General features: G+C 43.6%; 2 protein-coding genes across 2 annotated transcripts; both read left to right on the top strand.

Annotated features, from left to right (window-relative positions):
* Positions 1–50,429: 50,429 nt before the first annotated feature.
* On the top strand, positions 50,430–78,387 carry SMPDL3A (sphingomyelin phosphodiesterase acid like 3A). The gene is made up of 8 exons (XM_069974894.1): positions 50,430–50,592; positions 60,734–60,947; positions 64,703–64,847; positions 69,199–69,295; positions 71,262–71,440; positions 74,421–74,601; positions 75,248–75,372; positions 77,815–78,387. The coding sequence occupies exons 1-8, from the start codon at positions 50,496–50,498 to the stop codon at positions 78,151–78,153; spliced, it is 1,377 nt and encodes a 458-aa protein (XP_069830995.1). The 5' UTR covers positions 50,430–50,495; the 3' UTR covers positions 78,154–78,387.
* Positions 78,388–100,832: 22,445 nt separating this feature from the next.
* On the top strand, positions 100,833–104,973 carry FABP7 (fatty acid binding protein 7). Its single transcript, XM_069973673.1, has 4 exons — positions 100,833–101,120; positions 101,747–101,919; positions 103,430–103,531; positions 104,771–104,973. The coding sequence occupies exons 1-4, from the start codon at positions 101,048–101,050 to the stop codon at positions 104,819–104,821; spliced, it is 399 nt and encodes a 132-aa protein (XP_069829774.1). The 5' UTR covers positions 100,833–101,047; the 3' UTR covers positions 104,822–104,973.
* Positions 104,974–144,179: the final 39,206 nt, after the last annotated feature.

Raw genomic sequence — 144,179 nt, 5'->3', positions numbered from 1 at the left:
CCCACTGCTACCTGATCAACTCCACTGGTGATCAGATGCCTTCCAGCTCTCCTTCGGTGGCGGTCCATATAAGGGACCCTGTAGAAGTGCTGAGATCCTCCTGTGGAAGCGAGCAGCTTGGCCTTATCTCTTCTCCCTGCTGCCAGAGGACTGAGTGTAAAGGCCCTATTCCACGAAACGATTATCGTTCGTATTCGGCCGATATCGGCCGCTACAGACGATAATCGTCCCGTGGAATAGAGTGCAACGATCAGCCGACATCGTTCATGTCGGCTGATCGTTGCAGTCGCTTGTTTTTCAACATGTTGAAAAACAAGCGACTGATATAGCAGCGATCTGCTGCCGTCGCTCCATTGAAGAGGAGCATCGGCAGCAGACGCTGCTATATCCTATGGGCTGCCCGGACGATCAGCGATCCCCCGGGTAGCCCCCCCGCAGCTCCCCGCCGCCCCCTCCCGCACTCACCCGCTCGCTGCTGCCACGATGAATAGCGGCGGCAGCGAGTGGGGAACGAAGAGCAAACGAGCACTGAGAGCGCTCGTTTGCTCCTCTAACGACCTGTGTAATAGGCCCATTAGTGAAGCAGCGGTGCCCTCCTACTCCGGTGTTCAGGCAGCCCACATCCTGTGCACAAACATAACCCAAGCAGTGGGTTATCCCAAGGCCTCGTCTGGACATCTCCCAGCTCAGCCGCGCATGAGTCGCCACCATCTTGCCTACATGTGGTGCTGGACGGTGTATGACCACTACTTCTCCCTGACCCCTGAATTAACCCCTTCATGATAGCTGCTCCAGGCAGCCAGCACTAAAACCAGCATGTGTGGAGGGAGAGGTAACAGATTAACCCCTTTGTTACTGATACAGTTTTCTTTATTGTTACAGAACATCTTACCTATCTTATGTTTATGTTATGGAATGAATCGTCTGTGTTTCAATAATTTCTTATGGGAAATTTTGCTTTAATATACAAGTGATTTGGATTACAATCATGTTCCCAGAACAAATTATGCTGATAATGCAGTTTCACTGTAATGGGATTCTTCTTCTGTAACTCTTAATTTGTTAGATTCTCTACTAGAGGACTGCATAGTAGTTGTATACACAAAGCAACAATTATCTGTAAACAATACTAATACAAATGGCTTTTTATTTTAGATATATGGGAATAATAACAAATGTGTTTGTAAATGTGTACATAGTCTCATATATATTCATACAGACATATATACATACATACCTGAATACACACATGTATAGGGTTCTAGGTATAGAGCAGCTACTCATATGATGTGAAAGATTAACAGACTGAATGCAAAGCTAATTTGAAGCTTACACAGAAAACATTTCTTAAACTCAGCTGGAGTAATTTATACTTGATTAAAATTCCGAGCAGATATCAGCTCCGTCTAATCAGAGCCCCCCCATCCCCCCACCCCCATTGTAAGTTGTGCAATTATCTTCTGTTCTGTGTAGCAATGGTTTACACTAGTACATTGCATACAGAATGGTCTGAGGTCAGATCAATGTTTTAATGTTTTTGCTTATTATAACTAACATTTTAATGAGAAGACACATTTACTTTAATCTTTCAATTGAGGTTTTATCTTGATTATAAATCGAGAAAAAAAAAAAAAAATTTGACAAACAAAAGAATGGATACTATTTATGAAGTTACTTCCATTTATTAACATATAATGCGTTGGTTATATGCTTCCCACCTTAAAGGTCCCAAGGTTGAGGTAGGGGCAAACAATCACTCATAACATATTCAGTGAGCATTTCCTTACCTTCATCCAGTTTCCCTATATAAAATCTTAAGTCTTCTCGTACGTATCAGCTGCTGTATGTCCTGCAGGAAGAGATGTATTATTTCTAGTATGACACAGTGCTCTCTGCTGCCACCTTTGTCCATGACAGGAACTGTCCAGACTGAAAAGAATACAGCTGCTGATAAGTACTGGAAGACTAGAGATTTTTTGATATATATATATATATATATATATATATATATATATATATATATATATTTTTTTTTAGATTCATCTAACCTGTTGATATTTCCCCTTTAGGCTATGTTCACACAATGTAAAAATATAAAAATAAGTGCAAACAACAACTGTTATTAACCCCTTCAAGACTGAGCCCATTGATGCCCGGATGTCCAGGTCAAATTAATACAATGTTCCTCCTCGCCTTCTAAGAGCCATAGCGCTTTTATTTTTCCATCAACAGGGCTGGTTGGGGTGTCATTTTTTGCGCCATGATCTCTAGTTTCTATTAATGTCATATTGGTGTAACAGAAAAAATTTGATGGCTTTTTATTAATTTTTTTTCTGATATACTATTTACTTATATACTTTCACTTTAACCCCTTAACGACATCGGGCGTAAACTTACGCCCTCGCGCCCTGGTGCTTTGCGCATCAGGGCGTAAATTTACGCCCGATGTTTCCCCGATCGCTGCGTGTTCGCACACAGCGATCGGGGAAGATGGCCTGCTATAAATCATAGCAGGCCATCTTAGCTTCACGGCACGGGGGGTGGTTAACACCCCCCGTGCTTACGATCGCCGCTATAGGCTGATCAATTCAGATCAGCCAATAGCGGCGATCGGAAAAAAATGGCGGTCGGTGCTGTCCGAGGACGGCACCGACCGCCATTACTGTAAAAAGTAATGGTGGTCACCGTGCCACCCGCCCAATCGCCATGAACGGCTGTCCGGTACCGGCCGGCCGTTCACGGCGATCGGGCCGGTGGCACGGCGATCAGAGTCCCACAAAATAGTAAATACCTGCCCTGGACCCCTCAGCTAGGTAGCCGAGGGGTCCAGAGCAGGTATTTGTACATTACTCACCTGTCCCGGGCTCCTGATCGGCGTCTTCCGGCTTCGCGGCGTCCTCGTGTTCGTTCGGGTCTTCGCTTTTTCCGTATTTTGCGGTCTGCTGCCCTCTAGCGGCTGATATGTGTAATACACTTATCAGCAGCTACAGGGATGTTCAGAATGTAGAAAAAGTTTTTTTATTTTTTTTTCAATTTTTTTTTTTTCTATTTTCCGCACCCTATCGCCGCTGAGTGTTGATCAGCATCGCACGAAAGTGCGCTGCTAATCAGCAACTCCTCCTTTTTGGCGTAGGGTGTTTTTTTCCTATATTCTACTGCCACGGTCTGCTTATAAGTGCCGCACATAAGTGCGGCATTTATCAGCAAATCCTTTGTTGGCGTAGGTTTTTTTTTTATACTTACTGTAAAAAAACACGTAAAAAACACTACATTACACCACACTACATTGAATAAAGTTTGACACTACACCACTACATACCCCATATACCAATCCCCATATAAAGATGGCCCCCAGGGTGTTTTCGGTGTCAGAGGGATATGTTATTATTGCCTCCGACACCGAAACAGCCAGTAAGGATGAATGGGGGGATCCTTCTTTCCTCCATTCATCCTCATCATCCTCATCATCCTGTGACGTGTCTGGGGGTAGCGTAGCGTACGCTGCCCCCCAGACACGTATTTTCCGCCAGTACCGTCCCAATAAGAGATCACGGTATGGTGTGAAATTCTACAAACTGTGTGAGCGTACCTCAGGGTACTCTTACAGATTCAGGGTACGTGCACACTGCGGAATGGCAAAGGATAACTCTTCGTGCATTCCGCAGCTGGCACCCGCCGGCGGACTGATGCGGGCGCATGTCTCTACCCGTGTCATAGACTCCATTCTATGCACGGGCGGAATCCGTCGTCCATCCAAAGAATGAATACGTTGGACGGAGAGCGGAATCTGCCCGTGCATAGAATGGAGTCTATGACACGTGTGGAGACCTGCGCCTGCATCACTCCGCCGGTGGGTGCCAGCTGTGGAATGCACGAAGGGTTATCTGTCGCGATTCCGCAGTGTGCACGTACCCTTAGAGTGTATGTAGGAAGGGACACCCGAATGCAGCCCCCAGATGCCCCCTCCCCCCCCCATCCTCGGAACAAGTGGGAAGATCGTCCGGGAACTGATCTTCCCACTGCTGGATAAAGGTCACCACCACCTGTACGGGGATAACTTTTATACCAGCACCCCCTCTTCCGGTCCCTCGCTGCCCGAGCTACTGTAGCTTGCGGCACGATCCGAACATATCAGAAGCAGTAATAGAGCCCTAATATTTAGCAGCCATGGAGCGGACCCAGCGCTTCTGGATGTGAGGGACCCCGTATCGCACCAGGACAACATTTTCCAGGTGACGTCCCGCACACAGGAGAACGGGAGACCCCAGAAGAAGTGCAGAGTGTGGCGTAACAGGGGGATCAGGAAGGACACCATTTTCCAGTGTGACACCTGTCCGGATCCCCCCGGCCTCTGCATACAGGATCGCTTCAAGGCGTACCACACGTCATCGGAGTTCTACATTATCTAAATTCTGTCCCTTATTCCTATTTCAGGGGTCACGTTGATCCAGGGATTATTCTGATCGCCAATATGGAGTCGGGAAGGAATTTTTCCCAGTGATGAGGCTACTGTCGTCTGCCTCACGAGGGGTTTTTGCCTTCCTCTGGATCAACACAGGTTGAATTTGATGGACACCTGTCATTTTCAACCTTATAAACTAATAATTGCCCTAATACCCCCAAATAAATTAAAATTGTCCCTTTTCCCCAGCTAAGTAGATATGGCCGCCATTCCCATTAGAGGATGCCATGATGCAATTACAAAGCCTCTGTGCTGCCAGGACAGTAGAAACCCCCCACAAGTGACCCCATTCTGGAAACTACACCCGATAAGGAATCTAACAAGGGGGGCAGTGGGGATATGGCCCCCTGGTGACGGCCACATTTGGGACGTGAAAATGAAAAAATTTTTATTTTTTATTTTCTCGGCACATGTTCTACGTAAGTGCCCGTCACCAGTGGGGTCCATATGCTCACTGCACCCCTTGTTAGATTCCTTATGGGGTGTAGTTTCCAGAATAGGGTCACTTTTCGGGGGTTTCTACTGTCCTGGCAGCACAGGAGCTTTGTAATTGCGACATGGCCTCCATCCTCCATTCCAGCCTCTAAATGGCGCTTTGTCCCTTTGGTGACTTGCCCTGTGCCCATATGGCACATTATGCCCACATGTGGGGTATTTTCGTACTCAGGGGAAACTACCCTACACGTTTTGTGTTCATTTTCTTTTTTAACCCCTTGTGGAAATGGAAAAAAATCAAGGCTAACCAACATTTAGTGTAATTTTTGTAAAATTTTTACTCTAAATCATTAATCTTGTCATGATTTTTTCATTTTCACAAGGGGTTAAAAGATAAAAAAAAACATTTAATGTGTAGCGCAATTTCCCCTGAGTACGGAAATAACCCACATGTGGACATAAAGCGCCATGCGGGTGCAGGTTAAGCCTCCGAAGGGACGGAGCGCCATTTGGTTTTTGAAGGCTGGATTTGGATGGAATGGATTTCGAGGGGCCATGTTGCATTCAAAAGGCCCCTGTGTTGCCAAGACAGTTGAAACCCCCCACAAGTGACCCCATTATGGAAACTGCACCCCTCAAGGAATGTAACAAGGGGTGTAGTGAGCATATGGACCCCACTGGTGACGGGCACAAATGTGGAACAATGTGGCATTAAAATGAAATATTACATTTTTTACACTATAATGTTGGTTTAGCCTTGAATTTATCATTTTTACAAGGGGTTAAAAGAGGGAAAAAAAACAAAATGTGTAGAGCAATTTCCCCCGAGTCCGTAAATACCCCACATGTGGACTTAAAGCGCCATGTGGGCGCAGGGCAAGCCTCCGAAGGGAAGGAGCGCCATTTGGATTTTGAAGGTTGGATTTGGCTAGAATGGATGATGAACGCCATGTCGCTTTTACAGAGCCCTCGTGCTGCCAAAACACTGGAAACCCCCCACAAGTGACCCCATTCTGGAAACTGCACCCCTCAGGGAATCTAACAAGGGGTGCAGTGAGGATATGGACCCCTTGATGACGGGCACATTTGTGCCATGAAAGTGAAAAAATGAAATTTTTCCCTTTCACGTCACATTGTTCCACATTTGTGCCCATCACCAGTGGGGTCCATATGCTCACTGAACCCCTTGTTAGATTCCTTGAGGGGTGTAGTTTCCAGAATGGGGTCACTTGTGGGGGGTTTTCAGTGTCTTGGCAGCACGAGGGCTCTGTAAATGCGACATGGCCCTTGAAATCCTTTTCAGTGAAATTCAGCTTCCAAAAGCCAATTGGCGCTCCTTCCCTTTGGAGGCTCGTCCTGCGCCCCCTTGGCACTTTATCGCCACATGTGGGGTATTTCCGTACTCGGGAGAAACTGCGCTACACATTTTGTGTCTTTTTTTGCCTCTTATCCCTTTAAGAAAATGAAAAATTGAAGGCTAGAACAATGTTTTAGTGTAAAAATTTTTTTTTTCTTTTTTCACGCCATATTGTTCGGAAAATTTGTGAAGCACCTGTGGGGTCAAGATGCTCACCGCACCCCTTGTTACATTCCTTGAGGGGTGTAGTTTTCTAAATGGTGTCCCTTTAGGGGTGTTTTTTAGGTTTTGGCACCCCAGAGCCTCTGCCAACCTGAAGTGGTACAGTCAAAAATGACCAAATATAACGGAGGCGTTGAAATTCACTAGGCGCTCCTTTATATCTGAGCAATAGGGTCACATATGGGGTATTTCTATAAACTGCAGAAACGGGACAATAATTATTGGGGTGCATTTCTCTGGTAATAGGTTTATAATTATGAAAAATATTGGATTACAATAAAATCTCTGCACAGAAAATTAAAATTTTCTAATTCCTTACACACTTAGCTTTTATTTCTGTGACTCCCCTAAAGGGTTAAAACGCTTTCTGGATATGCTTTTGCAGAGTTTGGGGGGTGCAGTTTCTGAAATGGGGTGCTTTGTGGGGCTTTCTAACATACAGGCCCCTCAAATACACTTTAAACCTGAACAGGTCCCTAAAAATATCTGATTTTGAAATTTTACTGAAAATTTGGAAATTTGCTGCTAATGTTTTAAGCTTCCTATCGTCTAAAAAAAATGAAAGATAGTTTAATAAATGCCGCCAACATAAAGTAGACATGTTGCTAATGCTATTTAATATATAATTTATGTGGTATAACCAGTTTCTGTATACGCAAAAAAGTTTCAAAGTTGGAAAAATGCATTTTTTTTCACATTTTTTCACATTATTTGGGTTTTTTTCATAAAGATTTGTTATGAGTATCGACTCCAATTTACCAGAAATGTAAAGTACAATATGTCACGAGAAAACAATCTCAGAATCAGCCGGATAGGTAAAAGCATCCCGAAGTTATTAATGAATAAAGTGACACTGGTCATATTCATAAAATTTGTCTCTGTCATTAAGGCCATTTCAGGCTCTGTCCTTAAGGGGTTAAAACATGCAATCAATAGATTGCATATACTGATCTATGCTATGCCATAGCATAGCACAGATCAGTGTTATTGGTGATCTATGTATAGAGCCTGCCTGAGAGCAGATAGATGGCCAAACCAACAGGACGGAGATTACTCCCGCCCGTCAGCACAAGAGAGCTTGTTTTGTCTCTGAGTACATTAAACGCTGTGATTGCTATAGATCGCAGCGTTAAAGAGGTTAATGGTAAGCAGCTGTGGGACACTCCCGAGACACTAATGTGTGCGGGACCGCTCTCACTGCAGCGGTCCCCCACACATCTACAGCCCCTTCAGTTAGGAACGAATATATACATTCCTACTGCACGAAGTATGTGCAGTAGGAACATATATATATATATATATATATGTATATATATATATATATATATATACAGGTTGCTGACTTGAAGGGGTTAATGAACATCATTTGCACTTCTTTTTGCATGGTGTAAACATGACCTTCAATAGGCTTTTCTGACATGCCACAGCAACATTTCAGACTGTTTGATACAATCAATAATATGTTAACAATACAAATACCCTAAATGTAAGGCCAAGTTTTAGCGCAAGACATTTTTTTTCCATTCTGGAGATGTTTGACGTAATCCCAAGTAGTGAAAATGCAGAAAGGACAAACAGATTTAAAGGTTAAGCATGTGTTCTAGAATGAATCACTGTATTGACTGATGATGAAATGGAGTCAGACAGATGCCTCCAGTACTTTCCGCTAGCACATTTACCTGCTCCTCTCCTAAGTCCTTGCTTTTACCTTCTATATAGCAAGTGTCAGTTCAGCCTTCACACATAACCATTTTGTCGAATATTATGAGTTCAGAGCCGTGAGTCATTTCTCCCAAAGGTTAAAAGTGACAAAGGCAGTACGAAGTGCGCAAAAGAATCAATGGACTGTAAAATGTAAAACTCGGTGTTCCAGTGTGTAAATGTCTGACTGTAGAGAAGGTCAGGATAGCAGCAGTGGACACAGACAGGAGGTCCCCTCTGCTGTCTAGTGCACCCTCTTAGGCCATGTTCACATCACGTTTTTAGCCCCATGCCAGGCTACACGTCAGAAATCAATTGACTTGAACAGACAGGACGGAGTCATTTTGTTACTATGCTCTGTACATCTGCACAAAAGAAGTATATGTCAGGCAAATGAACAGAACATTGTCACAAAATGACTCTGTCCTGTGCATTCAAGTAAATGGGGCCGTCGGCCGCGTGCCGGGCTGCACGTTAGCATCCTTTTTTCATTGATTCCCGACATGTAGCCCTATGTGGAGTTCAAAACGTGATGTGTACATAGCTTTACTCTTACGGTCCTATTCCACGGGCCGAGAAGGGCCCGATCAACGATGTAAACATGCAGCGATCTGCTAGATTGCCGCTCGTTTACTGGGCCTATTCCGCGGCCCGATGATCGTTGAGCGAGGGCTGCAAGGACATTGTTACCTTGCAGCATCACACATTACCTATCCAGGCTTCTTCTCCGCGCTGTCTTCATCCCCGGGTCCCTGCTCTCTATCTTCAGAATGGCGGGTCAGCTGACAGGTCACACTCAGCCAATCACAGGCCGCTGCTTGTCAAATCGTCGGTCACCCGCCGTGCACCGCTATTCAACCGTAGCGATGCGCGGTGGGGGAGCGATGATTTTAGGTCTGGCCCTAAATGAACGATCAGCCGATGACACGATCATTGGCTGATCGTTCTCTCTATTTCACCGAACGATAATCGGCCGAATCGGGCCAAATGGGGCCGATCCGGCCGATTATCGTTACATTGGAATAGAGCTCTTACTTAACAAAAATGACCAGAACGTGTGAGCCATGAAAAGCAAAGGCCCTTCCATGCCATCTAATAGACAGTAGAATATAGTTTGCTGTTTTTAAAGGTGGCATTGAGCACCCTAAACTAATGGGCACTGTTCAGAGCTACACAGATTGCACCAATAGTATGTCTGCCCCTGAAAGATTTCACATGCACTACTACTCTTGTCTTTCATGTATTCTATTGTATTAATATGTGTATTTATTTATGTATATATGTATTCATTTTAACACCTCCTGCCTCTTCTTTGTTTTCATTGCTCCTTGCACTTGTACTTTTATTAACAGCTGTTCTGGGTACTGCAATGTTATTCCATTCAAGTGAATACCCAGTACAGCCACCACACTACTGAATAAACAGCATGATGGGGTATGGAACAATGTAAACAATGAGAGGACCATAGCACATCCCTAAATAGCACAGCTCCTTTAAACAGCTGATTTACGGATACTGAGAGTCAGACTCCCTACTGATCTGACTTTGAGGGCAGACCATTAAAATTGTAGTCCTGGAAATCCCCTTTAAGGACACTAGCATAATACCTAATAATAATACATTGTTACCATTGAATGGAAATAATGAATTCTATAAATCAGTAGTTATTTGCAAAATAAATAAATAAATAAAATATTGGGGGGAAATGTATCAACATGTTTGCACTTTGTTTTTGTGTGCATTGTATTTTTTGTGCAACATTTATCAAGGCAAATTAGCTAGATTTCCATAATTTACGTCACATTTGCAAAACTTTTTGGGCTTACTCCTGTTAAAAAATTGTGCAGCAGTACTAGGCTATGTTCACACAACGAAAGAGACCGGCCGTTCCATGACTTAAGTACCGGCCGGATGATCTCTCCGGCCGCGGAGCTCTGATGTGGGCGCATCAGCGTGCGCCCGCATCAGAGATTCCCAATGCACACAGTGAAGCAAGCGGCCGGAGCTGCTCGCTTCACTTTGTGAACTGACAGGTCTTTCTGCGGCCGCAGAAAACTGACATGTCAGTTATTTGCGGCGGCGTATGGGATCCCGGACGGAACGCATACGATGTGTGTACGCTCCGGCCGGGATCCCATTGAAAGTAAGGCATTGTTCCACCGCGGTAAAAGTACGGCCATCGGCAACAACGGCTGTAGTTTTACGTAGTGTGAACATAGCCCTATACTGCTACCCTAGCATAGTTCTTGTAGCCAAAGTTCTTTTAGGACCGTAGTTCTTTTAGGCAAAAATTGCACAAGAATTGCACAAGAATTATCAAGGCACTTCCGCCTAATAAATTTTGCATAACAGGCGTAAAAGTGAAATTACACAGATGATGCATTTCCCCCCTAAATTTTGGGGAAAATAATAAAAATATTTATTATAATTAAAAAAATTATATTCTGTGTATATATATATATATATATATATATATATATATATTGATACTTTACTACTTGTGAATGTGAATATGACCTTTCCATGTGTTCATTTTCAGATGTGGCTATGAAGAAAGCGGTCAGAAATGACTGATGTGGAGCCTGTGGTTACAGATTTTGCAGCATCAGGAAGATCAGGTCGCCGCAATGCCTTACCAGACATTTTAGGTTCTCCAGCAGGAGCCGAGACCTCAGATCTGCCACAAAAACTAGCAGAGCTCTGTGTATCTCAAGGTGATTACAGCAATAGAAATATCATAGGATATACAGTATAGAAATACTATAGAAGACAACCCTTGTTTGTATGTGCTCGACATTTATTCACTAAATAACACACATTACAAAGTTATACAACTTTGTAATGTGTGTTATTTAAGTGAATGGCCCCCTTCCCCGTGTTCCCCCCACTCCTGGAAGTGTGGTTCATTATACTCACCGTATTACTCTCGACCCCGGCCGCCATCTTGCTATCTATGCTCAGCCAATTGCGGCTGAGCAGCTGATGACGCGCCAGAGGGGGGACGGCATGAGGGATGGCTGGAGCGGTCTGGCCGGCCTCCTGAATATGACGTCATTGTCCCAAGATGGCGGCTAGGGTCGACAGTAATGCAGTAAGTATAATGCACCACACTTCTGGGGGTGGGGGGAACACAGGGAAGGGGGCCATTTACTTAAATAACACACATTACTAAGTTGTATAACTTTGTAATGTGGGTTATTTAACCCCTTCAAGACCAAGCCTATTTGCACCTAAAAGACCAGGCTCATTTTTCAAAATCTGACCTGTCTCACTTTATGCTCTTATAGCTCAGTGATGCTTTAACGTATGCTAGCGATTCTGAGATTGTTTTTTCGTCACATATGGCACTTTATAGTAGTGGCAAAATTTGGTCACTACTTTGTGTGTTTTTTGTGAAAAACATCAAAATATCATGAAAAATTGCAATTTGAAATTCTCTGCTTCTAAAAAAGAAAGTCGTATCACATAAATTAGTTACTAAGTCACATTAACGATATGTCCTCTTTATTCTGGCTTCATTTCATAAACATATTTTACTTTTTTAGGGTGTTACGGGGCTTAGAAATTTATCAGCAAATTACCACATTTTCGTAAAAGTTTCCAAAACTGATTTTTTTAGGGACCAGTTCTTTTCTTAAGTTGATTTAGGAGGCTTGTATACTGGAAACCCCCATAAGTGACCCCATTTTGGAAACTAGACACCTTAAAGAATTAATCTAGGTATAATGAGCATTTTAACCCTACAGGGGCTGGAGGAAAGTATTCACCATTAGGCCGTAAAAAAATGAAAAATTACAATTTTCCAATAATATATACGTTTAGATTAAAGTTTCTCATTTTCAAAAGGAACATGAGAGAAAACGCACCACAAAATTTGTAACGCAGGTTCTCTTGAGTACTACGGTACCCCATATGTGGGCGTAAACCACTGTATGGGCACACAGCGGGGCTCAGAAGGAAGGGAGCGCCATCTAGCTTTTCCATTGCAGATTTTGCTGAAGAAGTTTCCGAGCGCCAGGTGCATTTGCAGTGCCCCTGTAGTGTCAGCAGAGAGAAAACCCCCCATAAGTCACCCCATTTTGGAAAGTACACCCCTCAAAGAATTCATCTTGGGGTAGGATGAGCATTTTGACCCCACAGGTGTTAGAGGAAAGTATTCAAAATTAGACAGTAAAAATGAAAAACTCGAATTTTTCCAATAATATGTTCCTTTAGTTTGAATTTTCTCCATTTCACGAGGAACAGGAGAGAAAATTCACCCCAAAATCTGTAACGCAGGTTCTCCTGAGTAAAAAGGTACCTCATATGTGGGCATAAACCACTGTATGGGCACACAGCAGGGCTCAGAATGGAAGGAGCGCCAATTAGCTTTTTCAATGCAGATTTTGCTGAAGAAGTTTCTTAGCGCCAGGTGCGTTTGCAGTGCCCCTGTAGTGCCAGCGGAGTAAAATCTTGCCCATAGTCACCCCATTTTGGAAAGTACACCCCTCAAATAATTCATTTTGGGGTGTGGTGAGCATTTTGACCCCACAGGTATTAGAGGAAAGTATTCAAAAGTAGACAGTAAAAATGAAAAACTCGAATTTATCCAATAATATGTTCCTTTAGTTTAAAATTTCTCAATTTCACGAGGAACAAGAGAAAAAAGTACCCCAAAATTTGTAACACAGGTTCTCCTGAGTAAAAAGGTACCTCATATGTCGGTATAAACCACTGTATGGGCACACAGCCGGGCTCAGAAGGGAAGGAGCGCCAATTAGCTTTTTCAATGCAGATTTAGCTGCAGAAGTTTCTGAGTGCCAGGTGCGTTTGCAGAGCCCCTGTAGTGCCAGCGGAGTAAAATCTCGCCATAAGTCACCCCATTTTGGAAAGTGCACCCCTCAAAGAATTCATTTTGGGGTCTGGTGAGCATTTTTACCCCACCGGTATAAGAGGAAAGTATTCAAAAGTAGACAGTAAAAATGAAAAACTCGAATTTTTCCAATAATTTGTTCCTTTAGTTTGAAATTTCTCAAGGAACAGGAGAGAAAATTCACCCCAAAATCTGTAACGCAGGTTCTCCTGAGTAGAACGGTACCACATATGTGGGTATAAACCACTGTATGGGCACACAGCCGGGCTCAGAAGGGAAGGAGCGCCAATTAGCATTTTCCGTGCAGATTTTTCTGAAGAAGTTTCTGAGCGCCAGGTGCATTTGCAGCGCCCCTGTAATGTCTACAGAATAGAACCCCCCCAAAAGTCACCCCATTTTGGAAAGTACACCCCTCAAAGAATTCATCTTGGGGTAGGATGAGCATTTTGGCCCCACAGGTATTAGAGGAAAGTATTCAAAATTGGCCAGTAAAAATGAAAAACTTGAATTTTTCCAATAATATGTTGGTTTAGTTTGAAATTTCTAAATTTCACAAGGAACATGAGAGAAAACGTACCCCAAAATCTGTAACGCAGGTTCTCCCGAGTACAACGGTACCCCATATGTGGGAATAAACCACTGTATGGGCACACAGCAGGGCTCAGAAGGGAAGGAGTGCCAATTTGCTGGAGCAAAACAGTAGCTAGTAATAGTTATTAGAATAGCGCAGTTACTAAAATAAAATAAAATAAATTAGATTACAGGTAATGTGGGGTGGTTACAGGTAATGTGGGGTGGTTACGGGCAGTCTGGGGTGGTTACGGGTAATCTGGGGTGGATACCGTCAACATGGGGAGGTCACGGGCAACCTGCTGTGGTTACGGCAACCTGGGGTGGTTACAGGCAACCTGGGGTGGTTACAGGCAACCTGGGGTGGTTACAGGCAACCTGGGGTGAATACGGACAACCTGCTGTGGTTACGGACAACCTGCTGTGGTTACAGACAATCTAGGGTGGTTACAGGCAACCTGCTGTGGTTACGGGCAACGTGGGGTGGTTACAGACAGTCTGGGGTGGTTACGGACAATCTGGGGTGGTTACGAACAATCTGGGGTGGTTACAGACAATCTGGGGTGGTTACAGGCAACCTGCTGTGGTTACGGATAAACTGAAGTGCTAATAGGTAATCTGAGGTGGGTACCTGTAATCTGGCATGGTTGCGGGCAATCTGGAGGGGGTCACTGGCAATTTGGGGTGGTTAGAGGCAAGGTGCGGTGGTCAGAGGCAAGGTGCGGTGGTCAGAGGCAAGGTGCGGTGGTCAGAGGGGACGTGCGGTGGTCAGTGGCGACGTGCGGTGGTCAGTGGCGACGTGCGGTGGTCAGTGGCGACGTGCGGTGGTCAGTGGCGACGTGCGGTGGTCAGAGGCGACGTGCGGTGGTCAGAGGCGACGTGCGGTGGTCAGAGGCAAGGTGCGGTGGTCAGATGCGATGTGCGGTGGTCAGACGCGACCTGCGGTGGTTGCGTGCAATCTGGGGGGTTACATGTAATCTGGCATGATTACGGGCAACCTGGGGTGGTTATGCGCAACCTGCGGTGGTTACGGGCAACCTGGAGGGGTTACAGACAATCTAGAATTGTTACGGATAGACTGAAGTGCTTATAGGTAATCTGGGGTGGGTACATGTAATTTGGGGTGGTTACAGGCAATCTGGGGTGATTACGGACAATCTGGAGGGGGTCACTGGCAACGTGCGGTGGTTACGGGCAGTGTGCGGTGGTTACGGTCAACGTGCGGTGGTTACGGTCAACGTGCGGTGGTTGCGGTCAACGTGCGGTGGTTACGGGTAATCTGGGGGGTTACGTGCAATCTGACGTGATTACGGACAACCTGGGGTGGTTACGGGCTAGCTGCGGTAGTTACGGGTAATCTGGGGGGGTTAGGGGTAATTTGGGAGTAAACTGCAATTATTACTATAATAGAAAGTGTGTGTTTTATTTTTTTGTATGTTTGTCACTTTTTGTACTTTTCACATTCTTTTTCACTGTATTACTATGATTACTGTGATATTTTCTATCACAGTAATCATAGTTTAGTGACAGAGACCAAATTGGTCTCTGTCACTTTAAATTTTCAGAGCTGGCTGGTTGTGGAGCGCATGCGCACTTCATAACCAGCCAGGACACCGAGGAGGAAGGAGCTCCAGGATCAGGTGAGTATATGGGGTAGGGGAGGGTGACTCGGGGACGGGGGTGACTGGGGGGGTGGGGGGACATCACTTGCCAATGTTCCGGCGGCACATGGCACAAGCGATCAGCGGTATATAGTGTATACCGCTGATCGCTTGTACCGGGACCCCACAGGGGGGGGTCCCCGATGACTGCCCCATGCTCTCCGCTACCTCCGGTGGCGGAGAGCATGGGGTTTTCATTCATTTTTACAAAGAGATCACTGTGAACAGACATTAGTCTGTTCACAGTGATCGCGGCGGCCATCTTGGATCTGATGGCCGCCGCGGGGAGGGGGGGTTAGATACCGGGGCACTAGGGGGGCTGGTCTGGGGTTTTTAATTTAAACATTTCATTTCCCCCCACCGTGGATTCACGGTGGGGGGAGATGAAATATAGCGGCGGCACCGGCCCATTAGTGACCGCCGTTTCGGCGGTCACTAAGGGGTTAATGGGGGTCAGCTGCGGGATCGCAGCTGATTCTCATTATCTCCGGTGCCTCACTCAGATGAGAGCGGGATCGCTGTCCCTGCAGCGATCCCGTTCTCATCACAAACCCCCGTCAAAGCAGGAACGTATATGTACATTCCTACTGCACGGGGCATGTGCAATAGGAACGTATATATACAGATGGCTGACGTGAAGGGGTTAATGAATAAATGTCGAGCACCGCACTACCCCTTTAATCTATTCCCCTCTGAATTTCCTTTTTTCCTAAGAAAAAAACCTTCTAATACTTATAATGTTTTTTTCCCACTGTCAAAATTGTATGAAGGCTTATTCTTTGCAAGACAAGTTGCACTTTCTACAGATATACTGTATACATATCTGTGCTGTCAAACTTTACTCTTTTTTTTTATGGAAAATGTGACGATACCCCCTCCCCTCTGTGATTTGGCTCCATTAGAATCAATGGAGCTGTGTCACAGAGGGGAGATTGTCACACTTGGGGGGCAGCAGACCTGCCCCCAGTGGTCCGCGGTGGGCCAGTGCTCAGTAATAGACTGGCGGTGTGCGCAGGAACTGGACCGCGCCACCAGCATCACTGTGTCGGTCTGTTCATGTAAAAAACCGAAAGCTATGTACCTAGTGGCATTCGCTTTAAGTCCCCCTAGAGGCCTATTATAAGCAGTCATTCGATTGCTCATAATAGATCAGTGTAATACATCTGCATTACACTGATCTGCTAGATCGGGGCTTTGCTTGTAAAGTCTGTCACAGTCTCATGAGCAGAGACATTATGGCAGGTCTCAAGGCCTAGCAAAGGACTTTTATTGTAAAAAAAAAAAAAAAAAGATCATCTACCATAATGGAAAGACCTTATAATTATGAGAAGTTGTGCATATTATATATAGTCATATAGTTTCTCTTTTTTAGATGAAGGAGCAGAAGGAGGAGGGACATCTTCAGGAGAGACTCCTGCTGAAACTCCAGAAGAGAAATCTAATACCTAAGAGTCATCTGGAGACAGAGATAAGCAGAGTTGACCTTCTCTGATGGACAATGGGCCCAAGTTATTATAGATGGGCTATAAGTGGACTATGCAGCACTTTGTATGGGAATAATGTATCTTTACGTACTTAGTTCTCTTGAATAGAAATATATTTTCTACTCTAGGCGGAGATAGAACAGGTTGAAGATGCATTTAGGAAAGAGCTATATGACAAAGAATGTTCCTTGGGCTGTCATTTACAAAACCCTATTGTCTGAAAATACAGCCTTTCAACACAATAGCCACTGGAGTAGTATCAGGTATTGTTTTATTGTTTGTATTCTTCAATAAAAGTACAGAACAGTAATGGTTTGTTGTTCCGTATACTTAAACAGTTTCATAGGTTTTGTTCAATGTAAATCACCACAGGAATTAGGTCACCTTAAAATACTGCTCCGGAATTATCGTCTGTCACTGGAAAGGAGAAATACATAAAGGCAACCATGTTCCTAGTGCCTTAATGTCATTAGTTTTATATGTGACAACCCCGTAACCTAAAAGCTGAGCCCGATGAAGAATTGGTGGAAGGGTAGCCAGCGACCAAGCCGCATCTCTGTGTGTCACTTTCTCAGCTAATGTAGCAATGTATGTGGTTTTAGTTGTTTGATATGAAAATAAAAATGATATTGTCATTGCTGCTGCGGTGTGTAACTTGTAATGTTAATGCACGTTCCTCAGGGATGAATGATTATACAAGATATTTCTTATTAAACTGTTTATCTGCCTAACAAGATCACGGCTATAAATAAAACACTGATTTCTAAGCAAGATGAACACATTTACATGAGGCATCTCTAACCCAGCTGGGAGTAACATTCTGTGCAGTTGCTGTACATCTGCTAATAATTCAAAATACAATATGCCTAGAGAAAGCTAAGCAGAACATGGCACTGTGTTATGTAATGACTGAATTGTAATCCCAGTGCATGTATAGAACAGATGTACCATCAGTCCAGGCTTCTGTTGCCACAAATAACCTTTAAAACACAACGGTTGCATGAAGTTCATTATGAGATTCCTAAATGATAATTTATTTCAGAGTGTAGTAGGCAATTAATATTAAAGCGTAACTGTCATGTTTTTTTTATTGCAGAAATCAGTAGTCTAAGCGATTTTAAGAAACTCTGTAATAGGTTTTATCAGCCAAAAAAGCCTCCTTCTGTACTCAAGAAGCAATTTCCCAGCCTCCCCCCCTGACTTCTTATCCGTGCATTATCAGGCGAACACGTCTTCATTACAGAGAAGCCAGTGAAGACGGGTTCTGCTCTCCCATTCTATCCTTATGGAGGGGGGAGGGGCCGAGGGAGATGAGGGAGCAGGAAGAGGTGACATGAAGGTCAGCTGTTTGTAGACTCTCTGGGCACCTAAGACCTGGATTCTGGGGTCAGAAAGGTCAGTGCTTATCTATGAACTTACTGAGAGAAGATTGCAGGGTGTTGTGCTTGCAGGGCTGCTCCGTGCTCAGTCACTCCTAACAGCCCCTCCCCTCTCCATAGCCACATAATGGACACAGAAATCCTGCTTCATCTGAAGTGAGGGGGGAGGCTGGGAGATTCCTTTTTTAGTCCAGAAGGAAACTCTTTTGGTTTATAAAACCTATTACAGAGTTTCTTAAAATCGCTTGATATTTAATGTTTTCAAAAAAATGGCCCTGAAATGACAGTTACGCATTAAAGGGGTACTCCAGTGACATTTTCTTTTCTTTTAAATCAACGGGTGCCAGAAAAAGATTTAAAAATTGCCAGTGTTTCAGTACTTATCAGCTGCAGGAAGTGGTGTATTTTTTCCAGTATGGAGAGCAGGAGAGGTTTTCTCTGGGGACTTGCTACTGCTCTGGACAGTTCCTGACATGGACAGAGGTGGCAGCAGAGAGCACTGTGTCAGACTGGAAAGAATACTTCGCTTCCTGCAGAACATACAGCAACTGATAAGTACTGGAAGAATTGTGATTTTTTAAATAGAAGTAAATTACAAATCTCTGACACTTTCGGACACTAGTTAATTTGAGAGAAAATATTTTTAGTTGGAATATCCCTTTAAGTACAAGATACAATGGAAACCTTCTACAAACCCAATTCCCCAAAAAGTTAGGGGGTCAGTCAGAATGCAAATAAAAACATAGAATACATGAGATGTTAATACTGTATATTTACCATGTAATAAAAAGACTAATTTTGAACTTGATAGCAGAAACACATCTCAAAAATTGGGACAGGACATGTCTATCATCTTGTAACATCCCCCCTTCTTCTAATAATAGAGATGATCGAATATCGGGATTTTGCAGGTTCGAGCCGACTCGAACCTTCTTGAACCTGCAGCATTTGATTGCTGAAGCCTTCCCGGTCCGTGGGGAAGGAGGAGACAGCCCGAGTACTGCCTGCAGGTTCGAAAAGGTTCGAGTTGGTTTAAACTTGCAAAATCCCGGTGTTCGATCATCTCTATCTAATAACACTCCGCAAATGTCTGGGAAGTGAGACCAGTTCCTGGAGTTGTGGAAAAGGATTGTTGTCCCATTCTTGTCTGATGTAGAATTCTTGGACATTGAAGAAACAGATACAGGATTGGTGATGTAGGACCAATAAAGAACAAAAAATCTGAGGAACTAAATAAAAGTAATACAGAAGGTTAGACCTTGCACATTTCTGTCCAGTAGAGAAAGCATGAATAAGGCAACACGGCAATTGAGCAGTTATGATAAAGGAAGAAAATGTAGCTTGCCGAAGAGAATTAATGTTGCTCAAAAACAAGAGGAGAAGGTAAGAGTAGCTTAACTAACATACTATTTTGGTTACCTGGGGGAAGAAAAGGTGCCTGTGGATGCAGTGGGGTCAGCTGGTACTTGTAGTTCTAATCTCTCAAAGACAGAGAGGTCATTGGATGTCACATGTGGCTTAGAGTAGACGTTTGGACCCAGTGTGCGTTTAGAGTCAAAGGAGAGGGGCTGCACTGGTTGTATATAGTCTATATCCCCTGGGGCACTTCCTAGTGACAATGTCAAGGTAGGTGGAAAGCCCATGATGTTGTGCATGCAGTGTGACCCAGAAGAACAGGACTCAAAGGGTATTGCAGACTAATACATAACCCATGCAAACTGTAGATATTATGTAGAGTACTTTCTGGAGGTATTAAATCTCTGAAGGCCTTGGAAAAGTCTGGAGCTTGTTTTAAATACCAAGACAGATTATCAAGTTTTGGACTACTTGTTTTTTTAAAAAAAGACAATCTGATCACAATGTACAAATATATAGACAGTACACCTAGACCTGTAACCATGACAAGGGGGCATCCTCTGCGTCTAGAGGAAAGAAGATTTCACCATTAGCACCGACCCAGATTCTTTATTGTACGATCAGTGAGACTATGGAACTCTCTGCCACATGATGTTGTCATAGCTGATTCATTAAATAAGTTCAAAGGAGGCCTGGATGCTTTTCTTGAAAAACATAATATTACAAGTTATGGGCACTAGATAACACATGATAGGATGTTGATCCAGGGATTTATTTTGATTACCATTTTGAAATTTCTCTTCCTCTGGATCAGCACAGTAGGGTTATAGCTTAAACTTGTCATTTTTCAACTTTAATAACTAAGTAGCCTGGAAAAGGTCATCTGACCTTACCAGAAGGCCACCTAGGCATAAATTTGCCAAGGGGCCCTTACTCAGCTAATTTCTTCCCTCAGTTAAAGGAGAAGTCCGGTGAAAATTTTTATTAAAGTATTGTATTGACCCCCAAAATTATACAAATCACCAATATGCACTTACTGTATTATTGGAAATACACATAAAGTGTTTTTTCCCTGCACTTACTACTGCATCAAGGCTTCACTTCCTGGATAACATGGTGATGTCACGACCCGACTCCCAGAGCTGTGCGGCTGTGGCTGCTGGAGAGGATGATGGGAGAGGATGATGGCAGGGGGATGCTCAGTGTCCTTCAAGTGCCCTGTGTCCCTCATTGTCCCCCTGTCATCATCCTCTTCAGCAGCCACAGCCTGCACAGCTCTGGGAGTTGGGTCGTGACATCACCATTTTGTCTTGATGCAGTAGTAAGTGCAGGGAAAAAGAATTTTATGCGCATTTCCCGTAATAAGTGTATATTGGTCATGCGTATAACTTTTGGGGGGCAACACAATACTTTAATAAAAATTTCCTTTAGAAAAAGTCAAAAGTTTAAAAAATAAAAAGTCTTGTAGGACAGAGTAAAGCTTGTGCATAGGATATAGTCCTCTGTGTTGTAGCCTATAGTGGTGGTCTTGGTCAGCTCTAGCAATTTGTTCTCACTCTACTTTGCAGACTCTTTAGGACACTCAATTTAAGATGAAGAGATTATGAAAAGGTAAATATTTAAAAACTTTCTATTTTAGTTAATTAAAGTCTTGATTGGGGGTTGTTAGCACCAAACTGAATCATTGCCCTGGGTGCAGGAGGAAAAGCCATCTAATCCTCTGTAATACAACAGGTAGATCCTTCATCAAACTGTGCATAATATACTGTACAGGGACCCTACACTACATACTATGTAGCTCCATAGTGGACGATATATAATAACAGAGAAGATGGAGAAGATACATGATCTGGGTGTGGTGTACACTAAGCATTCATGTTTTATTTTGGCAGGATCTATAAAAGCTAACTGCATCAATAATTCAGTCGGGGATAATCATTGTCCCTTTTCAGGCCTTTGTTTAATGCGAAACATATGCATGTGCTAGAGTAGAGCTCAACAATGCAATTTCCTCTTAAGTTTAGTAGGTTTGTTAGTTAGGTTGTCAAGAGGTAAATTTACAGACCAGTCATTCTGCATTTTGCCCATAGTGTCTTGATCAGCAGATAAACATGCATGCAAAGCTCAGGTGGTCATTTCTTGCACATTTGAATAACATGGACACTTTTGCATCCTCCTTTAAATCTCATATCCCAACCATATCTACACTATATACATCCAAAATCTACACAAAAAAGCACATTGCTCATCAGTTTTTCTCTCCTAGTAGCAGCTTTTCCCCCAAAATATTTAGTAAGTATAAATAAGTTAAAATTCAAACATATAATAATAACAACAAGAACAATAATAATAATGGAATAATATAAGGGCGGACTAGATGGACCAGGTGGTATTTTTCTGCTAACAATTTTTTTTAATCTTTCTATGTTTCTATTCTTGGTAGCCCAGCACCGTCTGACATTCTTAGAGAATGGATTTTTAACTCCACTTTCACTGGTTGTTCAACTAAGTGTCCTGCATTAAACTGTTTCCACAGCAACTGGTCTGCACTTTTATCCTGTCACAGTCTTTTTAGACCATTGCTAAAAAGCCGATGCCCTTGACAAGGGAAACTACATGTGAAGTGACTTAATCTCACATGTCATAGAGATATTACTAGTACAACCCGAGCTGCATTCTCTTTAGTCCAAAATGTTTTTGTGTTGAAAAAACTTTTTGTTTTCAAGAGATAAAAAAATTTAACTCATTAAGAAGTGAAAAATGTCCCAGATTTCAAGCGAGTCCTTTTTGTGTTTTAAAACAAAACCGTTTCCCTAGCAACAGAATGGTTGACCATAAGGTTGGGTTGACACTGCGTTTTGTTTCATTTGTCAAAAATAGGAATAAAACAGATCTCCCTTTTTTTACGTACACAAAAATGTGGTTGACGCATTTTTCTGTGCGTTGAATTTAAACATACTGAAATTGACAGGAAAAAAAAACTGCATGAACCTACCCTGGCACTTGACTTTTCACATAACAGTGTTCATCAAACTGCTTTAAACAGAAACTGGTGTAAACTGCACATAACAACCAATCACAGCTCAGCTTGTAGCTCTAATAAAATTAAAGCTGTGATTGGTTGCTATGGCCAGTTTACTCCAGTTTTTGTTTTACACAGTTTGGGGTCATAGGGAGACATTTATTAGGTCCAACATTTTCTGCGCCGGACTTAAAAATGTCCCCGCAGCTCCAGCACTACGGAGATTTATGTAGAGGCGGACTGCCTGTACATAAATCCCGTGCGCGCCGGTGCGCACGGCCGGAAACCTACGCCAGCTGAGAGCTGGAGTAGGTTTCTTGCATATTTTTTTGCGAAACTAAAGATGAATCGCGCGGACTCCGAGTCTGCGCCCCCCCCCCTGTACCGCCCCTCCACACCTCCTCCACGCCCCCCCTGACGTACCTGGCAGAAAGTGCCGATTTGCAAATATTTTATTCGCAAAACGGCCATTTGCGAATAAAATATTTGCAAATTGCCACTTTCCGCTGAAAAAATAAAATACGCCGCTTGATACATGTCCCCCATAGTCTTTTTAATAAGACACATTGAATTTTCTCTACCAAAACTTGATCAGTCTTTAACATACAACAGCTATGCTCTAGGTCAATGTTACCTCCATGGGGACCTCAAATCAGTGTTGTCTCACAGACTTCTGGACAATGTTAATTTCACACCATTCTCTGGAACCTAATGTCAACAGTCTTATGCTGGGTTTACACGGAACGATTATCGTGTGAATTTGCACGATAACGATCAAATTCGAACGATAATCGTACGTGTAAACACATCGAACGATCGAACGACGAGCGAGAAATCATTCATTTTGATCTTTTAACTTGTTCTTAAATCGTCGTTCGTAAAAAAAATCGCCGATCGTTCCGTGTAAACAGTCGTTCACTGATTTTACCTATGTGCGAGATGAGCTTAAGCGATCGCAAAACGATCGGAAAACGAATTCTAAACGAGTTCTAAACGCTGATCGTTATAAAAGAAAAATCGTTACTTAGAAATCGTTAATCGTACGATTGCGCGGATTATCGCTCCGTGTAAACCCAGCATAAGGGTCCATTTACACAGAAAGATTATCTGACAGATTATCTGCCAAATATTTGAAGCCAAAGCCAGGAATGGATTTGAAAAGAGGAGAAATCTCAGGCTTTCCTTTATGATCTGCTCTCTGTTTATAGTCTGTTTCTGGCTTTGGCTTCAAATCTTTGGCAGATAATCTGTCAGATAATCTTTCTGTGTAAATGGACCCTTACACACTGAAGAAATTGGATGCAGCCCTAAGGAGTCCGGGAAAACATAAAACTTGATGAATCAGCAACATACCCAGAATGATCAGGTCATTCCCACCTTCAGCTCACTGATGTACGTAAGATGGAAATGCCCAGGCCTAACAGGCACATTTGCCATGCACTGGGTCTCCAGGCTTTACACATAGCCTTATCCCACTTTATTCCTTTGGCCCCAAAACCACTTTTTATAGTTCCACATGGGAATTAGGCCTCCAGAGGAGAAATACTTGTTACCTGCCCTGGACTAGGGCCTCAAACATGACAAGACAAGAAAGTGACTTCACACTCAAAATGTCCATGAGTCTGTATTACATACTACCACTCTGCTCCATAGCTAAGCGCATCTCTCAGGAACTGTGTAAGACTGCACTGTACCCATTTCTCGACCATTCTGTCTCTATAGAGATTTTCTCTACACAGCTCTCTATCTGTTCAGAAGTTCCATCGGAGGCTACGGGGATTGAAGGCAGAGGGGAGTTATTATCTAATTTTTAGTTATCATGGAAAACAGGGCACTTCTTGTTTTTTGACAGTATTTTTCTCAAAAAACAGGAAATAGTCAAAAAACAGGAAGTCCTGTGTATCCCAGGCCATTTGACTGCTCACAGAGAGAAGGCAGTCATGTCATTGATGGACACATTGAGCCGTGACTCTCTGTACTGGCCGGAATTCCTGTGTTTAATCTGTTTTTTTCATCTAGCACAAGTCAGAAAATCTGCCTTCAGGAGACTGGACCTGGATTTCTGGTAAGTACAGCTTTGTTTTACAGCATATTAACAACAAAAAAAATAATGAATGTAAATTGCAAACTTGCTTTATTTCACATCTACTGTTGATTTAGATTTTTGAAAGTTATAACGACAGTGACACTTTAAAGTTTATCAGCTGCACATCACTATTACACATAACGATGAGCACTAGAGATGAGCGAACCTCGAGCATGCTCGAATTTTCGGCATTTCATGGATATAGTCATTGGCTGTATCCATGTTTTCCAGACAACCTTAGAGCTTTATCCAAGTTCAGCAGCCCCAGGTAATCAAATACCGATCGTTCGGATCCGGTTCGAACCCGGTCCGAACCCGGTTTGCTCATCTCTAATGAGCACCCAGTGGCCAATAATTTTTGAGCAGGATTAAATGACAATGATCAGCTGATGATCATTTCATCATCTGATCATTTCCTTTATTACACGGAGCAATAATCTGCCGAATCGGCCTGTAATAGTGCCCTTAGGATCTAATTCTGTATAGTCTGGAAGAAAAAAGGGAAGGGGTGGGGGCATGATCAAACACTTTATGTTAAAGGGCTTAAAAAGGTTCAATAAGACATTGAACACAAGAACAAGGGGACAAAGTCAGAGATTAGTTGGTGAAAGAGCAGATCTGAATACGAGCACTCAGAGAACTAAGTGACACAGAACACAGCACTCATGACACTCATTTTTAGCCAGATCAGGGTTCAATACATGATAAGAGAAATCAGATGTGTCTGATTTGGTACAAAGAGTTGCTCAGACCCTCTTCCTACATTAATCCGCTCATGTCTTTTGGCAATCAGAATCATCTGCTACTCCTCTCTGAAAACAAAATGGAGGTTATGGCTGCATACTGTACGCAAAATTCTTCCACGCTATACATTTTTGTGTCATTGTTTTTTAGTAATATAATGACAGTTATTTGATACCCAAAATAACGGCCATTGCTTTAAGTCTTCAATGATTTTCATTAAAGTGCATAGAAACAACGACCATTAGTTGCAACAATGTATAAAATAATGCCCGCTGTTCATGTCATTAATTTGCGGCCTTTATTGTCATTTTAATGACGGCCGCCAAAGTATGTTAAATAACTGCCGCTATTTGATACTCAAAACAACAGCTGTTATTTTGAGTGTCAAATAACAGCAGATGAAAATCGTTGTGTGAACATAGCTTTAATATGTTAATTTATATAAAATGTCAGTTTTCTGTGGTGCCGCGAGAGATCCCGGCCAGAGCATATACTATGTAAATACGCTCCGTCCGGAATCCCATAGAAGGCTAGGCAACATATATTTCCGTTCAAAGTACGGCCGTTGTTGCTGATTGCAACAACGGTCGTACTTTTACAAAAATATAAGTTGCGTGATCATAGCCTTAGCCTGTGAAATATATGTGTATATGTGCACCAAAAGCTAGAAACACTAGTTAAAACTTAGACCTAATGTATATCCAACTAAATGTGTCACATCTACTCAAACATAGATATAAGGCTGTGTTCACACAAATTGCATTTTTATTGCGTTACTGCATTATTTAATTGCAGTAATTAATCACCTCATTGCCGTCCAACTGCCAATGTGTGCGAACATACTCTAAGTAAAGTAACATTTCCAAATACCTTGACTCTTTCTGTATCTTGTAGCTCACCTGTCTTTCCATATATTCCATAAATTATTCTACCTATTTCTTTATAGCAGAAAAAAATAAGAATGCAATTTACTTTTGAGAGAAGCTTGGCAGCTTGATGCTGTGGATCCAGTTGTCAGGCTCGGTGTGACAAGGCAATTTGTTTTCCATACTAATATAAAAGGATTTCCAATTTACTGCACACTCTAAAATCCTAATTCCAGGCAGCCAGATATTTGTAGGATTCCATCTTTATATATATAAGTTTCTTTCTAAATCTCTATTTTCTTATCGTGAGTGATGTAATCTGCATACATTATGCAGAGTACACCTTGTAGCATATTTTAAACACACTTGAAGTTACACTGTCACCTCCTTTTTGCATTCTGACTTCTCAACACAGGTGTAATGGGTAAATTTAGCAGTTTTCATACCTTATTTTATATCATACGTCATGGTGCTTGTTCAAGTAAAAAGTGATCATTTATCAACTGCAGATTGTGCTAAGTGAGCGCCACCGTTGGCCCCGCCCCTCCGTGATGGCATCTGCACATAGGCCCCCTCGACACCCGTTGGTATGGGCTGACCTAGAGGAGGTGGGGCCTAGACCTTTAGGCCAGCCTGTTCCAATATTCGGTGAGGGGGTGGGGCCTATGAGCCTATAATGTCATGGAGGCACAGGACCAATGGTGGCGCTATGGGAAGGGCTAAGTGGCACTGTTGCTGTGAAGCCCCACCCACATATAACAATCTGCAGTTGATAAAAGATTACTTTTTACTTGAACAAGCAACATGACATATGATATAAAATACACTGGGCGTATCCGCAGCAGATTTTTCGCTGCAAATTTGCAGGGAGACTCGCTGCGGATCCCTGCCCTGTACACTCTATGGGCAGGCCTGTATTTAGAGTTCATGCTGCCCTAGGCACTTTGCACGCAGAGGCGCCCCCCAACCCCCCCCCCCCCCCCCCCCCGCCGTTACTGTACATGCATGGTATATACCCTGGCACTTGGGTGCCGCTCTGCTTGATGCCCGCTGTTCTCATCAAACAGACGTGATGGAGGAAGGAAGGAGGCCGGGGACGTCTTAGTTTGGGGACTGGTTCTGTCCAGTGTTGGACTGGGGTACCTGGGGCTCACCAATATAGAACCAGTGAGACACGACATGCTGACCCGCTTCTTTCCTGAATTCATCTGTATCTGTGACAAATCTCAGAACACCCTCCATTTATACAGCTCTCAGGGTATGCTGGGAGTTGTAGTCTCTGAGAGGACAACCCTGTAATAAATCACTGTGTGCAGAGTCTCCTGGTGGCTGCAATCTGTGGGTGACAACCATCAGCCCTGACGGTCCAGCGACACATCTGTCTACAGCGGCAGTTATCATAGGATTGTACTACTTTACTACAACTCCCAGCATATCCTGAGGGCTGCAGACTGTCAGTACATGCTGGGAGTTGTAGTGCCTGCAGCTGTTGTAGTTGGATCCTAGGTGCATCATACACTGGATGCTTTGTGGCACATAAGAATACATAGACCCCAGAACAGCACTAATAGGGAATAGAACAAAAACATCTCCCCCTATATCTTATTAGTGATGTTCTGGGGTCACTTCCCTGCACTGAGCCCCCACAGATCTATGTATTCTGATATGCCACAAAGCATCCAGTGTATGATGCACCTAGGACCCAACTACAGCAGCTGCAGGCACTACAACTCCCAGCATATCCTGAGGGCTGCAGACTGTTCTGGGAGTTGTAGTGCCTGCAGCTGTTGTAGTTTGGTCCTGGAGGCGTTGTGGGAGATCAGAATACATAGATCTGTGGGGGCTCAGTGTAGGAACGTGACCCCAGAACAGCACTAATAGGGATAGGGGGGGATGTTTTTGTTCTATCCCCTATTAGTGATGTTCTGGGGTCACTTCCACACACTGAGCCCCCACAGATCTCTGTATTCTGATCTCCCACAAAGCCTCCAGTGTATAATGCACCTAGGACCCAACTACAACAGCTGCAGGCACTACAACTCCCAGCATTTACTGACAGTCTACAGCTCTCAGGATATGCTGGGAGTTGTAGTGCCTGCAGCTGTTGTAGTTGGGTCCTAGTTTAAAAGTTTGGGTTAGTGTACTGTAGTGACCGCAGGGCTGTGTCAGTACACTACCGCAAACAATACACTGACCCATTGAGACCCCAATGGTACACAGGCTCTGCACACTATAGAAGTGATTACAGTGCAGTTACTAATGACTCACAGGTGACGTCTTCTCGAATTGCTGTCGCTAACTTTTTGCTTTCTTCTCCATCTGGTGCAGCATCATGAAGACTTCTCTGACCATAACTCGTCTGCAGGCGGGCAGCTGGGGGTGACTGGGGCAGGAGGGCAGCTGGGGGTGACTGGGGTGGAGAGGCTGAGGGGTCAGGGGAGACGCTGGGGGGCAGGGGAGAGGCTGAGGGTTAGGGGGAGAGGCTGGGGGGCAGGGGGAGAGGCTGAGGGTTATGGGGAGACGCTGGGGGGCAGGGGAGAGGCTGAGGGTTAGGGGAGAGGCTGGGGGGGCAGGGGAGAGGCTTGGGGGGCAGGGGAGAGGCTGAGGGTTAGGTGGAGAGGTTGGGGGGGCAGGGGAGACGCTGGGGTCAGGGGAGTTGCTGGGGGGCCGGGGAGAGGCTGGGGGGGCAGGGTGAGAGTCTGGGGGGCAGGGGGAGAGTCTGGGGTCAGGGGAGATGCTGGGGGGTAGGGGAGAGGCTGAGGGTTAGGTGGAGAGGCTGTGGGGCAGGGGAGAGGCTGAGGGTTAGGGGGAGAGGCTGGGGGGCAGGGGAGATGCTGGGGGTTTAGGGGGAGAGGCTGGGGGGGCAGGGGAGAGGCTGGGGGGGCAGGGGAGAGGCTGGGGGGGGCAGGGGAGAGGCTGAGGGTTAGGGGAGAGGCTGGGGGGTCAGGGGAGAGGCTGAGAATGCAGGGGGGAGAGGCTGGGGACCGGGGGAGAGGCTGAGGGGTCAGGGGAGACGCTGGGGTCAGGGGAGACGCTGGGGGGCAGGGGAGAGGCTGAGGGTTAGGGGGAGAGGCTGAGGGTTAGGGGGAGAGGCTGGGGGGGCAGGGGAGAGGCTGGGGGTTAGGGGGAGAGGCTGGGGGTTAGGGGGAGAGGCTGAGGGTTAGGGGGAGAGGCTGGGGGGGGGTCAGGGGAGAGGCTGAGAATGCAGGGGGGAGAGGCTGGGGGGCAGGGGGAGAGGCTGGGGGGCAGGGGGAGAGGCTGAGGGTTAGGTCGAGAGGCTGAGGGGTCAGGGGAGACGCTGGGGGGCAGGGGAGAGGCTGGGGGGGGGCAGGGGAGAGGCTGGGGGGGCAGGGGAGACACTGGGGGGCAGGGGAGAGGCTGAGGGTTAGGGGGAGAGGCAGGGGAGAGGCTGGGGGGCAGGGGGAGAGGCTGAGGGTTAGGTGGAGAGGCTGAGGGATCAGGGGAGACGCTGGGGGGCAGGGGAGAGGCTGGGGGGGGCAGGGGAGAGGCTGGGGGGGGCAGGGGAGAGGCTGAGGGTTAGGGGGAGAAGCTGAGGGTTAGGGGGAGAGGCTGGGGGGGCAGGGGAGAGGCTGGGGGTTAGGGGGAGAGGCTGGGGGGGCAGGGGAGAGGCTGGGGGGCAGGGGAGAGGCTGGGGGGGGCAGGGGAGAGGCTGAGGGTTAGGGGAGAGGCTGGGGGGTCAGGGGAGAGGCTGAGAATGCAGGGGGGAGAGGCTGGGGACCGGGGGAGAGGCTGAGGGGTCAGGGGAGACGCTGGGGGGCAGGGGAGAGGCTGAGCGTTAGGGGGAGAGGCTGGGGGGGGGGGGCAGGGGAGAGGCTGAGGCTGGGGGTAGGGGGAGAGGCTGGGGGGCAGGGGAGAGGCTGAGGCTGGGGGTAGGGGGAGAGGCTGAGGCTGGGGGGCAGGGGAGAGGCTGAGGCTGGGGGGCAGGGAAGAGGCTGAGGCTGGGGAGAGGCTGAGGCTGGGGGGCAGGGGAGAGGCTGGGGGGCAGGGGAGAGGCTGAGGCTGGGGGGCAGGGGAGAGGCTGAGGCTGGGGGGCAGGGGAGAGGCTGGGGGGCAGGGGAGAGGCTGAGGCTGGGGGGCAGGGGAGAGGCTGGGCAGGCAGGCTGGTTCCCTCCCCCCATGCAGCGCCGGGGTCCGAGGTCCGGGGTGCAGGGCAGGTGTTGAGCTTCCGGCACACAAAGTGTGACAGAGGCCGGAAGCTCCCAGCTGCAGCCCCGCGGTCCTGGATCTTCTCTCCTGTTCGGCGATGACGTCACATCACGTGAGCGCCGCCGAGCAGGAGAGAAGATCCGGGACCGCGGGGCTGCAGCTGGGAGCTTCCGGCCTCTGTCACACTGTGTGTGCCAGAAGCTCAACACCTGCCCCGGACCCCGGCGCTGCATGGGGGGAGGGAACCAGCCTGCCTGCCCATCCTTCTCTTGGCCGCTCCGTCACCCCCCCTCCAGGCGCGGACTAGGCACCCGTGGGCCGGTGCCTACGGAGTTTTTTTTTTTTAAATAATTAAAAAAAGTGTTCCCTGCGGGTGCCGCCCCCTGCAGGGCGCCGCCCTAGGCACCGGACCACGGGTGCCTAGTGGCAAATACGGCCCTGTCTATGGGCAGACAAACTCCATCCTGCTGGGAGTTTGTCAGCAGCCCGCCCTGTTAATCCCCCCACCGCTGGAGCGTATACATCACCCCTCCGGCTTGCTTCTGGGGTTCCCGGCAGGTCCTACTCGGCCAATCAGTGCGCTGCCCCGCTGCAGTGCACTAATTGGCTGAGCGGGACATGAAGATGTTGGGATCCCTGAAGCAAGCTGGAGCAGGGAGCAGGTGAAGTATACACTCCGGCAAGCTGCTGACAAACTGGGCGGGCTGCTGACAAACTCGCAGCGGGATGGCCATCCTGCTGTGAGTTTGCCTACCCATAGAGTGTACAGGGAAGGGAATAAGTAGCGAGAAATACGCTGCGGATAAGACCAGCGTATTTGCACTCTAAATTCCAGGCCAGTACAGAGAGTCACAACTCAATGTGTTCATTAATCACGTGACTACCTTCTCTGTGAGACCTCAGATTGCCTGGGAAATAGAGATGAGTGAATAGTGAAATATTCGATAATTCAAAGTCGATTTGAATAGATATTATGCCATTATAGTCTATGGGAAAAAAATACTTGGGACCTGGAAATCAATATTCGACCACTAGGAGGTGCACAATGAAACCTCTGGAAATGATGCCAACACCTCTGGAATGCATATGGGACAGCAGGGGAAGCATGCCAGGCTGCATCTAGCACTAGTCATGAACGTAAAGCAGAAGCGTACATTTCGATCTAGCGGTACGCACTTGAGTAATATTAGCATATATATTATATATATAATATATATAATATTATAATATATATTAAGATAAAAGAGCTTTTCAACTCCTTTACAGGATGCAGACTGCGCAAATCAGTAGTAGCAAGATAACAGGTATTATCCCGCAATCACAGTTAACAGCCGTATACCGGATACATAATTGTTTTTTACAAAATTAAAATGAAAGAGCCATTTAACTGCTTTACAGGATGCAGACTGCGCAAATCAGTAGTAGCAAGATAACAGGAGATGTCTGAACACACTGCCTGTCACACAACAGCTTCTAAATATATGGTTTTTACACTTTTAGCCCTAACAAGGGCTTTTGGGGGTACCTTCCTACCTAACTTCACCTAAAAGCTTTCTCTCCCTGGGGTACAGCCTGTCCCTCTCTAGCTCCAACCAGCAAGTGACACAAATCTGAAATCCACTATTCATATATTCAGTAGGTGACATGGTTAAGCCAGCCAATCACAGTTAGAGGTTTTTTTTTTTTAAGTCCTGCCTATTCCTAGTGCCTGTCTCCCCCCTTCCCTGAATGTTTATTGGCTACAAAAAAAATGCCAAGGGGGGCATTTTTACTGTGTTATTGTTCAAATATTCGAATGCAAACAAATAGCACGAATAGCAAACTATTTGATCAAATAGCTATTCGACCGAATACTTTTCGCTCATCACTACTGTCATTCCTGTTTTCTGAGAAAAAAAAACATCAGAAAACAGGAAGTGATAACTAAAAAATAAATAAATAATGAATGTAGATTGCAAAGCTGCTTTATATCACATCCAGTTTTGGTTTAGATCTTGAAAGTTATAACGACAGTGATACTTTAACTCTATGTATCCAGAATGCATAGTCTTTTAGAAGCTGATTAACAAGGTTTTCATGTCTAGGACCCAAATTTGGTTGACATATACACTAGAAAGACAGAACAGATGTTTGACCATCGTGAGAGTCCTTAATGTGCCTCACTAAAGTTGTACCCTCCCCAGTATTCACATTACTTAGATGTTTGCATATTCTTCTGTGTAGTTGTTGTATAGTTTTGGATGGGCAATTTATATAATCGCGAATATCATATTCACGACCATCAAGAGGATTTATAAAGGTCTTCTTGTGTGACATGTATTTACAAAAAGTACAATTACTGCACGGATGAGAACCAACCAGTGTAGATTTATTTTTTACGTACCGGTATGCCCTGGAATTCTTCCCCAGTAGACCCTGGGCGTACCGGTATGTCCGGAGCGGAGCGCGCTTCATAGCGGGTGGGCAGCCGGACCACTGCAGCCAGCCCTCACCGGTAATGACAGGCAGCGTGTCATTAACCCCTTAAACGCGTTGCAGCATTTAAGTGTAAGTGACAGGGGGAGTCCCCTGTCACTTACCGATCGGGACTTCCGCAGTGAGACTGTAGTCTGACTGTGACAGGCAGAAACGCCTATCACACTGATCAATGCTATGCCTATGGCAATCAAAGTATTGTATGTACAAGTCCTCCAGGGAGACTTAAAATGTGTTTTAACCCCTTAACGACATAGGGCATATATTTACGCCCTGATGCCGTTAGGGACGTTCAGAGCGGGGCCGCGCGTCGGCCGCGCTCTGAACCGCGGTGGTCCCGGGTGCCGCTTGTAGCCCGGGACCATAGGTCCGATCGCCGTGCCCGCTAATACAGTAATCAGATGCAGCTGTCAAAGTTGACAGCTGCATCCGATTACCGGACGCAGCGTCATCCCTGGTGTCTAGTGGGGAGATCGCTCCTCCGGGATGTTATCCCGGAGGAGCGATCTCCGTTTCTGAAGCCGGCCGGGGACCGCTCCAAGATGGCGCCGTCCCCGGCTCGGCACTCGTTTACTTCCGGCTGCAGCAGCCGGAAGTAAACGAGTGCCTATCTCATGGATCTCTGCAGCATATCTATGCTGCAGAGATCTCTATGAGAGATCAAAGCACTTATACTAGAAGTCCCCCAGGGGGGCTTCTAGTATAAGTGTAAAAGTAAAAAAAAAAGTGTTGTTAATAGTAAAAAGCCCCCTCCCCTAATAAAAGTCTGAATCACCCCCCTTTTCCCAGGTTATTAATAAAAGTAAACAAATAAATAAATAAATAAACATGTTTGCTATCTCCGCGTCCGTAATCGCCCGAAATATTAATTAATCACATTCCTGATCTCGCACGGTAAACGGCGTAAGCGCCAAAAAATCCCAAAGTGTAAAATTGCGCATTTTTGGTCGCATCAAATCCAGAAAAATTTTAATAAAAAGCGATCAAAAAGTCGTATATGCGCAATCAAGGTACCGATAGAAAGAACACATCATGGCGCAAAAAATGACACCTCACACAGCCCCATAGACCAAAGGATAAGAGCGCTATCAGGCCTGCTTCTGCCATGAGGCGGAATGAGCCTTCCGCCTCAGGCGGCAGATTTTGCGGTCCGGCAGGGGGCGGCATTATGTCCCCCCTGCTGTCATTTTTGTTAAGTATCACTTAACAAAAATGACAGCGGCCGCTCACCTGTCCCGTCGCCTGCGCTCTCCACATCCCGTCAGGTCCCGCGACCTCACCCTGCAGCTATCATCGACCTCCAGGCTGTGGTGCCTGGGGTCGGTGGGGGACTCGCTGGGGCGATGCCGGCCATCACTCAGGGGGAGGCCGCCTGAGGTTTGCCTCAGACGGCAGAGACCCCAGAATCAGCCCTGAGCGCTATAAGCCTGGGAATGGAGCAATTTTAAGTGACGTATATTTGTTGACAATGGTTTGAATTTTTTACAGGCCATCAGATACAATATAAGTTATACATGTTACATATCGTTTTAATCGTAACGACTTGAGGAACATGCATAACAAGTCCGTTTTACCCCAGGGCGAATGGGGTAAAAACACATTTCCCCCAAATAAACAAAATGCGTTTTTTTTTTTCAATTTCACCACACTTTGAAATTTTTTCTGGTTTCGCAGTGTACTTTATGCAAAAATTCAGCCTGTCATTGCAAAGTACAATTAGTGACGCAAAAAATAAGGGCTCATGTGGGTTTCTAGGTGGAAAAATGCAAGTGCTATGGCCTTTTAAGCACAAGGAGGAAAAAACGAAAAAGCAAAAATCCAAATTGGCTCTGTCCTTAAGGGGTTAAAAAAAGTGAAAATCATTATTACAATAGCTCAAAGCCCCTCCCCCAATAAAAGTTTAAATCACTCCCCTTTCCCATTATATAAATAAAACATATAAAAATAAATAAACATATAATATACCGTAGCATGTGCAATTGACCGATCTATTATAATATAACAAGCGTCATCACTAACGGCAAACGGCGTAGACGAAAAGAGGGGGAAAAGTGCCAGGAAAGTGATTAAAACGTCCGATCTTCACAAATATGGTATTAATAAAAACAAGAGATCATGGCTGAAAAAATGACACCATACAGCCTCGTAGGGGGAAAAATAAAACCGTTATAAGCGTCACAATAGGCCCATTTTATTAATAATTGCAAAAAAAAAGGATTTCATTAAAAAAAAAATATATATATATATATATATATATATATATATATAACATTAGAGAATCTGTGAAAACCTGCATATGGTTGTGATCGGACTGACCTATAGAATAATGGTATCATGTCGCTCTTACCATATAGTGCATTACGTAGACACAGGAACCCCCCAAACATTACCATATTGCATTCTATTTTACAATTTCACCTTTATCTTCATCCTTATAAATAATAATTTTGGGGTTCCATCATACATGTTATCAGTGTCGGACTGGAGTGCCTTGGCCCACCAGGGGAAATCATTCTTGGGGCCCACCCTTCTGCCACCACACTTATCTATGGTAACATTAATAAAGGTACATTAACACGGCGTGATATGGGGCAGTGTAGGGCTGCAAATGATTGCTAATCAGCAGGGCAGGAATATATAGAGATGTGCAGCCGACAGCAATGATCTTAGCCGCACAAAAGATCAAATCAGCCGACTATGGGGCATTTGCTTGCATGTCAGCCAATCTCTGGCACTTTTACATGGGCCGATCATCGGCTGAATAGACTTCCTAGGAGCACTTGTTACCGATTATTGGCCGGTGTAATCGCGCTATAAGACAATTTTCTTTGCATGATAACACTGTATGCTACCAATAACACCAGTATATAAAGAGCAAATATCCCCACACATATTACCGCTATACAGTAACTGACCAAATCCTGTATATCAAGACCGATATTACCAATAAACCAGTATACAGGAGGGAAATAGTATCACCATATATATTACCGCTATACTGTTACTGACCAAATCCTGTATACTGAGACCAAAATTACCAGTACACAAGGGGGAAATATTACCGCCACACCACAACCATCACCACCATATTGTTACTGACCAAATCTGGTATACTAAGACCAATGAACACCGCACCAGATTACAAGTAACAAATAATACCCCCACATACTGACTAACACCGCCATTTACTGACTAACACCCCAGCTGCTACTGAATAAAATCCTCTGAACAAAGATCAATATCCCCTCATACAGTCATACAGAGGTAGCCCCAGCTCTACACTATATACGTTACAGTGCACATAGATTTAGTGACTCACAGGGGACGTCTTCTCTGATCGGAGTTCTTCCCTTTTCATCTACTTCTCCATCTGCCCTGGGCCGTTATGAGAACTTCTCCGAGCCACGAATCCACAGAATCTGCCAGAGAAATATATTAGGCTCCTTACTCTGTCACCATCCTCATCTCTCTACAAACTGCACATCTGTATTGGCCTCTTTACACCTTCTCTCAGTGGTTAGCCCTGACTATTGTGTGTGTGTGTGTTCATATATATATATATATATATATATATATATATATATATATATACATATATATATATTGTGCACACACCTTGTAGATGGCCCCTTGTTCAGTCCTCCATATAGATGGCCCTGTGTCCCTGTGTGCCTCTACTATAGTAGAGATCCCCCTCTGTGTAATCCCTTTATAGTAGATGACAACCTCTGTGCATTCCCTATTATCAGGGGTAGGGAACCTTGGCTCTCCAGCTGTTGCAAAACTACAACTCCCTTCATGCCTGCAACAACTGCAACAGCTGGAGATCCAAGGTTCCCTATTCCTGCCCTATAGTATATGGCCCCCTCTGTGTAGTCCCCTTATAGATGACCCCTCTGTGTAGTCCACTAAAGTAGATGCCCCCTATAGCCTATTGTATACACACCGCACCCAGTATAGTTAACCTTATAGATGCCCCCCATTGTTGTCCCCCTCTGTGTAGTGCCCTTTATAGATGCCTCCTCAGTGTTGTCCTCCTTATAAATTGCCCCCAACCAGTGTCCCTTATAGATGGCTCCCTGTGTTATCCCCCTTATAACTGGCCCGCTTGTGTTATCCATCCCCCCATATAGATAGCCCCCTTATGTTGGCCATCCCTACCCCCCATATAGCCCCTTATGTTGTCTATTCCCCCGTATAGCCCCCTTATGTTGTCCTTGCCCCATATAGCCCCCTTAAGTTTTCCTTCCCCTGTATACAGCCCCTTATGTTGTCCTCCCCTGTATACAGCCCCTTATGTTGTCCTCCCCCTGTATACAGCCCCTTATGTTGTCCTCCCCTGTATACAGCCCCTTATGTTGTCCTTCCCTGTATATACCCCCCTTATGTTGTCCTTCCCTGTATACAGCCCCCCTTGTGTTGTCCTCCCCCTGTATACAGCCCCCCTTATGTTGTCCTTCCCTGTATACAGCCCCCCTTATGTTGTCCTGCCCCTGTATATACCCCCTTATGTTGTCCTCCCCCTGTATACATACCCCCTTATGTTGTCCTCCCCTGTATACAGCCCCCTTATGTTGTTCTCCCCCTGTATACAGCCCCCCTTATGTTGTTCTCCCCCTGTATACAGCCCCCCTTATGTTGTTCTCCCCCTGTATATAGCCCCCCTTATGTTGTTCTCCCCCTGTATACAGCCCCCCTATGTTGTCCTCCCCTGTATACAGCCCCCCTATGTTGTCCTCCCCTGTATACAGCCCCCTTCTGTTGTCCTCCCCCTGTATACAGCCCCCCTTCTGTTGTCCTCCCCCTGTATACAGCCCCCCTTCTGTTGTCCTCCCCCTGTATACAGCCCCCCTTATGTTGTTCTCCCCCTGTATACAGCCCCCCTTATGTTGTTCTCCCCCTGTATACAGCCCCCCTATGTTGTCCTCCCCTGTATACAGCCCCCCCTTATGTTGTCCTCCCCCCTGTATACAGCCCCCCTATGTTGTCCTCCCCTGTATACAGCCCCCCTATGTTGTCCTCCCCTGTATACAGCCCCCCTATGTTGTCCTCCCCCCTGTATACAGCCCCCCTTCTGTTGTCCTCCCCCCTGTATACAGCCCCCCTATGTTGTCCTCCCCTGTATACAGCCCCCCTTCTGTTGTCCTCCCCCCTGTATACAGCCCCCCTATGTTGTCCTCCCCTGTATACAGCCCCCCCCCTTATCTTGCCCCCTCTGATAAAAAATAAAAAAAAAACACAAGACAACTCACCTAACCACACGCTCCCCCGTCGGTCGCCGGTGTCCTCTTCTCTGACAGCAGCTCCGATGTGAAGTCCCGCCGGCGCCATCACTGACCTCAGTGTGCGCCGCGGTGGCTGGGACTTCCGGTATGCGCTGCATGAACCGGAAGTCCTAGCCGCCGCGGCGCACACTGAGGTCAGTGATGACGCTGCCGGGACTTCGCAACGGAGCTTGCGTAACTCTTGTGATCGCAAGCAAATCTCTGCTTGCGGTCACAAGAGTGATTGACAGGGCGGGAAGCCGTAGGCTTCCCGCCCTGTCAATCACAACACTGCTTACATTTAACTGGAAGCGATTGTTGCGATCGCTTCCAGTTAAAAAGGGAGGTGCGGCCCCCGGCCCCCCTAGGAGCAGGGGGCCCACTCCAGCTCGGGGCCCACCGGCCCCCCGGTGGCCCAGTCCGAGCCTGCATGTTATGGTAGAATGAAAGATGCCATTACAAAGTACAACTACTCCTATAAAAAACAAGCCCTTACATGGCCCTGTAGATAGAAAACTGAAAGTGCTAGAGCTTTTAGAAGGGGAGGAGGGGAAAATGAAAACACAAAAACACGATCAGAGCGGCGGGGGGGGGGGGGGGTTGGGCTTGGCGATCGGAGCGGCGGGGGGGGGGGGGCGATCGGAGCTGCGGCAGTGGGGGTGGCGATCGGGGCGGTGGGGGTGGCGAGTAGAGCGGCGGCGGGGGTGGTGATCGGGGCGGCGGGGGTGGCGATCGGAGCGGTGGGGGTGGCGATCGAGCCGGTGCAGGGGGCTGCGGATGAGCGGGGGGCCGGGCTGTGGATGAGGGGGGGGCCGGGCTGCGAGCGGCGGGTGGCCGGACTTTCGCGCGCCGACTGTTTACATGCAACGATCGGCAAATTTTTTGCGAACGACGAGTGACGATTTAAGAACAAGATAAAAGATCAAAATGAAAGATTTCTCGCTCGTCGTTCCATCGTTCGCTGCGTTTACACATACGATTATCGTTCGAATTTGATCGTTATCGTGCAAATTGGCACGATAATCGTTCCGTGTAGACCCAGCATTATAAAATTCATTTGTTTATTACAAATTTTTCATGAAAATATATATATTTTTTAACTGGAATGAGCTCACTTATGTACACTAAGATCAATACTTCTTCCCTGTGAGGCTCTTTTTGGTACATTTACGCCTGTGAATAGCATCTGGAATGTCTCTCTGAAGCGCCCATCAGTAACCTGCCATCATTGTAATGCTCCATCTTCTCTGGTATCTTCTTTCCATCTCTTTAATGTCCTGGTGGAATGGTTCACCTTGCTTTCCATTTACAGCTCACACATTTTCAGGAAAGTTTTTAAGGTGGGAAAAGAGGAAATGCACTTTCAAACTCATCAGGCAACCTAAAGCTTGAAATGCTTTTAGCATTTGTCCGACAATCTTTTTGTAGTCGGGATCTTTGTTATTGCCTAAAAACTTCTCTACGACCTCTTTAAATGCAATCCATTCTTAATGGTGTTTTGGGTATGGCTCCACCTTGATCGGAGCTAAGGGCCCTATTACATCGAACAATAATCGACCGAATCGGCCCTATCCAGCCAATTATTGCTCAGTGTAATAAACACAACGATCAGCCGATGACAACGATCGTTGGCTGATTGTTGATATAGGTTTGGACCTATAAATGTCGGGTGCCAACCGCCCATTGCTACATGTAATAGCGGTGCACGGCCGGTGGATTAGATTTCCAAACTCTATACATTACCTATCCATGCTGCAGGGCTTCTCTTCCGGTCTTCTTCTCACCAGGTCGCGCGCACTGCAGCTCCAGAGCAGCCTGTCTGAGCTGACCACGGCTGACTGCGGCCAGTGATTGGCTGAGCGGCCTGTCAAATAAAACAGGCCGCTCTGGAGCTGCAGTGTGCGGGACTCGGTGAGAAGAAGACTGCAAGAGAAGCCCTGCAGCATGGATAGGTAATATATAGAGTTTAAGCAAGGGCTGCAAGGACATCGGTAACGATGTCCATGCAGCCCTTGTTAAACGATTATCAATAGGCCTAGTAAACGAGTACCGATCTAGCAGATCAGCGCTCATTTACAGTTACTATCGCTCCCCCATCGGCCTGTGTAATAGTACCACAATAGTTATCTCTTGCAAGGTAACAGGGGCCTTGGGTATTGGTATATCTGTTCCATGGGGGATGGGACAAATTGCTGAGTAAAGACCGGGGTATGAAATGGAAAGCTTCCATTTTAAATTATACCATTTCACATTGCATAAACAAAAGTAACAATTGTCACTATGGTTGTTTTGCTCTCCCCATACCATAGGAAACCCATAACAGAAAGCTTTTCTCTTCCCTTTAAACCAATTTTGAAGGTCCTTAACACACCGTTTGCACACTTTATAAGGCGCCCAAGCTTTATCTCCAAGCTTTAATCTGTAATAGTCAGCTGTTACTTCAACACTGTATATTCACCACAAATGTGACAGAAACTGTCAGGCAAATGAATACACTTGTGCTTAGCCATAATGCTAACTTTGGGAAACACAGCGACATGTTGGTTCCATTAGCTCACTCTCTTAGTTATTTTCTTTGAAAGTTATCTTTTATATTGTTATATATTTACATTGTATATCTTGAATGAACTAATGTGTATTAAATAATAGTAATTATGACTTTAAATTTGGTTAAAAACTAAGATTAAAAAAAAAATTGGAAAAGTTTACTAATTTTTAAGAAATTTAGCATTTTGTGGCAAATCCTGACGTCCGTGATCTTTTTCAATATTTTTTTCTCTTTCACCACACTACAATACATGGAAATTAGATGAAAATAACCAAACATCATTATAATCTCTTTATGCATCAGCATGTCACACATGCCCTGATTGTGGGCCTACAGGAGGGAAATGCAAGTGAGTAGAATAAGTACTAGATTAGGAATCACTGACTGTTAACTTACTGTATGTTAAAAATTCAAGAACACTTTGCTTTTCATACACATATACAGCCTGTGCAGATTGGACAAGCATATTTGACTGCAGCAGTTATCTAGGTGATTGGCTACATTACTCCAGTAGGAAGTAGTATATTCGTTCCAGTCTGACACAATGCTCTCTGTTGCCACCTCTGTCAATGACAGGAACTGTCCAGAGCAGTAGCAAATCCCCATCGAAAACCTCTACTGCTCTGCACTGTTCCTGTCACAAACAGAAATGGCAGTAGAGAGCATTGTGTCAGACTGGAGAGAATATAACTCTTCTTGCAGGACATACAGCAGTTGATAAGTACTGGAATATTTTTAAATAGAAGTAAACTACAAATCTGTTAAACTTTCTGACACTAGTTGGTTCGATTTTTTTTTGACTAAATACCCCTTTAATGGGATTCGTGTCTGGAATTCCCTGATGCTTAGGATGTTTCCACAGCAACCCGGCGGCAGCTGTGTCTGCATGGGGAAGTGTCCTCACTGTGACAGGTAGGGGTTAAACTGATAAATGGCTGTCTGACTCCAAGATATGGAGAATTATTTACTACCTGGAATAATACATAAGTGGTAGCAGTAACATGAGCAGATTACAGTGCAGTGGAAGAGAAAGAATATTGAGAAGGTATTTGGGTTCATGCTTATGAATAAACCAATAGAAAATTGGTAGATGGATCATAAAAGTGAAATCTGGGGCAGCCACAGAACACCCAACAGGTTACCAATACTGTGTGCATTAGTGTGATTGCAAGCAAATTGCTAGAAAATAGGTACAGATCATAATGACAAATACTAACAACATGGAGAATAATGGTCCTTAGAAGTTTATCAGATATAAAGCAACTCTCATGTGTACCTGCACATGTATGTGGAATTACAGCCCAATTCTAGTCGTCTATCATACATGTATGGTGCATTGAAAATAGCGTACAAAATCATTGTACAACTCAGGTATAAAGAGAGAGACTGAAAACTATAAAGAAATACTGCCCTCTAGTGGACAATGTATATCTCAACTATATCTCTAGCAGATTCCAGCTTTCATTTTTAAGAGGTCTTTTTTTTTTTTTAAACTATTTTTAGAAAATTTTTCTTTTACACACATACAGTACAATTAATCCACGCCTTTAAGAGGCCTTTTTAAAAATAAAAGAAGTAATGAACATTGGTTGCAATGAACAATAAATCTTCACACAATGTGTGAGCAGTTAAAAAAAACCAAAACTGCAGTTTTTGCAAAAACTGTCGGTAAATACTGAGCATGTACATTATTTGGATAGTCATAATCAGATACGTTTGTTATTCTATACGGTGTGTGCAGTGCTGGCAATTTTCCATTGACTTCAATGTAGCACATTATTGTATTAACATTTTTTATATTGCATTTATATATTGAATATTTTACCTTTATTTTACTGTGTGCATTTGTGGCTGTTTTTTACGGTCAGGAAATACTGATCAGGAAGCCTTTCAGGAGGCTTCAGAAAACAAACCTGGTCATAAAAGCGGAGGAGGAGAAAAAAACACAAAAACTCCTCTGCTGCCCTCTGGCTTCTTCCTCTCTCTAATGGCTCTGTGAGCGCACGAGTGATGCCACTCACACGCTGCAACCCTGCGGGGGAGAGAGCCGCCTATTGTGCCATAATGCTGCCTCTGGCCAGAAGAGTGATTGTCAGGGCTGGGAGCTACTGGCTCCTTGCCCTGTCAAACACAGCACTGCATTTAACTATATGTGCGTACAGTTAAAGGGCCAGCATCAGTGTCTGAAGCTGGCCAGGCTGGTTAGCAGCACAACAAGAATTCCGGACATGTGCATCATGTTAGGAATTCTGGTTGGTCTCATAGGGTTTTATGGGGCATCTATGATGGATTTTGGACAATTACAGGTTACATGTTCTATAATTTCCAGACCGGTAATTCAGAACGGACACCCCTCAGGAAAAATCCCAATAGAACCCTATGAATCAGGAAAGCTATCCAAATTTCCTTATAAGAAATCCAGATAGATTTTCCTGAGGTGTGCATGGGGCCCAATATATATCCAGCTAAAATTCTTGGATGGAACATTAGTAACTATTATTCACAGCTGAATTACACAGAAGGCAATTCATAGGAAATAAATCATGAAGAAAATGCAGAAGCGGCCATGATTTATTGCACTATATCTGTCTTCAAGCGGAGCACCACCTGTTGACCTCCAGAGAGTGCATGATTGTATTTAAATGTGCCAGAACCCAGCAAGAAAGCAGCAGGAACCCTGATTAGGACTGGGAGTAGTGTTGGTGTTTGCATAGGCTTGCTGGTTGAATTCACCAGGAAAGGCGCACACTGTGCTGACTTAGAACACATTAAAAATCTGTGCAAATAAGCTAGGCTAGGACTTCGAGGCGATTTTGGTCATCTGTGTTATAAAAGTGAATGTCTGTTTGTCTGTCTGTCCTCTATAGACACACCAAATTAAGCACATTGGTACATTGTTTTTTCTTATACAGAACTCACTCTGTTTTTCTCTGTTGTCAGCCATTATTACAGTCTGCACTATATAGACATGCCTTAACCATTTTGTGTTTGGAAAGGTTTCCATAAAGGTCCCAGTCTTGCCAGAGTTGCCAGGAGTGGTATGTGCCCACCGCTGGATATACCAACATGCCCGTTAAAGGTTAGTGCAGTGCAGGAGAACTAGAGTTTGTCTTGGAGGTAGAGGCTCTGCGGTCAGAAGGGTACTCTGGTGACACCAGGGGGTAGTTAACCCTATAGATGCACAGCGATAACACAGCCTTGATGGTTGCTATGACAACTATAGGCCTCACTGAGGCCTCCAGTGTCATAGCTACGGTGGCTGACCAGTCTGATTAGTGATGCCTATGACAGACACAATACATTGCAATGCAGATGAGCACTAGTGATGAGCGAATACTGTTCGATCAAATAGATATTCGATCGAGTAGTAAGGTATTCGATCTATCGAATATTATCGAATAGTTCGCTGAATATTCGATAAATATTCGATAAGCATTCAAATCCCCCAGCTTCCGGTTTTTACCTCCAAGTGGTCAAATAGATGTTTTTCAATAATCGAATACTTGTTCCCATAGACTTTAATGGGATTGAATATTTGATCGAATATTCGGGAGATACTCGTACGAATATCGAATATTCGAATATTTCAATATTCGCTCATCACTGAGCACAGCAATGAATTATACCTGTCATCAAGCTGTCAGATAAAAGTAAAGTAAAAGTATAAAAAAAACACACACACAAACAAAAATATAAATAAAGTACAAAACACATAATCCGGATAGTCCCCAATGCAATAATAAATGTAAAAAAAAAGTACACGTATTTAGTATTGCCACGTGCATAACAACGCTGACAATAAAATTATCACATGATTAAACCCATGTGGTAACTTTGGAAACTTCTCAATTTGAAAAATGCTAATTTTTTTCATTTTTCCATATAAGGGCATTTTTCAAAATATAATCATGAGGCTATTGGCCAAACTTTACCACTAACCTAGAGTACAATCTTCTCAGACTCGCTAGGATAAGTTAAAGCGTCACTGAGCTATAACCACATAAAATGAAGCAGGTCAGATAAAAAAAAAAAGGCTCTGGTCCTAATGGCCAAAATCTGGTCCTGAAGGGGTTAAAGGTATATAGCAGAGACGGTAACAAGCCATATCCACCCTCTGTCTGAAGAGTCCAGCTGCAGCTTTAGAGTCTTCAGGAATATTCTCGCACACTTGCATCTTGGCGATCTGGTTAGAAAGTTTAAGCAAATCCTAAATTAAAGAAGAAGTCCGGCCAAGGGCTAAATTTTTCTAACAGTAGGGGCAGGGGGGAATATAAAAAAATGACACCAACTCATCTCTTCCTGTGCCTTTCCAGTGCTGGATTGCCGCTCCGGGACCCCCGCCAGGCTCTGGAATCTCTACCAGTGCTGACGTCACAACCAGGCTTATGGACTGGTCGCTCAGCCAGTCAACGACTGGCAGTGGGACGTCGCTGCAGTCACTGATGGGCTGTCCATCAGCTGGGATGGGCACTCTCCCCTGAGTAATGATGTTATCACAACTCAGGGAAAATGCCTTCCAGCTGGGGGTCCCGGGGGCCAGTCACACTGCTCATTGCGGGCTAGGGGAGAGGTAAGCAAAGGTTGCTTGTTATTTTCTCCCCTGCCGCCTGTCAGATTTTTGACTGGGCCGGACTTCTCCTTTAAGTAATTCTGTACAAGTATGCAGTAGTGGATTATAATAGGGGCGTTTTGGGCGGCAGCCCGGGGCCCTGAGCTCCTGGGGGGCCCATGACCACCCAAAAAGACTTATACTTTCAGTGGTGTACTGTCTCCTGGCTGCACTTCTGCCATGATTTGCAAAAAATCACTGTTTTTTTATGGCAATTTTGCACAAATCAGGACATCATGACATTATCTGTCCTGTACTATGAACGCCAGGCTAGTGCTGCCATAGTTACAGTGGGGTGGGGGGGCCCAGGCTTGGTGAACAGCCCGGGGCCTATGGTAAAGTTAATCCGCCCCTGCAAGTATGATAAGTTAGCAGGCCCAGCTTAATAGATACAGTATATTTATTTGCATCCTCAGGCCCAGAAGCATTGGAGAGTGATTTCATGCATGAATTTGTTGCCATGCAACAGATATAACCTGTAATAGTTTGACATAGAGCTTAGTTGATGATCAGCTGCAAAAGAAAAATAAAAATGTTTATGCGCCAGACATTGATTGTTTACATTTTTCTCTTCCATAAATGATGACAACTTTCCACACGGATCTTCTTATGGGATACTATTGGTATCTCCCTTTGCTAGTCTCATGGGACCTCGGCTCTCTAGGACCTAGCATTAGGGAACGTCTAGTCCAGGCCTTAGGTAGGACTACTTCCAATGGTCGATAATGGTCAATAACAAACATCTGTATTGCAATCACAGTGGAGGTAGAATGCCAAACTGATAAAGTCCATGTCTGGCCGAATCACATACTTGCTGTATACTGATGCATACTGCACTGAATAAATGAGCAAACTGATGTGGTGAGTGCTGGGATTTATTCTACATGTATCACATATATGCTACATTGCACTGTTGGATATACTTAGCTGTGATTGCAGTACACATGTCTTGATAAATGAACAAAGTGGATCTTGTTACACGGAGCAGTTTTGTAGGATAAAGGGTAGCTTCACACATATCGGATCCGCAGTGGATTTCACATTGCGAATTTGCAGTAAAATCCGCTGCAGATCCTGTACTGTGAAGCTGAATGGGTCCCATACATGCAGCGGATCCGCTGCGTGTATGGGACCCGGCCCCTTTAACACCCCAGCCGCTGCCCGCCCGCAGCCCCGAGCGTACATTACCTGCTCGGCGCCGTGGCTGTGTGTGACGCTCCCAGCTCCCCTTTCTCCCTATCAGCCAATCAGTGCTGCCTGATTAGCTGATGGGGAGCAAGGGGAGCGTCGCTGAGCAGGTAAGGTATGCTTGGGGCCGGGGCTACTGCCAGGCGGCGGGGGGTTTAAGGGGCCGGGTCCCATACACGCAGCGTGTATGGGACCCATTCAGCTTCACAGTACAAGATCTGCAGCGGATTTCGCTGCAAACTCGCAGCGTGAAATCAGCTGCGGATCCGGTACGTGTGAAGCTACCCTAAGTATTTGCTTCCCTGGTTCAGCAGACTCTCCTGGAGGACTATAGTTAGGTGGCCCATCTGGTGAAGTTAGTCCTAATGAGGTGACAGAAAGGAAATGGAGGGTATGTCAAGTCCAAAAACAGAGTCAAGGTCAGAAGATAAGGCAAATAATCAGGGGTCCAGGAAAGCTGAGTACAAGATAGAAGGCTAATTAGATAAATGAGCCAAGTCAAGGGTACCAGGGTGAAAAACCCATTCAACATTTCTGCACCTTGGTGTATAGTGCAAAAAGTCACAAAAAAGAGGAAAAAGAACAAGGAAGTATCAAATCTATTACAAAAAGATCTCCAGTATTTGGAGTCAAAGGGGGAGATTTATCAAAGGGTGTAAAATTTTGACTGGTGCAAACTGGCCACAGCAACCAATCACAGCTCCTCTATCATGTTACTAGAGCTGGAAGCTGAGCTGTCATTGGTTGCTGTGGGCAGTTGGCACCAGTCTAAAATTTACACCCTTGATAAATCTCCCCCTAATTGTTTACCCCTTTCAGAAGCAATATTTTCTGGTATGCTATGAAGACGTGTGATATGGTCTATGAACATGGATGACAGGCATCACCAAATACTCAGAAGTCACAAATGTCTCCCTGTCACCAAAGAAATGGTCAGGAAGTTTTGCCTTGAGTTCATTAGGACCCACAGCGTGGAGAGACACGGAGAGAGGAGGTGTGCAAGCCTCCCATAGACTGTCACTATGACAGGGAGGCTGGCGGGTTTCCGAGTTTTGCTCTGTGTGAAAAGAGCCTAAATCATCTGGGTAAGACCCTGTCTCTAATTAACCAATGCAGCCATGGAATTCACAAGAACACATTTGCACCACATATGGCCTGTGATTTTAATATCAGTGTGGCCCTGCTTTTCTACACAGCCCCTGTTCCTACCTACTTGGATGATCAACTATAAATAGCCAGTACTATGGTCCCTACCAGGGGCGTAACTACCACTGTAGCAGCCATAGCAGCTGCTATGGGGCCCACTGCATCAGGAGGCCCCGTGGCCTGCTCCTGCAATACACTGGGCCCCTTGAGCTGTCATTATTTGCAGCACAAGCTGGCCGAGTGGGCCTTCCTGGATCTGCAAATGTCCCTTTAACTGAAAGCACTGCATTTATGACTACACTTCATGGCTTAGTGGTCAGTCAGGAGGGGGCCCAATAAAAGGTTTGCTATGGGGCCCAGCCATTTCTAGTTACGCCACTGGTCCCTACACTGAATGACATGCAGGGTAGGACAGGGATAAAACGACACAGATCAAGACACAAGCGTGATAAAATGTAACCAGACTAGCCAGTGGTAAAAATCTAAGTAGTTATGCAGTATAAAATCATAATTCAACAGAGCAGTCAAAACAAGCATGAGTGAATTGGGTACAGAGGTATTATCCAGTCATAGTATGGTGGTATTAATCAGGTCTGGTGTGGTGGTGTAACCCAGTCCTAGTATGGTGTTATTGTTCAGGTCTGGTATGGGTGTTACCCAGTCCCAGTATGGTGGTATTGGTCAGGTCTGGTGTGGTGGTGTAACCCAGTCCTAGTATGGTGGTATTGTTCAGGTCTAGTATGGGTGTTACCCATTTCCAGTATGGTGGTATTGGTCAGGTCTGGTATGGGTGTTACCCAGTCCCAGTATGGTGGTATTGGTCAGGTCTGGTGTGGCGGTGAAAAATGTGAGGCCTGGAGCTATTACCTACAATTCTACCAATCCTGCTGTGAGAATTCCCTCAGACAATATGCAGACGGCTCTAATTATTAATACAATATGGAAATTTGTTTTTGTTTTAAGCAGTTAAAAACCATGAAAAACGCAATTCAGACAATGTTTCTCCATGTAGAGAAATGTATGTGGCTGAAACCAGGCTCCCATTACTTCCTCAGTCATGTGTTGTTACCAGGATTATTGGCCATACGCCTAATGGTGTCTGGTTTCGGCTGGATGAGGTGACTTACAGTAAATGTGGGAATGCGGCCTAAGACTGATCAGATATCAATATGATGTTCAGAAACTAGAAAATCATAATGCTAATTGGTGAGTGAAGATGGGGCGTCTGCAGGTTTAGTGCCTAGGGCAGCAGCAGTTGGTAATATGGCCCTCTATGTATGGTGATACAGCATTGAATATCATTATACAATGTATTAAGGTACAATGCACAACTGTTAAACTTGTTTAAAACCTTTCCAATTGATGAAAATATATGAAAGCCAATTAGATTTTTTTTTTATTCAGAGGCTTCCATAAACAAGTAGTTAAGGCAGCAGTTGGTACATTTTTTGAGATGTCCATAACAAGGAGAAGAAAAGAAATATAACATATTCAGAACATACACATGCAGCTCCACGCCCTCGTCCACCATACTTTGTACTTTGTACCAGTGCCAGACTGTATAGAACATCATCCGAAAGTAGCATCACTACCACCATAAACAAAGAACAAACAAAGAACCCCCTCCCCCCCCTTCTCGTGAGAGAGGCCCCCTCAGGGCCTACCAAAACCCATACAGTATCGTCTCAGCCTGTATCATCTCTAGAATCCTGCGGAATCTGCAATCTCCCTAGAGAACCTGCCAGGTCTGCTTTCAAATATCACCCTGACTAGTGGAATGACGACAACCTGTATTATTTCTGATGTATCTAAAAATGCACATATTAAAGTCTTCCACTTTTTTTTCCTTCTGCTGTTTGGTGTCTAATTGGTCCATTCTCATTCTGATCTAACATCTCAGACATATTGGGCATAGGAGGCTGTAACCATTTAGCCATCAGACAGCGTTTGGTCACTAGGATAAAAACGCCATTTTGATTCTTTATGATTCTTTGCTGTTATATAATAAGGCCGACATATTGGCTTACCTTTGTAATAGGGATCCACAATACAGACAGGTGAAATACCATCAGTATGTCAACAGTATTTCACCTGAATTGTTTCACTATTGCATCTGTAGACTGCAAATTGGATGACAATAGAGATAAAATACTGAGGCAAATATGGATCAAATATGGATGCATCTGTATTTTAATTCCTTCAACAATCATTTTTCATTCACAATACAGATGACATGCTGCATATTTCCAAGATATGCATATTTTATGTGAATAGCCTCATAGATTAAAGTTATTTGATTATGTGAAGGTGGCCTAAAACATGAAGAACAAACACTTTTGCTATTGACTGACTAGTTGCTTATGTTGTTTTATTTTCATATAACATATATCCTGGGTTCACACTGTATTTTTGTAATCCAATTCATGGATCCATTTTTAAGTGGTCAACCATGTTTTTGTGCACGCTAAAAAAAATTATATATTTTTGTTAAAAAAAAATAATATAAGGTAATGGAAAAACACACAATTGGAGCAGTTTTTGCATCTATTTTTTTCTGTAAAATGGATACGTTAAACGCACAAAAAGCAGTGTGAATCCAGCCTAATAAAATCCCTTTAATTTCGGGACGTTAAACAATAAGTCATTTGCTTTAGTTGCTTAAAAATATAGCTTTTTAAACGTCCATAATCTGAGCAAAGTTTATTCTGCATTCTTGCGTGTGTTTCCTTTTTTTTTTTTTTTTTTTGCTGCTACTTGCTGCCTCACAGTCAGGAGTTAACTGCAGTAACCAGAGAAGTTACTCACGCCTAGCATTGTGTAAACCAGGAAGTTTCTAAGTATAAATAATGCGTATAGGTGTGAAGGTATGACACTCAGATCACAGCTCTCCAGCCGCAGAACATGGGGGCTCTTAACGTGTGGCTGATACTTCTCGCCCCTCTGGCCACCTCAGCCCTTCCAGTGAAGCCTGGAAACGAGAGCAAACAAGAAGCGTCAGGTCAGTACAGCAGTCAGTGAAGAAATAGCAAGCTTCAGTGTCGGCATGTTACACCAGCTTTGTGAACTATTTATATACTCTGCAATACTATAAAATGGCTTTGTACCTTATAGCGTAAAACTAACACTATGTTCTTTCTTGTAAAGACATGTAAATACCTGTACAAGGGACAGCATCAGAAGCTAAAACAGTCAGTGATCTACATACTAGCAGAAACATTCACTGCTACTGTTTGTTAAGCAATCTATGCTCACCTTACTTGACAGATTGAATGTATTGCTGTCTAAGCAGTTGTCCTTTCCTAAACACAGAATGGCCTGGCTTTGTTGCCTTCTCTCTACTCTATTCTAATATTAAGAAAAACTTTTACGTGTCATTGTCGTTTGGACAGTTTTCAAACTGGTACCAATCATGAGAACGAACTAGGAGATGACCTCGCTAAGCTTGGTCCTCTCCTTGCTCTGTGTTATGTAAGGCCCCGTTCCCACTGAGCAAAGGTAGCGGAGTTCCACGACGGAACATGTTCATTCTTCAGCGCGTACAGAGCAGGAGCGCGCGCCTCCCATAGACTCCCATTATGAGCGGGAGGCTAACGGCATTCCGTGGTGGACAATTCCATCGCGGAATTCCGCTACCTTTGCTCAGTGGGAACGTGGCCTAATGAGTCGGGCACCTAATGTAAGTCTATGGAGCCCGACTCTTTCACAGAGTGGGGAGTGGACTGCGCCTCAGCGTCATCCTCTCCTGGCTCGTTCTCCCAATCGGTACTTTTGAGTGTTCAGAGCTTGACCAATCAAAACTTTTGACATTTTTGTATGACATGTCAAAAGTTTTTCCAAATGACAAGTATATTTTAATGAAAAGATATTTACCTTTTATTGTGTTCTGTATCAACTCCTGGTTTTGGCTAAAAAAAAAAAAAAAAAAAAAAAAAAAGGCTTTATTTGGATCGAATTTCAGAACTCCCAACATCATAATTCATTGTGATACCAAAACTGTTTAAATCTTTGCACAGACATGCTGTTTCAGTACAGTAGAGCGATAATTTAGTTTCAGAGATTTAGTTTCAGAGCTCAAGTCATCATTATGAATGATGATACCGGTAATTCTGGAGTCCATTCTGTAACACATTGTCTGTATAGACGAAACGTATGAATGTAGCCTAAGCTGCAAAATGAGAAATAAGTACTGACCAAAATGCCTCATGTGAACCCATTATACAGATGAACTATGATCACAAAATTTCCATAAAATATATTTTTTTAAATCACATAAAAAATTACAAGATACCAAATTAACTGTGCAAACACTAAAACCCCCATGATACCGTCTCTCACAAGCACGTGGGAATCAAGCATATGATATACAACTATTGCATCCTGCCCAAAAACCAGAGTATTAAATACTGTATAATGAATCTTGATCACCCAAGGTAAACAGTTGTATGCCCTTTATTCAATAGTCCTGCAATCAATGGGAATAATTAGACTAATATTAATAGGCAATATGCTGCTAATGGTTACCCAGTAAAGGCTTACCCATGATCTTGTGTGTGAACTGTTCCCACCCCGATGCGCATTTCGCGCAAGTTGCTTTTTTATGAACCCAGCCTGATTGTAAGCTCTTGTGAGAGGAGCCCTCACTTTGCATGTTTGACTTGACGGGGGCATTTATTAGATAAAGCCCCGTCAGATTTACTAAGAGGCACACTTCTCTGTGGCGTATGTCAAGGGTGCATCTTTAGTAACTGTGCCCTGATATGTTTAAGTCAGAGGCAGGGGCGTAACTAGAAATGGCTGGGCCCCATAGCAAACTTTTGATTGGGCCCCCCCCCCCCGCCCGCCCCCTCTCGATCGACCACTACGCCATCAACACACTCAGCTCTACACTGGTCCTGTACACCATATAAATTACAGTACAGTTATATCAGGTGACTTACAGGGGACGTCTTCTCTGACCGGAGTTCTTCCCTTTTCATTTTCTTCTCCATCTCCTTCTCCGAGCCACAAATCCACAGAATCTGCCAGAAAAACATATTAGTCTCCTCACACTGGCACCATCCTCATCTCTCTATAGTGCACATCTGCATTGGCCCCTTTACACCCTCATTTAGTGGGAAGGCTGACTCTATGTGATCCCATTTTATTATATGGCCCTCCTCTCTGTCGCCCCTCCTTATAAATAGCCCCCTTATGTTGCCCCCTTTATAGAAGCCCCCCATGTTGTCCCCTAATAGATGGTCCCCTATGTTGTCCCCCCTATAGATGGCCCCTCCTATGTTGTCCTCTTATAGATGGCCCCCTCTCCCCCTATATTGTCCCTTTATAGATGTTCCCCTCTCCCCCAATGTTGTCCCTTTATAATATCCCTCTCCCCTATGTTGTGCTCCTCTCCCCTATGTTGTCCCCTTATAGATGGCCTCCTCTCCCCCTATGTTGCCCCCCCTTATAGATGTCCCTCTCCCCCCTTCCTTATAGATGTCTTCCTCTCCCCCCTTCCTTATAGATGGCCCTCTCTCCCCCCTCCCTTATAGATGCCCTCCTCTCCCCCCTCCCTTATAGATGCCCCCTTCTCCCTCCCTTATAGATGTCCCCCTCTCCCCCCCTTCATTATAGATGGCCCTCTCTCCCCCCTCCCTTATAGATGTCCCCCTCTCCACCCTTCCTTATAGATGTCCACCTCTCCACCTCCCTTAAAGATGTCCCCCTCTCCCCCCCTTCATTATAGATTGCCCTCTCTTCCCCCTCCCTTATAGATGCCCCCTTCTCCCTCCCTTATAGATGTCCCCCTCTCCCCCCTTCCTTATAGATGTCCCCCTCTGCCCCCTTCTCCCTCCCTTATAGATGTACCCCTCTCCCCCCTTCCTTATATATCCCCCTCTCCCCCTTCCATATAGATGCCCTCTCCCCCCTCCCTTATAGATGCCCCCTTCTCCCTCCCTTATAGATGTCCCCCTCTCCCGCCCTTCCTTATAGATGGCCCTCTCTCCCCCCTCCCTTATAGATGCCCCCTTCTCCCTCCCTTATAGATGTCCCCCTCTCCCCCCTTCCTTATAGATGTCCCCCTCTCCCCCCTTCCTTATAGATGCCACCTTCTCCCTCCCTTATAGATGTCTCCCTCCCCCCCTTCCTTATAGATGCCCTCCTATCCCCCCCTTCCTTATAGATGCCCTCCTCTCCCCCCTTCCTTATAGATGTCCCCCTCTCCCCCCTTCCTTATAGATGTCTCCCTCTCCCCCCCTTCCTTTATAGATGCCCTCCTATCCCCCCCTTCCTTATAGATGCCCTCCTCTCCCCCCCTTCCTTATAGATGTCTCCCTCTCCCCCCTTCCTTTATAGATGCCCTCCTCTCCCCCCCTTCCTTATAGATGTCCCCCTCTCCCCCCTTCCTTATAGATGCCCTCCTATCCCCCCCTTCCTTATAGATGCCCTCCTCTCCCCCCCTTCCCTATAGATGTCCCCCTCTCCCCCCCTTCCTTATAGATGCCCTCTTCTCCCCATCCCCCTTATAGATGCCCTCTTCTCCCCATCCCCCTTTTAGATGCCCCCTTCTCTCTCTCTCTCCTCCCCCCCCCCCGGAAAGCAGGTTTAAAAAAAACAAACAAACTCACCTTACAACGCGCTCCCCCGTCGAGCCTTTTTCCTGTCAGTCCCCCGTCTGATGCGCGGCTGCTGGGGGTGTCGCGTCCTATCCCCGACAGCGCGCGTATCATAGAGCTCTCTGTGGGCTTGTGCTGCGGCCGCGACTTCCGGCACACAGAGAGCTCTATGATACGCGCGCTGCCGGGGATAGGACGCGACACCCCCGGCAGCCACGCATCAGACGGGGGACTGACAGGAGCGCTGTCGGTCGGTCCCGTGCTCCTCCTGGCCCAGTGACTCCTTTTCCCTATGGTTGGGGAAAGGAGTCGCCGGGTCAGGAGGGTCACGGGCCCCCTGATGCGGCGGGGCCCCGTAGCAGCCGCTATGGCTGCTACGGCGGTAGTTCCGCCAGTGGTCAGAGGCGTAGCTACCATAGGGGCAGCTCAGGCAGCTGCTAAGGGGCCCATGGAGGGAGGGGGGCCCCTGGGGATGCACAGGGAAGATAAGAGCCGTCCTGTGTCCTTCTGCTTAACCCCTTATGTACTGCAGTGTGTAAGTGACCCAGTGTTCACTCACATGCTGCAACACAAAAAAGAATTAAAGAGGAGATCTCTGCTTCACTGCTGTGATAACCCCTGACCTCTGTTCTCCAGTTCCTGCAATCAAGTAGGAAAATGTGCCAGGCTCCATGGAGATTTCAAGGGTTATCAGTGCAGGAGCAGGGAAGCAGTTATCTCCTTGTCTTGTGTCTTTTGTAACCCTTTTTTGTGCTGCATCATGTAAGGGAGGTTTGTGTACAGGTTAAAGGGGAACTCCAGGTAGAGGTTAATAAAAATTCTGCAGAAGCATACAGCATTACTTACCTATCTATCCCAGTTTTGAAACTACCAAAAATCCATTTTTTTGTTCTGTATTGTGTTGCTGTACTTTCTCCTTGAGCAGTTCCCAGAATGCAGTACTGGTTCCAGAATGCATTGCTTTCCCTTAGCTGTTCATCACAATTTACAATTCTGTATAACTCTCTGATACCAAAAAGTAAGTAGGCCCCTCTCTATGCCCTCACATAGTAGAAAGGCCCCATGCGGTCTCATAAAATATATAGGCCCCCTGTGTGTGAATATAATAGTATAATAGTGTCTGTCTATCGATAAAGATGGCTGCGGGGACACAGATTAAAGGTGATAAGATGCATTATGAGACACAACCTATAAGCAAGAGTGGTGTGTCTACAGAATACATTATAACCTCTTTAAAGGGGTACTCCAGCGGGGGAAGGTGCACTTTTTCGCTGGGATCGGGGAGGAGGTGGCCGAGGGAAAAGACGTCCACTCACCTCCGGTTCGCATAGCGGCGCTCCGGTGCCCGGTTCCCGGCCGCTTCCAGGTGTCTGACGCGGGCCCGAGATGGGACGTCTCAGGTCCGCTCAGCCACTCAGTGAAGGAGGCGGGATCCACTTCAAGTCCGATCAGATCCCGTCTCCTTCACTGAGTGGCTGAGCGGACCTGAGACATCATGTCTCGGGCATGCATCAGACACCAGGAAGCGTCCGGGAACCGGAGCGCCGCGATGCGGGACCCGCCGCTGGAACCGGGGAGGTGAGTGGATGTCTTTTCCCTCGGCCACCTCCTCCCCTGTCCCAGCGAAAAAGTGCCCCCCACTGGAGTACCCCTTTAAATCCTTATGCTAGATTGATACTTGTGTCTGTGATCTGTTTGGGGAATCCCTTGCAGAGTCTGTTCAGTGCTACAAAATGGAACTGGATGGCCGTTCTACAACAGACACCCCAACGGATCCATGGATTTTCTGTCTGGTGTCAGACAAAATTACTGCTCATAAGATTCCGATCACAACTTGCTATGGAGATTCCCGAATGCGGCTTCATCACAAGTGTGACCCTAGTCATATATTATATAAAATTATGCATCATCTAAAACTAATCAATGTTTTTTTAAGTCAGACCCACATTTCTGGTCAGCTGTTTCTCTACTGACACAGCAGTGACATAAGAACACAGTGATCTTGAAACTGAGTGGGTTTGTGAACCTATTACTAAGCAAGGCTGTGGGTAGACAGGCTGTGCTTCATTTTTATCTGCATACTTATCATATGGGAGATTTTTGCTGGTCATAGACATAGAGGGATTGATTTGTGTTAAAGGTAAAAATATCAAGAAAAAGAACACATATCAGTAATATCACAGCACTCCTGAAATATCATCTGGTACTTAGTAGGATTCTTCTCCTTATTGTATAAAAAAAGACTTGGCACTCTGTAATATCTTTGGAAATTTACTGCTTATGCTGTCCATTAAACACATAATAATGTATTTCGGTCACATTGTTTAGGTCACAATGACCTTCATCAGACAATCAGATTGCTGTAGTTAAAGGGCTACTCCAGAGGATTTTTTTCCAGATTAACTGGTGTCAGAAAGCTATACAGATTTATAAGTTACTTCTATTTCAAAATCTCCAGTCTTCCAGTATTTGTCCACTGTAATGTCCAGAGCAAGAGCAAATCCCCATAGCAAATCTCTCCCACTTCTGGACAGTTCCCAGGGGTGGATTAAATGTACCTTGGGCCCGGGCTGTCCACCCAACTGCCCCCCCCCTCTCGAACGACCAGAGGATGGTCCCCTGTGTAGTCCCTTATAAACCTATGCTGCCCCTTAAAAACAGCATGTTGTGCTGTTGTTCCCTTTACTGGATGGGCCCCTGTGCTGCGGCTCCCTTTAGTAGAAGAGCTCATGCGCTGGCCCTCTTTGCTTTTGACCCCAATAGTAGATGCCCACCGTGCTGCTGCCCCCTGTGAGTCATCCCATCCCCCTATAGTAGATTTTTACCATGATGTCTAGATAAAAATAAAATAAAAAAAACAATATCACCACCTAAATGCTGCCCAGGCCCTCCACAAGCCTCGGTCCCCGGGCAACCGTCCAAACTGCCCATGTTATATTCCGTCCCTGACAGTCTGACAGTTCCTGTCATGGACAAAAGAGCACCATTCACAAATCTGTATAGGAGTCAGATCACTCACATAGATTATCGTGACCCACCATATGAAAAGTAAAGCCATCATTTATACAGAATGTACAATCACTTATCATTTATACCATCATACAATGCACAAACGTGTGGTTTGAGGACTGACATGTAACATTGCAAACCAAAAGTCCACCAAATTTATCAAACAGCAAAGAGCGTGAATCATACTCAATTGAATTATGCTTAAAATATTTGAAACTTTTATTGCTGATGTGGATCTATTAGAAGTAAAAAGTAAATACTGTATGTTTTCTTAAAGAGGAAGTAAGAGCAGGTTAGAAGACTCTTACCTGCTTTTATATTCCCATAGCTCACAGTACACTCAGAACAAAGGTGATTTTCTTACCTTCTTCTTCATTGCTGTTTGTAAATCTTTACTTTAATCAATATGTAAATTAGGCAGTTGTGCATTGGGGGCGGGACTATAGCCCTTCAGTTGTCATAGACAAACATATTGACAATTGCAGAGGAGCAGAAACAGTGACACCTGGTGGCCAATCTTATATCTTTCAATTACACACAGCTTTTTTTTTTTTTATTATTAAAGTGTCACTGTCGTGAAATTTTTTTTTGCAGAAATCAATAGTCCAGGCGATTTTAAGAAACTTTGTAATTGGGTTTATTATCCGAAAAATGCATTTTTATCATGAAAAAGCAGTTTGAAGCTCTCCCCCCTGTCTTCATTGTTCTCCTATGGAGAGAGCTAAAGAAAAGACCAAAACAGGACAACAAAGAGTTAATCTACAAATCCCTCACGGGATATCTCCTGTGACAGTCACCAGTGACCTGTCTGAGCTCGGATTACAGCTGTCACCCAGCTCCTTGCCTGTAATCCCCTGTTATCTGCTTTCTGCTGCCGGCTAACTCCCTCCTTCCTCCTCCCCCCTCCCCTCTCCCTAGAGCAGACAGGGGACGACTCCTGCAACAAGTCACAATTTTCAGATTTTTCAGAGTGGATGAAAAAGAGGAAGGAGGGGGGGACCTGGGAAAAGGCTTTTTACATGCAGATAATGGCAGATTTGGCTAATAAACCCAATTACAAAGTTTCTTAAAATCGCCTGGACTATTGATTTCTGCAAAAAAAATAAAAATAAAAATACGACAGTGACTCTTTAAATTACAAATATGTTATATATTGATATTTTTTTTTTAATCCATCATTTTTCTTGAGAAAAGAAGGTTTTGAGGCAGTGACTCAAAAGTAAAAACTTGGATTGCAGCTAGAGAAAATTGCAGTTAGAAAATAATTACAGATATGAGAGCAGGTGCTATTGGCTACACCTTCCTATTCTATTTCCACTAGTTTTATATTCATAAATAATCCCAAATGCATTACTAACACAAAAGATGAAGCAAGCTCTACTTATATGTACATCATGTAGAGATAATAACATTTCTAATGAATTACCATAAAAAAGTATGCCAAAGCAATATATAATATATGCTGGAATTGTTTTGTTTCTAGAGCAACCGGTACATCCACATGGAAATTATAATCCTAACATTTGACATTGCTAGTTGTTGGGCCACCAGGAAGCTGTTTATATTTAGAGTTATAGCTATAAATAGCCTCCTTATTAAATCCTGCAGACAAGCAAACAGCAGCATCAAACCTGGCTGTAGATTTTAAAGGGAACCTGTTACCAGTTTCATGCTGCCCGAACCAACATGAAACACTAACAAACATAGAGACCTAGAAACATTTATCATCTATCCCCTGGAGAGGTCAGATACTTCACACTAAAGGGGTCCAGTTAATACATCAGACATACTGTAGGTCTCCTTGTCCTTTTTAAATAGAAGATTACAGTTGAGTGCTTAGTCTGAATAGTAGCATGGACATTCATCTATATAACTTACACTAAACAAATAATCAATTTTATTACTAGAACATTTAATAGAATAAAAGGTCAGCTTGCAGGAGTTAAATTGTAGGTTCCTCTTTCATGTATTAAATGTGACCTTATGCTTGTACAGCAATGTACTATTGCTTCAATCCCCTGTGTGTCAGCATCATACAAAGGATATGCAAATAACTCTTAACCAAAGTGGTTTCCCTTCAAGTCGGTGTTTTACTCCATCTAGGACTTTTAGAACATTGACTGGGGATACAGTGGCACCTTGGTTTAAGAGTAACTTGGTTTAAGAGCGTTTTGGTTTAAGAGCTCACAGTTTTTCAAAATTGTGACTTGGTTTAAGAGCATTGCTTTGGTGTAAGAGCTCCCTGTACTGGGTGGGAGCGGGAGTGGGGGAGGGGTATGGTCTGCATGGCGGGGTCCACAGCACTGTACTCTGACCCAGGAAGTGTCCCTCACCTTACAAATCATAGCAGATCCACTTCAGGCTGGGGCTTACATCAGGGGACAGGACTGTGGGGGTAATCTCTCCATAGCTGTAACCCCTCTCTCCCTGGACAGAGTGTGCTGCATGTATGTGCCCACATCTGCCCTGCTCATTCCTTCCTGCTTCCTGCAGTCTCTGTCCGCCCTTGTGTTTTCCATCCTCTCCATTACTGTACAGTAACTTATAATATCACATATTCAGCTATTTCTAGATGTTTTTTTCATCTGTTTTACATGTTATTCAGAATAATAAATCATTATTTTTGGGACGTGGAACCAATAGTCTGCATTTCTATGATTTCTTATGTGAAAATTTGCTTTGGTTTAAGAGTGGATTTGGATTACAAACACAGTTCTGGAACGGATTATGCTCGTAATCCAAGGCACCACTGTATATGCCAAGCCAAACGATCTGTACAAAGAGGAAGACTGCCCATCTGCAGACAGCTGTTTTGAGGTTGTTGCCAAAATTAGCAAAAATTTTTTCTTTAGACGTATGGTGATGGAAATACTACATAACTACATAAATACTACATAACATTCCCTTAAAAAAGATTATTATTCTATTAAATAGTTTATGCCTAGTTTGAAATCTTTATAATATATTGTAATAGAGCCCTCTGTGACATTCCCGGACATTCTGGGCCTCACTTACCCCCCCCCCCAAGAGCTGAAAAGTCTTCTGGAAACTGTTTTCTCTGCCTCGTTCTCTTTTCTTGCTCTCTAACATCAAAGACTTTGTCCACGTGGTTATGGTCCCAGTGGTGGGCCTTGCCTGGTACGCACAAGCCAAGTCCACCACATCAGTGACATAATCACTGGGGGAGGTCCTCCGGCTGTGCTGCCTGCACATCCATGCATGCATTGGTCTAATTGTGTGTATGTACGCACCAATCAGAACCGATGTTCTGAGCAACCCATGTTCTCTAAGTGTAAAAAATGCCAGAGGTGGGTAAGTACTAACACAGAGGGGCAGGTACATTTACTAATAGGAATAAAGTGCACAGAATGCCAGGAGATGTAGTTTCCTGGACGGCACCATCTTAAATACAATCCCTCATTTATAAAAGTTTACAATAGAGGCACCCAGAAATGTGGGTCTCAAAAAACTTGCGGGGCTGGGCATGGTCAGTATCACAAAATACATCATTTCTATTTTCTACTTGAATTACAGGTCAATTTTGGCATATTTCAGACCTTCATTTGGATTTCTCATATCACCTCACTGATGACCACACCAAAGTATGTTTGTCTTCAAAAGGAGCCAATGCTTCCAGTCCTGGAATCTTCGGAGACTTCATGTGTGATTCCCCATATGGACTTATCTTATCATCAATTCAGTACATAAAATCATCTGAACAAAAAGTTGACTTCATGATATGGACTGGGTAAATGTTAATTGCTGCTAATGTTACGGGTGTATGTAGCACATATAAAGATTGCATCGGCATTATTAGGCGAATATAGTGCAAAACAGATTTTATGTTCTAGACTGTAGAAAAAAAAATCTCTATGTAGTTTACACAGAATAGCTGGCCCTATAGTACTATATGTATGGTCCCTGAACATTGAAAATCCTTATGAGGCTATGTTTACACGCTGTAAAATAACAGCCACCAAGTTAATTTACAATAATGACCATTGTTTTCTGTCTTCAATAATTTTCATTGAAGTCTATGGAAACAATGGCCATTGCTTCACACTATGTATAAAATTATGGTCACTGTTTTCAGTGGCCTTCAAACTAATGTTTGTGTCAGCAGCAATTGAGCAAACAGGGAATATATTTATTTCACTTTGTTCACACATTTCATCTTCCTTTCACCGTAAATTCCACTATATTGATTGAAATTTTAAATTAGCCACACCCAAAAGGGTGTAAAAGGGCGGCTATGGAGAACATAAACTTGAAATACGTACCAGCAAAGTATGTTAAATAACGGCAAACCAAAGTATGTTAAACAACAGCTGTTATTTGATACTCAAAATAATGGCCATTTTTTTAATATCAAATAACGGACATTGAAAATCATTGTGGGAACATAGCCAGAGCCTGTGCTTTTGTCATACACCAGTCACACAAAGATACTATATATCGAAATTGCTCAAATTCTTACTTTAAAAAGTTCCTAGTTTCTAGTTGCAGACTTTTCATTTATAAGCATGTCCCAATCAGTCCAATCGGTAATACATGGTGGATGTAAAGTCTGTATATCAAGGAGCCTAGCGTTTGCTGTAAGTATTCTGCTCTCTGTTTCCTTCTACACTTGTACACAGTCTGTGATTCACCCTTTGGTCCCTGTCTACAGCCTGTGTGTGAGACTCCCTCCATGTATGAGCTCCAAACTCTCCACACTCTTGTCTCATTTGTATAATCTCTTTCCCCTCTCCTATCTGAAAGAGACAGGCAATTTTTTCTCACCCTCAGGAGACGTGAAACCAGGTGAAGCACAAAAAATTGCAGAAGCAAAATGGTTGCACATTTTTAAATAAAACTATTTGTAAAGTTCCTTAAAGGGGTTTCCCACTAATAATAATAGATCTAAACTAGTGATAAAATGACCATGCTCTATCAAGCATAGTGCCCAATTGAGCAAGGAAGAGATGTGTAATGGAAATATACAAAAATTTGAATGAAAAAATGCAATGTGTTACTGCAAGACATATTAGAAGTTCAGCGTTATTAAAACCTCTAAAATAGTCTAAAATATTGCGTTTTTTTTCCCTCCACAGTGCAAATAAGCAAGGGGGTTTATGGAAATCATGTGCAGCAGTACATGGCACTCAGCGTGGCCACAGTTCAGAGAGGTAACCAGGCAGTGATTGATTTAGTGGGTGAGAAAAGCTTAAGAGGGATGTAAGTTACTTTCCTTAAAAAACAGCACATTTGCTCTCCTTTATAATATGTACCTGGCGTGCATGTGTGTTTACCAATTTCCTTAGTGGGAAAACCCCTTAAAATTTACAAACAGGAAACAAATGAATAAAAAAAAGAACAGTGCAAAGGTGTCCGTAGCCTTTACATCTCATCTTGTCTGGTCTCATTCTTAGGATGGTATCTAGCAACTGCAACTGGGACAGTCCTTTCTAAATATTTTTACTGGACAATGACTGTGATTGTGGTGGTTGCTGGGCTGGTGACGTGCTATGATGTTACTGGTGATGCCACTTCTGTCTTGGTTGGCTGCGCACTACTCGGCCAGTGATGGAGTTGTGTTGCCAGTGCTTGTCCAGCACACAGGTACCTGCTTTAGTGTGGCCGGTCTGTAGTGTTCCCCAAATGGTCGTTGACCTGCCGGGTTGTGATGGGTCCCTTGGGCTCCTGTCATGGTAGTCCTGAGTGGTAATTGACCCACTCAGACTATCGGTACCACCACCCACAGAAAGGGGAAAAGTAACCCAAGGTGTGTGGTTAGTTTGTATAGGTGTTCATTCGGAGGAAAGGATGACTGAGTCCCAGTGATATAAAAATATAACAGCTTTACTATTCAATCTCTTGGTAGTACAATACACTTTTGTAGAGAATAGATAAATCTTTACCCAGACCCTGCTTGAACTAGTTTGTGCTGAGGAGATGTTTGAGGAAGTAGGGTAGAGGTAGTTGTAGCAGTGCTTGAAGAATTGAAAGTAGATTAGAGTATCGTAGAGGAGAAGAGTTTGTCAAGGGAGTCCTAACCCAATGTAGTAATGTACCTTGCCGGAACTTGAGAGAATATGTTACAGTGAGAAGTTACTTGTACCCGTGTATAGACTTTAGTTTGACCACCTTCTGCCCTACAGTGTCGAGTGACTTATCCTTCTAGAGTGATACAAGCCCCAGTGGTTACCTGGGTGAAGCTAAGCTCTGGGGGGGGGGGGGTCCAGTTACCTGCACTGCGAGATAGGATACGTAGACCTTCTGGTAGCTTTGTCCTATTCAGGCTAATTTATCTTGTGTATCAGGATACTGCCTTGCACTTTTAGACTGCTTCACGGCATGGGCTAGGATGTTCCTAGACTCTTCTCCCTTGTAGTGTTTAGCACTGCATAGTATATATAGTATAAGTACTGAAAGAAGTGGTCGTCTTTAGCTACATTTGTATCCATGTGTCTTTGACTCGACCAACTGGACTGTACTGACTTGTCCCGGACAGGGGTCCTGGCAGAAGCCAGGCCCTGGCTTGGCAACAGCAGGGACGTCTGCCCTGTGTGTCCTTCTTCCACGAGAATCTGGGTAAGAACTGATGCTACACCTCCTCCCACCAAGTGACTGCTTCCTTTAAAGCTAAGTAATCTACCCTGTGAGTGGTGGAAAGGAATGTGTGCAACAGAAAGAAGAAGAGTGATAGGCTAGAAGTAGAGAGCATCTCCTATAGGTCGGCAAAAGCACATGGTACACAAAAACATTAACCCATTCCTAACTTCAACTGTGCAACACATAAGAGCATACACATACAAAACACTGACGTCTAGTGGTTAAACTTTAAAGTGCACTCCATCACCACTTTAACCTGGAGTAAGAAGCTTTTTTGAGAGGTATGAAGGAGAAACAAAGAACACCCGTGGTGGGACACCACATTTTAGCATAACGAGAACTCATAGGCTATGTTCATAAGACGTTTTTTTTCTGGCTGTTGTTTTGAGTATTAAATAATGTCCGTGGTTTAGCATGTTTCAGTGTCTTTCAGTGCAGTGACGGCCACTGGAACATTATTCTAGTTCAGCTGGAATAAATACCCTTTGGGTGTGTCTTTAATTGAAAAGTCCATTGAAAGGACGGTGAAAAAGGAAAAATTGTGTGTGAACGACTATAAAATAATGTTGGTTGTTTGCAAAAGATGTACTCAAATAATTGTTACGATCATTATTTTGGCATCTGCACAGACAACGTCCATTACTTTATACACTGTGTGCATTGGGCATTCGTTGGTCCATTGACCTCAATGCATTCTACTGAGGTCAATTGAAATGTTGTAATAATAGATGTCATGTTAAAAAGAAAAAGAGGATGCTTTTACTCTCTCTTTTTTTTTTTTTTTTTACTTAGTGTGAATATAGCCATAGTGTGTATAAAAATCTAACATTCCCAAGATTTTTATATACACACACAGTTAATGTACTTATCTAGTATTTAAGTAACATCAGTCACCTTTCTATTCTGCAGCGACAGTCCGCCTCATGTTCCTGCAAATGAGTTGTCCACAAAAATGGTGATAGATATTATTGGGAACATGACCTCTACAATTCGTAGCCTTTTACCTGATATGCTCGTATTTCCTGCACTTGGTAACCATGACTACTGGCCCCAGGTATTTTTCTACTCTTTATCGCAATGAGATTATTTCATTCCTTAAAGTTCAAATTGTAGGAAAAACTATTACAGTTTTATTGAACTTTTAACTTTATAAAAGTTTTATTTAATCACACTCTTAGGCTATGTTCACACAACGTTTATTTCAGCTCCATTTAAAATGACGTCCGTTATTTTGAGTCTAAAATAACGGATGTTTTTAGAAGCCTGGTATCCCCTGACGGGTGTTTGCACAATATTTTAGTTTGGATTACTAATTGCCCTTTGGTTGTGGCTTAATTGAAAAATCCATTGAATTTAATAGTAAAAACGGAGAAAGAACAGTGACAAAAGAACTGTGTGTGAACAACTAATAAAAAACGTCTGCTATTTGCAAAAAAGTCCGAGAATAATGTTCAAGTTCATTATTTTGACGTTCGCGGCAAAAACGTCCATTTCTCAATGTATTGTCTTCCCATTGACTCCAATGCAATGGCATTGCAGTCAGTTAAATTGTGGCAAAAACGGACGTTTTTTTTAAATAGCGACATCGGACGTTTTTTTCTCCATTATTGACGTTGTGTGAACATAGCCTTACTCTTTCATTGTCTACAAAGATATTATTAATCAGGTGTAATATAAGGAGTGTCATCCTCTATGTGCAGTGCAATGCTCCCTTTCTAGCCACCAAGCACAGCAGCTTCACACTCCGACTTGACGCTCACGCCAACTCATTGCAGAAAATAGTCTATGGTTATATGTCTATGGAGTCCGTCTCTTGCAATGCAATGGATTGAGCTTTAATAGTCAAAAGTTTTTTTTTTTTTATGAAAGTACCTCAAAAAATAATTCTCACGTAAAGTGTACCTGTCGTTTCAACAAACTTCCCACATGTTATAGCCACACAGAAGTTAGTATCGATAGAGGTCGGGGTGCTGAGACCCCTATCGATCACTAGAACTAAGGGGCAGAAGCACTTAGTGGCGCACGCTTTGCCTCTTCCTCTCCATCTCACTGGTAAAGTAGCTGCAGATGGAATTATGATGAAGCCTAGGGAACTTCCGGCAATTACTTTGGAAGTTTCATTCTTTATACTCTTTCATTCGTTATAACTTTCGAAATCTAAATCAACATTAGATGAGATATAAAGCATGTTTGCAATTTACATTCATTATTTTTTTTTCAGTTATCATGGAAAACACGGCACTTCCTGTTTTCTGTGTTTTTCTCAATAAACGAGTATGCGAGTATGTCAAACTAAGCGCCCTTAACCCCACGGCCCAGGAGGATACTGTACCAGGTCCCCACTCCTGCTTGCTTCAGGGCCTCCCAGAGTCTCCCGATGGTCAGCCAATTGGCAGCGCACTGATTGACTGACCGATGGGAGACTCTGGGAGGCCCTGAAGCAAGCAGGAGCGGGGACCTGGTACAGTGTCCTCCAAGGCCGCGGGGGTTAATGGGGCTTAGTTTGACATACCCACAGTGGGATGACAATCCTCCTTTGAGTATGTCAACCCATTGAAGTGAATGGCCAAGTATCCGCAGCGGATTTTGCTGCAGATTCACAGTGAGAAATTCTCTGCGTATACGTTGTATATGTTTGCACTACTAGGCTATGTTCACACTTTGTAAGAGACCGGCCGTTCCGTGACCCGGCCGGGTCACAGAACGGCCGGTCTCTGCTAAGATCATCCCTTAAGTACCGGCCGGATGATCTTTATGGCCATAGTGTTCTGATGCTGGCACATCAGTGCGCACCCACATCAGACCTCCCCATAGGACACAATGAAGCAAGCGGCCGGAGCCGTTCGCTTCATTGTGTCAACTGACAGGGTTTCCTACGGCCGCAATTCACTGAATTGCAGCAGCAGAAAACTGACATGTCAGTTCTTTGTGGCCCGACATGGGATCCTGGCCGGAGCGTATACGATGTGTATATGCTCCGGCCGGGATATCATAAAATAATAGGCAATGTTCCAACAACGGCCGTACTTTTACGTAGTGGGAACATAGCCTAAGTCTGTTTTTCGCAATGGGCAGGGGTCTCAGCATCTAGATGCCCACTGATACAAAATTCTGAATGTCACTATATCATGTGAAAAGTTTTTTGAAATGACAGGTACACTTTAAGTTTGGAAGATAGAAAAGAAGGAAAATCTAGTTTGGCATTTTTTTTGTAGAACACATAAAACACCTCTTTTTGTCGGGGTAGATAAAGATCAATGATTTTCAACTCCCTGATGTACTGACAGTTGTAGTAGTTAAGGAACATTCTGGATCCAAACATTATATAAACAAGGCTAAAAAAATAGAAATGTAAAAAAACCTTATAGGTACTAGCAGCAGAAACCACAGTAGTGGAGAGCAATGTATCACTATGCTTATAAAAAATCTACAACAAGCAACCTGTGGCCTAGGCCTAATCAATGCTGCATGGAAGGAGTTGCTGGTCTAGTGCAAAAGAAAAATAATTCTGACAGTGTTTTCCAGTTTTTGAGCAACATTTTTTTGATTACAGTTAAAAAAAAAAATCTTTCAAATCAACTGGTGCAGAAAGTAAAAGTTATTTACTTTTATTTAAAAAAATCTCAAGTCTTCCAGAGCTTTTCTATGGGGATTTGCTACTGTTCTGGACAGTTCCTGTGTCAGTAGAGAGCACTGTTAGACTGATGACAATACATCACATTTTTAATAGAGGTAAATTACAAATCACTGGCACCAGTTGATTTTAAAGAAATTTTTTTTGAGAACTACCCCTCTAAGAAAATTGTAAGTGATCCATAGTTCTAACTAAGCTTTCTTTCAGACTGGTGCCTATTATCTATTATCTTCAGAGCCAAAGCTGAGTAGGTTTTTGGTGTCTCAATGGACTCCCTGTCCCCTGTAACCCCTATGCTAGTTACATCATTTAGGTAATTACAGTTGACTATCACCTCTTTGGAATGATGCTAGTATCATGAATACTAGTGAGATTAACATGCAGGTATATAGTCAGAGTAAATGTCATCTTCACATTTAATAACACTCACTATATTAAGTAATAGTGTTACTAAATAACACGATGCTCTCAATTTTGAGAATCAATCAGAAAAAGGCTTTGCGATTCTCTTCAGTTGAAGGCCGATCAATGAGAACCTTGACTGTATGAATTTTATTACTTATATGGAATATTTATGTGATTTATGCACACAAAATGACAGGGCTAGAACAAAGGTGTTAAGTAGTCCTTCGTCTGCTTTGCACAGCAGATCATAAGGGAATCTTTATGTACATGTTCCTAATGAGATCCCAAGAGAAAAGAAACAGGAAAGATCTGTTACTTTATGAATTATACAATAATGTTGACTCATGTTATCCTTGTTTTCTCTTTAGCATTCATGTATCTCAATGTGTGCGTCAGTATGTATGTAAATGGTTTGCTGGTTTTCTGAAATAAATTATTATTCACAGAGACCTTTTAGATTCAATGCATGGGGTACTGATTATGAAGGCAAGTTTCCTTGCAGATTGTAGTCTAATTCATCAATCTGGGGGTAGATCTGTGCACTGGATTTAACTACTAACTGCTCGGAAACTGCACTGAGGATGAAGGTAAATTTATCTTCATCTTCAGTGCCCTGTGCACCGTAGGGACATACACTTTTCATACCACCTTTTTACGGTAGCGTCTATTCATTAATGGCCCCAAAACCTCATGACAACAGTTAACTACAAAACCAATGACAGGGCATGGGGGGAGGGAGGGGGGACAACAAACGGCAGTAACTTACCTCTTCCAGTGTCTGCTGCTGACGTCACAACCCGACTGATTGACAGCCCCCTCAGTCAGTAACTGGGGACGCTGCTCCACTCACTAATTGGCTGAGTGGGCTATCCATCAGCTGGGTCGGGCATTTTCCAAAAAGTTGTGACATCTTCACAGCTCGGGGGAAAATGGTTTCCGGTGGGGATCCTGGACCTTCTGGAACGGCGAGTCACGAGCATTGGGAGAGAAAAGTACAGTACTTGTTCCTTATCATTTTCCCTATTTTCCCCAAATAGGGAATGTGCTGTTTGAGTGTCTACCATACTGGTTTAACAGAAGCTTGGTCACTGCAGTGCACTGTAGGTGGCGCTATCGCTTGACTTCATGGCAATCTTATGCGTGTTGACCACACTCAAACCTAAGGCCCTATTACACCAAGTCATTTTCATTGTTGGGGATTTGGAGCTTTGCATCAGGCAAACATTTAGACATTATTGGCACATAATTTCTGGGCAAATAAAAGTAAGATGACATAAAGCCATTCAATTTTTAGTAGTTATTCATTTTGTAGATTTTTTTGGTAAATTCTGTTCACTGGTTTTGAATTTTTCCATATTTACATTAGGACCAGTTGCCTGTGTCTGGAAGTGAAGTATATTCTGGGGTTGCAGAATTTTGGAAACCATGGCTGTGTGAAGAAGCTCTCAGCACGTTTCGGAAAGGTATCATTGCACAGTCCGGATCTTATATTACTAACTGGAAGTGGAATGCAGGATTTCTCTAAAAGAGGAAACAAATTGTAAATTTCTCATATTACTCAAAACATACAATGCAAATAATCTTACTCACACTTACAGCTGGGAATTACCATCAAGTTGTTGCTGGACCACTTCTGCTTCAGTAATATACCTTTATAGACACAACTTGTCTACGTAACCATATCAGTATGAAACTGCACTACTGTCTGCAGTATATGGCACTCACTAATAATGCACCCCATTCACAAATAATGCCCCAACAGTACCCCCACTCATCAATAATGCCCCAGCAGTACCCCCACTCATCAGTAATGCCCCCGTGCCCTAGCCTAGTATTGTTACTGTGCCCTTATACAATAATAATGCCCCTTGTACTTCCATGCAGTAAAAATGCCCCATACATAAACAATGCCATCCCGTGTATCTATACAGTAGTATTTCAGCTGAGTCTTTTCAGCTCTATACAGTAATAACACCCTGTGACGCCATACAGCAGTAATATCCTCTGAGCCCCGAATAGGAACAGTACCCCATGCAGAAATATTCTCCTTGTGCCTTTATGTAGTAATAAGTGCCCCCCATGCCTCATAAAGTAATAACGCACCCCTTCTCCCCCGTGCCCCCATAGAGCAATAATGTCCCCTTTGGAACCATACAGCAATTAAGACCCCTGTGCCTCCATATAGTAATAATGCCTCCTGTCCCCAATACAGTAATAATCCCCCCCGTGCCCCCATAAAATAATAATAATGTCCCCTTTACCTCATACAGTAATATTGTCTTGTTGTGCCCCATCTAGTAATAGTTGCCCCTTAGCCCCATACTGTAATAATGCCTCCTGTGCCCCAGTAATAGTATTGTTGCACTCAAACAGGGGAACAAACAGAAAAATAAAATAAAATTAGTACAGTACTTGCCTCATCGGGCTCGAATAGCAGAGTTTATATGTCTGTCTTCAGCACTTGACCCTGTGAGCTGCAGAAATGAAATCCCCAGACAGGTGCAGTGACGTCAAATCATGAAGCCAGCCAAAGCAGAAAGCGTGTTTCGGGGGCCCTTTAGGCTGCATGCCTGGAGGACCGGCCTATGAGTAAATGGTGGATTGGGGATATAACAGGTCACCGTCACTCATCTGGAGTGAGATGCAGTTAAGGAGGCAGTTGCCCTAAGATCCAGGTAACCAGGATAAAGATCCAGGGCTTGAGTCCCAGACGCCCAGTGCAAGTGAGGCTTCTGACTGTATACAGTATATTGGAGCCACAGAAATATTATTGTAAGCCCTGGTGGGGACAGGAAGTAGTGATTAACTCTGGACAGAGCTGCAGAATATGTTGGTGCATTATTAGTGTATTATGTGTTAAAATGTTACTTTAAATGATCCCTCTGTTGCCATGTCAAGGTGATATTCTACATAATTGCTACAATGAAACTAGATTTTTTGTTAGACCCAAAAAAATTAAAAAATTACCATATGCTTTCCTGTAAAATAAGTAATAACTAGGAATAAGCATAGCTTGACTCGCAACGAAAATTGCTAAATTTGTTTTAAAAACTTTGTTTTAAAAGTTAGTTGAAAAAAAGACCTGTCCTTGTTCCCCCAGTGTCCTCCTCTGTGTCTTTGATGTCTTGAGCTCCAGCACGCTCAGCCAATTACTCTTGTCTGGAGACTGACAGTCCGCTCAGCCAATCACGGGCTGTGGCGCTGTCCCATTTCAGTCAGTAATTGCCGGCTGAAGACACCAGAGACACAGAGGGGAACACTGGGGGAACACGGACAGGTAAGTATTGCACCAAAAAAAAGTTTAGCTGTTTTGGTGAGGTTTGTTAAGGTTCAGTTTGCAGTTCATTTTTGAAAACTTCGCTCATCTCTAGTACTAACATTTTTTTTTTGTTTAATCGACCGAAACATGTTTTCCATTTTGTGTTAAAGGTGGTTACTATTCTCAGATCTACAAATCAAATGGACTATCCCATCCTCTTAGAATCATCAGCTTAAACACAAACCTATACTACAGTCCGAATAAAGAGACGTTCAACATGACAGACCCAGCTGATCAGTTTGAATGGCTAGAGGAAACATTGAAACTTTCTCGCCAAAACAATGAAAAGGTAACTGAGGTCCTCCTTTTTTTTTTTTTTTTTCCTGTGTTCTCCTCTCCCTCAGGAATGGGGTTAGAGGGTAACAGGGGTGGATGGGTGAACAGGAGATGTGGAAGTGGGAAAGGAAAATGATTTTATTTACCTGTGTAACTTTTTTAATTCTGTAAGCGGTATTTATTTGTGGACAAAAATAAAATTTAATAATTAAAAAAAAAAATGAAAAGGTAATAAGTTATGATTCTGATGGCATTGTGGCCAAACTTACTATCATGCTGTCGCTGATTATCTACTCTGGATCAGTTTTGGGAATCTGTCGAGGAGAGCTTGTCATAAAAAAAATGATCATTTTTTAAATTGTGTTTATATATATTTTGAAAAAAAAAAATATATTTTTTATATATTTTAAAAAATCATTTCAAAACTTTTTTCTTTTTACTCTTATTTGTATCCCCCCTAGGGGACCTCTATGAGCAATACACTGGTTGATTATAGGGATCAATGCAGTACCTATGTGCTGTATTGAATTGATCCATCAAATTGGCACTCAGTTGCTTCAGACTATGTGATGACATGTCAAGAGTTAGTACAAGTGAGAGTAACTCCTTGAAGCGAATATACCATCAGGTACAGGGCTTTAAAAAAAAAAAAAAAAAACTTTAGGTGATCGATGCTGGTGCAGGGATCCCGTTGGTCCTTTTTTTTTTTAAATGCAGCTGGGTTCCAGCACTCTGCGCCATTCTTTGCCCATGCCTCGGCCGGGCTCTATGCATTGGGGACAGGCCCACCACTCCCAATGTGACCATATCCCCTCCCCTGTGTGACGTGCGTCCATTGATTCTAATGGAGCTGTGTCTATCGTCACACTGGAGTACGACAGGCCTGTCCCCAATGCATAGAACTGGGCCGGTGCACGGCTAAGAATGGCACAGAGTGCTGAAACCCGGCAGCATTTTAAAAAAAGTACTGTGCCAATGGGATCCCTACACAAGTACCGATCTTCTAATGTAAAATTGTAAAATTAACTGTATATTCTGGAGAAAAGAAGGGAAAGGGGGGGGGGCATGATATGAAATCTTTATATGCTAAAGGACTAAAAGGAGGGAAGTGTTTTTTAGTAAAAAACTGAACTCAAGAACAAGAGAACACAGTGAGAGGTTAGTTGGGGGAAAGATCAGAAACAATGTGAGGAAATATTACTTTACTGAAAGAGTAGTAGATGTGGTTTGCAAATCTACAATAACAGAATTTAAACACACCTGGGATAAACACATATGTATCCTAGGATAATAAGAATGGAAATACTAAAAGGGCAGACAAGATGGACCAAGTAGTCTTTTCCTGGTGACAATCTTCTGTTTCTATGTTTAAAGCAATGGGGCTGCTATATTTCTTGTTAGCCAAAGGGCACAATATTTTTCATGCTGTTCGGGCTGACATTTTTCCATGGTATGGTTTCCTTAACCAGGGCAGCATAATATAATGACTTTGCAGTGAACAGGTGAAAAAAAAGCCTCAGTGTGCAAATGCAGGTGATAAATATTGAGCATGTTTATTATTTGGACGGTTGTAAACAATTACAGAAGTTACTCTATACAGTGTGCGCACTGCTGGACAATTTCCCATTTACTTCAATGGAGCACATTATTGCACTGAAAATATGGCCATATTTTAGCGTTATTTATTTATTTTTTTTACTGTGTGTAAACGTAGCCTAAAGGAAAGATTTGCACCTTTTCTCAGTTTCTGATCTACTCCAGGTTTTTCCATATACTTTAAAGAAGCAATCTGTTTTTTTTTTTTATCGTCCCCTATCCCCTGCAGGCTGGCATGTATACTTACCCGAGAGGATTGATTTGATGTGGTGCGGTGTAATTCTGTCGCTCCAATGTTGTTTGGATCCCACTAATGCTGACATCACATCTTTTCTGACCCCTCTTCTTTCCTCAGTGCTTAGACAGGAAGTGGACTGCTTCTTCAATACAGAAGTATTTTAGCCCTGTTTACAATTTATGGCCCTATTTTTTTTTACTGTGTGTGAACGAAGCCTCATAGAGCCATGAGTCCTCGGTTTGGAGAACTTGTATAGGCAGAGATTTGTGTTTTTTTTTGTTACTTGTAAGGCTAGGTTCACACTGCGTTTTCAGCATCCGTTTAACGCATCCGTTTTTTGCCAAAAACGCATGAAAAACGGATTGCAAAAAACGGATTCATTTGTGTGCATCCATTTTTCCATTCACTTCCATTATAAAAAAAAACGGATCCGTTTTTTTTGACGGACCAAAACGGACAAAAAAACATTGCTGACCCTATTTTTCTGGACGTTAAAAAAAAAATGGATCCGTTAAACGGATGCTGAAAACGCAGTGTGAACCTAGCCTAACACGAGTGATAAGTATAGACAAACACCAGTGATGATTGTCCACAGTACGGTAGGTATATTCCACTTCCATGAAAGTCAGGCTAATAGGTCACATTTTGAGACTTTTTCAATACAGAGATGTCAATATTATTGTATTAATCTATGGGACAGAGTCTCCATCTAGTGGTAACCTCATAGGGCTGACACTAGACTGTTGTGGAAGTTAATGTGGTATTCCCATCTCAACTAACGTAGTTTAAACTGTCACATTTGGCAAAGTAAATATTTTTTCAAATATGTTAATGTAGCAGACTTGCCTCCTTCTCCTGACATGCTGCTCTTTTCCTCCCATTTTTGACATCTCTCTCTCTCTCTCTCTCTCTCTATATATATATATGTATATGTCCTGGAATGAATTATGTCCATAATCCAAGGCACCACTAGTTCTCACTATCGGTATGGGTCTGAACGCTCAGACCAAGGCTGATCAAAGCTTTTGATATGTCTCTATAACATGTCGAATTTTTTTTTTTTTTGTCAAAAGTTTTATCTTGTCAAATACTACTAATTATATCAATAAATATTGTGTAATACCATTTTTACGTTATTTATTTATTTTTTTTTTTATAGGTGTACATCATTGCTCATGTTCCAATTGGATTTCTTCCATTTACTCTAGGCATAACAGCAATGAGAGAGACCTTCAATCAGAAGTTGGTGAAAATTATTCGCAATTATAGTGATGTCATTTCTGGGCAGTTTTACGGCCATACACACCGTGATAGTATCATGATTGTTTTAGATGAAAAGGGTAAGACTGTTTAGTAGATTTTTTTTTTTTAAAGGGACACAATGTATTTTTGCTGTTATGAGTTTATAGGGTATTTTATAAAATATGAGAGTACTATTCTCCAAATTATAATCAAGTTACAAATTATAAACACTTAGAGAAACATTTATTAACACTGCCAGGGTCTTAAATTAGGTTTGGCCCCCTTTTCCCCAGCCGAATTTACTAACAGGCGTTGGCTAGACCCTGTGTCTAGTATGCATGTGTAGATTTGAATCATGATTAGAATTGAATCATGATAAATGGAGGAGATGGCAGGTGTACACCAGGGAGAAGGGTCAAATTTGTGCCATCTCCCTGGTATACGCCTAGGGCGAAAAAATGATAGCCCCCCCCCCCCCCAATAACCATACTGTATTGTCTGCATCCAGAACTTTTCTTCCAATATAACAGCCTATAATTTATAGGAAACATGTATATGTTCACAAAACTTTCCAGAAAGTAATGATAAAGGGGAAGAGGGGGGTGCTGCATCTCACTTTCTGCTTTTATGTAACATTTAGCTATGTATTAAAATACAATGCAGATGGCAGATTTGTAATGGTAAGCCGACCTGTTCAATCTATTGACATGTTCAAATCTTACTGAATAATGTATTATATTTCAGACAAGCCAGTTGGATCTGCTTTTGTTGCACCAGCTGTAACACCCATTAAATCAGCTTCAGAGAGTGAGTCAAATAACCCTGGATTCCGCTTGTACCAATATGACAATAATGACTATAGCTTGAAGGTGAGCTGTTTTGGATACAAATATTAGCGCTTATCTCATACATATACCTCACACATTTCTCATACATGTAGAAAGAGGCTATAGATTGGTGGGTTTCCTCTTTAAAGGGGGATTTAGGGGACTAATATATATGTTCCTGTGCATAAGACTACTTTTTAACTTTGGAAAATCTTCTCGAAAGTCAGGGGTCGTCTTATACACCGGGTGTCGTCTTATAGGGTGGGTGCTGAAAAACTTTGTGACCGTACTGGAGAATCTGCGGTCGCCGCATACATTGGGGGGAGCTCAAATACGGCCACATCCCCGCTGTATGTGCCGACCATATGAATGGCAGGGCTAGCTGCAGGTGTCTGTGGTATGGAAAAAGAGATACAGTAGAGTGACGCTATGTCCAGAAAAGCACATCTCTTTCACCCATTAATTTTTATTTGGTGTGCGATGGAAGAGGGGTAGTCTTATACAGTGAGTATATCCCAAACTCTACGTTTTAACTGGTAAAGTTTGGGGTCTTCAGGGGCTCTTCTGTGAAAACTTCTGGCGTCTGCTGGATGTAGCAGCTGCTTCCAAGATAGACTCTTCTTGCCAGTGATGGCCTTTTTACCAGCTTGCCCAGCTCCCCTAGAAGGTAAGAGTGTGTTCAATAGGTCACAGTATGGTTAGAACAGTTCAATAGAGATGAGCGAGTAGTGAAATATTCGACTTTCAAGAATTCGAGTAGTCACCGAGATTCTATTCGAACGAATATTCGATCCCATTATAGTCTATGGGAAAAAAATTTGCAGCACTTGGAAATCTAAATTCGACCACTTGAAGGTCACCAAGTCCCCCATGAAACCTCCGTAAATGATGCCAACACCTCCGGAATGACACTGTTACCTCAGGGGGATCATGCCTGGGTGCACCCAACACCCCAAAATCGCAGTATAATGCCACTCTCTGCAGTTGCGAAGGAAAAATATTTGCGATTGCTTTGTGAATGTTTATGGCAATGTTCACACATTTCCTTCGTATTTCTTGCACAGCAATACATACATGATTCCAATGTGCGTCCGTAGAGCTTCATGTTATTCGCGCGTATCACGCGTCATGCTGTACAAACATTACTGGAACAGTATGTATGACATGCCTTTTTCTGGGCTACTGGAACAGTATATATCAGATGCCCTTGGTGGGCTACTGGAACAATATGTATCACGTGCCTTTTACAGAGCTACTGGAGCAATATGTATCATTCGCCTTTTACTGGGTTACTGGAACAGTATGTATGATGTGCCTTTTACTGGGCTACTAAAACAGTATATATCATGAGCCCTTAGTCGGCTACTGGAACAGTATAAATCAGGTGCCCTTTAAGTCACTTGTACACACAGGGTACTGGAATGAATACACCTGCTGATGCTGCTGATGCTGCTACTGCTGCTGTTATCATCTATTTCTTAGCACTGAGAAGTGCTTTAGATTCAGAGATTACTTTTTTGCTGAATCTTAGCCCTGAAAAGGACTTTTGGGTTCTGTAGTAAGCCTGCCTGACCAAAACGCTACTAAAACCTATCTCTCCCTGCTGCAAGATCTTTCCCTGTCTAGGTTGAAAGCGCATCTGCGGTCGAGAGGCGGGAACCAAGTATTTAAGATTCGAGGTCATGTGGTTTAGCCACCCAATAAGGGTAGACTCCGTTTTCGCGCTGTGTGCGTTATCCCAGGGTCCCACATGGCCTCTCTGCATGGTAATTGAATTTAAAAAAGCGCCAACTGCGATGGGAGGGCTTTCAAATGTTTCCGGCATATTCGCCTCACTACTCGATTGAATTTGAATCTTTCGAATACCGCAATATTCGATCAAATACCAACTCAATCGAATCGTATTCGCTCATCTCTACAGTTAAACCTTTAGTCCATGGGTCCACTTCAATTTCCCAGCAGACAACTTTACCAGATTAGAACTAGAAGACTATTTTACAAACCACATTTCTGTTATGTATTAGTGTCTATCTCAAGTTTGGGTCTCTTTTCTACTCTGAGGGAATGTCCTATTAAGCAGTAGATGTGATATAAAGCAAGTTTGCAATTTACATTCATTATTTTCTAGTTGTCTTGGAAAACACAGAACTTCCTGTGTTTAGTCTCTTTTTTTTTTCAAAAAATCTTAACACTGGACTCACAGAGAAGGCAGGCATGTGATTGACAGACGCATTGAGCTGTAAATCTCTATACTGGCCAGGATTTCATGCGTTTAGTCTCTTTTTTTAACCAGCACAAGACTGAAAAGCTGCCTTCTGGAGACTGGACTTGGATAGTACAGCTTTGTTTGACAGCATGATTGCTAAAAGCTTCCTCTATTTTACATCGACACACACACAAATTTAATAACTATGGAGAGTAAATACATTTGCCAAAAGAAGATTTGCTTTATGTTTCCAACACTGTTTTCTTTTTGGGTTTTAGGACCTCTGGCACTACTACTTAAACCTTACGGATGCAAACTTAAGCAAAAAAGCTTTGTGGAAGCTGGAATATATTATGACCAAAGAGTACAACATAAAGAATCTACAGCCCGAAAGTTTGCAAGACCTTGTTACAAGGTTTCAAACACCACAAAGTGTTGAATTCCAGAACTACTACAAGAATTACCTGGTGAACTTCGATGCCCCTTCCGGTTGTGAGAATCTATGCAAAAAAAGACAAGTTTGTGCAATACAATATGTTGATGCCTCCTCCTACATAAAATGCATTATATCATCTCAAAAACACAGCAGCACAGAGGACACCTCAAATTTTCTTTAAGAATTATTACAGTTTATAATGTGAAATCAAGCATTTATGATAAGGTGAACAATAGGAACAACGTTATACGGGAAAAGTTCTGTTAAATCCAAAGATAACGTAAAGAAAATGTGGTGGTCCCTGCTGATGTTTGCATGTGACTAAGGACAACTATATAATTGAATGTTGTTTCTCATTTTATTGCAATGATAAATTATACAGAATTAAAGTAACAATGGTATTTAATTATTTAAAGCTGTGTTGCGTTATGTTTTTCTTGCCAGAAGGTCACAAAGCCAACCTGTCCTGGGTCCATAAGAGAGGGTAAAAGACTGCCAAGGCCTTATTTACTCGTTTCTTACATGGTCAGTGTATACCAGGGATGGGGAACCTTTGGCCCTCCAACTGTTGCAAAACTACCATTCCCATCATGCCCAGACAGCCAAAGCTTTAGCTTTGGCTGTCCAGGCATGATGGGAATTATGCATATCCTTTCTTCCCAGAATTCTCAGTGGAGCAGCAATGACCTGTGAGTCTCCACACGTCTCCTTAAGGAGAGCCACTACCTCTAGACCTCTCACTAGCCAGCCAACACCCTGTTCTGCACTGATGAGGGGCAAAAACCCTGAAACAGCTATCTGCAGATGGGAAATTTTTCCTTTTGGAGAGATTGTTTGGCTTGGCATAAAATCCCCAGTCAATGTTTTAAGGCTCCTTGACTGAGCGAGACTTGACTTGAAGGAAAATCTCTTTGCCCTAGAGGGGTGAGAGCTATTTTGCATATTATTTTTTACAAGCAGAGATGTTTCAACATTTTCACATTTTTTTTTCTGCAAATAAATGCTAAATGTATTAATGCAAATTTACTACTAATGTAAAGTACAGTGTGTCATGAAAAAATGAAAAGAAAAAAAAATTCTCTCAGGTTCACTTGAATGAGTAAATATACTGTATTTATATACACAATGGATTTGCAAAGTTAGCCCAGTACTAAAGAGGTTAAACAGTTGGGTTAGTGCTGTGTGCTTGTGCCCCCCCCCCCAAGCTAGCATTTACCAGCTAGCTCCTGATCACTGCTTAACTGGTGGTGTACAGGAGCAGAAATTCCACACTGTATGCCTGGCAGCTCAGAAAACATTCATTTTACCAGGTGTAAATAGCAATGCAGTGGCTTCACTGTCTACATTACCCATGGTGGGGGAGGGGGTACTCTGCACCTGGCCCAGCAAATGTTAACTGAGCAGCCAGGCAGTAGAAGGGACTCCTATCTTTAACAGTGGAAATGCATACAACAATGCATACCTTTGGGCAACCTGACATATTTTTTGGCCTGATATGCTCACAAAATTTCTTTGCACTTAGAGAGTGACCACTAGATGGCATCAATACACTTACTAAATTTCTTGTAGTTACTATTCTCCCAAATGTTCAGTGTTTAGTTTTATGCAAATTCTATAAGGAAATGTGGATGTTCCATTTCACAACTGATATAGAGTAGTATACAGATTCAAGCTATGTTCCCACACAGTATTTTTGCTCAGTATTTGGTCAGTATTTTTTTTACCAAAACCAGGAGAGGATTGAAAACACAGTCTATGTTCACACACTGTTTAAATTTAGTGCATGGGCACCATTTCATGAAAAATAATTATTGATATTGTAAACAGTGGTATATAACATAGCCTTTCTGTATTTTCAAGTCCAGCCAGGTCTGCCTGGGTCTGCCAGGAACTCTATATTCCCTGACATTTCTGCACTGTAACTTATGCACATTAGAAATAGTGATGAGTAAATATCCCGGATCCCAACATAAAAAAGTCAATTGTGATCGGTTCGGTTTGTGTTCACCGAACATTCATGAGCAGATAACGAATGTACAGTAGAAGCGTATGTTTCCGTACGTACAGATTATTAGGTGCAAAGCGAAATTTTGTAATAGTGGAGCAATTACGAGGTGCATAGCATTAGCGTATCTTTTATTCTATCATGCGTATATACGCAGCGACATGCATACATGTGTCATGCAATACACACAAGGAATGCTAGGCCGCAGCGCACAGTCACCTCAGCAAGTCAAGATGTCCCAGCGAGCCTCCCCTTTTCGCCTTGGAGAACTTAAATACATTGAGAAGATAATGGACAGGATGGACTATGATGGATGCCTGGTCACTACAGGGTTAAGAAATTAATCCTTAAAGCGCTAAAATGCTGGATTCTGTAACCCTCCCTACACTGACAATTTCACAACATTCTAAGCCCTACTCAGTCAGCTCTCCATCCATACACTGACTAACTACCACTGTGAGTGTTGCTGCCTAACTAAATTCAGATACTGTCCCTGCTCATTTCACTCTCCCTACTAAATGGCACAAGAAACAGGAAAGACTGTGAGAAAATTCCACTCAGCGCCGCGTTTTTATAGCATGTATGTAACGGACATAATGACACTTATCATACAACCACAGTAATGCCAGTAGTGTACATTGCTACTACATTACTTGATGGGCCCTTCCTTCCCCACACGTTCATTGGCTCTTTCAAATTGCTGAAAGGAAACTTACGCAGTTAAGTACATTGCAAAATAAATGTTTACATGTTTAAATATGTTTGAAAATGGTCGTTATAACCATTCCGATCATCTAACAAATTGTTTGCGATCAGCGAACACGAACAATTAGCCTCATGTTCGTGCGAACATACGAACATTATCAAACATGTTCACCCATCACTAATTAGAAATAAACTAAAATCTTTTAACATCCTAAATATCTAATTGCCAAACTGATATGTCATAAGACTTTATGACAGAGCCTGTTTGTAAACCACATTGACAGTTTATTTGCCAGGTGCGAGGCGTTTCAGCAGCTTAAACAGCAGCAGCAAGCTGTAGTTTATTGATTTACTGAGGTGTTACAGCATCCCTTACAGAAACATGATGCATCTGATCCGCTTGCTGCCTGGCCTGAGTTTGCTGAGGTGTTTCAGAAGCTCTATCAGAAGCACTATGCATTTGATCAGCTGCAGTCGTCATGCAGTTTTACTCATGGCCATGCAAGTTTTTCTGCCAAATTTAAGTTAATGTTAGACCCTGAAGATGTAGCCAAATACAGGGTGACTGTATGTCAGTACTGATCTTGATTTAACTTAGTGTCTCCAAAAAATACCATTGAAGTCAGTAAGATCAGCTGCAGATTGTCTCCCCTCTCTGTCAGGGGCGTTTATAGTGGCGGGCGGGCCTGGCAACCGCACGGGGTGCAGACAGCTAGGGGGCGCTGGTGGCACCTCCCCAGACGTCACCTAGCGGTGCCCGCCCCTGCTCGCCCACCCGATAATGTGCCCCTCCGCCCGATCATGTGCCCATCCACCCGATCATGTGCCCAGGTCGCCGCAACCCTGCCGAGACCATGCTCAGCTGCACAGCACCTGTGAGACCGCCGCCGCCCCTGCACACATCATCTCCCTCGAACAGGTGTAATGACATTATATCACTGCGCCTGCTGAAGGGAGATGTGTGCGGGGGAAGCGGCACCCTGCTCCTCGCAGGCTGAAGGACAGAGGGACCTTCTGTATGCTAGAATAAGGTGAGTTTAAGGTTTTTTTTTGTCTGTGTGTGTGTTTGGAATGGGGGGGGGGCATGGGGGGATTATTACTATGGGGGGGAACACGGGGGGATTATCACTATAGATGGGGGATTATTACTATGGGTGGGAGCACAAGGGGGATTATTATTGTGGGGGAGAACAGGGGGATTATTACTACGGGGGAGCATTACTATGGGGGAGCACAGGGGGGATTATTACTATAGGTGGGAGCACAGGTAGTATTATTACTATAGGTGAGAGCACAGGGGGATTATTACTATGGGGGAGCAAAGGGGGCTTATTAATATGGGGGGGAGCGCAGGGGGGATTATTACTATGGGGGGAGCACAATGGGGCATTATTACTATAGGTGGGAGCACAGGGGGGATTATTACTATAGGTGGGAGCACAGGGGGGATTATTACTATGGGGGAAGCACAGGGGGGATTATTACTATGGGGGAACACAGGGGGATTATTATTACGGGGGGAGAACAGGGGGATTATTACTATGGTGGGAGCACAGGGGGATTATTAATATAGGGACTGCACAGGTAGGATTATTACTATGGGAGGGAGCACAAGGGGATTATTACTATGGGAGAGAGACCAGGGGAATTATTACTATGGGAGGAGCATTACTATGGGGGGAGCACAGGGGGGATTATTACTATAGGTGGGAGCACAGGGGGGCTTATTACTATAGGGGAGCACAGGGGGCTTACTTCTATGGGGGGAAGCACAGGGGGATTATTACTATGGTGGGAGCACAGGGGGGATTATTACTATAGGGACTGCACAGGAAGGATTATTACTATGGGAGGGAGCACAAGGGGATTATTACTATGGGAGAGAGACCAGGGGAATTATTACAATGGGGGGAGCATTACTATGGGGGGAGCACAAGGGGGATTATTACTATAGGTGGGAGCACAGGGGGGATTATTACTATGGGGGAGCACAGGGAGCTTACTACTATGGGGGGGAAGCACAAGGGGATTATTACTATAGGTGGGGGGCACAGGGGTATTATTAATATGGGGGGAGCACAAGGGGGATTATTACTATGGGAGGCAGCACAGGGGTATTATTACGATGAGGGGCACAGGGGGATTATTACTTTGGTGGGAGCACAGGGGATTACTATGGGGACTGCACAGGTGGGATTATTATTACTATGGGACAGAGCACAAGGGGGATTATTACTATGGGGAGAACAGGGGGATTATTACTATCGGGGGAGCAAAGGGGGATTATTAGTATAGGTGGGAGCACAGGGAAGATTATTACTATGGGGGGAGCACAGGGAGATTATTACTATGGGGGAAGCACAGGGGGGGATCATTACTATGGGGCTAGCACAGGTGGGAATATTACTATGGGGGAGCACAGGGGGGTTATTACTATGGGGGAGCACAGGGGGCGTATTACTATGGGGGGAGCACAGGGGGATTATTACTATGGGGGGAGCACAGGGGGATTATTACTATGGGAGGGAGCACAGGGGGATTATTACTATGGGGGAGCACAGGGGGCGTATTACTATGGGGGAGCACAGGGGGATTATTACTATAGGTGGGAGCACAGGGAGGATTATAACTATGGGGGAGCACAGGGGAATTACTACTATGGGGAACACATGGGGGATTATTACTATGGGGGGAGCACAGGAGGATTATTAGTATGGGGGAGCACAAGGGGGCATATTACTATGGGGGGAGCCCAGGGGGGATTATTACTATTGGGGAGCACAGGGGGATTATTACTATGGGGACAGCACAGGAGGGATTATTAGTATGGGGGTGGTGCACAGGGGGATTATTACCATGGGGCGGAGCACAGGTGGGATTATTACTATGGGGACAGCAAAGAGGTATTATTACCATAAGGGTGGAGCACAGGAGAATTATTACTATAGGGGAAGAGCACATGGGGACATTATTACTATATGAGGGTACAGCAGGGGATCGTATATACAGGGGGCAACCCACTTACCTACTCACTTTACTGCACAAGACACACAAAAAAGTGGAAGTTGTAGTAAAAGTGAGGAGCCTAAGATGTTTGTCTGGCAGGTTCACAAGAGACGAATTGTAGCCTGGAAGAAATCATCATGGAGGTCTCAGACAGAAGGAGAGGAAAAGGAAAGTGATGCCTCAGATCAAAGCAGACATTACCTGTGAGTCACTGAAAATAAGTATACAATCTGTGGCTAAGTGCAGCTATATAGTGTATGCCAGCCTCTCACACAGGGCAATTAGCAGTGAGCTTGGATGTGGCTGCACTAAGAAATTAAGAAATAAGAAAATATATCGGTAACACTAGTTTTTGGAGGTTGTCATTGCCTATAGGAGTATAGCGTGTGTGTAAGTGGTGGTATCTGGTGTATGCCACCTGTTACACAGGACAATGGGCAGTGAGGTTCTATGCAGCTGTACTACAAATCACAGCAATATAATATACAGCATCAGCAGCAGCCAAAAAAATATAATAGTACTGAGGACTTCTTTGGGTTCTGTATGCAACACCTGCTGTCCCCTTTCTGCCAGCAGACGATCACCACAGTGTGCTGCTAAAATCGTGGTAGCTGCACTGCAAGTCCCAGCCAGCAGTCTTGAGTAATAAAAAAAAAAAAAATAATTTTAAGCCCTTACAAAGGCTGTTGGGTTCTTTCTATAGTATCCCTGCCTACTGGAACGCTAATTACCTCCCTAACGCTCTCCCTGACAAGCAGCAGCTCTGTCCCTATTCTCTTCCAGCATGCATGCGAGCCGAGCGCCGGCGGCCCAGATTTTTATATGCCAGGGTACTCTGATCTGGACATGTATGGGTCCCACATGATCACAGGATGTACCAAAGAGTCTCCTGCATGTTTATTGGCTGAGAAATAGCGCCCAAACTTACAGGAAATGGATGATGAGATTTTCTCAAGTATTGCGAGATACTCGTCCAAGTAACGAGTACCATTGAGTACCCTAATACTCGAACGAGTACCAAGCTCGGATGAGCATGCTCGCTCATCACTATTCATTTTTAATAAAGTTAGTTTTCCTTGCGTCATTGAGGGGGCAGTACTTTATTCTGTACATGCGCTGTAATGATGCCATCTCTGGCAGTGTGGTTGGACTTGTTACTGACGGTAGAGGTATGGCTCATTTAATTATATGTATATGTTTATCAATTACTCAATTACAAGTGTTACTTATACGTGGTATATGCTATGCAACAGTACCCCTGAGAAAGTCTTGTGCTAGAGACGGAACGTGTGGGCTTCAGTGGGCCCCGACATGTACTTTATTTGGTGATATGTTTTAGATTTGGTCACTAATATTATTTGATACGCCTTTGCTACTTTTTTTGTGTCCATCAGTTTATTTGGTTATTGTCTACTTCACATTTTTCTTATACATTTTGGCTATTATAATTAGTATTATAAGGGGTCCTTTTGATTTCAAGCATGTGGGTGTGTCCTGGCACCATGCCTACTGTACACGGTTCCCTGTTTGCATTGTCTTTTTAAATTATTTTATCTTGTGTGTTGTCACTTGTAGTCATTTTGTACCAATAAAAGATATACTGCTTTCACTATAATACAGTCTATTTATTGTAGAAGTGCCACCTACAGATTTTATGGCATGGTTTCCTTTTTGCTTATGAAGTTTTGATTTTTTCAGGCCATACTGGATTGAGCACTCAAGAGAATTTGATTAAGCAGTGCCTTGTCTGTGATATTGCTTTGTCAGGTCCATAGACTTAAACTCTGTAGAAAACATACAATTGTCCATGTGAAAAACATGCAGAATGCAGATTTGTTTCCACCTGCAGTGATTGGCCTTGGGCCGTGTTTATTGTCTTTGCAAATGATGGCTTAATTGGAAACTGTAATAGTATATAGTAACTGTAGTGTATACTTGGGTGGGTCCTGTATACCTGTAGTGTATATTTGGAGGAGGTCCTGTATATCTGTAGTGTATAGTTGGGGGAGGTCCTGTATACCTGTAGTGTATAGTTAAGGGGGTCCTGTATACCCCATTTTATACCAAGGCCACACCCCTTTATGGACCCTTCTTGTGCAATAGCCGTTGGCTGAGTGGAAACTGCAGGAGATTCTGCTGAGCCAATCAGTGGCTCTAGCGATGTCCCACATCAGCCACTGAACAGTTCAGTACTTAAAACGAAGCTGAACATTGAAGACTTAACACCGGATCCCCGTACAATAAGTATAACTCCTCCGCTCCCCACCTCCCCAACAGAGCACAGTGTGGCCCCCAGGCCGTTAAGTGGGGATCCATAACATCCACGCATAACAGCCTGGTGGCCAGACTGTAGGCAGCTATTTGTACAAAGGCTGCACATTGTAAGTAGCAGAATACCTGTGAAAATAATGGGTGACCTGAGGATTCTTCTTTTTAATGAAATGGTTAATGAGGGGCGTGGGGGTGTTTTTGTTTCAATAAAAATAATTTTTCTATTGTGTATTGTCTCTTTTATTTACTTTACAGGCTTAGTAGTAGAAGTTTTCTGATAGACAGCATCCATTACTAAGCCACTTAGTCGGTGCTTAGTTTTAGCTGGTAAACATGGACAGCCTGTTGAGTTAAAACTTGTTTCTGAGCCAGGCATAGCTTTCCATAAGAGACTAGTGGGAAGCAGAGAAGGGGTCTCTAAATCTACTGAAATAGGATCATTTTAAAAACAAGCATAAAAAACAGCAAATTTTTAATTTTATAATATACAATTTTAACTATGTAGGTTAAAGTGTATTCCGCCCAAAATAAACCTTTACTGTTTTGCTGCCTTTGAGGAAACATAACAAACAGCCTATTCTCACCTCTCCTTGCTTCCCCGGTGTTCTCCAATGTCAAATTTGGGTCCCTGGCTAAGCGATCCCACCTCCACTTCTCAGATGGACTAGTCTGGCAGCGACAGCCCTCTCAGCCAATCACTGGCCGCAGTGCTGTCATGTCTCAGCCGGTGATTCGCTGAGTGGGCTGTCATTCTGTTGAACTTTTTCCAGTCTTAAATTCTAATAGATGTGCTAGATCTGGTCAAGCAGATCTGGTGAAAGAGTCCATGTAAACATTGGTACTCGTAAGTGTAGCAGTAACACATTGATGTTTAAGGCCAGGTTCAGACTATGTAAGTGTGCGGCTGTATTTGCGGCTGTAATTGTGCGGCAGTATTTTTGGTGGTTCATGCGTACGCTGGAAAGTATAGGATATACGGCTGCACAGTGCACACTATGTATGAATCTACGGCCCGATCGTAAACGGACCCGTAAAAAATGAACAAGACCATTGTTTGCGGCTGGACATGCGGCCGAGGATTGACAGGCGGTCCGTACGGAGTACTTCAAAAATAGCCGGCAATGATGCCGAATGCCGATGCCTCTAATAGTTAATATATTAAATTAATAAAACACATTTTCTTTGTAATAAAATCCCTTTCGTTGGTCAATAATTTAATTCTAACGAATCCATCATTTTGCAATTAAATATACTGTTAAAATAAATAGATATATAAATAAATGTATATTTATATATATATTTATTTTTTGACAGTATATTTAATTGCACAATGATGGATTCGTTAGAATTAAATTATTGACCAACGAAACTGAATTTATTTCATCGAAAATGTGTTTTATTAATTAAATATTAATTAGTACAGGAAGCTCCATAAGCCGTTAATTCATATTGCCGGCAAAAGAGCATTCTGTACTAATCATCACTTTACTTTAATGAAAACATCAAATGTTTCTTCTAATTATGTTATCACAATAGCATTATTAGAAGAAACATTTAGAATTATATGTGCGCTCAGCCAATCAGCCAATCAGCTGAGCGCACATATAATTCTAAATGTTTCTTCTAATAATGCTATTGTGATAACATAATTAGAAGAAACATTTGATGTTTTCATTAAAATAAAGTGATGATTAGTACAGAATGCTCTTTTGTCGGCAATATGAATTAACGGCTTATGGAGCTTCCTGTACTAATTAATAATTAATAAAACACATTTTCGATGAAATAAATTCAGTTTCGTTGGTCAATAATTTAATTCTAACAAATCCATCATTGTGCAATTAAATATACTGTCAAAAAATATATATATATAAATATACATTTATTTATATATATATTTATTTTAACAGTATATTTAATTGCAAAATGATGGATTAGTTTAAATTTAATTATTGAACAACGAAAGGCACTTTATTACAACGAAAATGTGTTTTATTATTTTAATAGATTAACCATGAGAGACATCGGCATTAGTGCAGAGGATCGCAAACCCCGGTAATAGCAATTCATGTAAACTGTGTTCTCTGCTTTCCCAGATGCATCCAGAGGTGTTTGCATCACTTTCTTAAGATTTTATTTGTTATTTTTAGTTGAACCAGATTTCAAAGTAAATGACCGTATGTTTTGAGCCGCATGTCTATTTTTTCCCACGGCCGGAGTTTCATCCGCACATTTACAGCCGCATAAAAAATACAGCCGCACAGTTACATAGTGTGAACCTAGCCCCCGGTTGGAAATTGTAATTTATACTAACAATGCAAAGAAAGAAATGTTTACTTCAAGGTGCTTTTTATGTCTTTATTATATTTTGGTTACTTTGAGTAGCAGAATACAGCTAATCTGTAATAGACACAAACACTCAGAGGATATAGAGTGGTGTGTTCTACGATTTTGGACCTGCATCAGGCTGTAATGGCAATCTATCAGCACCCCGTGGTCAGATAGGACAAAGAGCTCCCTGGCTCTTCTGTGTAAACAATGAGATGACATGGAGCTAACTCCCAGCAGTTGTAATAGATTGCTGCTTAAGAGCTGAGCCTACGCCATTACAGCTCTATACATTTACATCAACTTCATGGTGGTAATACCGTATATACAGGGCATAAATAAACCTTTTCCTGTCCCTGCGTCTATGTCAAAGGACCCTTATGATGACCCACACATATTTACCATAGAGCAAAAGCAGAGCCCAGCCCTTGATGGGTAGCCTGGGTTGAACTGTGCCTTCTATCATCTTCTAGATCAGTGCTTCTCAATTCCAGTCCTCTGGCCTCACTAACAGGTCATAGTTTGAGGATATCCCATACAAAGGACACCTGTGCTAATACCTGATGCACTGAGTATAATTATATCACCTGTGAACAGTGTCGGACTGGAGTGCCTTGGGCCCACCAGGGGAAATCATTCTTAGGGCCCACCCTTCAGCCACCATACTTATCTATGGTAACATTAATAAGGGTCCAGTTACACGGCGTGATTTGGGGCAGTATGGGGCTGCAAACGATTGCTAATCAGCAGGGCAGGAATACACAGAGATGTGCAGCCGACAGCAATGATTTTTACAGCCGCACAAAAGATCAAATCAGCCGACTATGGGGCATTTGCTTGTCAGCTGATCTCTGACACTTTTACATGGGGCTTCCTAGGAGCGCTTGTTACCGATAATTGGCCGGTGTAATTGGGCTATAAGACAATTTCCTTTGTATGATAACGCTGTATACTTAGATACAAAAGTCATACAGCTACCAATGACACCAGTATATAAAGAGCAAATATCCCCACACATATTACCGCCATACTATTACTGACCAGATCCTGTATACTGAGACTGATTTTACCAATAATACCATTATATAGGCGGGAAATATTATCACCATACATATTACCGCCACAATTACCGCCATACTGTTACTGACCAGATCCTGTATACTGAGAGTGATATTACTAATAATACCAGTATATCAGAGGGAAATATTATCACCATACATATTACCGCCATACTGTTACTGAACAAATCCTGTATACCAATAATACCAGTATACAAGGGGAAAATATTACCGCCACACCACAACCAATACCATCACTATATTGTTACTGACCAAATCTAGTATACTAAGAACAATAAAAAACAGTACCGGATTACAAGCAACAAATACCACCACATACTGACAAATACCACCACATACTGACAAATACCACCACATACTGACTAATACCACCACATACTGACTAATACCACCACATACTGACTAACGCCACCACTGCTACTGACTAATACCACCACATACTGACTAACACCACCACTGCTACTGAATAAGATTCACTGTACACAGATCACCATCACCTCATCCAGTCATATAGAGGTAGACACAGCTCTACACAGGTTCTATACACCATATACATTACAGTGCAAATATATCAGGTGACTCACAGGGGACGTCTTTTCTGATCGGAGTTCTTCCCTTTTCATCTTCTCCATCCGTCCTGGGCCATAATGAGAACTTCTATGAGCCACGAATCCACAGAATCTGCCAGAGAAACATATTAGGCTCCTCACTATGTCACCATCCTCATCTCTCTACAAACTGCACATCTGTATTGGCCCCTGTACGCCCTCACTCTATATATATATATATATATATATATATATATATATATATATATTCCTTACAGTATATGGTCCCCCCTCTGTTGTCCCCCTTATAAATGGCACCCCATATTGTCCATCCCCCATATAGGTACCCCCCTTATGCTGTCCATCCCCATATATATAGCCCCCTCAAGTTGTCCTTCTTCAATATAGATATCCTCATGTCCATTCACCCCATATGGCCCCCTCATGTTGTCGATTCCTCAGTAATAGCCCCCTCATGTTGTCCATTGCCCCCTATAGCCCCCTCATGTTGTCCATCTCCCCATAGCCCCCTCATGTTGTCCATCCCCCCATAGCCCCCTCATGTTTTCCATTCCCCCTATAGCCCCCTCATGTTGTCCATCCCCCCCTATAGCCCCCTCATGTTGTCTACCCCCCCTATAGCCCCCTCATGTTTTCCACCCCCCCTATAGCCCCCTCATGTTTTCCATCTTCCCCCTATAGCCCCCTCATGTTGTCCATCTCCCCCCATAGCCCCCTCATGTTGTCCATCTCCCCCTATAGCCCCCTCATGTTGTCCATCCCCCCCTATAGCCCCCTCATGTTGTCCACCCCCCCTATAGCCCCCTTATGTTTTCCATCTCCCCCCTATAGCCCCCTCATGTTGTCCATCTCCCCCCATAGCCCCCTCATGTTGTCCATCCCCCCCCTATAGCCCCCTCATGTTGTCCATCTCCCCCCTATAGCCCCCTCATGTTGTCCATCTCCCCCCTATAGCCCCCTCATGTTGTCCATCTCCCCCCTATAGCCCCTCATGTTGTCCATCCCCCCCTATAGCCCCCTCATGTTGTCCATCCCCCCTATAGCCCCCTCATGTTGTCCATCCCCCCCTATAGCCCCCTCATGTTGTCCATCCCCCCTATAGCCCCCTCATGTTGTCCATCTCCCCCCTATAGCCCCCTCATGTTGTCCATCTCCCCCCCATGTTGTCCATCTCCTCCCCATGTTGTCCATTCCCCCCCTCATGTTGTCCATCTCCCCCCCCTCTCATGTTGTCCATCTCTCCCCCATGTTGTCCATCTCCCCCCTCATGTTGTCCATCTCTCCCCCATGTTGTCCATCTCCCCCCCTCATGTTGTCCATCTCTCCCCCCCCATGTTGTCCATCTCTCCCCCCTCATGTTGTCCATCTCTCCTCCCCATGTTGTCCATCTCTCCCTCACCCACCTCATGTTGTCCATCTCTCCCCCACCCCCCTCATGTTGTCCATCTCTCCCCTCCCCTCATGTTGTCCATCTCTCCCCCCACCCCCCTCATGTTGTCCATCTCTCCCCCATGTTGTCCATCTCCCCCCCCTCATGTTGTCCATCTCCCCTTCATGTTGTCCATCTCCCCCCCATGTTGTCCATCTCCCCCCCATGTTGTCCATCTCCCCCCCATGTTGTCCATCTCCCCCCCCTCATGTTGTCCATCTCTCCCCCATGTTGTTCATCTCCCCCCCTCATGTTGTCCATCTCTCCCCTCCCCATGCTGTCCATCTCCCCCCCCATGTTGTCCATCTCCCCCCCCCCATGTTGTCTATCTCTCCCCCCTCATGTTGTCCATCTCCCCCCCATGTTGTCCATCTCTCCCCATGTTGTCCATCTCTCCCCATGTCCATCTCGCCCCTCATGTTATCCATCTCCCCCCCCTCATGTTGTCCATCTCTCCCCTCCCCATGTTGTCCATCTCCCCCCCCCATGTTGTCTATCTCCCCTCCCCCATGTTGTCCGTCTCCCCCCCCCATGTTGTCCATCTCTCCCCCCTCATGTTGTCCATCTCTCCCCCCCATGTTGTCCATCTCTCCCCCATGTTGTCCATCTCTCCCCCCCATGTTGTCCATCTCTCCCCCATGTTGTCCATCTCCCCCCCCTCATGTTGTCCATCTCCCCCCCCTCATGTTGTCCATCTCCCCCCCCCTCATGTTGTCCATCTCCCCCCCCCTCATGTTGTCCATCTCCCCCCCATGTTGTCCATCTCCCCCCCCATGTTGTCCATCTCCCCCCCATGTTGTCCATCTTCCCCCCTCATGTTGTCCATCTCCCCCCCTCATGTTGTCCATCTCCCCCCCCTCTCATGTTGTCCATCTCTCCCCCATGTTGTCCATCTCCCCCCCTCATGTTGTCCATCTCTCCCCCCCCCATGTTGTCCATCTCTCCCCCCTCATGTTGTCCATCTCTCCTCCCCATGTTGTCCATCTCTCCCTCACCCACCTCATGTTGTCCATCTCTCCCCCACCCCCCTCATGTTGTCCATCTCTCCCCTCCCCTCATGTTGTCCATCTCCCCCCCCTCATGTTGTCCATCTCTCCCCTCCCCTCATGTTGTCCATCTCCCCCCCCATGTTGTCCATCTCCCCCCCTCATGTTGTCCATCTCCCCCCCCTCTCATGTTGTCCATCTCTCCCCCATGTTGTCCATCTCCCCCCCTCATGTTGTCCATCTCTTTCCCCTCATGTTGTCCATCTCTCCTCCCCATATTGTCCATCTCTCCCCCCCCATGTTGTCCATCTCTTCCCCCTCATGTTGTCCATCTCTCCTCCCCATGTTGTCCATCTCTCCCTCACCCACCTCATGTTGTCCATCTCTCCCCCACCCCCCTCATGTTGTCCATCTCTCCCCTCCCCTCATGTTGTCCATCTCTCCCCCACCCCCCTCATGTTGTCCATCTCTCCCCTCCCCTCCTGTTGTCCATCTCTCCCCCACCCCCCTCATGTTGTCCATCTCTCCCCCACCCCCCTCATGTTGTCCATCTCTCCCCTCCCCTCCTGTTGTCCATCTCTCCCCCACCCCCCTCATGTTGTCCATCTCTCCCCCACCCCCCTCATGTTGTCCATCTCTCCCCTCCCCTCCTGTTGTCCATCTCTCCCCCACCCCCCTCATGTTGTCCATCTCTCCCCCACCCCCCTCATGTTGTCCATCTCCGCCCCCCTCATGTTGTCCATCTCTCCCCTCCCCTCATGTTGTCCATCTCCCCCCCCCCATGTTGTCCATCTCCCCCCCTCTCATGTTGTCCATCTCTCCCCCCCCCCATGTTGTCTATCTCTTCCCCCTCATGTTGTCCATCTCTCCTCCCCATGTTGTCCATCTCTCCCTCACCCACCTCATGTTGTCCATCTCTCCCCCACCCCCCTCATGTTGTCCATCTCTCCTCCCCATGTTGTCCATCTCTCCCTCACCCACCTCATGTTGTCCATCTCTCCCCCACCCCCCTCATGTTGTCCATCTCTCCCCTCCCCTCATGTTGTCCATCTCTCCCCCACCCCCTCATGTTGTCCATCTCTCCCCCACCCCCCTCATGTTGTCCATCTCTCCCCCACCCCCCTCATGTTGTCCATCTCTCCCCTCCCCTCATGTTGTCCATCTCTCCCCCACCCCCCTCATGTTGTCCATCTCTCCCCCACCTCCCTCATGTTGTCCATCTCCCCCCTATGATAAACAAAACAAAACCGAAACTCAACTCACCTGTCAACACGCTCCCCCATCGTTGGTCTCTTCTCCTCTGTTCCCCGACAGACGAGCAGCTCCTGGTCCTGGACAGCGCCATCAACACTGAGCTCCGTGCGCGCCGCAGCGGCTGGGACTTCCGGTATGCGCTACGTGAACCGGAAGTCCTAGCAGCCGCACCGCGCACAGAGCTCAGCGGTGATGACGCTGCCGGACCAGCAGCTGCTTATCTGTCGGGGCGGCGGCGGCGGCAGCACCCTTGTGATCGCAAGCTTGCGATCACAAGGAAGGGAAGGTGCCGGCCAGCTATCGGCCGATGAGTCGGCCCCCCAGGAGCACGGGGGCCCCCGATGCCGGGGGACCGTGCTCCCTGACTGGGGGGCGGGGCCTACTCCTGCTTGGGGCCCACCGGGGGTTTCCCCGGTCCCCCGGTGGCCCAGTCCGCCCCTGCCTGTGAAATACTAAGGAAATCCTCAAACTATGACCTGTTGGTGAGGCCTGAGGACTGGAATTGAGAAGCACTGTTCTAGATGTTACCATCAGTCATGATACCCATGCCCTCTACTATAGTTAGTATTAGTGTCACTGTCGCTCTGAATAATTCCACAAATATTGTCATTTAGAGAAAAGAACCAAGGCATGCCCGTGAAAAAAATCTCTTCTAGCAGCTATTTGTTTCTATTTGCTTCTCCATAGAGCTGAATCCTGACTGATTAAAGGGGTTGTCCAGCGAAAAAATGTTTTCTTTCAAATCAGCTGGTAACAGAAAGTTAAATAGATTTGTAATTTACTTCTATTTAAAAATCTCAAGTCTTCCCATACTTATAAGCTACTATATATCCTGCAGGAAGTGTTGTTTGTTTACATTCAGAAACAGTGCTCTCTACTGACATCTCTGGCGGAGTCAGGAACTGTCCTGAGCAGGAGAGGTTTTCTATGGGGACTTGCTGCTGCGCTGGACAGTTCCTGACTCCGCCAGAGATGTCAGTAGAGAGCACTGTTTCTGAATGTAAACAAACAACACTTCCTGCAGGATATATAGTAGCTTATAAGTATGGAAAGACTTGAGATTTTTAAATAGAAGTAAATTACAAATCTATTTAACTTTCTGAAACCAGTTGATTTGAAAGAAAAAATTTTTTCACTGGACAACCCCTTTAATGTTTCCTCTTTTAAGAAAGTAAAATATTCTTGAATTTCCATTTTTTTCTCCAAGAACTGCACAAATTATTCATTAAAACACAGTGGGGGAAATTTATCAAGGGCTTTTCGCCTGTTTTTAAGTGAATAATGGGATTTTTTCACCCATTTTTGGTCTAAGTTCTATTTATGAACCAATATTTGACGGGTGAATATCTCTTATATACGACTTTTTTAAAATCTGTCTGTTTTGAGTATCCACCCAAAAGTTCGCATAATCCAGGATTAGTGCCCAATTTATCATTTGCAACTTTTTTTTTCTCCAAACAAATTTTTTATTGTGATCAGGAAAAAATAAGGAACATCTTCCAAAAAAGAAAAGAAAAAAAAAAAATAATAATAATAATTACAATTAGGACGCGCAGGTCCTAGCACCAAGTACATAGTTGATACGATGTCCCTTGCATTGATCAAGATCACTTGTTTTATATAGTTTTGTGCCAATATAAACTCAGCAAATAAAATAGGGCAAACATCAAAAACAAAAAAAACAAAAAAAAAATAACAGATCGTAAATATCACATTCTCCTACAAACAAACAAACAAAGGGGGGACAAACATTTTGTAGTAGGCAACAGATGATTAGCAGTCAAAAACTTAATCAAAAACTAGGAACTCTTATCTTGTTATGGATCCCCTCTCCATCGTTTACTCCAGCCAAAAATAATTTACCTACTATCCTGTTGTCGGCGGCAAAACTGCTCATCCCAATTCATTGGAGGGATGAATCTCCACCCACACTATGTGAATGGGTTGAAAAAGTCCAGCAAATTGCTCGCTTTGAGGAGTTGTGCAGCTGGGAAAGAGGAACTTATGACAAGTACCTAAATCTGTGGGAGCCATGGCATAAATTTTACAGAAACTACTTATCTGACTCCCCAACTCCTTGAGACGTTACATTTGTATTTGTTCATTGTGGACTTGACACTCTTCTATTGAGGCTTTCCAAACTCTAAGGTTTCTGGCACTCACTTATATTCCCTTATTCTCTATCTAATTCATTAATGCTCCACCTTCTGATCAATTCTGACAACACAAGGTTCCTTAGTTCATTTGCGACTTTTTAAAAAGTCACACAAGCAAGTAATTATGCTTGCACAATTTTTGCCTTTTTGTGACTTTTTCGGCAACTTTTTTTTGCAACTTTTACTAAAATGCATTCACTATGGCAGTGCTACATTTTAATAAACCGGTCACAAGATACTGAAACAAAATATACAACAAATTAGACTAGTCACACAAATTAGACTCCCTAGTAAATGTCCCTCAGTGAGCTTGTAGCTATATAGAAAGTTATAGCTTTATGTGCTTGAAAACAGCAAAGGTTGCCCGCTGAAATGTTACTTCTGGTTGTGTGCTGCACCTTATTGTTCACCTGTTACTCTGATAGAATAAATTTGACAATTTTGCATGAGATTCTTTGGAGTGCCATGGGCTATCTTCTGGATATATAGAAAGTTAGCTAGGAATACTCCAATAAAAAGAAAGGATCACAAATGATGCTATGCCATGGGTTTTCGATTATGATTTACTGAGGTAGCAGATATTGTTGGGGGGGCAGTAGTTTAGTTGAGGTGACCCAGCTCCAGCGTGTGTCAGCTTGGAGGCAGAATGGTGAGGTTTAGTTACAGTCCCAGAATGGAGGGTGAAGATGGAGGACGGCTGGGCATCACTGTTTAGTAGAGATGAGCACAACTTGAGCATGCTCAAGTCCGATTGTTCGGCATTTGATTACCAGTGGCTAAAGAAGTTGAATGCAGTCATAGGAAGTCCTGGAAAACAGGGATACAATCTACACCTATGTCTGTAACCATGTTTTTCCAGACTCCCTAGGGCTGCATGTAACTTCTTCAGTCACCGGTTATCAATTGCTAAATGATTGGACTCAAATATGCTCGAGGTGCTTTCATATCTACTATTTAGATGTTTTTTTATTTATTGGCCAAGTTTTGTGGTATTGTGAAAGATACTGATCACACTGAAAGTAGACCAGTGGATTTGAAGCAGTGTGTGAACCAGTGTAGGAGCAGTAAGAAAATATACAGCAGTGGCAACAAATCCAGCTACACCTGGGAAAGTTAAATTGACCCTGGCAGGTATATTCTGAAGGCAGTTTCCTATGGCTACTCCTGGTGTGTGACAGCCTCATCATTTTGTTTATAATTTTGCTAGGTGTGGGAGTATATGTTTTATAAGTCCTTTAAAAGTCTTATTATAGGCATTCAATATCAATGGATCTGATGGCCAGTAGTCTGGAGCAGTTTATAGATAGTTTAAAGAGCTATTCAAAATTTTGGGGGGATTTTAAGGGAACGTGTCGCCTAAATTTTCTATATCTTATTTTATTTCCCTTTTTGTTATTGTTATGGGGGCTGCCATATTGCCTGGGCTGTTTTTACAGCATTTAGTGACAGCAAGACTCATGGACATAGCTGACAATAGGCAGATTTTGTCCCCTTGAGGTGAATGTGAAACATCACTGAGCATGCTTTGTGAGTTGTGAACAATAAGTCATTTTCACACACATTCCCTTTTAAATCTTTATGTGGACAGAAAAAGTGTGCTTGGGGGCTAAAACCTTGGAAATATTATGAAAGTCAAGAATATTTAAAGCAGGGATGGGGAACCTATGGCCCTCCAACTGTTGCAAAACTACAATTCCCATCATGCCTGGGCAACCGAAGCTTTAGCTTGGCTACTGTACCTGTCATTTCAGGTGTCTTTTTAGGATACACTGCCCTATGTGTGTACCTGATGATTAGCACTCTATCTAACATAGAAACATAGAAGATTGTCCGCAGAAAAAGACCACCTGGTCCATCTGGTCTGCCCTTTTAGTATTTCCCTTCTTATTATCTTAGAATAGATATATGTTTATCCCAGGCAGGTTTACATTCTGTTATTGTAGATTTACCAACCACCTCTGCTAGAAGTTTGTTCCAAGCATCTACTACTCTTTCAGTAAAGTAATATTTTGACGTTGCTTCTGATCTTTCCCTCAACTAACCTCTCACTGTGTCCTCTTGTTCTTGAAGTACACTTCCCTCCTGAGCCTTATTTAGTCCCTTAACATACTTAAAGGTTTCAATCATGTCCCCCTTCCCCTTCTTTCCTCTAGACTATTCAGATTCAAATCTTTCCTGATATGGTTTATGCTTAAGGCCTTCCACCATTTTGGTAGCCCGTCTTTGGACCCGTTCTAGTACCTTTTTGTAGGTGAGGTCTTCAGAACTGGACACAGTATTCCAGATGTGGCCTCACCATAGCTCTATACATCGGGATCACAATCTCCCTCTTCCTACTGGTTATACCTCTAGCTATACAGCCTAGCATACAATTTGCTTTCCCCACCACCTTGTTGCACTGGTGACTTATTTTAAGGCTGTCAGAAATCATTACCCCTAAATCCTTCTCTTCTAAAGTCTTTGCCAGAACAGAACTGCCGATATGATACTTGGATAGAGGATTCCTCTTTCCCGAATGCATTATTTTACATTTGGAAACATCGAACTTCAATTTTCATTGTCACCTTCAGGAATACCAGCCCTATTGCACACTTCTGTGTCATCACAGACAAACTTTACCTACCAAACCTGTATGTAGCATTTTCTCCCAGTGCTTAGCGCTGTCTCTAAGTAGCGCAGTGAACAGCAGTAACCTCACGTCACAGAGCAGTAAACAAGTCTTATTGTGGACCAAAAATCAGCACCATGAACATCTCTAATGAATATTTTAAACACAATTGTAGCAAATGGATGTGCTTTAGCTTTGGCTGCCCAGGCATGATGGGAATTGTAGTTTTGCAACAGATGAAGGGCCGAAGGTTCTCCATCCCTGATTTAAAGCATATGTGTCCCTGAAAATTAGCGCTCTATCTAGCCATTATATATCTTGTATGTAGCGTTTTCTGCAGATTTCTGCTTTGCAAGCTAAATCTGTCAATTTCAGTTCATCCAGAGCAAGTGGGAGGGGCCTAACATCTATGATGTTTGCACACACAGAGGAGTATGCACTTAAGAACGGTAACATAGTAGCATAGTAACATAGTTAATAAGGTTTAAAGATGACAAGAGTCCATAAAGTTCAATTTAAAGTTAAAGGGGTAGTCAAGTGCCTTTTTTGGCGAATACATTTCTTTAATAAAGTTATATTATTTTGTTATGTACTTCATTAAAATAAATGTATTGTTTTTTTCTTTATATAGCCACTTCAGCTAAATGGCAGTATGTTGCTGCCATCAACATTTGTGTCAGGAACTGCAGAGCTGTCTGTGCTTGATCCCCTGCTCTGATCAAGTACTGTCACAGAGCACGGTCTTGCACTATAAGGCTAAGTTCACACATTGTACGACAGCCCCCGTCCTGTGACATGGCCGTGTCAAAGAACGGCTGCTGTCTGTGAAGTTCAACCTAGCCGGCAGGGCCGATTCTGGGGTTTCTGCCGCCTGAGGCAAACCTCAGGCGGCCGCCCCCTGACAACCCGAGCCCCCACCCCCACCGCCGCCGCCGCCGCCGTAACCGAATCACCCGCGCCTGCACCCCCCCCCCCCCCGGGCCGGCCCTGCAGCCACTCACCTGTCCTGCAGCAGCCGTCCCGTCCCGCTGTCTCCCGACCCTGCAGTCGCTCACCTGTCCTGCCGCAGCCGTCCCGTCCCACCGCTGTTCCTTTCCGCGCTCCAGTGCCGTCAGTCAGCAGCTGTCATCGCCCTCCAGAGAGTCGTGAGTGCCTGGGGTCAGTGGGGGCATCGCGGTCCCCGCTGACCACGGGCACTCACGACTCGCTGGAGGGCGATGACAGCTGCTGACTGACGGCGCGGGACAGCGGTAAGCGTTGGCGGCGGGACTGGACAGCTGCGGCAGGACAGGTGAGCGGCTGCAGGCGCAGGGCTGCTGTCTGCCGCCCCCTGCAGGGGCGCAGAATCTGCCGCCTGAGGCGGAATACTCATTCTGCCTCATGGCAGAAACGGCCCTGCTAGCCGGTCCTGCAGTACCAACCAGAAGAACTTCATTTCTTTCAAATTGGAATGCAGACACATATGGGTGTGCCCGCACTCCAATTACCCATAGCAGACTATGTAAAGTCGGACTTTACATTGTCTGCACTGTCAGTTTTGTGCGCCCGCTATTCACTATTTGTGCGGCCACATGGAATCCCGGCTGGAGTGTATAAAGGGTGTATAAAGAGTGAATTTTCGCTATAAATAGTGGGCGGTTTTGCATTCACAGCCGTTAGTAATTAAAAAAATATGTTGTGTGAACCCGGCCTCAATGTGAAAGCACAAAATAACACCAAAGCACATTATTGAAGATTTTTTTCACATTACATCTAGAATTTTTTTTAAATAAGAAGTGATTATAAAATCGCATACTTGCAAGTGAGGTACCAATAAAATCATGGTGCACAAAATGACAAATAGCCTTATAGACCAAAAAATTAAAGCGTCAGGAGGATCAGACTAGACCAGTTTTAAACACATTTATTCACACATATAATATCACTGGACCTGATCGTGCGCATATAATAATACAATACATCTATGATAAAAGTGCTCCACTATGTGTGAAAAGCAATGACATCTTATAAAAAGAAGTATAGATGTGCAGCGTAAATGTTCCAGAATCATCCTCAAAGGAATAAAGCTGCTCATTGTTCTTCTTTGAAGGCATTGTGACAATTGGATTACTTTCAGAAACCTGCCTTATTCAGTAGACATTCTCCCAGTGCTTAGCGCTGCCTCTAAGTAGCACAGTGAACTGCAGTAACCTCACGTCACAGAGCAATAAACAAGCCTTATTGTGGACCAAAAATCAGCACCGTGAACATCTCTAATGAATATTGTACACACTATTGTACGCTCTAGCACACGGATGTGTCTGCTTGGGTGGAGGATGCTATGTGTCTGTGTACAGGATGCTATGGGACTGTAATGTTGATTGTTTATTGTTTACTGTGTAGTAAGATTTTTACTCCATGATTTGACCTCATACGAAATTAGTTTAATGGCATTTGGGCTAAGCTTTTAGTTTCCTGACCCTTTGTCCGAGCCTCAAGTATTATCCATACCACACCTCTTGCCAGTCTATTGGTGGTTAAGACGCACAGGGTTGGACCCCTTTTTTCTTCTACATGACCAGCCCCCATCACCAGTTGCAAGTCTCCCAATAAGTACAGCTCCCACGTAAAGGAGGACCGAGCATCCAAAACCAGATTCGCATTTCTCACTGTGCTCTGTGTCCCTCGCCTGCTAAGAAAATGGTAGATGCTTTCTGTGCCACCTGGAAACTGGTAGACAGCCAGAACTTTGATGAGTACATGAAATCCCTAGGTATGTGCACATCAGAAGATTACCAATGTATGTAGAATTTACACGTCCACAAAGACGTTAAACATCTGTGGCATGCAAGCATTTCTACCTAGGGATAAAAAAGCAGCAGTTTATTGGATTACAGTAACATTGCAAGGACATGCAATTCTTATATCTCTATTTCAGTTTTTTAGTGCTTTATGCATGCAGCTTATTAGTGACGTGCATGTAAAATTATTGTTCTTGCATGACGTTTATTTGTTGCATGCCATTTATTAGTTCTTGTTGTACACAGTTTATTAGTGCTTGTTGCATGCATTTTAATAGTGCCTGTTGCATGCAATTTATTAGTGACTGTTGCATGCAGTTTATTAGTGACGTGCATGTACTATTACTGTTCTTGCAGGTTTTAGTACTTGTTGCATGCAGTTTATTAGTGCTTGTTGCCTGCCTTTTAATTAGTTACATGCATGGGATATTACTGTTCTTGCAGGTTTTAGTCCTTGTTGCATGCATTTTTTTTTAGTGCTTGTTGCATGCAGTTTATTAGTACTTGTTGCATGTAGTTTATTAATACTAGTTGCATGCAGCATGCATGACATGCATGTAATCTTACTGTTCTTGTTGTTAACTGTTGCCTTCTGCAGGAGTTGGCTTTGCCACCAGACAGGTAGGAAACGTAACTAAGCCAACCGTCATTATTAGCCAAGAAGGTGACAAAGTAGTGATCAGGACTCAGAGCACATTCAAGAATACGGAGATCAGCTTCAAGCTGGGAGAGGAATTTGATGAAGCCACTGCTGATGACAGGAACTGCAAGGTAAGTGAACCCTAGTGGAAAGCCAGACATGCTGTAGAAGGGAAGCCTGAGTTTCTACATTGTGCTATTACTGCGCACCAGTTAAGCTTGGGTTCAATCTGGGTAATCAGTGACCAATCACCCTAAGGGGGGTAAATTGTTAGACCTAACTACAAATTCTAACACAATCTTGGTTGCATATGATTTACTGATTTTAAGTTTAAGAGGTAATATTGCATTAAGGGTCTGTTCCTGTGATGAATTCCTATTCTATACATCTGGATAGGTTTTTTTTCCCTACAGTATATGCATAGATTTCTGCAAAACAGATACATGGGATAAGCTCCAAATCTGCCATGGGAGTAAATATTCCTAATGTATACACTTTCCATGAGATGTTCCTAATGCAAGAGTTGTAGACACCGTTTGCGGACACTAAAAAACACAGTTTTGTAAGGAAAATAGAGATTTATTAGTTGCAATAAAATGATTTTATCTGGTAAATTCACAAAGAAAAGATGTAAAACAAGATAGAACAACCATAATGTAAATGTCCTAAAATGATTTCAATTATAATAGGCTGATATAAGTGCTAAGAATTATGAATATGTTTAGAATTATTGAATATATTTTAGAAGTCATTCTTGGCTTTAGGCTATGTTCACACAAATTCCTAATTTGGCCTATAAAATAGTGATATTTTGATAGAAATGCTGCAAAAATATTAATATTTAATTGCGAATTGTGCAATTAATGGCAAAATATCGCTAATTAACGCTAAGTAAACACGCAATAAATGCTATGTTTGAACATAGCCTTAAGCTAGAGCAGCATAGAATCTGATGCTGGGGCTGAATGAAGACTGGTGGATTAAGCATCATTGCTAAATCAGTCAATAATTATGTGGGCTGGCTGGCTGATTATTACACATGTAAGTTTAGCAGGTGCTTGTAACCTACCATGATGTTTTATTCCGCCAATCTCACTGCCACAAAAATCTTCTAGAGAATATATCAATAGTTTTTGTATAGGTTTAAGTGTAAAATTGTCTCCAATTTATGAGCAACCACTTATTTGCTGAAAAATTTGTATCTTTTTCTGGTGGACGCATTGCTAAATGCCCCCCCCCCCTCATATTATTACCATAATAATAGTAAATAATAAAGGTTTACCCTATGAGAGAAATTTTCCTGATCACAGCAGCAGAATAATATAGCAGATTACCTTTTGTATACTTGTTTCTTTTATACTATGCTATCTGCAATTTATTTAGTATTAGGAATTATTAGAGATGAGCGCAACGCAATCATTTCGATCTGAATACTGGTGACTGAAGGCGTTGGATGCAGTCCTAGGGAGTCCGGGAAAACATAGATACAGCCATACGCTTCCTAGGGCTGCATCCAACTTCTTCAGCCACTGGTAATCAAATGACGACCGACTCAAGACTATAAATAACCTAAAAATTTATATAAAAAATGTGAAATGTTCCTTGTTTGTTTAACCTTTGAAACCTTTCGGCCCCCCACAGTCCCTTGTAACCCTGGACGGAGATAAACTGGTCCATGTGCAGAAGTGGGATGGGAAAGAGACTAAGTTTGTAAGAGAAATTAAGGATGACAAAATGGTTATGGTAAGTAGTGAAGGAGAAGAAGAGAGCCCCGCATGTACTATATGTATACTGCAAATGTGACAAGGACAATATCTCTTAATTCTCTTCATAGCATCATAATCTGAGGAAGCATATGGCTCTGAAAATTGAGCATCAATTCCATATTATTTCCATAGTAATGTTAAGTAGAGTCAGATTTAGGATTATAAAAGACTATAGTGTATTAGGCTAATGAACATATAGAAACCTTGACCATTCCTAAACTGCATTTCCAGAAGGCTTGAGGCTTGATAATCCTAATTTTCTGGTGATGATCCCTCTACTTAAACAATATAGTTAATTGCCATCTAAGTAATGATGAGGGTGCCATCTGTGATGAAATATGGCTCTGTCTGGTCTATACTCCAGTATTTAAGACCCTGTGCATTTACTGGTTTAGTGGTTAGGACAGATGCGTTGCAGTCTTAGGTTTGGATCTAGCCAATGTATACATGGATTTTGTACATTCATTGTTAAAATGACTGTATGATTTACATACTACACATGTTGTATCCTTTCTGAGATACCTACATATCTATATTAAATATAGTTTAGTGTTTTACCCTATTGCTCTTGCTATATGCTTATAATTGTTGGTGATCTTATGTAGAATAGCCAACCGGGAGGAAGAGGGAAGATAATTTTTTTTTTTTTAATTTGCAACTAGCTTGTCACTATTTTACAACTCTGATGTGCAATAAAGGGGTCCTCTGGCACCTTTTTTTCTTTCAAATCAACTGGTACCAAAAAGTTATATAGATTTGCAATTTACTTCTATTAAAAAAATCTCAAGCCATTCCAGTACTTATTAGCTGCAGTATGCCCAACAGGAAGTGGTGTATTTTTTTCAGTCTGACACAGTGCTCTCTGCTGCCACCTTTGTCCATGACAGGAACGGTCCAGAGCAGTAGCAAATCCCTATAGAAAACCTCTTCTGCTTTGGACAGTTCCTGACATGGACAAAGGTGGCAGCAGAGAGCACAGTGTCAGACTGGGAATAATATATCACTTCCTGCAGGTCATACAGCAGCTGATAAGTACTAGAAGACTTGTGATGTTTAAAAAGAAATAATTTATAAATCTGTAATTTACAAATCTGAAAATCTGTAAATAACTTTCTGACACCAGTTGACTTGAAAGAAAGAAAAATTTCTCCAGAGGGCCACTTTAATTTTGTGCGTAGATAAAATAATAAATTTCATATTTTTCTCCTTTCTGCAGACTCTAACCTTTGGTGACATTGTTTCCGTCCGCCAGTATGAGAAGGCATAGACACTGAAAACCTGGTTCACTGAAGTGTTTCATCCCACGTATGAACTGAAGATGTCACAAACCCTAGTGACCATTTGTATGCCCTGCTTCAAAACAATCCAATCTATGTACACTATGAAAACGATAACTTTTTATTTTACCCATGGCAACAATGTAACAACTTTTTATTAAATAAAAAAACAAGTATTTTTATGGATCATGTCGACTGTTTTCTTGACAGAGAAGTATTTTACTGGGTAGGGGTATTTCAGAGGTAATGGTTACATTTTATGACAAATTCTTTAAACTATTTTTAGGCTGGGGGAAAATTATCAAACTAGTGTAAAGTAGAATTTTCTTAGTTGCCCCTAGCAACCAGTCAGATTCCACCTTTCCTTCCTCAAAGATTCTTCTGAAAAATGAAAGGTGGAATCTGATTGGTTGCTAGGGGCAACTGAGAAAATTCTACTTTACATCAGTTTGATAAATCTCCCCCCATATTTATCATAGCATTTTTGTGTAGGGTTTTTATTTGCATTTGTGTAGCAGTCAGATGTTGCAATAAAGTCTACAGTGAAAAATAAAATGCAGTACATGCAAACCATCACAAAGCAAGCCTACAACTTTTCCCAGGAGCATGTGAACAAGCACAGTGCAATATATTTTCACTAGTAAAAAAATGCTGAAAAACAGCCACCTATACATCTAACCTGTATTACAAGGTTGGCTGATTTGTATTAGAATAGATAAGACTTACACACTTACACAGTTAGGGATATTTGGCTTGTGGGTAACATTCATGAAAAACGTAAAAAGTTTATGATACAGTCATATAATATCATGAAAGTAGGGCATTTAAAAGGGTTATCCAGCGCTACAAAAACATGGCCATTTTCTTTCAGAGACAACACAACGCTTTTAAAGAGGATGTACCACCAGGTACATTTATTAACACACCGATAGAATGGCGCCATCATGGGGAAGTCAGTGCAGCAGTCCGTTTTTCGAACTGCAGCCCGATTCCTGTGTACCGCGCCATTCTATCCAGCTTTACCAGGCCGTGCTGAAGCACTGGAGGTCGGCCGGCCTGCCCCCAGTGGGAGGGAATTCTCTCCCCTCTATGACGCGGCTCCATTGATTCAAGCACTGGCCGACCTCCGGTGCTTGAGCACCGGCCGATACCGCTGGATAGAGCGGCGCTGTACACGGGAACTGGGCTGCGGTTCGAAAAATGGACTGCGGCACCGGCTGCCCCATGACGGTGCCGTTCTATCGGTGTGTTAAATTTAAGAGGATGGACCTCGTGGTACATCCTCTTTAAGCTCCATTCACTTCAATAGAACTGAGCAGAAAAACCCCGCCCAAGCTTGAGACAAGAGTGGGGCTGTCTTTGGAAGAAAGTGGTCATGTTTTCGTAGCACTGGATAACCCGTTTAAGTAGAAGCAGCAATGGGGATTTCCTTATCTCAAACAACTGCCCATAAATAACAGCTTAACAATATTTCATGCTGTTCACAAGTTGACTTATTGTCTGCTGAGGCATAGTATCCCACTCTTCTCGAAGAGCAGTCCTCAAGCCATGGAGGTTCTGGGGTAAAGAGTAAAAGTCTTTACAGAAAAGCGAAGGCCACTTCATTTGAGGTCCTCTAGTCTCTAACAGCCGTTCCCTAATGATGTGACATTGAAAAACTGGAACATTACCATCCATGAAGATGAAATTAGGCCTGTGTTATTCATGCAGAGGAACAATGGCTGGATTAAAGATTTTATTTACGTAGTATGTGCTTGTCATTGTACCTTTCACACAGTGTAGAGCAGTTCTGTATTGACTAGACACACCTGCCCACCCTGTACCACCACCAACGAAGGCTCATCTGGTGACAACAGCTGATGTATAGCGTTCTCCTTGACATCTCCAATATCGTTGGTGGCCATTGTTTCTTCTTAACATGAATTGTCTTTCAGCAGTGAACAGTACTAAGGCCCACTGGTCCCTTGTCCAGTGTAGAAAGAGAGTACTATGCATCAGTCAATGTTGCCTTTGGTACTAATGGTGTTACAGTGTGGGCGGGTATGTCTAGTCAATGCAAAACTACTGTACATTTTCTGATTGGTACAGGGACAAGCCCATACTACTAGAATAACCTAATTAATCCAGTCATTGTGACTCTGCATAAACAACACAGGCCTTATGTCATCTTTATAGACAACAATGGTGCAGCTTATTAGGGCTCGTTCCCACTGAGCAAAAGCAGCTGAATTTCTGCGCTGAATCAGCGCTGAAATTTCAGCCGTTAAAATAGGTGCAGAGCTAATTTCCATTGTGTTGAATGGAAATTCTGCTCTGCAGTTCACACAGTGGAATTTCCGCACTGAACTAATCCGCTTTCCGCCAGAAGAATGAACATGTTCATTCTTCCGCTAGCGGAAGCCTATACAAATCAATGGGGCTCTGATTTTCTGTTTCAGCGCGGAATACAAGCATATTCAGCGCGGAATACAAGCGTAATACAAGCGGAAATTACTCGCTGAATCAGCGCGGAAATGGGGAAAAGGGGGGGGAGGAGGAATCTAGTATATGTTCTGGTATAGTCTAGTTTACTCACCAAATACTCGCTGAATTTCAGCGCTGAATGCATGCGGATTCAGCGCGGATTCCTCGAGTATTCCGCGCTGAATTTGTCAAGAGCTGATTACGAGCTGAACACTTTCCTAGCAGAATACGCAGGGATTCTGCTTACATTCTGCTTATATTCTGCTCGGAATTCAGCGTCAGTTGATTTCAGGCGGAAATATTTCCTTGCGTAATCCGCTCCTTTTGCTCTGTGTGAACGTAGCCTTAAGGTTGCAACGTTAGGGGATGGCTGCTTTATACTGGTGTACCTCAAATGGAGTGGCCTGCATTTTCTTCAGAACTCTGACTGAAAACCTAGTCTCTGTGTAGAGGCACATAACTCTGTACCCTAGAACCTCAATGACTTGAGGGCCACCCTTTAAGAATTGGATGCCATGCCTCAGCGGACTATAAGTTAACGTTTGACTTGTTACAGCATGAGACATTGTTTTCAAGCTGTAACTGGTGCTCAAGGACACATTACATTTTAGTTGAAGTATGCCCTGTTGTTGGCTTTTTTTCCAATAAATAGTTTGAGATTTTACTCACAGAATTGATGAGAAAACAACCCTTGCATGATTCTGCTTAAATGTCCTACTTTTTTGATATTCCAATAGAAAGACTCTGTGGCAAATGTTTTTCATTGTGACACAATGAAAAGCTTTTTGGCGACTGATGGACGTTTCAACCCTAGCCAGGGTCTTTTTCAATGTCGCAGAGTCAATTTGCAGTGGGGAGGGCTCCTGGCACGGTCCTTTGGCATGTCAAGAGCTCAACACGCCACAGGACAGCACCAGGAGGGCTCCCTACCGCATATTACCTCTGCAACATTGAAAAAGACCCTGACTAGGGTCGAAATGTCCATCAGTCCCCCAAAAACTTTTTATTGTGTCATACCCATGAGGTGTTAAGAAATATTGTAAAATTCCTGGCCTTGCCCTTTCTTGCATGCTGTAAATAAACTTTTGAACACTTTGCATATGAACAGTGAGTGCTAGGGAGTCTTCCTATTGGAGTATATGTGGGTTACAACCCTTCCATGAAGAGCACAAACCATTTGGTTTCCTGTTGTGCACCCCTATCATAATATAATATCACTGCAGAGTGAAACTTTTACATTTTCCATAATTTTCACCCACAAGCTAAATATCCCTAACTTTTTGTGAGTAAAATGTTGGAGAGAAACAACTACTTATAAATAAATCTGGTTATGTAATATATTATTAACCCATTACAAACCATCAGGCTCGGACTAGCCCACTGGGGAACCAGGGAATCCCCCGATGGGCCTAGAGTCCCCCCCTTCCAGCCAATTTTAGTACCTAGGCAATTGCTTTGGCTCCCTGCCTCCAATGGGCTTTTAATAAGTGCTTACAGTTAAATGTGGTGCTGATTTAAAGAGCAAAGGAACTTTTCCCCCCATCAAACACTCTTGTGGCTTTAGGCAGCATTATGCCTTCAATAACAAGAGGCTGTTCTCTAAGCCAAGTTACACTCAAATGACCTCACGTGAGACACTTGCAGTGCTGAGAGGAAAAAAAGATAATAGAAGATAATAGTAGACTGTGCAGGAGCCACTTGAGTATGGGTGTGTTTTTTTTCCCAGAAGAGGATGGTTAACAAGGAGCCTACTGGAAGGGGACTAACTACTGGGGGGGACGACTTACAAACAGGAGGATCCCTACATGGCGGATAATACTACTACTATATGGATGCACAGATGGAGCCTAACTTCTATATGGGCACAGAGAGGAGGTTCGACTACTATATAAAGGCACACATCGAGCTTTTAAAGTATATGAAGGTCGAGATGGGACTTTTCTACAATATGAGAAAATAGATATAGGCCATAGAGGGGGTCTAAGAAGAAGTCAACTGTGAGTCACTGGATGTAACTGCACTGTAATAGCTTGTGTATGATGTGAACAGCTTTTGCTCTAGCTCTACATTAATGGGCCTCCAAGATCAGTTCCACTGATCTACTAGGTATCCTAGCCTACCGATGCCTACAATCACATATCAGTACTTCATTGTGCTGTTAAGGGTGTATGAATCAGGCTTGAGAGCTGGGCCAACTCAATACCTGGCAGCTCCTGAATGCATTCAGCAGCAGAATGCTGCTGCCAATAACCTGCATGGAGAGATCACCTCATGCTGGATATTTACCATTTAAATGCTGCTGTTAAAGCTTAAAGCAGCATTTAAAAACTGGAAATGCATGTCATTGGTGGATGGATCACCACTATAGTATTACAGTACATTGATCCCTATGAACAATCAAGCAGGTCTATGGGGACTAAAAAGTGTAAACATATCTGGCATAGTTCCATGTGAAATTGCCCAAACTGTTAAAATATAACATGTTAATGATCCCATACAATGAACAGCGTATACAGGAAAAATACCAAGTGGCAGAATTGCATTTCTTCGGTCACATCACATCCCATAAAAAAAAAAAAAAGTACTTATAAAGTCTGATCTGCATTACAATGGTACCAATAATAGTGACAAGTCACGGTGTAAGCAGAAAAAATAAAATAAATTTATATGTTAGAAAAGTTATACGTTTTGCAAAGGGAAATTTCAAAGACATTCATTTTTTTTATTTATTGATTCATTAAAGTGAGTACATCATAGAAAACAAACTGCACAGCGAACACCCACACAACAAGACCTTAGCTGCCATGCACTGCTCCCAGTGTTCCTCCTCACCTTACGTGAATACAGGATCTAGATAAGGCTTTTCACTAAACCAGATGACTTACTACAACATACAGTATACCAACTTATGGACGCTCCCCTCAAGCGAACAGGAATATACTCTTGAGGAGTCTGATGAAGGTCTTATTGATCGAAATGTTAGATTTTGTTACATAATTACAAAATACAATAAAAAATCTACAATCCTCATTACATTTTTACCTTTTTTCAAGTAAACATATTAAAGTATCAAGATGAAATATAAGTATAGCACACATGGTAAAAAAGAACCCACCCTAATTTTTTTTTAAATTCAATTTTAGTTTTTTTTGGGATACACAATATATTGTAAGGAGAAAGTAGGAGTGTTGTTATAAAGTCCTATTGACCCTACAAAAATCGTGCCATCAGGTGACCCTGTAGATAAATAGATTATGGCTTTTAAAAGGTGAGGAGAAAAAAATTAAAACTTGAAAATGAACATAATTCTTAAGGGGTTAATATTAATTATAAATATCACAGATGAAAATCCCGGAACTATGGATGACTAGACATGTCTAGTGTAGTATTAATGGTATAAAGGATATAGTTAAACAGCGCTGATCTTACACTGCAGCTTAGCATTAATAAGGTTACGTTTCTGAGTCATGTTTATTTGCATCCAATGAGGGGAATGAACTCAAGTAACCTGCGAGGATGCAAGTAGGATGAATTAGTCTTTCTATGGACATGTTATGAGGTAATCGACTTCTCTCTTTTATAGGTGACAGAATCCATCTAGGGGATAATGGGAGTATGCTACACTGTTTGCTGTCTGTTGCTGGGCTCGGGATGGTTTGTATGTGTGAGAAGGATGAATGTAGTCTTACATTCCCACAGCTTAAATTGACCATGTTACAAATCTTGCTGCCTGACCTCTTGGCATGCATGACTTCCCCCATCCATCTTAGAAGGGGGCCATTGTTCTCGGCAGAATAACAAAAAGCCAGTTCTACTCACACACTGGGCTTTGTGATGGCAAAGATCCATAGTGGGAACACCAAGCCTCCAAAAACTGAGCTGCATGTGCACAGAAAACGTATTCTTATAAAAATTCCGGAACGTTGAGATTTCCGGGGCTCATGGTGTAATCTATCATTCCTGGAGGATTTCAATGAGTATGCTCTCCCAGATTACAATTGATGTGTGTAAACAAAAGTCATCTATGGGAAGTGTTCAGAAACGTTATATTAGCCGTAAATGCAAACTCAGCTGTTCATTATTGTGAACACAGATCTGAAGAGCAGGTGAACATTCTGTGTCCTATATTAGTCTCTATGCTTGATTAAAAAACATAAAATCCATGACAACTAGAGAGGGGCGCAACTCGAGTATGCTAAAGTCTGATTGGCATTTGATTTCTGGGGGCTAAAGAAATTGGATTAGTTCACACACAGTATATTTCAGTCAGTATTTGGTCAGTATTTTGCAACCTCAACCAAGAGTGGATTGAAAACACAGAAAGGCCCTGTTCACACAATGTTAAAATTGAGTGGATGGCCGTCATATAACGGTAAATAACTGCCATTATTTCAATACAACAGCCGTTGTTTTAAAATAACAGCAAATATTTGCCATTAAATCACAACCATTCACTCAATTTCAACATTATGTGAACAGATCCTTTCTGTGTTTTCAATCCACTCCTGGTTTTGGTTGCAATATGAGAACCACAATACTGACTGAAATATACTGTGTGTGAACCAAGCCTTAGGAAGTATGGGAAAACATGGATCAGAGGCATAGCTAGGCTCTCCTGCACACGGGGCAAAGATTCAATTTGGCGCCCCCCCTTCCCCCCTTCACTGCTGGTATATAACATATATATATATATATATATTTATAAAGTTTAGATGAGTGATTGTTTAGATGCAAAATTCGTTCATCTCTACTGGCGGCACTAGTGTGGTGTTCACAATATGGGATCCGTAATGTCATATTTACTGTGTACCTGGAATGTTTTTATGAAGAATGATTATCAGGCAGCTTTGGGCTCAACCACCGTTTTCTAAAGTACGTCCTTTTTTCCCATAAAAAATTTGGTCCCTTAACGGAGGCGTCGTTGTCTCCGCTCCCTTCTGTTTGTGAATTAGGAGACGCCATTGTCTCCGCTCCCTGCTGTCTGTACCTGTGAATTAGGAGGCGAAGCTTCCTGATCTATCTCCAGTGTGACACCCAGTGTGATTCTATGGTGCCATCTCCTAATGCACAGGTACGCTTAGCAGTAGAGTTGATCGAACCTCAGGAAATCTTAGCTCTATAGAACTCGAACATTCACAAACCTGCCACATTTGATTGCTGATGCCTTACCGGTCCGTGCGGAAGGAGGAGAGTGCCTAGGTACCGCCTGGAATTCCAGGATTCAGCCTATTACCTAGGATTTAACGAGGCTCAATCAACTCCCCTCAGCAGCAGAGACAACAGCAGCAGTGCCTCCAGTAAGGTATTCCATCACCAAAATCAAAATAGAAATAATTTAGAAAAATGACTCTTGTATCATGGTCGCTGTATATACAGATACAGGTGCTTTATAGATTTGCGTAGGGAACCTTGGCTCTCCAGCTGTTGCAAAAGTACAACTCCCATCATACATAGAGAGTCTATAACTATAACTCGGCTATCCAGACATGATGGGAGTTGTAGTTCTGCAACAGCTATAGAGCCAAGGTTCCCTTCCCCTGCAGATAGTAGGTAAGGTTTATATAAATGTGATTAAGGGGGTTAAGTATAGGATAATGTATGACCAGACCCCTAAATAGACACTGGACACTCTCTTGTGTGTCTTCCCCCCATCCCAGACTGGGCACCCTTCACCCTGCTCCCTAGACTGGGTGCCCGTCACCCTCCTCCCCAGACTGGGCACCCTTTCCCCTCCTCCCCAGACAGGGCACCCTTTACCCTCCTCTCCAGACTGGGCACCCTTCACCCTCCTCCCCAGACTGGGCACCCTTCACCCTCCTCCTCACACTGGGCACCCTTCACCCTCCTCCCCAGACTGGGCACCCTACATCCCACTCCCTAGACTGGGCACCCTTCACCCTCCTCCTCAGACTGGGCACCCTTCACCCTGCTCCCCAGACTGGGCACCCTCCACCCTCCTCCCCAGACTGGGCACCCTACATCCCACTCTGCAAGCTGGGCACCCTTCTCCCCCCTCCCCAGACTGGGCACCCTACATCCCACTCCCTAGACTTGGCACCCTTCACCCTCCTCCCCAGACTGGGCACCCTTCACCCTGCTCCCCAGACTGGGCACCCTCCACCCTCCTCCCCAGACTGGGCACCACTGATTGTCCTCCCCTTCCCACACACCTGTATTTTCTTTCTTCCTCTTCCATAGTGCAGTGTACATACAGGACCTGCGGTGACATCATAGTCACATGTCAAGGTCCTTCACCATCTACACAGTAACTTTGCTGTGCTGTCTCCTGGCTGCTGTTAAGCCCTGATTTGCGCAAAATCGCAGTAAAAAAGCAGCGATTTTGCACAAATTATATCTAAACAGCAGCCAGGAGACAATACAGTATGGGAAATACCTCTTTTGATCTAGTAAAAATCGTCCCCTGCCTCCCCACACTGACAGAGGGCAGGACGCTTCCAGGCTGCCTCATCCACTGTGAACCTTCTCTCTCTGCTCCCTGTGATGGCGCCCCCCCCTGGTCTCTGCGCCAGGGGCAGCTGCCCCCCCTGACCCCCCCTCGCCCCTGACATGGATACAGCCAATGGCTTATGGCTGTATCCATGTTTTCCTGGAGCCCCTAGGACTGCATGCAACTTCTTCAGCCACTGGTATTTTGCTAACAGTTGAACTTGAGCAGGCTGCGCTCATCTTTAACCCCTAGGCGACCCTGGACGTACCCGTACGTCCAGGGCCGCCTCCACGCGCTCAGAGCGCCGCAGTCCCGGGTGCCGCTCCTAGTCCGGGACTGCGGTTATTAGCGGGCACGGTCCGATCGCCGTGCCCGCTAATACAGTAATCAGATGCAGCTGTCAAAGTGGACAGCTGCATCCGATTACTTACTGCAGCACTTCCCTGGTGTCTAGTGGGGAGGATCGCTCCACACATCTTACCCCGTCCAGGGTCAGCGCCATAATGGCGCTGATCCCGGCTCGGCACTCGATTGCTTCCGGCTGCAGCAGCCGGAAGCAATCGATGTGCCTATCTCATCGATCTATGCAGCATAGATCTCAATGAGAGATCAGTTTGCTTATACTAAAAGTCCCCCAGGGGGCTTCTAGTATAAGTGTAAAAGTAAAAATAAAATTGTTATTATTAATAAAAAGCCCCCTCCCCTAATAAAAGTCAGAATCACCCCCCTTTCCCATGTTATAAATAAAAATAAACAAATAAATAAATAAACAAACATGTTTGGTATCGACGCATGCATAATCGCCCGAACTTATCACATTCCCGATCTCGCACGGTAAATGGCGTAAATTGCATCAAATCCAGATATATTGTAATAAAAATCGATCAAAAAGTTGCATATGCGCAATCAAGGTACCGAAAGAAAGAACACTTTATGGCGCAAAATATAGCATACATAGCCCCATAGACCAAAGGATAAAAGCACTATAAGCCTGGGAATAGAGCGATTTTTAGGAACATATATTTGTTAACAATGGTTTGAATTTTTACAGGCCATCAGATACAATGAAAGTTATACATGTTACATTATCGTTGTAATCATAACGACATGAGAAACATGCATAACAAGTCAGTTTTACCCCAGGGCGAATGGCGTAAAAACAAATACCCCCCAAATAAACAAAATGCAGTTTGTTTGTTTTTTTCAATTTCACCACACTTTGATTTTTTTTCTGGTTTCGCAGTGTACTTTATGAAAAAATTCAGCCTGTCATTGCAAAGTACAATTAGTGGCGCAAAAAGTAAGGGCTCATGTGGGTTTCTAGGTGAAAAAAACGCAAGTGCTATGGCATTTTAAGCACAAGGAGGAAAAAACGAAAAAAACGAAAAAATTTTAATTGGCCGGGTCCTCTAAGGGTTAATGACAACCATAAATTACTACCATTAAAGTGCTAATAAATGACTTCATCCTGCTTTCCAGATACTCCTAATAGCATTAAAGAGAAGTCCCACAAAATTAGAAAAAAAAAGGTAGGCAGGCTAGGGGGGTGGGAGAAAATAATTAATAAGTAAACACATGCCTCCATTGCACTGCTCTGTTGATAGTCGCTGGCTGTGATCTTTGGCTGGGATCCGGGGATGTCACGTTACCAGCTCTTCCATCTGCCATGCCACGGCCTGCCCCAGTCACTGATTGACTGAGCGAGCAATCACTTTGCAGCAAGAAGAGCTGCAGGACACCAGCAGCTGTCAATAGGACCTAAGAGTGGTGCTACGAGGCATGAGGATGGGTAGGTTTACTTTGTTTATTATTTTCCCGCACCCCCCTGCCTATCTGCTGTGATGCGCTTTCCTGATGTTCGGTAACCTCAGGGAGTGTAAAGGGTCACTTGGGCACTTGTCATGGTAGCCTGGACTGGTAGCAGACCCACCCGAGTTGTTGGTACCGCCACTCATAGAAAGGGGAAATAACCCAAGTATACGGTGGTGTGTATGAGTGCAGGCGCTGACAGAATAGACCAGAGTCCCATGTGTTTAGAGAAAAATATAAAACTTTACTGAAGTAAGATTTGAGTTTAACAGTATGTGATACAGTAGTGCAAATCTTGACACTAAAACGTTGGTGCTGACACAGAGGTAACCAGTGCTTGAAGTAGTAGAAGATGCTTTGTAGAGAGAGGAGAAGAGGAGTTGCCAAAAGAACCTTGCCCAATGTGGTGAATGTGCTCTGCCGAAAGGTAGAAAGGTAGAGAGGTAAGAAGATACTTGTACTCATGGATGCCAGTTGTGGCTCTGAACCGCCTTGTGCCCCCTAGTTGCGAGATACCCATCCAAGATGGGTAATAGGAGCCCGGGTGATAGATTATCTGGGTTGAGCAGACTTCCTATTCATCCTGCACTGTGCAGTAGAATATGTACACCTTTCACAGTAGTTTTGTCCTACTGGGGTCAGTTCCTCTTGCTTCAGGATACTGCCCTGCAATTTTTAGAGAGGTTATTTTTAGGTAGCGTCTCTCCCCTAAGGTGAGCTTAGCACTGCATACTTGCTTTAGGTACTAGCTTAGAGAAATCTGTGGTTGCTGTCTTTGGTCCCTGTCAGGGGTCTTGGCTAAGCCAAGCCCTGGCTTAAAGGGGTAGTGCGGCGCTAAACAATTATTCACTAAATACAGTAGCACACATTACAAAGTTATACAACTTTGTAATGTATGTTATGTTAGTGAATCGCCCCCTTCCCCGTATTTCCCCCCACCCACACCAGACCCGGAAGTGTAGTGCTCTATACATACCTGCTTCTTGACGATCCCTGTCAGCCATCTTGTGCCAATGATGTCATCTTCGGCCGGCCGAACTGCTCCGACCGTCCCTAGTGCTGGCTGCCCTCTGATGCGTCATCAGCTGCTCAGCCGCGATTGGCTGAGCACAGTTATGCTCAGCCAATCGCGGCTGAGTAGCTGATGACGCGGCAGAGGGCGGCCGGCACTAGGGACGGTCGGAGCGGCAAAAAGCGGTCGGCAAAAGCCTGTACTTCAGTGTTGGTGAGGTATAACTTAAGTTTGCCACTGGATGTCGCTAGAATATGTATTGTATACCTAAGTATTGCACAGCTGTGGTGTCTAAAGGGTTATTGTCTCTGTAATCTGGGCACCAATGAGAGTTCTTTCCTTTCTTATTATCTTTATCCTTCTCTTTTCCTTGCACTCTCTTCTCACCCACTTACAGCACACATTACTGATACTGTAGGAAGTTGTCTCATGGGGAGAGGAAGTGTAGCACCTTAGTGAGTCTTACGCTGGATTCTGTAGTGGACGGACGCACATGGGGACGGACACCCGTTTCTTGAAAGCAGCACCTACACACACTATGCTGTGCTAAACGCACACTTAGAGAGGACAAGTCAGGGATCATCCCAGCCCACGCTGTGAACAAGTTTAAAGGTGCAGGACAGTATCCTGAAGAAATAGGAACTGATCCGGATAGAGCAAAGTTGCTAGAAGCCTACGTACTCTATCTCGCAGCGCTGTTGTCACAAGGAAATCTTGACCACTCTTCTAATCCCAGGTAAAGAGGTCTGGGGCTTGCGTCACTCTCTGCGACGGGTCGCCAAGACTGGTGGGCAATAGGTGGTGCAAAGACCAAAGAGTCTAAACACGGGTACAAGTATTCTCTCTACTCTCAAGTATTCTAATTATTCTACTTCTCAAGTTCCGGCAGAGCACAGTACTACTTTGGGTTTGGACTCTCTCAACATCCTCCTCTCTACTTCTCGGAACTTTTCCTACCTCTCAGCACACAACTCAGTAAGGACGACTGTACTCCTTCTCAGCTCTCAGCACGAATCCGGTCTCTAAGGTTTAAAGTAACTTATCAAGTTGAAACTTACTGTCTATCACTGTATCAAGTATTCTGGCAGTAATGAAGAGTTTATTTATTTTAACTGTACTCTGTGATCCTTATCCAAGCACCTACACAGCCATTACATCTTCCTTGGGTCATCTCCCCTTTCTGTGGGTGGCAGTACCAATAGTCCGGGTGGGTCACAACTCCACTCCGGACCACCATGATAAGTACTCAAGGGACCCCCAAACAGCCTGGTAGGTTACTGACCACGGGGGAAAGGGTATAGCCAGCCTCACTAAAATAAATGCAGGTGTGCCATTATACCTGTGTGCCCAACTGGCACTGGCGTCACGAACAGTATAACACCTTTCTTAGCTATATCCCGACCAACCACTACTGCAGTGGAGTCCCACTTCACCATTTAGCAAGTGACCAGTCGTCCACCACACCAGTGAAGCACCACAAATCAACCAAGTAATTGAAAGCAGCTTCATGGAGCAGCAGGACCTCTTAAAAACCCTACTTCTTATGTGTTTATATATGTAAGGGAGCTGGAGAATTCAAGCCCAGTAATTTTCACAGCTTTATCTGTGTGAGGCAGAAGGCAGTATAGAGAGAGAAAAGAGGTCATCTACAGACAGAGCGGGAGCAGAATGCTCAGGCCTTGTGAAGTCTGGTAATCAGCACTGCCAATTATATACTCCTGTTATATATTGCTGACCCTCTAAGTGACAGTGGGGGCTGTTATCGGAAGTGAGACATTACAGTAGTTTTATGGGCCCCCTGGGAGCCTGGGCCCAATAGCAGCTGCCTAGTCTGTCTACATTGTAGCTATGCCACTGGCACTAATGCATTTTTGCAACCCCTTGTGGTTACCACACTTACTCTGATTAGCTGAGCGAGCAGTTCTTGTGGGGTTGTGATGTAACAATAACCAGGATTTTAGATGATTAGCAGCAGACCAGGAGCAGCAGCGCTGCAGCTGTGAAGGCACCGGAATAGGTAAGTATAACATGTCTATAAGGTTTTCACCATCTCCTGCCCTTTGTTTTTTTGTTTGTTTGTTTTTGCCCGGCATAAAAATGCCATTAAAGGAGAAGTTCGGCCAAAAGTATTTTTTTTATATCTTATTACATAAGGAAAGTTAGACAAATTCCTAATATACACTTATCAAGGGAAATGCACATAAATTACTATTTTCCTCAATTTAGTAGATCAGGCAGGCTTAATTTCTCTAAAAAAATGTGACATCACGAACCGAACCAGAGCAGGGCTGAGTACATTGTAATTTCTCTATAGTGGTTGTAGTCATTCAAAGCAGCTTCTGCACTCACTTTGTGGCAGGAAGAGTCTCGTCGGCACCCATTCATCCCACATCAGCTCCCCTAGCCCCCAAGGACCCCCCACCCGTCCATCCCATGGCTGCCCTCACCTACCCCCCCCCCCCCGCACCTGTATATCCCCCGGCCACCCTCATTTAGCGCCCCCCAGCACTTGTCCATCCTGTGGCCGCCCTCACCTTGTGCCCCCCCCCTGCACCTGTCCATCCCGCGGCCACCCTCACCGCTCTCTATCCCACTGCGGTCAATGACTGTGTGGCTGGAGAGACACAGCGGGGACCACGGTACAGCAACATTCTCCCCGCTGCACACAGGACCGGACAGCAGGGAAAGAGCACTGCTGTACCATGGTCCCCACTGTCTTTCTCCAGCCACACAGTCATTGACTGCAGTGGGAGAGACACTGGGGAGGGCGACCTTGGGATGGACAGGTGCGGAGGGCGCAAGGTGAGGATGGCAGCGGGATGGACAGGTGCGGGAGGGGGCTAGGAGAGGGGGCAGATGCGGGATGGACAGGTGCAGAGGGCGCAAGGTGAGGGCGGCCGCGGGATGGACAAGTGCTGGGGGGCGCTAAATGAGGGTGGCCACGGGATGGATTGGTGCAAGGGGGGGGGGCTAGGTGAGGGCGGCCGCGGGATGGACGGGGGGGTTCTTGGGGGGCTAGGGGAGCCGATGAGGGATGAATGAGTGCTGGTGAGACTCTTCCTGCCACAAAGTGAGTGCAGAAGCTGCTTTCAATGACTGCAACCACTATGGAGAAATTACAATGTAATTTCTCCATATACTGTGCCCCCTGCTGGACACTTCATAAGAATTACACCCAGCCCTGCTCTGGTTCGGTTCGTGACGTCACATTTATTTAGAGAAATTAAGCCTGCCTGATCTACTAAATTGAGGAAAATAGCAGTATATGTGCATTTCCCATGATAAGTGTATATTAGGAATTTGTCTAACTTTCCTTATGTAATAACATATAAAAAAAATACTTTTGGCCGAACTTCTCCTTTAAATTCTGGGGGAGAAGGCTGCTGCCAGAGAACTTAGAAAACAATCTTTTTTCCACCAAGACAATGACCCCTGACACAGAGTAAAGAGGGACACACAGAGAGGCTTAAAAAATGTCCTGCAGTGGCCAAGTCACACCATGATCTAATTGAGAATTTGTGGCCTGACTTGAAAATGGCATTATACTCATGATCCCATACAACCTGACAGAAATGGAAAGGTTTTACACAAATTATAAGAAGGAGTAAAAAAAATCTGCCCATATACTACCCACAAAGCTAAGAGATGCCTGTAGTAGAAAGACTCAATGAAAATGTACCTCCTCTAAGTATAGACTGAAAGGCTACACTTACTAGTGTTTTCACCTTTAGGTTACATAGTTGTTTACTGTTCACAACTGTCATGAAAAACAGATTCATGCAGTTACATAATGAGAAATTAAAACTAAGTGACACTAAGTGACTGTTAAACTTGTGCATGCTAAGTCGGCTGTCGGGAGAACTGTCTTTTCTTCTCTGGCCTGAATGTATAGGCCCCGAGCTTTAGAAGGGGCGTGCATTGGGATTACAACTGGTTGATGGTTGATGTCTCTGGAATGGGTTAACAATCTAGGGAGCCTTTTTCCCAGTCTTAGGGATAGTGAGCCCCCTCTACCTGATGACAATCTTTTAATTTGTCTAACTTTCCTTATGTAATAACATATAAAAAAAATACTTTTGGCCGAACTTCTCCTTTAAATTCTGGGGGAGAAGGCTGCTGCCAGAGAACTTAGAAAACAATCTTTTTTCCACCAAGACAATGACCCCTGACACAGAGTAAAGAGGGACACACAGAGAGGCTTAAAAAATGTCCTGCAGTGGCCAAGTCACACCATGATCTAATTGAGAATTTGTGGCCTGACTTGAAAATGGCATTATACTCATGATCCCATACAACCTGACAGAAATGGAAAGGTTTTACACAAATTATAAGAAGGAGTAAAAAAAATCTGCCCATATACTACCCACAAAGCTAAGAGATGCCTGTAGTAGAAAGACTCAATGAAAATGTACCTCCTCTAAGTATAGACTGAAAGGCTACACTTACTAGTGTTTTCACCTTTAGGTTACATAGTTGTTTACTGTTCACAACTGTCATGAAAAACAGATTCATGCAGTTACATAATGAGAAATTAAAACTAAGTGACACTAAGTGACTGTTAAACTTGTGCATGCTAAGTCGGCTGTCGGGAGAACTGTCTTTTCTTCTCTGGCCTGAATGTATAGGCCCCGAGCTTTAGAAGGGGCGTGCATTGGGATTACAACTGGTTGATGGTTGATGTCTCTGGAATGGGTTAACAATCTAGGGAGCCTTTTTCCCAGTCTTAGGGATAGTGAGCCCCCTCTACCTGATGACAATCTTTTATTGATTGTCATTGTCACCAATGACAGATATTACTAGGCAGTTTCCAGGTATGATCTGCCCTCCAACGGGCTAAAGGTTGATCCAAGCCAGGTCAGGCCTTGATCTGAAGACACAGGGATCACCGCATGGCTGGAAAGGTGTCTTCAAGATGTCAGTGTGGAGGAGATTGGGACATTTCAGCATGGATTTGTGGATGGAGGCAGAGCTAGAAGAGGTCACAAGAAAGGGGTCAAAGGAAGTGGCTGGTTTTGATATAGTGGGGGTCGTGTACATTATGGTCTCATTGTGTCTCCATATCCATGGAGACTTGAACTTCAGGATTAACCGAGGAACTCATTGCTTATCCGGCTTTATAACAAAGCTGTACTTAATTGTATCCAGGTCCAGTCTCCTGAAGGCAGCTTTTTAGTCTTGTGCTGGCTGAAAAAAAGAGACTAAACACATGAAGTCCTGGCCATTACACAGTGTCATGGCTCAATGCATCCATAAATCACATGACTGCTGTGTCTGTGAGCGCACAGATGACCAGGACCTCCTGGGTTTAGTCTCTTTTGTTTGCAGACAACCATTGTGATGGTCCCTTACCTGAGGCTATGGTGGAACATGGAACAAGACAGATAATCACTAAGGGTTAGTTGTACGGATCAGGGTCAAACAAAGGGGACAACATAGCAAAAAAATCGGAATTCAAATAGTGTAGTCAAGGAAAAAGCAAGGTATAGCAACACAGAATATAGAAGCAAAGATACACTGAGCATGCTTGTAAAGACAAATAGCCAGCAAGAACTATGGAAACTAGGGAGCCTTATATAGGAGTTCAAAAGCCTGGTCCAGAATTTGCTGCCTCCCTGATCCTTAGAGCAATCACCTGGTGTGAGACTAACTGACTGGCAGGGAGACCTGCCAGTCACAACACTAGTTGCATTGCAGCTGCCAGGAGAATAATCCTCTCGCCAGGTGATGCAGAAAAGGATACTAGGGACGGCATTGAGTATCCATGATATCACCTGATTGCGCCTCTTGATAATTTTAAATTTAGATGCGAGCTAAAAAAAAGTGCACACTGATAAATGTGCCCTTATATTTATTCCCCAAAATGTAACACTTGCAATAAATTACAATAATCTTAGTAATTTTTATAGAAAAAGAGGCACTCACTAAATAGCTTATTTTGGTGTTTATTGTGCAAAAGACAAACATTGATGATCAGCAGGTCACAGAGCAGTAGCAGGTGTATTCCACTAGAGCGCTGCTGTTTCATGCACATATACAGGCCTAGTGTTACCTGCTGATCATCTGTGTTTGCCATTTGCAGAATAAACACCAAAAGAAACTATTTGGGGAGTTCCACTTTTTCTGTAATCCTTACTAAGAACATTTTACTATTACTGCTGCATAGAAGAGCACCACTGTTGGTAACCCGATCGAGGATGTAGCTGCCATATGATGTTGTCCATGATGCAGAAGTATACACTAGCTGAGCAGTGCCGAGGTTCACTACATTCAAAAAAGTACAATGTGTCATGAGAAAAACAAACGGAATGACTTGGATAAGTAAAATCACTACCAAGCTATTACCATCTAAAGTGAGACAGGTCAGTATTAAAAAATGGTCCTCGGTCTAAATTGTCTCAAGTCTGAAGGGGTTAAGAAACTATGATGATCATCATCATCATCTTTTAAGCGCAAGTTTCTTAAAAGGAGAAATCCAGTCAAAATAATTTAAAGATATGTTATTGCCCAACAAACGTAATGAAAATTACTAATAGACACTTAGTACAGGGAAAATGCACTATAGGTGTGTTTCCCATAATAAACACACCATGGCGTGTTCAGGTCTCTGTAAAGTTGATGACGTCACATCACATAAACTGCCAACATCTGCTGCAGCGGAGGGACAGACTGGTGCGTTTTTGTTGGGCAATAACATATCTTAAAATTATTTTGCCAGGACTTCCCCTTTAAGTTCATGTAATTTGTTTAGAGACAGATCCTGACATTGTTTTATTAAACGCTGCAAAGAAGAATGCTGTTTGCCGAATAGCTTTACAAACACAGTCAGAACTTTGCTCCCTTCTAGAATCAAGTCTTTTATTTCTCAGACACAAGCAAATGACCCGGAGTTACCCCGAGTGGAGATGCACAGCTCACACATAAATGATGTACACATTTTACACTCAGCCTCCCTGAGAAACAACCAACCAAAGCCATTCCTTTATATTCCATGCTTCATTGATGCTTTGTGATGCACTGGGAATGGTTTCCTGCCTTTGTAAGAACAGCTTGGGCTAAGATGTGATTTACTTGTAAGCCGATTGTTGCTCCATGTGTGGACAGAACATGACCAGTTTGGCTCCAGCCAGTCAGTGTGAGCCTCGGCTATTACATCACTATCAGACCATGGCTTATCCAGACACTACCAAACAGCCTTTCTCTTGTTAGCGTTCAAAAGCAATAAAAAGTCTGGGAAAAGAATGGAGCATTCTATCTGTATCATGAAAAAATTACCAAAACCAAATCTTATGTTATCATTAAGAAAGCTTGGAAACAAAGCTGCAGCCTGTATGCACATTGTGCAGCTACCACTTATGCTGTGGTGGTGGTGTATGGAAGCATTCTGGCACCCCTCCATCCAGAATACGTTCAGTATTCTCTAGTTATTCACAAGAAATTATTGCATTTATTTTATTCTGTGTTTATGCAGCAAAGTATCAGTTTTCTTTTTAATTTGAGGACACTATTTTAAACAATTCCCCTAGGATTAATGGAATGGACGAGAGAGGGCGGGGGGGGGGGGGGGGGCTTTTTATTTAGGGAATCAGGTACCTTAAATCATATTAATGCATTCCACTATAATCTATTTTCCTATAAATAATTGTTATAATTTCTATAAAACCTAATCTTGCTATATGGCAAATTATTTTATATAATGAATACCATAAATAACAATCATAATCCATAGTAACAGCCGTCATGATAAAAAAAAAAAACAGGCTGTTTTCTGCTTAATAAAGTGTGTGAAAATAGCCTTAAAGTGGTTTTTGTTCATAAGGAAGAGCAGTGGGAACCCATCCCCCTTTTTAATAAACAGTAATATAAACACTTCTATGAGTACAAAACACCAAATACAGGCAATGTCATTAAAAACACGTGAAAGATAGAAGAAAATTATAAGAAATATTCACACTATAACATTTTAAGTCAATTCTTTCATTGAGATCCGAAGGCGGACATGTTTCCTAAATGTACTCTTCTTTTGGATGCACTCTTTGAAACCTGTTTTTCAATAATTCAACCTTCCAATACAGAGCTTCTTCTGCATCCCAAATGTATTTCTCCAGTACTGAACTCCATGTTATTCAGAGGCTGACTTTAGCTTTTTTTTCTTCTTTTTAACAAAAAACCTAAAAACCCTTGATTTACATGAATCACATGATTTGTAATTAATAAAATGCATGGGTTACCCCCCCCCCAAAAAAAAACAAAAACAAAAAAACAAAAACAACAACAAACAAAAAAAAAAAAAAACCTCATACTAATACACAATAAATTGAAAAGCTAAGGGCCTCATGAATATTTTTTCCTGGGAAATTCCATCATTAGGACAGACAATACAAAAAGAGAACGCAGAATAGGTTGTAATAGGCTAGAAGTCCTGCATTCAGATGGTTACTGCTGCATCCAGACCTGACATTAACCCTTTCATGACCAGGCCCTTTTTTTATCCTTCTCAAGTTCTAACATTTTTTATTTACAAGTCATAAGAGGGCTTATTTTAAGACACTAATTGTATATGAAAAAAATCAATTAAAAAAATTGTATTGTATATGAAAAAATAAATAAATATATATATATATATATATATATATATATATATATATATATTAATAATAATAACAATATTAGATTTTCTATGATCAGCTGTTTTTCAATCTGCAGGGGAAACCACACCAAAATCTATTCTGTTTGCTGGGGATACATCTTTTAAATATCCTGTATGTTGAATCTGTGCTATAAATGTGGTATGTAAAACATTCTTCAGTAAAAGATGCTAAACACTTAGGAAGTGTTGCTTTCATTTGATGTTTAGTTTTTGGCGCCATCTTGTGTTAACTCACAGTGTGTGCAATTGTCAGCGTCTATAAATTTCTTTTTCTATTTATCTTCATGCACAAATGGAATTACCCATTCATTTAGGGAAAAAACATGAATTTGCAGCCTCAAAAATGTAGTCCAAGAAAAAAAATGCCATGCATTTAAATGTCATCACTTATATGAAGCTCACAATCTAAATACATATGATAAATATGATCATAATTTTGAGTGTTTTCCCACAGCAGGTCATAAATAATGAGCATGTTTATTATTTAGACGATCGTAATCAATTACAGTTGGTCTTCTATATGGTGTGTGCACAGCTAATTTTCCATTGACTTCTATGGAGAGCATTATTGTATTGAAAATATGGCTGTATTTTTACCACACAATTACAGCAGTATTTTAGCTTTATTTTATGATGTGTTAACATAGCCTTAATGTGCTGGAAAAGTGCAGGACCTAAGGGTCCTATTAGACAAAATAATTTTTCGTTTCCACCCATTATCAATAAATGATTGCTTGCAAACGAGCGCTTTTGGGAACGACCTGAAATCCTTCACCATAGTCGTTAATTACGATCACAATTACGATATTTCGTATACTCTGGTCTATGAACATTCGTAATTGCAAAGGTGTACATATACCAAAAAATTTGCAAACCATTAGCAAACGACTTCCGATGATTTTATGGTCAGCTCAAAAAATGTGATCAATGACATACGAACGAATTTTCGTTAGTCTTTCGATTGTTGTCTGCATAAGGGCAGCAAGATTATTGCTTAAAGCGGCACTCCCCAATGCTTAAAGCGTTTCTCCCCAATGAACCTGCTGATATGCCACAGACGTACTTTACATGATGTCTGCAGGGCTGTTAATAATTCTTCTCTTCTATTTTTCTTTATTTAGATATAGCCTAATTTCCCCTATGCTAATGAGGTGCTTAGGAGCATTTTGGGCATTACCCGACGGCCGGAGCACTTGCTCGGCCCGCCCAGTCCGCCCCCTACATTGCCGCTCACTATGCTTACATGAATATGCATAGTGGTCGGCTCTGAGCACCCCCCTCCGCCTGCCCAGCCTGCCCCCTCCACCGCCGCTTACTATGCCTATGCACAGTGGGCGGCTCTGAGCACCCCCCTCAGCCAGCCCAGCACGCCCCTCCCATGCTGCTGAGCTGACAGCCTGCTCCCAGACTCTCTTCTGGGGCTTGAATGCTGTTCAGGAGCCCAGGAGAGCATGCTGCTCACTGCTAGGGTATGCAGCTGGCAAGAACGCGATCGGCGCTGGAAGCCTGGGCTGAGCTTTACCATCCAGCTAAACCCAGGCTCCCAGTGCCGATCACACTCCTGCTGCATATTAAAGCAGTAAGCAGCATACTCTCCTGGGGTCCTGAACGTCCGGGCATCGGCAGCAAGGGAGGGGGGCGTGCTGGGCTGGCTGAGGGGGGTGCTCAGGGTCGCCCACTGTGCATAGGCAGACTGGGCGGGCCGAGCAAGTGCTGCGGCCGTCGGGTAACGCTCCAAATGCTCCTAAGCGCCTCATTAGCATAGGGGCAATCAGGCTATATCTAAATAAAGAAAAATAGAAGAGAAGAATTATTAACAGCCCTGCAGACATCATGGAAAGTACTTCTGGCATATCAGCAGGTTCATTGGGGAGAAGCTGCTGATAGTGCCGCTTTCAAACGATTTAACAATTTTTTTCATGATTATCTTTCCGGGTAATAAGGCCTTAAGGTGTTTGTCTTACAGATTCTACAGAGATGAGTCATAGATGGAAGAAGTCTCTGTCAGCAGTGGACTCTGCCAGCATCTGCACCCACTCACTTTCTGTGAATGGCGGTACCAACTACCCAGGTTGGTCTGGTACCACTCCAGGCTACTGTGACAAGTGCCCAAGTGACCCTCAACACTCCCGGAGGTTACCCATCACTTGGGGACAGCACACCGGCCAAAGCAGGTATCTCCATCACACCAGTATACACCCACATCCTGAATACCCTCACAGAGATGGCCAAGGTGTGCATCAGAGGAACACACCAAAAAAAAACAGACGTACAGTTACTTCCCTTGTCCTGAACTGGGTTAAGCTAGTGTTCTTTTTTTTTTTTTTTTTTAATAATATTTTATTCCATTAACAAAAAACCAAGCAATGACAGCAGGTTAGGTGGTCATAAGCAAAATATACAGAAAGAAACACGAGTAGTTCTCAACAGAGAAGCCAATAAACATCACATATGTATCCTCCAGAAATGGATCTTGAGATGGTACATTAGTGTGCTCCAGAGTTGTTCTATAGGTGATACAACTGGGTGTCAACAGGCTAAAATCAGAGAAGGATCTCTATAATTAGATATCAGCCATCTAGAGTTTGGTAGTTCAATTGGCAGTACCACCATCCATCCTGCAGTCAGTAACAGATAACTATAAACCTTGAGTTTTATATTCAGCCCAAATAAATGGGAAAAGAAAAGAGAGAAAAAAAAAAACATAGCGAAACCAAAAGAAAAACAGGAAAGGGAAGAATAGTAGAAGACCGACAAGACACTAACACATAAGACAATACAGTATCTCACGACTCAAACTCAAGGGGAGACGGCGGGGGATGCCCCAAGGGCCACCGACTAAGGGTATGTAGTATGAAGTGAAACTTATAGAAGTCAATTTGGAGCATATATAGCCTGTTCCAGTCACCCATAGTGGGCGGCGTGCGGTTGACTAATTTACAGAGGAGATGGGGGGAGGGAGGGAGGAAGAGGTATCATTGGGGTTAGGCGAGCAGGTAGGCCTAATATATTTGAAAGGCCCCAATGTCCCTTTCAGATCTTCTGTTAGGTACTAGGTAGATTGTGTAAATGGTTGCATTATATGTTGTATCTCAGGTTGAAAGGTGGTAAGAAATCGCTTCCATTTACGAAATAAGGGGGCCGTAAGTCTTTCTTTGCTTCGTAGGGCCAGTCGGCGTTCTACGTAGAATAAATGCTGTAGCTTGGATATAACACCCTCTAGTGTAGGAAGGGTAGGGCGAATCCATTCTTGTAAGACACAGTGTTTTGCCACTGTCAGTATGGGGTGAGCAAGTGCAGGTAGGTAAGTATATACCTCTTTCGAACCCTCCCTATCTAGTCCTATATGAAATAATGCCTCAAGTGGGGTCAACCGGGAGGAAACTGAGGTGACCGTGTTAAGAAGATTGGACACATCCTTCCAGAAGGCTTCCAAACGAGGACAGTGCCATATACCATGAAACAGGTCTGTTTTTGGCGCACTGCATTTCGGGCACATTGCCTTACGGTCAGGGAGCAAAATGGAAGGAGGCAGCGTGAAAGCATAAATAACATTGTGAGTAAGTTTGAGTTGCGTTTCCCTCCATTTTTCATTAACTATTTGTTTTCTGAAGGCCATCAAGCCAGTGTGAATATGTTTAGAAATATCTGGAATGTTAAGGGCGGTGGCCCAATACTTATATGGGCAATGTGCGGACGTGGGCAGAAGCCGTGTAAGCAATTTTTTATATAACAGGGATACTGAGTTACCTGGGGGGTGTAACAGCAGGGAGTCAAAGTCATTGGGCGGGGCCTCAGATGCTATGTCTTTCAGTCTGGAAGTAAAGTACGATTTTACCTGCTGATAAGATAGGAAGTCCGTCATCGGGACATGATATCTATCCGCTATTTCAGATAAGGTTAGCCAGCGTTGTTCTGCAGAATGGAGTAGATCACCCAAGACTTTAACCCCCCCCCCCCCCGACCTCCATAGAGACAGTAGACGGCTCGATTTTCCAGGTGGAAAGTCAGGTACTTCCCACAGCGGGAAATGTTTAGAGCATTGGAATGATTTGTTGAATCTTATACAAATTTGTTTCCGTGCCAGGATGGTGTCTTGAACCATAAGGGAGCCCTTCACGGCTGGGGGGAGCGCAGAGAGAGGACCATGAAGTATCGCCATCAAGTTCCATGGCTTAACCAGTTGCTTTTCTAGTGCTGTGTTGGAGTGTACAGACGTGTTATGTTGCCAGTCTAACACATGCCTGAAAAGACAGGCCAGGTTATAGCCGTGTATATTAGGAAAGTTTACACCACCTTCACCTTTAGACAACATGAGTTTAGAGAGAGCAATCCTCGGTTTTTTACCAGCCCAAATGAACCTAGTCAAAGTAGATTGGAGTGCCACCACATCGGCGTGTTTTAGTAATACCGGTATTGTTTGTAGGGGGTAGAGGAGTTTCACAAAACCTGACATCTTTACTAGATGACACCTGCCCAAAAGTGACAGTGGAAGCGAGTGCCATCTATACAAATCATCTTTTATCTTGGCAAATAAGGGGGGGTAATTAAGGGAATAGATAGAATGTGGAGTCTTCCCGATTTTTATCCCCAGGTAGGTGATGGCGTTAGTAGCAACCGAGAGCCCTAACTGCTCCAGATCTCTCTTTTGCTTTCCGGAGGGGCAAAAGAGGGGTAGGAGCTCGGATTTATTAATATTTATCTTGTACCCTGAATAACTTCCAAAGCCCTCCAGGGTACTCGCTGGCATTTGTATATTTCTTCTTAGCTTCTTTCTTTTTTGCTGTCGTATATGCTGTGATGTTACCCACCGCTTTTTAGCTGTATCCCAAAAGAGGGTGATATCGTCCCTGTGTGAATCATTATCAGAAGCATAACTGAGCCACCATCCCTTCAACATAGAGATGAACTCCTCATCTGATCCCAGTGCTGCAGGGAAACGCCACAGGATATCAGTGCCCCTAGGATATGTTTCATTTAATGAGATCAAAACTGGCGAATGGTTGGAAATGACTAGCTATTCTATGGAGGTGTGATGCACCTTAGGGAACAGGGTGTGAGAGGTCAGTATGTAGTCTAATCGCGACCACGTCGATCTTGGGGACGAGTAAAATGTGTAGACTCTTTCAGCAGGGTTATGTGATCTCCACGGGTCAGTCAGGCTAGTATGTGTCATTAAAGTGGGGAGAACTTTGTCCCTTGCCGGTATGGTTGGAGTGCCAAACACCCCCTTCATAGAGGGGTTGGAGGACCTATCTTCCAGCGGGTGTAGTACGGTGTTAAAGTCCCCTTCCAATATTTTGTATGAAGTGGGATCGGCTAGCAATTTAGATTCCAGTGTGGAGAAGAATAGGGCGTTAGCCCCATTAGGAGCATATATGTTATAGATACTGAGTGTACCACACGGGGTTTCTATAATCATGTTGTGAAGTCTACCCTCCTCGTCATTGGTTGTGCTAAGCACTTTATGCAGGAGATTTTTATTGATCAGTGTGATGACCCCTGCTTTTCGGTCACAGGATGGGGAGCCATAAACGGCACCTACCCATAGTTTGTGCATTCTAGTGAAGTCGCCCTGCCCCAAGTGTGATTCCTGGAGCAGCACGATGTCACCTTTTAGTTTTTTGAGGTGGCGCAAGACCATCATGCGCTTAATATTCCAAGATATAATACGCATAAAAAAAACATGAGAGTTTGATTTGCGAAATATGTTTCATACTCACGAAATCTGGGGAGGTGATCCAAGTAGTATATTCCCCCTGAGTCTGGTCACGAGAAAAACAATGAACAAAACATGAAGGACAAGGACAAGAGAGGTAAACACAACCCAAATAGAAGGGAGGTAAGGGAAAGAGAGGAAAGGAGAAGGGAAGACAAGCAGAAGAAAAATAAAAAAATAAAAACAAAAAACAAAGTGCCACAAGGTGGCAGCATGGCCAGCCCAGGACTCCTGGCCACTCATTAGAAGCGCCCTTGACTTCCTTTTTTCAGGGGGAGGGTCGCTCCCCCAGATTCAACCTCAGAATTAAAAGGTTTGACTGGGAAGGAAAGAGGGGTGGGGGGGATTATGGGAAGGAGAAAAGGAAAGAGGGGGGAATAGGGGATAGCAAGGGTAAATGGGGGCAGAGGCCCATTACCATACTGATGGCATACTAGCGACCCATTAACCTTGACTACAATAATAATAGGTAACAATAACTAGAGAAAAAGGCCGGTTAGGCAACTACAAATCCATTGCAGATACTGAAAATAAACAATGCTCCATTAGGTATAGGAATAACTGAGGGGAAGGGGCAAATAACCAATCGTTGCAGGGAAATAAACCAAGTGATTCCCTATAAGATAAGGGGCAAAGATAAAACAAAAACAAGAAAAGTAACAGCTGTTCCCATCGTTTTGTTAGATGGAAACATCGGTAACTAGGACCAACGAGTTCTCATAGTCACTCAGGGAGGAAGAGCAGCCACAGGGGCAAGGTCAGGAGACGCTCGGAGCTGCCTGCGTCTTTTCTTATCTGGGCTCGCGAGGAAAAGTCCAACTTGTATGTCTTGGGCCATCTCTTCTTGATTGCGCGCGGCCTCCGTGTGCGGTTGAAGGAGGGAGCACTGGGCTGCAGCCTCCGGAGACTGGAACGTTTCCATACTGCCGTCATTGTGGATGATTCGCAGAGTGGCAGGGTATTGAAGGCGAAATTTAATTCCTTGCTTGTACAGTGCTGAGCAGATTACACTGAAGGCTCTTCGCTTGCGTGTTGTTTCCACCGAATAATCGGCAAACAATAAGACTTTGGCACCTTGAAGAAGGAGAGGTGCGTTCCTGGATCGGAAAGCTCTGAGAATGTCTTCTCGGTCGTTAAAGTCTAGGAAGCGCATTATGACTTGTCTCGGTCTAGCACGTAAAGCATTATTGTTGTCAGGAGAGGAGGTGAGGGGCCCCACTCTGTGTGCTCTTTCAACCCTTCTGGGGAAGGACAAGCCCAAGGCTTCTGGCAGGGTGAATTCGCATAATTGTTGCAGTTGTTGGGATTTTATGCTTTCCGGTAGCCCAATTAGGCGCAAATTATTTCGGCGCACCCTGTTCTCCTGGTCTTCTATCTTTTCTTTAAGGAGAGCTGTCTCTCTTGTTAGGAAGCGCACTTGGGTCACCGTGGAGGAGGCCACGTTCTCTACTTGGTCAACCCTGTGCTCAACAGTGTCCAAGCGCACAGTGTGCTGTTGTACTTCTACCTGCAGGGCCTGCAGGGAGGCAGTTAATGTAGAAACTAAGGTCTCTCTCAAGTCTGGAGCCAAACGGTCTGCCTCTGCTATGGCAAGATGCTTATAATTGATAGGCAGCAGGGGAGAATGTGACACAGCATCTATTTCGGCCGGCATGGAGATTTGGGAATCTTGGGAAAGGAGGACATAGTCCATGTCTGTGGTACCTGTTGCCGCCTGCGCCTGTGTCTCAGTGGCTTGTGCACCATCCATTGTCCCTGTGTGCGATTCCAAGGCAATTGCCACCGGCGGGGATGTGCCGTCCGCCATTTTGTGGACCTGTGCTGTGGTCGTCAGCATGTCGGCTGCCGACCCCGCGGGCACTCGCAGGACGAAACGGTCCATGCCGAGGAGTTCCGCCGCAGATAGGTAATCGTGCCGGGGTAACGGGTCTCCGGTCTCGGGAGGGGGAGTCGGCCTGGGTGCGGGTATATTGAGGCAGTCTGGAGGAGCAGTGTCCCGCGCGTCCACACATCCCGGCGCCGGAACCGGAAGTCGTGTTCTAACCAAAACAAACTAATTAGGCACAACCAGACTGATGAAGTAACTGATAAAGTTACTTGTCGGTCTTATATGAAGAAGCCATGAAGGAAACAAGAAAAGTTCATAACAATAGAAAAAGATCCATGCAATCGACACCAGGGAGATTGTAGAGAGGGTTTTCTTCTGGTGCCATTCTGCAGCCCTGGACACTTGTCCCAGTTATATGGTTAGATTGTTGCCCCACTGTCTGTTGATTTGTTGAGTTCAGTTGTGCGTAGAAGGGCGACAGAGTCAAAAGTTGAGGTAATTGGGGAGTTATAGAAAGTAGCGGCTGCTGCTGTGTGGCATAAAGAAGATATGGTAGAGAAGGAGGAAATTTGGGAGTGTTTGAGTGTTAATGTGTTTTAGGTTCCTACAAAGTTGAGCAAAGTTGTGGACTAGGGAGAAGTGATAGAGAGGAGAGAAGGAAATGTCAGGAGGTTGTAGAAGTGTGCTAGTGAGGTCAGATATGGAACAGAGGCATATAAAAATAAGTGCCAGTGGGTAATCATTTTTGTGAATGGGCATTGAGTAGAAGTTTAGAAGCGGCTTAAAGTGTAACTGTCATTTCAGGGTCATTTTTTTTAAAAACAATAAATATCTATAGTACAATCGATTTTAAGAAACTCTGTAATAGGTTTTATTTACCAAAAGGGTTTCCTTCTGTACTGAAAAAGCAGTTTTTTAGCTCCCCCCTGACTTCAGATGAAGCAGGATTTCTGTGTCCATTATGTGTCTATGGAGAGGGGAGGGGCTGAGATGAGTGAGCGAGCACAGAGCAGTCCTGCACAGCACACACCCTGCAATCTTCTCTCAGCAAGTTCCTAGATAAGCACTGACCTTTCTGATCTCGGAATACATTTTTTTAGGTGGTAAGACAGTCTACAAACAGCTGAACTTCATGTCTCTTCTTCCAGCTCACTCATCTCCCTCGGCCCCTCCCCCTCCATAGGGTATAATGGACAGAGCAGAATCCGTCTTTACTGGCTTTTCTGTAATGAAGACGGGTTTGCCTGATAATTCACAGATAAGAAGTGAGGGGGGGATGCTGGGAAATTGCTTTTAAAGCACAGTAAGAGGCTTTTTTGCCTAATAAAACATATCATAGCGTTTCCTAAAATGGCTTATACTACTAATTTCTGAAAAAAAAAAAAAAAAGCTGACAGTTACAGTACGCTTTAAAGTAAACCACTTTAGTTCACTTCTCAGCTGTCTTACTTTGACATGCATCAGAAGATGACCAGTGCTATTTGATATATAGTAATTGTACTTGCTAATCAGTGAAAGTATTGTAAACAAACAAATCAGGTTCACTTCTTAAACCCTTAAGGACACAGTTGACTTTGGCCTTAAAGCGACTCTGTACCCACTATCTGCCTACCCTAAAACGCTTGTACCTTCGGATAGCTGCTTTTCATCCAAGATCTTTTAGACTTGCAGCCCTGTGTCAAACTGCCGTGGCCTAAAGTGTCTGTGCCCTAACTTTGTCTTTACTGCATCACCTGCCAAACAGACCCCAGGACAGATCTTGGATTAAAAGCAGCTATCTGACGGTACAAGGGGTTTGGGGTGGGCAGATTGTGGGTACAGAGTCGCTTTAAGGACCAGGCCAATTTACTCCTTGTCATAGCACTTTTATTGTTGTACCTATAGGGCTGTTTGAGGTCTTATTTTTTTGTGCCAAGAACTCTAGGTTTCAATAGTACCATGTTTGTGTAGTTGGAACATTTTTATAGTCCTCTATAATTTTTTTCTGATATATAATGTAACAAAAAAAGGAGAGGTTTTCTATGGGGATTCATAGAAAACCGAGACAGAGTTCCTGTCTCGGCCAGAGATGTCAGCAGAGAGCACTGTGTCAGACTGAAAATAAAGCTACATTTACTGCAGCACATAAAGCAGCTAATAAGTATGGGAAAACTTGAGAATTTTTAATAGAAGTAAATTACAAATCTGTTTAACTTTCTGGCACCAGTTGATTTGAATGAAAAAGATTTGTGCAGCTCGATTTGTTGTGCCAGGTGAAGGCAGGGCAAATAAGTGCTGATCTTGCTGATCAGCGTTTGCATCCTTTCACGGCTCCATTATGGGCCATGTAAAAGGACCCTAAGAAAGAAGGGCAATAAATGTAATCACAAAGAGTGGTACTGGATCATACCATTAGTTGCAAAAGGTAAAGGCATTGTATAGAGCAATAAGATAATTGGAATAGTACTAGTACTAGCATCCGGTCAGGCGGTGGTGATATTTCATGATAATTGAATTCTGTTTTCATTTCTGCTATCTCACTTTGACTAGCATCACTTAAGGTGGTCATGCATTAGACGATTAGAGTGTATACACTAGATATATACTGGTCTGAGGTCATAAATAGCTATATATGAAACAGAAAAATGTAATATAAACAAAAGCAGAAGGAATTGAAAATATAATACATTAAAAGTTACCACAGCATCTAGTCATGAATGCCTATACCATGAGCAATCATAAAAGCCCTGACGCAGATGATAAATATCTTGATTGCTACTAAAAAGGTACATTTTTGAAGAGCTAAGGTACACTACACTTAGAAATTAAAGGGGTTGTCCACTAAAAATATAACTTTTCATATGTTGCTGCCCATGGTGAGAATAACAATTTCTTCCATACTTTTAATTACCTATACAGTCTCTTTCTCCTAGTTCTAAGCTGCTACTTTTTGCTGAAGTCACAAAAAACTGTGTGTGAACTTTTCTCTCCTCTCTGTATCCCCCTCCTTTTTGAGACGGCTGGTGTAAACAAGTCCCTGGCAGGCTTTATCTGCAACATTGTAGCTTCTTTGTAATGCTGGGAAGTTTAATCTGAGGTTAAGTTGCTAATGAACTCACTGTGATTAACCCTCCCAGCATTACAAAGCAGCTGCAAAGTTGCAGATAAAGCCAGTCAGTGACTTGTTTACATCAGCCGTCTCATAAGAAAAAAAATTAAACAGCAGAATGCAGCAGCTCAGAACTGGGAGAAGGAGATTGAATAGATTATACCAAGTAAGGAAGGAATTGTTAGTCTCACCATGGGCAGCAACATATAAAAAATATGTTTGAGTAAAATACCCCTTTAATGGCAATATTCCTGTGTTTGTTTGTTTTTTTCCCTGTTTTGTTCTTTCCTCCTCACAGTCCAAGTCCCTATTACAGGGAGTGATAATCAGCCGATTATCGCTCTGTGTAAGGGCCCTTTTACACAGAAAGATTATCTGACAGATTATCTGCCAAAGATTTGAAGCCAAAACCAGGAATGGATTTGAAAAGAGGAGAAATCTCAGGCTTTGCTTTATTACCTGCTCCCTGTTTATAGTCCATTCCTGTCTTTGGCTTCAAATCTTTGGCAGATAACCTGTCAGATAATCTTTCCGTGTAAAAGGGCCCTAATAGAGCGAACGATCACACGATGAAACGATCAGTTGGTCGTTGATCGTTGGTTTAGGTTTGGACCTAAAATTTTCAGGCACAGACCACGCATCGCTGCATGTAATACTGATGCGCATTAGACTGCTGAATATTGACCAAACACCTGATCCTTTACCTCCTGTGCTCCGCAGTTTCCCGGTCCCAGTAGCAGCATATGAGCAACCTGTCAGCTGACAGGCCGCTCAGCCAATCACAGGCCGGGAAGCTGCGGAGCACAGGAGAGAAGACCGGGAGCAGGGAGAGTTAAGGTATCAGGTGTTTGGGCAAGGGCTGCATGGATATTGCTAACATGGACATATGCAATCAGAGCATATATAAGTCCCTAAGGGACTTATATATGTTATTCCAAGTTAGGCTATGTTCACACTGCGTATGAATCCGTCCGTAGATCGTACGCCGCCGTACATGTGCGGCTGAAACTACGGTTGTGGGAAAAATAGACATGCGGCCGGATGCATACGAACCGCAAACATACGCCCGCAGTACAGTTATGCTTCCCTAGCTTGTTTCAAAGCGATCTTTTACTTGGGAATCTTCGCCCAGCCCCTTAATCCACACAGAACCTTTTGGATCGAAAAATCAAGTTCAATTTGGCTGAAATAAGTACTTTGTACGGGACCGCATGGAAATCCACAGCCGTGAGTTTCAACATTTCCATCCTCAAACTATTTTTCACAGCGCCGTATACGATCCGGCCGTAAGCTCATACGTAGTGTGCACTGTGCGGGCGTATATCGCATACTTTCAAGCGAACGCATCAACCTCAAAACTACGTGCGTATATTCGCGGTTCGCAGTACGGACGGATTCATACGCAGTGTGAACATAGCCTTAAAGTGTAAAAAAAAAAAAAAAAAAGTTTTAAAACATCTCTTTAAAATCTCTTTAACCCTTGAACTGACAATATACTTCAGAGTATGCTGTTTAAAGGGCACTCTAGCAATTTCTTTTTCTTTAAATCAACTGGTGCAAGAAAGTTCTATAGATTTTTAAATATTGTCTTCCAGTACTTATAAGCGGCTGTATGTCCTGCAGAAAATGGTGTACTCTTTCCAGTCCGACACAGTGCTGTCTGCTGCCACCTCTGTCAGTGACAAAAACTGTCCAAAGCAGGAAAGGTTTTCTATGGGGATTTTCTACTGGTCTGGACAGTTCCTGACAGAGGCGGCAGCAGAAAGCACTGTTTCACTGGGTTCACACTACGTATATTTCAGTCAGTATTGTGGTCCTCATATTGCAACCAAAACCAGGAGTGGATTAAAAACACAGAAAGGATCTGTTCACACAATGTTGAAACTGAGTGGATGGCCGCCATATAAGGGTAAATAACTGCCATTATTTCAATATAACAGCCGTTGTTTTAAAATAACAGCAAATATTTGCTGTTAAATGACAGCCATCCACTCAATTTCAACATTGTGTGAACAGATCCTTTCTGGGTTTTTAATCCACTCCTGGTTTTAGTTGCAATATGAGGACTACAATACTGACTGAAATATACGTAGTGTGAACCCAGCCAACTGGAAGGAATATATCACTTCCTGCAAAGACTTCCTGGAAGACTTGAGATTTTTAAATAGAAGTAAATCAAAAATCTGTATAACTTTATGACACCAATTATTTGTAAGGAAAAAAATTGCCAGAGTTCCTCTTTAAGCAATGTGCAACAATGTAACAAGCAAAGTGGCAGTACATACAAAAAATACAAGATACTTGCACACAATTACAGTGTTACGCAAAGTATTCCTCAGCCACACAACAACCTTATAATAAAAGTAGGTGGGAAACAAGTACCAGGACACTGCAAAGAAGCAAGGAGGAAACACTTCGGTGGGGACCAGCACGGTTGGAACAGCATTTCACCCTGAGCATATTTAAATATAAAATTAATAAATCAGACAACCTCTAAAACAATGCTAGCCAACACTGCTGTCCTATAAAACAGCAACAAAGCAACAAAGACTGTAGTTTATAAAGCAATACTAATATTCAAAGGCAATTTTACATTGTTGCATTGCATTTTTTTTTTAACTCTTTTTTTTTTCTTTATACGAGAAGCACTACAAGCATTGCCAGACATCTGTATGCACCAAGGAACTTTGTATGAGTAAGCACAGAACATTTCAGTAAGAGATTATTTCTTGAGCCTTTCTGGATGTATACATGATCAAGCTTACTTGCTGCTTGGATGCTGTTAGAATATCAGAATGTTTCCTAACAGAAGAGGGATCAGCAGAAACAGTTACTATGGAAACTAGATTTTTTCCCCTCATTAAATGACATACAGTATTCACTCGATATCAACAGATGCTGATAGTTAAAGACACATGTACTGTAGCTTTGTAACCGTTATTAGTTATATGTGTTTATGGTGTATGGTGTTAGAGGATACAATATTTATTGACATCTTTTACTGACATTGAGAATTTACTTGCTGTAGTATTCCAGCATAACCTTGTATAGAGCCTTCCCTGGCCCCTGCTCTATTATTTACATTTTTTCACTGTTTCAGCTTTTTGGAATCACCATGAATGCTTAGGATTGGAGATGAGAAAATCTTTAAAAAAAAATCAGCTACCAATGCTCGCAAATCTTTACTGTGTACCGAACCTTAAAGAGAAAGTCCGGGCAAAATAATTTTAAGATATGTTATTGCCCAACAATAGTTATGAAAATTACTAATAGACACTTATTATGGGAAACACACCTATAGTGCATTTTCTCTGCACTTACTACAGTGTGGCATGATTTGGTCTCTGTAATGTTGGTCATGTCACGTCACATCAACTGTCGACACCTGCTGCAGTGGCGGAACAGACTGGAGCAGCAGGAGCCGACAGTTGATATGATGTGACGTCACCAACTTTACAGAGATCTGAACACGCCATACTGTTGTAAGTGCAGAGAAAATGCTCTATAGGTGTGTTTCCCATAATGAGTGTCTATAAGTAATTTTCATAACTTTTGTTGGGCAATAACATATTTTAAAATTATTTTGCCTGGACTTCCCCTTTAATGAATTTATACTTTCCTGTTATACTGACCTGGGCTGGTACACTTGAGACAAAAGAGTGACGGCCTGCTCAGCCAACTGGCCGCAGCACTGTCCCTTCTCAGTCAGTCAGGGACTGGCCAAGTGTGCGGTCACTCTCTGCTCAGTCAATCAATAACTGACTGAGAAAGGACAAAGCTGCCAGTCATTAGCTCATTGGACTTCAAGTAGAAGGAAAAGTCCATCAGCACCAATAGATCCCTGTGTCAGCACGTTGCCAGATGCACGGTGGGGCCCACTATCTCAGTACGTGGGTGAAGATGCAGTAGTAAAGGAAACCAGCAGAATCCAGTCTTGGAAATCTTTACTAGGCTCACGAGCAGAGGTACGACATTTTGACTCGCAATGAGGTTTTGTCAAATATATCAAGTATATACTTGAAAAAGACTTGTGTCGAAACATCGTACCTCTGCTCGTGAGCCTAGTAAAGGTTTCCAAGACTGGATGCTGCTAGTTTCCTTTACTACTAGCTTATTGGATTGTCACTCTTGTGTCTCGAAAGTGACAGCCATGGCATCACTGACCACAGCACTGTCCCTCAGTTGTTGATTACGTAAGAAAAAAATAATTATTGAGGGAAAACCTGTGTGAGGCAGGGATTTACTTATCACCTGCTGTTTGTCCTGCAGGAAGTGGTGTAATCTTTCCAGCCTGATACAGTGCTCTCTGCTGTCACCTTTGTCTGTGACAGGAACTGTCCTGATCATGAAAGGTTTTCTATGGGGATTTGCTGCTTCTCTGGAAAGTTCCTGTCATGGACAGAGGTGGCAGCAGAGAGCGCTGTGTCAGACTGGAAAGAATACACCACTTCCTGCAGGACATACAGCAGGTGATAAGTAAATCCCTGCCTCACACAGGTTTTCCCTCAATAATTATTTTTTCTTATGTTTACTTCCACCCATGATTCCTTCAATCCTGGATGCACAAATCTAACCTATTCTCTTATTAGAGAAAGTACTTAATTTGGAAAAAGTAACTGTACCATTTTCATATGAGGCATGTTCTCTAAAGAACAAATAGATATAAAGTACAATTAAACTTCTATGCAGGAAGTCAGAGACAACAATTGAAGTTCCTCTGTCCCAGTTCCAGGTCTGTATTATAGTACTGGTATTTTTTTTTATCTGCCTCTAGAGGCGCTAGAGTAAACAATGGAAAACAGTGAAGGAGTTGGGAAATGTTTAAGATATTTCTTTCCACAAAAAGAATATAAATGCAGTCACAGAATCAAGCTCAATACATAGATAATGCACCAGAAGCAATCTTATTACAATAAAATGGTAATATAACTAAGCTCATAACTTAAGATGATAAAGATAACAAAAGTTTGATTTTGCTGGTTCTGAACCAGTTCAGTCCTTACTTGAACTTTAGTAATAGCCTTAACAAGTGTTAGTGTTAGGTGACCTAGAAATCTATTTAAGTACTTTTGAACTGTTATTAAAGCATATGTGGTATACTCCCCCCCCCCCCCCCCCCCCCCCTTGTTGCTGGTGTCCTCTAGCAGCAGAAGTCCAGCCTTTGCATCCTGGAGCCGGATAGAGGGTGAAAACCTAGAGGGTCAAACTCATTCACAGTCAGTCCACATCTGCTGCCCATTAAAGTATGTTCAGGCCATAGGACCTGCCAGTAAACCCAAGGTGCAAGAACTGTTGCATGAAATGAAGCCCCAGAGTTAAAACCAAGACAACCTGATGCCATACAGTATGTGCATAATATTTCTGCCCACCTGAATGCTACTTCAACTTTGCTTCCTGGCGAATCACAAGTTGCAGTGTCGTCCATTGCTTCAATCTCCCCATGCTCGAAGATATACAGTGGGGAAAAAAAGTATTTAGTCAGTCACCAATAGTGCAAGTTCTCCCACTTAAAACGATGAGAGGCGTCTGTAATTTACATCATAGGTAGACTATGAGAGACAAAATGAGAAAACAAATCCCGAAAATCACATTGTCTGATTTTGTAAGAATTTATTTGCAAATTATGGTGGAAAATAAGTATTTGGTAACCTACAAACAATCAAGATTTCTGGCTCTCACAGACCTGTAACTTCTTCTTTAAGAGTCTCCTCTTTCCTCCACTCATTACCTCTAGTAATGGCACCTGTTTAAACTTGTTATCAGTATAAAAAGACACCTGTGCACACCCTCAAACAGTCTCCAAACTCCACTATGGTGAAGACCAAAGAGCTGTCAAAGGACACCAGAAACAAAATTGTAGCCCTGCACCAGGCTGGGAAGACTGAATCTGCAATAGGCAACCAGCTTGGAGTGAAGAAATCAACTGTGGGAGCAATAATTAGAAAATGGAAGACTTACAAGACCACTGATAATCTCCCTCGATCTGGGGCTCCACACAAAATCTCACCCCGTGGGGTCAAAATGATCACAAGAACGGTGGGCAAAAATCCCAGAACCAAGTGGGGGGACCAAGTGAAAGAACTGCAGAGAGCTGGGACCAATGTAACAAAGCCTACCATCAGTAACACACTATGCCGCCAGGGAGTCAAATCCTGCAGTGCCAGACGTGTCCCACTGCTTAAGCCAGTACATATCCGGGCCCGTCTAAAGTTTGCTAGAGAGCATTTGGATGATCCAGAAGAGGATTGGGAGAATGTCTTATGGTCTGATGAAACCAAAGTGGAACTGTTTGGTAGAAACACAACTTGTTGTGTTTGGAGGAAAAAGAATACTGAGTTGCATCCATCAAACACCATACCTATTGTAAAGCATGGGGGTGGAATCATCATGCTTTGGGGCTGTTTCTCTGCAAAGGGGCCAGGACGACTGATCCGGCTACATTAAAGAATGAATGGGGCCATGTATCGTGAGCAATCAGCAAGGGCATTGAAGATGAAACGTGGCTGGGTCTTTCAACTTGACAATGATCCAAAGCACACCGCCAGGGCAACGAAGGAGTGGCTTGGTAAGAAGCATTTCAAGGTCCTGGAGTGGCCTAGCCAGTCTCCAGATCTCAACCCCATAGAAAACCTTTGGAAGGAGTTGAAAGTCTGTGTTGCCAAGCGACAGCCCCAAAACATCACTGCTCTAGAGGAGATCTGCATGGAGGAATGGGCCAACATACCAACAACAGTGTGTGCCAACCTTGTGAAAACTTACAGAAAACTTTGACCTCTGTCATTGCCAACAAAGGATATGTAACAAAGTATTGAGATGAAATTTTGTTACTGACCAAATACTTATTTTCCACCATAATTTGCAAATAAATTCTTACAAAATCAGACAATGTGATTTTCGGGATTTGTTTTCTCATTTTGTCTTCCATAGTTGAAGTCTACCTATGATGTAAATTACAGACACCTCTCATCTTTTTAAGTGGGAGAACTTGCACTATTGGTGACTGACTAAATAGTTTTTTCCCCACTGTATCACCGTAAGAGAAGATTCGTGTACCTGTCCTCTTCAAGATTTTTTCTTTCCTTTTCCCTATCCTGACCCATGCTGGACCATGCCTACCTGCCTGACTCCTACTGTACCATTTGACTCCCCTTTTGCCGACTGTTTGACTTGCATCTGAGCGACTTGTATAGATATAACACAAGGAAGATCCAGCTCACCACAGATCCCATGTTCTCCATGTGCATAGACCTAATTGGTTTTAATTAAACAGCACCAAATCCATGGAAAAAATGAAGCATTAGCACATAGGGTCCTGTATGTGTAGCGTATTTTTACCTTTAAAATAAATTAAAAAAAAAAAGTGATCCTCTGTGCTATGGCTGTTACTTTCCTCATTCTCCTGTTAATGCCTCAGCCTGCTGACTGACCAGCTGCTACACACACAAGCACCACTTAGCTACCACACCATCGTACCAGCTGACTCGGCAGTAGACCAAAAATTCTGGGCCACCATATAAGCTTGCTAAATAAACGCATTACCAGAAATAAACACAGTAACAAAATATCATTGTGCAAACTGTAAATTGTGGTGGAGAATGATAATGCTATTGGAGTGTTCTTTAGATATTTGCCTATGCCTCTTAGTTCCAGTTAAGGTAAATCTTAAACGGCTGTCTTTTTTTTTTGGGGGGGGGGGGGGAGTTCTTTTTGGTAGTGTAAAAATAGTACTCACCTCCTCTGTTCCCACACACCTCCCACTTCCACACCCCTGGCCCTCCGTTGGCCTCCATTTATTTCACGTTCTGTGAAACAGTGTGTACAAGGGCATAAGGGTGCTGCCAATTTTTGCCTTTTTTTGTTGTATGTGGGGTGTGTGGCTACCTCTTGTTGGCTTAAACTTCACCCATGTCCTGTGGGTGCTATAAATAGAGATTTGTATCCTATCTGCCCAGTTGTAGGCTTATTGTTAGCCCAGGAGAGTCCATTTCTAGTGTGAAAATGCAGGACCATGTCTCTGAGAACAACTTAACATGGTGACATGATACACTCTGATCAAATAGTTTTTAATATCTATGCAGCATGTTTTTATCATGTGTACACTGGGGGGAGTATGTACAGTAAGCACTTGCACCTGTGGGTTGCTGTTGCACTTTCTGTTCTTTTTGCATCTCATAGAAATATGTCAAAAGTTTTGATTGGTCCAGGTCTGAGTTTATAGTCCTTTCCCGATCGTGAGAGTGATCAGGAAAGAACTATTCAGTAGCATGGTCTGCTTCCCACTCTGTGTCAGAAAAAAAGAGCCAGGCTTCAAAGACTTACATTAGGACATTACAT

Source organism: Dendropsophus ebraccatus, chromosome 6 (assembly GCF_027789765.1).
Source record: "Dendropsophus ebraccatus isolate aDenEbr1 chromosome 6, aDenEbr1.pat, whole genome shotgun sequence".
Taxonomy (NCBI): Eukaryota; Metazoa; Chordata; class Amphibia; order Anura; family Hylidae; genus Dendropsophus; species Dendropsophus ebraccatus.
This window is presented reverse-complemented; position numbering and strand designations above follow the sequence as displayed.

What these genes read in the sequence shown, in the direction of transcription:
- FABP7 (XM_069973673.1), top strand. Translation starts at nt 101,048, where the DNA reads ATGGTAGATGCTTTCTGTGCCACCTGGAAACTGGTAGACAGCCAGAAC. An exon ending in CTGATGACAGGAACTGCAAG is followed by an intron (nt 101,920 to 103,429) that starts GTAAGTGAACCC and finishes GGCCCCCCACAG; the next exon opens with TCCCTTGTAACCCTGGACGG. An exon ending in AGGATGACAAAATGGTTATG is followed by an intron (nt 103,532 to 104,770) that starts GTAAGTAGTGAA and finishes TCCTTTCTGCAG; the next exon opens with ACTCTAACCTTTGGTGACAT.
- SMPDL3A (XM_069974894.1), top strand. Translation starts at nt 50,496, where the DNA reads ATGGGGGCTCTTAACGTGTGGCTGATACTTCTCGCCCCTCTGGCCACC. An exon ending in ACCATGACTACTGGCCCCAG is followed by an intron (nt 64,848 to 69,198) that starts GTATTTTTCTAC and finishes TATTTACATTAG; the next exon opens with GACCAGTTGCCTGTGTCTGG. An exon ending in CTCGCCAAAACAATGAAAAG is followed by an intron (nt 71,441 to 74,420) that starts GTAACTGAGGTC and finishes TTTTTTTTATAG; the next exon opens with GTGTACATCATTGCTCATGT.